The following is a 143151-nucleotide window of genomic DNA, read 5'->3' as shown; positions in this document are numbered from 1 at the left end:
GTTTCATTTATTCAGAAAACTTTTCTTTTAGGAAATTTACTTTGATCTCCTGACATGTTTCGACGGTCAAATGTCAGTCTTCTTCAGAGGCGTCTGCTGATCGCTTTGATGTGTCCATGACTTCTACATAATAGTTCCAGAAAATGTATTTTGTCTTCTTTTAGATCAATATGTTAGGGTTTAATTTATTCAGACAATACATTTATTTATTTGAAATCATTTCATTTATTCAGACAGCTGTTTTTCGGGAAGTTAATTTTCAGTCTTCTTCAGAGGCATCTGCTGATTGCTTTGATGTGTCCTTGACTTCTGTGTAATAGTTACAGCAAATTCATTTTGTCTTCTTTTAGAACAATATGTTACTTTTCCATTTATTCCAGACAACTGTTTTTAAGGAAATGTCCTTTGATCTCCTGACAGTTCTGACAAAATTCAAATATGACAGATGGGTAAAAAAGCATGCCTACTTATTAATGATCAACCCTTGATTAAATAAGGAAAACACTTTTTATTCTCTTGAATAAAAATATAAACATTATTTTCTCAATTTTACTGTTTTATTTGGAACAATTTGCAAATGCAATTGTACAAGAAGCAATATTACAATAAACAAAAGATTTGATGCAAATGGTATACCACCTATCCTAACCCCCCCCCCCCAAAAAAAACACTAATTACTTCATACACATTATTTTTGTGTTCAAAAGGCAGTGGGAGGAAGTATAAACTTATTAGTCCCTCCCACCCTTTTTTCTACATTACAGTAAACAAATAATCTAATTTTTTCAGCTTCCTGTTTTCAAAACATTGTTATTAAATCAAATAATTGTGTCTCAACATTATATGATTTTGATTAAAATACACACACACACACACACACACACACACACACACACACACACACACACACACACACACACACACACACACACACACACACACACACACACACACACACACACACACACATTATACGCTTTCAAAATTGTCATACAACATAGAGCTATTTTAATATTTGTACACTCTTTAATTTTCATTGGCAAACATGAAACCGCAGCTTGTCATTTTTTTAATAAAATAATCCATTGAATGCATAGTTGACATAAAAAGTAAAAATTATAAATAATGAACGTGTGCATTAAACATAAACAGTTAGTAATTATTCATGAAAAATCTCATTAAAAAATACCATTATTATCAATCACTATTTTTATTTTACCAAAACAACTTTTATTAATGCTTACATTAAAAAGTACATATTATTTGCACAGCATCGATTAAAACAGTGTAAAAGCATGAAAGTGTCCTATGTGGGGCTTCTTCCTGTTTTACTCTGAAAGGACTGATCGGTTCCTACCCTCCATACCGTTAACATGATAAAGATAACGTGGTTTGAAACGGATTAAAAAAAAAAACCCTGGATCTGCTTGTGTCTGCGTTGCTGGCAGATGTTAAATGCGCATGCGCGTTTCACAATGTCGTCACCAAAGGAGATCGACGGCAATCGTCGCCGTGCGGGAACGGACGTTTTTATTTCCTTTGAAATCAAACGAAAATGTGTATTATGCGAGTCGTTTCTGCGTTCACACACGGATTTACAACAAAACCGAGTGGAAAAGTACTTTAAATCAGAGGCACGCGAATCGGGTTTTTTGTCACGTGGCTTTGTCTGACCAATCGGAGTGAGGCACATACACGGGAAAGTATGTTCTTTGTTGGGATATTTGTTCAACTTTATCTCCGAATCTGACGCTCTTTTTGAAAATCGAAGGAAACCTTGGATTCTTCATCAACGTGTCGGGATATCGACGCAGATGCGGTTTTTTTTTAGTTTTTTTTTTTTAGGTGGTGGGGGTTTTGCGGAATGCCACGTGTTCACGTTTGATGAAGATTATTTCATCACATGACTCCCCTCCCCCACCGGACAAGAAGGCGGACATGTTTGAGAGAAATGTGTTGGTTTTAAAGTATCGAGGTGGAAGACATGAAGATTATTGGAAGAAAGGTGTCGCCGCATTTTTGGATTTACCACTTTATACTTGTTTGCATTGATTTTTTAAAAAATGTATATTGTGGCTGGTTTTAGATATATATTATATATATATATTTTTTTTTTAAAAAAACTTAAAAAAAAAAAAATTTCAAATTGACATTTAATGACATGTATACAGTGTGAGGTGAAAGCCTAAGTAACTTTATCCGCATTTAGTTGACTGTATATTTTATGGAGTGACATTGTAGGAAGTTTATAACCTTGGGGTGGGGGATGGGCAGCAGTTGTTAGGTAATCATTTGTTTTACTTGTTTGGCAGTAATCTTATCAATATGGGGGCTCTTATTTCATGTTTATTTCTTCATTACAATGTGTGTTGTACGTGTTTTGGACCTCAAGGTTTGCAAGGGCTTGCTTGTTGCTTCAAGGAAAAATGCTGTGTCATTCAGTTGGTTGTTTTTCCTCTCATTTCACTTAGCTTGATAACTCTGAAGCCATTTGCGTATCATACATGTATTCCCGTTGAGTGTGGCTTTTATACATTTAATTGAGTTTCGGTTTATTGACTTATTTCCGCACCTGGGCCAAAGAGGCCGCGTGGCTTTGTTTCCAACTGTTAACCTTTATACACTAATCAATCGTTAACTTCGATTGCTCTCACCACACATTTGTGTGTTAGAGTAATTTCCGTCGTCGTGTGTGCTTTTATTGTTCTTAAAGGTTGATTTTACCGGTTATATTTGATAAAAATCTGTGGTGAAATCGTGCTTCAAGATGGCGGATCTGCGTGTCTTCCACGAGACGTAAATACGGACATGTTGGAGCGCTCGCGCAGAGACTTGTTGCTCACAGAGGATGCGCGTGACAGGGCCAGGAACCAATGAGCTTCCTGGGATCTACCTTCGATGCTGGACCTGCTGGCCAATCAGCGTCGTCACTTTAAACTTCCCAACGTAATTCGAGCTCGCCAAGCTTCGTATCTGTCGGTAGGTAGTGGAGGATAATATGGCGGAGTGTGTACATTTGTGTCCTGAATAGACCGGATTTATTGTTTTGAAACGTTTATTTTGACCGACAGTAACAGCGGGTAAATGAAGCAGGGAGAAAACATGTCGGAGGAGCTTCGCTGTTGAGTAGGTGTGGCCACGCTAACTGATGACCGTGGCATCCAATAGAAATCGAAGGGGTTGGAACGTTGTCGTGTCACTCCTCCAATAGGTTGAAAGCACGGTCTATAAAGGAGCGGGTGTAGCCGCAGCGTCGCCATTTCAACGGAGCAGACGTGAAGGCGTTTGTTTGGCGGTGAACAGCGCGACCTGACGAGCGGTGTCGGATCTGGCTATCAAACAGAATCCGGATCCATCCTGATGGATATGGCTGTAAACCCGCACCTTGACAGGTATCTTACGGTAAAACAGACTGTGAACTTGATATCCGAGGGGGTATTTCAACGGTAATCCCGTATTTTAATATAAAAATATTAATGTCGTCAGTTGGTGTTATGGAGGGAGATGGGGGCGGGCACCTGGATTTCCTGCAGGGACATACAACTTATTTGGACTGAAATATTTCACTAACTAATGGATTTTATTTGAATTTTAACGGAACTGCCACTTTTGGTTTTATCGGCGCCATCTTCGGCCGTCAGGGCTACTATCTCCCGCTGCTGTCGGTGTTAGCATTGCTAACATTAGCATTACTCCACCGGGCGGACTCCGCTGTAATGTGAGGGCGTATTGAGGCTTCTGTGTGTGTGTGTGGTATAGCTTTACATCACCCGTAGGCTTTGTGGGAAGAATGGTAGTGTTGTTTACTGTTAACGCCCGGTTTGTGGTGACATTATTCCCGGTTCTTACCGGTATGTTTTTGTAGCCATGTGACGTTCAGGGGCAGCCAAAATAAGCTATTGTCCCTTCTTTAAATATGTTATGAAATATTGTTTTACTAAAATTTACACAATAATTTTAAGGTCTGTTAGGTCTACGTTGTAACTGGTTGCCTAGTAACGGCGCCCAATAAATACCCCCAGTTCAAAAATGATAACTCTGTACCATATTATGTATTGTTTGTGTTTAAATAAATAAATTGCATTGTTTCTTTAACTTCATTTTATTCATTTTTTTTTTTTATAATAAAGTTTATTAACTGTCAAAAGTGTTTCAATAAGTTGTATCATTTTAAACAATGTTTACTTTAACTGCTGCAGGAAGTAGTTCAAAGGTCACAGGAATGTAAACATATCCAACAACCGAACCACGTTGGTTCTTTTTTAATGTAATTGGCTTTATGGCTATTTATATTTATCTTAATTATTCGCACCCAGCTTTATATGTAGCGAATTCAGATTGTTAGTTTAGTTATCAACTTTAATACTTACAAGTTCCCAGACATTTATATTTATTGCATTAAAGTTTTAAAATGAACCTTGTTATTGAGGCATTTATGTGTCTTTGTATTTTGCTTTAAACAATTGTGTAATAAGAATGTGACCTATACCAGTGACTCCCAAACAATTTTGCCAGGTAGTGCAACATGTCTAAACCAAAGTTATTTATGAAATAGAAACAAATTTACTTTATGGAAGGTCGCTGCTGTTGCAGAATTGAGGAAACAATGGGTGAGGAGGTGCATTATTATAGTGGAGGAGGAAGTGAAATGGAACAAAAATAAATCATTTAAAGCCTAGATTCTACAGACAGTTAATGGTTAAACCTCACATCATCTGCTAAAAGGAAAGCAAACACTATTGGCTTGTTTCTCATTTCTGTAGGACAGCATGTGAACAGCCCCGGCATCAAAGTAAGCCACCCTTAGTTAAAGCCCCTCCCACAATCCCCTGGGAGAGTGAAATGTGGGTGGGCTTAAAGTTACATGTAGTGCAATGCTGTCAGCATTGGTTTCCCTGTTATTTACAAATAGACTGAATCTGAAGTTAAAGGAAAACCATAAGGAAGAGATGGTAATAGATGGTGTTTCAATAAAATATTCAAACAGCAGATTAGAGAACATCTGTGTGTTCCTGCCAGATGTTGATGTGGGCATCATTTTGGCATCTCCTTGCAGCTCTCTTATCGGGGTTGACGTCAGCATCCTGGGAGTCACGATGGATCAGGGCTCGGGCATGGCGGCGAAGCGCATCCGGAAACCCTCGCTGCTCTACGAGGGCTTCGAGAGCACGGGGATGCCCCTCTTCAGTCACATGGCCCCGTCGGGACCCCCGCAGCCTCCTGTGAAGGACCCCAACCGACAGGGGAGGATGACCAACCAGCTCCAGTTCCTACAGAAAGTCCTGCTGAAGTCTCTGTGGAGGCACCACTTTGCCTGGCCCTTCCATGAACCCGTTGATTCTGTGAAGCTCAACCTTCCTGTAAGTGGAATTTATGGTCAATTAAGACGAGACCAACGCTTGGTTTTTAATATTTCTCACAAAAAGACCAGTTACGTGCAGAGTGCCCATCTGCGTTCTGAACGTGTGTGGCTTTGTTGCAGGACTATCACAAGATCATCAAAACTCCTATGGACATGGGCTCCATTAAGAAGAGATTAGAAAACAATTACTACCACAGTGCCAGCGAGTGCATGCAGGACTTCAACACAATGTTTACCAACTGCTACATTTACAACAAGGTAAAGGCCTCGCTTAAACCAACACTTCTAATGTGTTTATTTAACTAGTGCAGTCTCTGTAGGAAGTATGTGTAGCTATAGAAAAGTGGAAGGTTAAGTAGCTTTTTCATGAATGGTTTACATGGGAGCTTTAATTCCTCTTCAATTCAGAATTAAAGTTAAATCCTCTTTAAACTGACCTTGTAAACACTCAATTCCTAATGCAAATTTAATTCTGAATTACACTCGTGCAATTTATTCTTATTCACCTTAGCTACAAACATTGCTCACTGAGGACACCTGCTGGTCAATAGTTAGTTTTTTTTAAGGATATTCTTTGCAGCTTCCAATTTATCCTCAGTTACCATGACAACTTGTCAACATTGAGCTGTTTTAACTTATCCTGAGTTAGTATGACTACCTGTCAACATTGAGTTGTTCTGCAAAGCTGCATTTAAGACAATGTTTAAGACGATGTTGGAAATATCAGGTCAGTCTGAGCCTGATTTGCAGAGATATTTAAGAAACAAAAACACACACACACACACACACACACACACACACAGAAATATAATTCCTTGCTTTTATTGATATAGGTGATGAAACTCCTGTTTCATGGTTTTTGTTTGGTTTTCTACTTTTGCCCCTCTAACAGCCAACAGACGACATCGTGCTGATGGCTCAGTCCCTGGAGAAAGCTTTTCTGCAGAAGGTGGCTCAGATGCCTCAGGAGGAGGTGGAGCTGCCCTCCCCTCCTGCACGGAGCAAGTCTGTCAAACCAGTGAAAAAAGGTAATAAACAAATAAGGGTGCACCGATTTAAATTTTCTGGCTTATTCCAATTTTTTTTATTTTCTCAAACTGACAGCATTCCCCTTAAATGTTCATATTTTACTGTAAAACATTAAACAATACCCATGAGACAACTTATTTTAACTGCACATGAGCATTAGCATGATTGCTATCTTAAAATGCTGCATACTCAGCAGTGTGTCGGTTTCTTAAATGGCGAGTGAGGTCGTGTTTTATTTGCACCTCCACCACCATTTATTTCCATGTTACACAAAATACAAATTGCATCATTGGTTTAAAAAAAAATTGATCCGAATGACTTTAATTTTCTATGACGATTGGCGTTCACCTGTAGTTTTCTGACATCTTCCTCTGTCGTTTATCTCACAGTGTCTGGAGGAGTGACCACAGCTCATCAAGTCCCTGCGGTCTCCCAGTCTGTGTATTCTCCCCCCACCCCCGAAACGCCCGACTCCATTTTCTCCACCCCTCCACAGACTCTCCTGAGCAAGAGTCTGCTCCCTGAGCACAACAGCATCCCTGCCGTCACAGGGATGGCCACTCAGCCCACAACCAAGGTAATATTTATATTCATTATTAGGGCTGGGCGATATGGATCAAAATACAATATACATTTTGATATTTTTAACTCAAAGTCTAACAGGAAAGACTGGGTTAAATTTGCTGGTGAAAAATGTCACACAAGCTCATTTATTAACAAACGGCTGCACAATATGAGCCACTTTTGACTTTTTCATGCTGTTCTGAGTATAAAATAAATAAGCTGTAAAATAAAAATATATTGATACAGGTGATATGGTAATTTTCTATATAGAAAACTCAATATATTGCCCAGCCCTAGTTGTTCTATAAACCAGGATAAAATCTTTATTTGGGATATTTTCTCTACGTAGAAAAAAGGCGTGAAGAGGAAAGCTGACACGACCACCCCGACCACCGTAGCGATGCCATTAATGGGCCCAATGGGCGTCAGTGGCATCGGCCTGGGAATGGGAGGCCACAACTCACCGCTTACCCTGGCCTCCCTGGGAATGGAACACAGCCACAGTGTTGGGATGGGGATGAGCCAGGGTCTCACCCTCAGCCAGGGGATGTCCATGGGGATGAGCATGAGCCCCACAGGGCTGATGCTAGGTCCTAAAGACACTGCGGGGAACAGGCGGGGCCTGAGCGGGCGACCAATCAAACCTCCTAAAAAGGACCTGCCGGACTCCATCCTGCCCCCGCCAGTGCGCCGCAGCAAGCTCACGCCGCAGCTGCGCTACTGCAGCGGCATCCTGAAGGAGCTGCTGTCCAAGAAGCATGCGGCGTACGCCTGGCCCTTCCACAAGCCCGTGGACGCCTCCTCGCTGGGTCTCCATGATTATCACGACATCATCAAGCAGCCTATGGACCTCAGCACCATTAAGGTATGCCAGCACGAGAAGAACATGTAAACTCCACACAGGGTGCTCGTATGTTTTCACTGATCGGTTGTGTGCTTGTGGTGTTCAGAGGAAGATGGACAGCAGAGAATATCGAGATGCTCAGCAGTTTTCTGCAGATGTTCGGCTAATGTTCTCCAACTGCTACAAGTATAACCCCCCCGACCACGACGTGGTGGCCATGGCCAGGAAACTACAGGTGATGTTAGCGTCGTACTGGGACCTGAATCCACTTTGTAGTCTAGTTTCTAACATGTTTCACTTGGTTTCCTCACAGGACGTGTTCGAGTTCTGCTTTGCTAAGATGCCAGACGAGGCCCCGGCGCCACCTAGCTCCTCGTCCTCCTCCTCATCCTCCTCGTCTTCCTCAGAGAGTGAGCTGAGCAGCGAGAGCGAGGAGAGCGAGAGCAGCCCCAGCTCCGACTCCGAGGAGGAGCGAGCAAACCGATTGGCTGAGCTGCAGGAGCAGGTTTGTGCACGTCGGAGCGGGAAAAGCATGAGATGAAAAGCAACCGCACCACGGCTGACCTGTTTGTGTTTTTACAGCTGAAAGCCGTGCACGAGCAGCTCACGGCGCTGTCCCAGGGTCCCATCGTCAAACCCAAGAAGAAGAAAGAGAAGAAGGAGAAGAAGAAAAAGAGAAAGGGGGAGAAGCATCGGCGGTTAGAAGACGATCTGTCGCCTGTTAAACCCAAACGAGCTAAAACTTCAAAAACCAAGAGCAACCGAGCGACGCCGTGTCCTGTGATTCCAGTGAAAAAGGCCACGAGCAAGAAAAATAAGAGCAAGTGAGTAGTGGTTGAACACAGACATGAACATTCTAGAACAGTCATGTGGAGACAGGACCATCTATAAGGGGGAATAAAGGAGAGATTTTTGGGGTCCTTCCATAAAGTCAGTAAAATGATGGTCCATTGTTCTATGAATCTGTGATAACCACATTTATTTATTCATCTGAATAATATCCACTGTTATCCAGGAACGTTTATTATTATTATTATAGTCATCTTAAAGATGGAAATCCACATTAATGGGTCAATATGTGACAATAGGTGTAAAAGTGGTGAAAATGTCGTAAAAGTGGAAAAAAATGTGTAGAAAATGCATTGAAATTTGTCAGGAACGGGAGGAAAGGAGCAAAAATGCATTAAAAGTAAAGTGATGAAAATAAGTTAAAATGTGGAAAGTTTGGTGTAGTTTCAGAAAAAAATGCTAAAATAAGCAAAAATGGCTCAAATTGTTAAAAAAAAAAAAAAGTTTCTTAAAGGCATCTGGCGACCCTCTGAGATGAAATGTTGAAAGGTCTTACATTAATTTGACTCTTCCATCAGATCCAAAAAGAGCAGCATCATGTTCAACATGCCCCAGCCGGTTCACGACCCCATCGTGGGTCACTTCGACTCTGACGAAGAGGAGGAGACGGCGCCCATGTCCTACGACGAGAAGCGTCAGCTGAGCCTGGACATCAACAAGCTCCCCGGGGAGAAGCTGGGCCGCGTCGTCTACATCATCCAATCACGCGAGCCGTCGCTCCGCGACACCAACCCCGAAGAGATCGAGATCGACTTTGAGACGCTGAAGCCGTCCACGCTGAGGGAACTGGAGAGATACGTCATGACGTGTCTGAGGAAGAAACCCAGAAAGCCATACGGTCAGTGGACATGAGACGCCACTCACTCACTCACTCGTTCACTCACTCACTCACTCACTCGCCTGTCTCTGTTTGGTGTTACAGCGGTGAGTAAGAACAGCGCGGGGAAGTCCCGTGAGGAGCTGGCTCTGGAGAAGCAGCTGGAGCTGGAGAGAAGGTTGATGGATGTCAGTGGACAGCTCAACTCTGGGAAGAAGCCTGTGAAGACCAAACGTAAGATCTCACCTTAACCACTGGATCATTGTCACACTATCAATACAACATCGTTATTTAGTTATGAAATAGTACACAATAGATTCTACATGTAAAAATAACAAAGTTTTAGAAGCAGGAGTGTCACATGTGACCTTTGATATTATTCCTTTGATGTTAATCATGATAGAAATGAACAAGTTCTTAAAAGACTCAAATATGGAGGTAGATTTGTGTCTTTGTTATTAATAATAAAAACCTTTTCAATAAAACAAAACACTTTAATCAAAAGAAATATTTTCAATCAGAAATGTTAAATTTCCAAAAAAATATTTGAGATTCAAAAAAATTGCATTTCAACACTTTTTTCTTTACAATTTTTTTTGATTGATGTGACTTTTTATTGAAAATATTTTTGATTGAAGTGTTTTTTAAATAATATTTTCAAAGAAAAAACTTGAAGAAAAAGTGTTCAAATGCAAATTTTTGGAACTCAAATATTTATTTTGCATTTTAACACTTACATTATAACAAGTGTTTTGTTTTATTAAAAATGTTTTTTTTTTTTATTTAAAATTAATAACGAAGACACAAATCTACTTCCAATTTTGAGTCTTTAAAGAACCTGTTAATTTTTATCACTGACTAACATCAAAGGAATAACATCAAAGGTCACGTCTGATCCTGGACAGGCTGGTTTGAAGCTGTTGCTTCTAAAACTTCAAATTAATGATTCTACCTTTATACTTAAATAAAAATCCAGTTTGACATCATGACAGGAAGTCATCCTGTTGCGTTTGTTCAGATCAGAACGTGATGTCGTGTTTTTTGTTTTGTTTTGCAGCAGAGAAACCTGCGGCCGAGGCTCACAACCAGCCGTCACGTCTCAGCGCCAGCAGCTCTTCGTCAGACTCCTCCTCTTCCTCCTCCTCGTCCTCATCCTCAGACACCAGCGACTCGGACTCGGGCTGATGCGGACACGTGCCGGTTGATGAACGCAACCGAGACGAAGGTGGAAGGGTCGACCCCCGTTTGTGGAGGGAGCGACGCATAGACGGGCGTGTGTGCGAGGGATGAAGGTGCTAGGGCCAGAATGTGTCCATTTTCTGGAGTTCATGTCCCTTTCCACAACGCGCCCCCTCTGTCTGCACCGTACGCCCCCCCCCCCTCCCCCTGTCTGGACGCTGTATAGACCAGGTGGTACAGTCCAATAAACATATTTTCTTTTATAAAGAAGCATTTTATGGAGCTAATTTATTCCCTGATTGTGGGAACTATGATGTGTGGTGGGCGGAGTTGGTTTGGTTCTTTCGTATTTCTATTGGGGAAGTGTTTTTGCGTGCAAGCGTGTCACGTATGAATTGTTGGCGATTCCGACACCACGAGCGCAGCCTCGTGGCGTTCTTCATGGTTTTGACGCAGGCGTTAAAAATCGTTCTGCACGCAGACGCACCTTTGGTTTCAGTCCAAATACAGAATGCATGCCACACGCACAGACACACACGCTCCTGCATCTCGTCCCTGAGGGTTCGTCTGTACAGAAATGAGACGTAGTTACAGCTTGTACGTTTTTTTTTTTTCCTGCTTTGTGTGTCGTCTTTTCCACACACTGTGAGTTTGTCTGTAACGGCGTTTTCTCTTCTTCTTTGTGACCAATCTGCTAATAAATTGTGAGGACGTGTGTGTGTGCTCACACGTGGCTCAAACATCTATTCTATGACTCTTTTGATTGAACCGATTAGAAGAATGTTAGATCAGTTTTTCCACCATGTAAAAAAAACACTGTAATCTAAAGTAAAGGTTGTGTGAGGGCTTATTTTAGTACGTTTTGCAGTTGAAAAACCTGTTCTGACGTCTTAATACAATGTTTTGTTGAAGTTACTAATGAAAGGTGTGGCTTTATTATTATTTTAAGCGACTAAGATTTAGTTTTTCATCCTTAGAGATTATTTATTCAGGAGGAACAGAGACGACTGGACTATAAACTTTTGGAGGGTTGGACACGTGTTCAAATGTCACAGGCTTTGTGCATGTTTTAGTTTTGCCTGCATTAAATTAAAAAAAAAACATGTTCAACTGGAGGTTTTTGTTCAATAATCTCCTGTGTTATTATTTATTCCAGCTTTGTCTTCCTTAATTTTAAATTGGCCTAAAAGGCGTCTGTGCTGGACTCAGTATTTCATTTGTTCATAAATAAAATTTAACGTGTATTTTTATTTCCCAGGCTGTAACAGTTGCTTTTATTATTTTTACAAACATGGATTTATTCAACCAAATTATTCCAATTATTCATGTCAGTTTTTCAAAATAAGTAACTACATCTTTACTACATTAAAGACAAAAATGAATAATAATTAAATGTAACACTATGTCTCCATATGTGTGAACATTTAAGATTTGTATTAATGAAAGTGTCTTATAAATATATTGCATTTTGTTTTTTGATGGTGTTTATTTTTAAAACTGCCTTTTCCATTTTCTAATACAAATATTTAAACACATTTATTCTCAAATCTTTAAAAATGTATATGATGGTGAACAGTATGAAAAAAAAAAAATGGGTAGAAGAAAACTATTATATGAAAGTTTAATCCAAAATATATTAAAAAAAAAAAGGCAAATTGATATGTGGCTGTTTTAAAGTCCAGTTTTTCTTTATTAAAATATTAGTTTTTGCTTTTAATTTAAGCCAATTATCAATAAAATGCAGAAGAAATTCTGTAGATCCAACATCTGTCAGCATCTATTAACGTTTTATTTAATGTCTTATGATAAACAACAATCTATGAAACAGCTCTTAGTAAAATAGTGGTTTTATTCTTAATAAACATGTATATATAAAAACACAAGTTATTTAATCATAACTAGTTTTAAATGTTAAATCTCCGGTGTGTTTCAGTCTGCCCTCTGGTGGACACTTAATGTGACTACATCAGCGTTTGATTTTTATGATTAAAATCACTATTTAAAACATCTACATACGGGTAAGTTGTGCCTAAAAAATAGTTTATTTAAAAAGCAAACATACATTTGTAAAAGTAGTTGGTATAACTACTTAATAAAAATATTAAGTGGTTATGAAAGCAGATTTTTAAAATCCGTGGTCTCTTTTTGTTTTCTATTACAAGAAACAAATTAATTTACGACAAATATATTTTAGTTTAACACCTGCTTTCCAAATAATGCATCAAATCCTTCTGACTTACATTTACATATAATGTCGTTTTAAAAAAAAATAAAAATATTATGACGTATTCATGTTCCGGGTAAAACTTCTGCACCGGAAGTGGAACAAACTCACACCTGCCGTAAAGTTGTTGTTCACACCTAGCGGTACGTTTGTGATCTGCGTGATTTACAGTTTTATTCTTCTATGAATTTATGAGAAAGGAAAATGGTCAACTTTTCACATCTTTTTTAGTGCTTTAATGCATTAAATTTACAGTTATAATTCATTTTTTCCATCTTCGTGATGAGTGTTTGTCTTCTGTTGTGGAATCTCTGCCCTCTGGTGGACAAAATGAGTTACTGCAACCTATTTATGTCAGTTTAAAAAAGCCAATTCATCTTTGAAATGAGACTATTTTAGTTATTTGTAGCGATATTTTTGCCCTTTAAAAGAAAAAAGACTATTCAACATATTCAAAAATAATGTGTCAAAATTGATTGATTCATCCTAATTATTGTAAAACATTTTTTTTTTTTTTAAATTTACCGACTTGTGTATGATTGAATAACATATTATTAGAGATTTTTTTCTTTGTAATATAATTCCATAATTTTTACCAGTGTTTTTCTGCTGTTTAGTGGACAAAGTAGCTAATTTATTGCTACAAATGTTCAGCAATTTTCTTTTTCATGCTTCTAAAAAAAAATAAATATGAAAAAAACACTTCTGTGTTCCTTATAATAATAATTTCCTCTAATAAAATGTCAAACTAATTTAAATTAATCGAGTTTAATATAACATTTTTCAAAGATTTTCTTGTGATGCTTAGAAATAACTACATGTTCGACAGTTTTGCTTTCATAATGACTTCATTAAAAATAATGTATACAGGTAAAATTAATGGTTGTTGAGCAATATTTTGTCGTTTTGAATTTTAATTTTTGAAGTTATTTCAAGTAAAAAAAAGAAAAAATAAAAGAAGACAAAAAAATAAATAAAAAAATGTATTTATTTGTTATCTGAATAAATTATTTTACATCATTAAAGTAGTGTGAGGATTGAAGACGTTTTCCATCTCTCTAATGTCTGGAAAACAATGGTTTTATCTGGATTTTAAATTCTAGATATATTTAAACTCCATGGACGTAATTATTTTCAACAAAAAGAAAAACATAAATATAAAGCTACAATGGTTTAAAAATTAACTCATTGTAGTTGCGTACTTTGTTTGCAATAAAGCAAAATATAATCACAAAGTAATTTAAAATTGACTAATTTAAAAAAAAAAAAAAGACTGTTTTTAAAAGTTTATTATATGATGTATTAAAATGTGAAAACCTTTACTTATTTTTATTTATTTATTTTTTATTGCAATATACAAACAATTATACATAACTCTCATTGGGAGACAATTGTGTCTAATATTACTAACACTATTATCTTATATACATGTACACATACATAGTAGAAATGAGAAGTAAATAAAATAAATTATACAGCAAGGCAAGTCACAGCAACAAATATTTGGAGACATTATCACATACATTCTCAATATATTTCATTTAAAAAAAATGATCGGGAAGTAAAATAGATTTTAAGTTAAATTTTAAATACTGTTAGTGATAATAATTACCCATAATTATGATTATATTGTAAAGTTTTGGCAATTTTTTGTTTCTAAAAAGCACTTGTTCCAACTGCAATTGTGCAATTTTATCCATTCTGATTTTTAACCAATTTATTAATTTATGCCAAAAGTGTTTAATTATGTCACAAGAGAATAAAAGATGTTTAATAGTTTAATAGTTTAATAGTTTCCTCCTCCTTTGAACAGAAGACACATGGCTCCGCCTCAAAAAACAAATCTTTTTTTTAAAGTATTGTTGCTGCTGGATTATAATTATTTATAATTTTAAATTGAATTTCTTTAACTTTAGGGTGTATTGGCCATTTCATGAATTTAATACACTTTTTGTTTTTTATGCTACCATCACTATTATAGATTTTTAACACTTTGATCATAATTTTGAAATAGTTTACATTTTAATAATTTGTTTATCCTTTGGTTATTACATTTATTACTCTATGATTAAACTCTGAATATTAAATATAGTCTGTAAACATTTTAAAGCCTTTACAGTGAGTAAAATAAAGGAAACACAAGAACTATGTGACTTCAGGAAGTTTGTCCTTTCCGCGCCACCGTCCTGTGCTATTACGCGCTCAGTCTCCCCCTGGTGGACAAACAGCAGAACGACAACAACACTAAAGTGTCATGGCGGCCACCACGAGGCTCGTGTCAAGGTTGGCGTTGGTCACTGGTTGGTTTATTTTTTAATTCTCTTTTAGTTTTAGTTTTAACACTTTTAAAACGACTCAGAAAATGTTTGTTTATTTGTTTTCCTGTCGGTGAACATAAAGTTTAGCTTCATTGTGACGGTTTCTCAAAATAAAGTTTGATTAATTACTTTATGAATCTGTGATAACAACACATTTATTTATTTATCAGAATAATAATCCACTGTTATCCAGGAAGTTTACTGTTATTTGCACCACAGTATCTAGTCATCTTAAAGATGTAAATCTATGTTTTAATCAGAAATAAAATGGGTTAAAAGTGACTAAAAATATGGTGGAAAAGGTGGTGAAATTGGTTAAAAGTTGCAAGTTAGAGTTTCCAAAAACTGACAAAAATGGGTTGAAAGTGTCAAAACTGGAAGAATTACTGGTAAATAATGGACATGACAAATGGTGAATGTGGTTAAATTGGCAAAAAATAAGCACAAAATATTGTGAAAAGAGGTTAAAAGTGACAATAATGGGTCAAAATATGTGACATTAGGTGGAAAAGTGGTAGAAAGGGTTCATAAGTGATGAACATGTCTGGAAAGTGGAAAAATGTGCAGAAAAGGCATTAAAATGTGATGGAGAAGTGTCAGAAATGGGAGAAATGTAGCAAAAATGCATTAAAAGGAGCAAAAATATGGCAAAAAATAAGTTAAAATATGGTGAATTTGCAGAAAATGGTAAAAATAAACAAAAATGAGCTCAAAATGTTCTGAAATTATTTCTAGTTTCTTGAAGGCATCACACAACTCCAAATCGGGTCGTGACCCCAAGGTTGAGAAGCTCTGTTTTAAATCACCAGAGGACAGAATATCTAACAGCCTTTTTATTATGACCACCTATTTAACGTTGTGATAAACAAATACATTTAAACATAAAAACACGATATTGTGCTAAATTTGCTCACTTTCTTTTATTAATGAATCTAATTCCAGTCTGTAATATGATACAGAGCAGGAAAACACTACAAATATTCAGAAATCACATTTTATTCCATCAGCAGGATTAGTTTGATTGATTTAATATTTGTTTTTACTGATTTTAAACGTTCTTTTCTTGTTATTAAGAGTCCTCGCTCATGTTTTTCTCCTTTCTCTCTGTCAGGGGGAGGCAGTGGGATCGGACGGGCCGTGTGTCAGCGTTTGGCGTCTGAAGGAGCCTCCGTGGTGGTCGCTGACATCAGAGAGGAGTCGGCCAATGAGACGGCGGAGAGTCTGCAGAGCGCGCTCAGAACGCAGGTTCACACGGCTGCAGCGGTGGACGTGGCGTGTAAAGAGAGCGTGAAGAGGCTGATGACACGGATTCAGGTGCGACCACATCCCATCATGTTAAAGAACCATGTGATCTCTCTCAGCCAATCAAACGACTCTTCCTCTGGGACAGACGGAGTACTTCCAGCCTCCCTCAGTGTGTGTGAACGCAGCAGGCATCACTCAGGACGACTTCCTGCTTCACATGGACGAGGAAAACTTTGACCTTGTCGTTCAGGTCAATCTAAAGGTTTGTTTGCTTGATTATTAATAATTATTAATTGATTAATTTGGACATTAATTGTCACAAGGTGTGATTTGCTTCTTTTAAACTTTGTCACACAAACAAAATGAGGGATTTTATCTTAAAATACTACATCATACTGTATATCTATCTAACACACACATATATATATATATATATATATATATGTCAATGACGATAAAAAACCTGAATACAAAATATATTCTGATTAAAACGTCACATAAAATCCTTATTGAAGGGAAGATTATTTTCACCTATTTTGGATTCAATGGAAATAAACTGTTCTGTTGTTAATCTTTATTATTTATTAAATTTCACATCCATTAATTATCTTTTATTTGTTACTGTTGCTCTCAATAATCTGTGTAATATTATGTTAATTGTAACTTTTGTTGCTGCTGAACTGGAACCGCTCACAGACTGTAAAGTCCTGTCAACCAATCCATAATCAATGAAAGCTGAAAATTGTTCCTGTAATAAATGTGAACTAATGGATTTATTTAAAAAAAAAAGAAAAAAAAAGCAAACACTTTATTTTCCGTAGTTGAATCAAAATTTACATCTAAAACTGGAGTTTCTCTGAGAAAGTTTTTTATGACAAGTTTCAAGTAAAACATTTTTTTTTACATTTAATATTTAAAAATGTAAACTTTTTTTAAGTTTAAAAGTTCTCAGAAGAGATTTTTAGTCCCAGTGAGACTTTGTTTTGGTAAATAAAAGTCAAAATATGTTTAAAATTACAAATTTGTATGAGTTTGATTATTTAAATTAATTGTTCAACTGATTTAATCTTCTATTTTAATGTTTGAAATAATGGATGAAATAAAGTTTCTTTTCTTCATTATAATGATATCTGTATTTAATAATTCAACAAAAAACAAATACGCCAAAAGCTTGATTAACAACCTAGAAAATGTAAAACAGTTTTTTTTGTTTCCAAACATTAAACGTAAACTGTTGGTCGATCGTTTGTTGGTGACGTTTGGTTTCAGGGTTCGTTCCTGGTCACTCAGGCTGTGGCTCAGGCGTTGGTGGCGTGTGGAGCGTCCAAAGGATCCATCGTCACTGTGGGAAGCATCGTGGGAAAGGTGAGACACACACACACATCAGCACACGCACACTCAAGCTTTAATTAAAGGTGCAGTAGGTAACTTAGAGGAGAGAGAGGACGTAGCACAGTACAACTTTCAGATCCCTCCCCCTCCCTCTCCTGCCTCGCCTCCATAGTGAATATTACTAAATGGCCAGTAAACCACACAACAAAACTGATAAAGGTGTGTTCACACCGAACGCGACTGAAGCGACTAGATTACATTCAAATCAATGTAAATGACGCGACCTCAAGTTATCTCCCCTCGAGCGACGTGACTGGCTTGATTTGAGTGATGAGGTCACACATGACCTCGTCACTCAAAGTTGAAAAATTTGTGAGACGGCAGCAGCAGAGGGTTGTACTACACTTCCTCAATTTAATGGGGCAAAATTAAAGCAGTTAACTTCTTCAATAATCCTAAATTCTGAGTGAACTCATCCTTTAGTAACTCTATCAGTTGATCATTTAAACCATAGCGGCGTTGCCTATGATACGTACTGTAAACACACACACACACACACACACACACACACACACTGTTTCCTGATAATGATGTCACTGGAGCAATGAAGTGACCAAAAAGCTCCGCTATGTTGAAGCGTCTGCAGTCGCTACAGTCACGTATGGTGTGAACGCACCTTGGCTGTGTGAGCTGTTAATGCTAACGCTAGCTGAGGAGGAAGGGGGCGTGAGCTGTGATCGACAGCTGTCAGTCCATCAAACACAATCCTGGCGCTGATTGGTTTTTTCTGCTCGGTCGCGGTGAATTCTGGCAATTTGCAGTAGGCGGGACTTAATGAACCTGTTTTTTGTACAGATGACTAGTTTTATGTAACGCTGTCTTTATATAGTTGCAGTTTTAGCAAATATGACAAAAAGTCACTTTTATAAGTTACCTACTGCACCTTTAAATACTCTTTAAATGATCTGACAGGGTTAGGGTCCATTGTAATTAAATAATAATTGACTTTGTAATTTTAAGTGCCATGAAAATTCTATAAAAATTGTCAAATATAATTCAATGCAAAACTGTGGAACCATGTTACAGTTCTATACATAAGTGTTTACCAGTTATTAAAATATGTTTCATATCAAGCTTTCTCACATTTTACATTGATTAACAAGAATAAACAAGGTAATCAATAGATAAGAAATGATTAGATGATAGATATTAGTTTATAGTGTATTTTACAGCTGATTTATGACCTGTTATCATTAGCGATGCTAACAAAAGACAGAGGTTAACTTTTATTAGGTTATTTATTTCAGGCTCAGTAATTGTAATTGAGAAAAATGCTGGTAATTGTAATTGTAAATGTAATTGACCTCAACCCTGATCTGTGGTGTGTTGACAGGTGGGAAACATAGGACAGGTGAATTACTCCGCCTCCAAAGCTGGAGTGGAGGCTCTGACCAGGACTGCTGCCAAAGAGCTGAGCAGGTGAGTCATGATTCATATTAATAATACATTCATAATTTAATATTAAGGAGCATTCTGATTGGCTGAGATTAGTGAGTAAATCACGGACTGTTGAAGACGCACAAACCCTGAGGATAGAAGTCCTTCAACAGTCCGTGATCTACTCTCTAACTTTAGCCACCAGAGCGTGTCAGCGCACTGTTTAAGGGAGAGTAAAAGGCCCTCAGGAGAGCTCTTCTTCTCTGCTTTATTATCTACTACCACACTGCAGAGTTTTGCATGTCTGAAGTAGACAATGAAGCAGAGAAGAAGAGCTCTCCTTAGGGACCTTTAGTCCCCCTTAAACAGATGATGAGGTTCCTTCATTCCGTCAGGTTTGGTATCCGGTGTAACTGTGTGCTGCCAGGCTTCATCTCCACCCCCATGACGGACAAAGTTCCAGAGAAGGTCATAGACAAGGTAGGAGGAGCCTAACTCTTAGACCACGGGCTACTATATACAGTATATATATATATATATGATCAAACCTGAGATATGAACTTCACAGAAACAAAAAAAATTAAGAAAAAAATTGTGATATTTGGCAGCGTTGAATGTGTTCAAAGGTTATTATCATAAATATCTCTTTAACATGTCATAAAAAAATTCAAACTTTTTTTTTATTGTATTTTTGGAACAAACAGAAGCTCAGCTTAATTATGTGTTTTATTTGTACACAGATGAAAATGGATTAGTGAACATATCGATTCTAAATAACTATCTCAACGTATGTAATGTTAACATTTGATTTTCATGTATGGCTTCTCATGATTCAATTCAACTTTATTGATCGTTTCAGATGAAGTCTTTGGTGCCGATGGGTCGAATGGGCGAGCCCGCAGGTCTGTTACACTAAAAGGTCAAAGGTCGAGGTTTTTAAAGCCACTGATTGGTCCGTGTGTCTGTCCTCCAGAGGTGGCTGATGTGTGTGCCTTCTTAGCTTCAGACGACTCTCGATACGTGACGGGGGCGAGCATCCACGTCACAGGTACTCACTCTGTCGTCATGGAAACGCGTTTAAAAAAAATGGACGTCGACGTTTTGTCTCTCTGTCAGGAGGACTTTTCATTGGCTGAAGCAGCTGTCCGTCACACAAGGCTGAAAGTTAAGACTTCCTGAACTCTGTAAACATTTAACGTCTGTGTTTAAAGGAATCATTTACTGCATTTAAATGTACTTTTTATACGATCTATGGCTAATTAAACATTATTATACACCATATTCATGTTCTTTATATGTGACTACCGTTTTAGAGCCTGTGTTCCTCCATCTTGAAATCATGTGATTGATGATGTCACACGGCCCCACTGCCTGTAAACATCCCATTGTTTTCTATTGGAGTGAAACATTCAGCCTGATTTTTAGATTATTTAACAGATTTTTCAGTTAAAATAACAACTTGTTCTGTTTTTAGTTGCTCTAAAATATCAGGAAAAGTTAAAGATGTCAATGTAAACCTCTTTGTTTACAGAAAGTGGATAAAAACAGTGAAGCAGAGAAGAAGAGCTCTCCTAAGGGACTTTTACTCCTCCTTAAAGAGTGCGCTGACACGCTCTGGTAGCTGAAGTTAATGAGTAAATCACGGACTGTCACCCAAAAGGACTTCTATCCTCACGGTTTGTGACAGTCTGTGATTACTCGCTAACTTCAGCCACCAGAGCGTGTCAGTGCGCTATTTAAGGGAGAGTAAAGGTCCCTTAGGAGAGCTCTTTCTCTCTGCTTCATTGTTTATTACCAAACAGCAAAGTTGGAACTGTTGCCCCCCTGCGGTGACAGATTTCTTTCGGGTCACAATTGTTTTTATTCTCTTTCTGTAAACAAGAGGTTTACATCTTTAACTTTTCCTGATTATTTAGAGCAACCAAAGTTGTTATTTTGACAGAAAATCTACTAAATGATCTAAAAATCAGGCTGAAAGTTTCACTCCAATAGAAAACAATGGGATGTTTACAGGCAGTGGGGCCTTGTGACATCATCAATCACGTGATTTCAAGATGGAGGAACACAAAACTAAACTAAAACTGTAAAGTAGTCCTATTTTCAAAAGTTAATAAAACAAATATGGAGCATAATAATGTACTTATTAGAATCTAATCAGTACATTTAGAAGCAGTGGAGAACCCCTTTAACTCAGTGACATCTCTCTTACCTCTCGTGCGTCACCGTGAGCTGAAGAAGACTTTCAGCGTGTTGTTGTAGATGGTGTTGGCGAGCTCCACTGGATCCTCGTCCCTCGCCGCAGACATCACCTCCAGAACTTGTCTGAGACGTGTTTGAATGAGTGATGAATTATTTTATAATGTATTAAATCTGTTAAATGTACTCACATGATGTGGCAGGGCTCGTTTCTGTCCTTCACACATTGCCCCGCCTCCCACTTCTTCTTTGTGGGAAAAAGTGTTTTCACGTGTTTGGAGCCTGCGTGAGTGTTTTTCACGCCACACCACGGAGCATCTGGAACCAAGTCATATTTTTTCTCAGAATGGTGAAATACCATATACTGTAAATCAATATTTTTAAAGCAGCGTTTTTCAACTGTGGGGTCGCCTGGAATTTCTAGTAATTGACTACGAACATTAAAATTTAATTAAATTGTGTGGCTGATCTTCACAGAGTGAAATTAAAAATGACAATTTCAGTTCTTGTTAAGTTATTGTAGTTTTTCCAAATGAAAACACCACACGATGTCAAACAACTGTATTCTATACTTTCACCTTCCCAAATATAAATCTAGATGAAATGTTTACAGTGTAAAAATATCATCAGGGTTCTCGCAGATCCTTAAAAAGTCTTAAGTCATTAAATTCCTGAATCTAAAAATAAGGCCTTAATTGTCATTAAAACGTCTTAAATCAATGTTTCAAAAGTCTTAAATTTCTCATATTTCAAAATAAATGGTAACATTCGTTTTTTTTTAAATGTATAAAAAACATGGGAAAATGTAAATTTAACAAAAATTAACAAAGATTTTTCTCAATGATATTGATTTTATTTCATTTTTCATTTTGTTATGTTGTACATTTTTGTTTTCTTTGTGCACCTTTTTTTTTTAAATCTATATTTCTATTTCTTTTTGGCTTTCCTGTCACAACACTATGGGGGAGGGGTTGGGCTGGGATGTGTTGCTGGAAGCCTGTTTTGCTGTGTGTGTACGCTCTGCACTCCACTCGGCGCGCTCTTCCCCGCCCCCTCCGTCCCAGGTCTGATAAACGCTCTGTTGCTAGGCGTGCCCGTACCGTGCCTCAACGCGTAACTCCCCGTTTCCTAATTTTGGATTTTCAAAATAAGGTGATCCTACGCACTGGTACAAATACGACCAGATGAAATTAAAACACACCAGGAAGACAATTCTAAGTTACATTTAAGCTGCACAACATGAGCCACTTTTGGCTTTTTCTCCTCTAAGGGACAGCACGTGTGAGTGAGTTCAGGGATAGGTCTGGGTTGGGACGCACTCAGTAATCCGTCTAAATGTTATTTACTGAATGTTCTCCTAAAATGAGTAGATTTTAATTCAAAGAAATAATCTACAAAATAAAAAGATATTGATATATTGTAATTTACTGTATCACCAAAACAGAACTCTCCAGGCGTACAGGAAGTAATGCGTTGCTCACCTGTTTCTATCATCAGCCTCTCAGATGGAATCATCTTCATGGTCTCGATGTTTGCCGCTGTTTTCAGGGAACTAGAAAAGTGGATAAAAAGGAAAAGGTGACGCGTTGATATTTGACTTTCATGAGTCAAACTCTCACCATCCGTTTATTCCGATGTACAGATCCAGGTCTATGAGCGCAGCAGCATCTGCAGACGTCCCATCAAACGAATGTACCTTAGAGACATTACGTTATTATTTAAAACAATCTGATGCTTTCAAACACAACCACAAAAAGATATTATTATTATTATTCTCACGTCTTATTATACACACGTCATATCTAACGTGTTTTTAAATATGTTTTTAAAGATTGGAAATGTTATTTAATCCCATTTATAAAATATAAATACAAAGATTCGACAGCGTCTACAAGCTAACGGTAGTTAGCATGGTCAAGGCTAACGGGGGAAAGCTGCTCAAAGGGATTATACTGTATCTAATGTGGTCAAATGACTTTCATTACATTAGAAATAGTTAGCTGTTAGCTTAGCTGTGCTATATGAGTAGCATAGCAACAGTGCTAAATTTAAATGTGGCGTTTTTTTTAACCCCCAATGATGTTTTCTGTGAAGTTGGTTTTAAAAAGTCTTGAATTTAATTTAACTAAAGCTGTAGAAATTTATGACTGATTTCTTAATATTTTTTGCTATTGTTTCCTTTCTCATAAATTAAGAAACTGAATTTTTTTTTTTTTTACTGATATTACGTTAGTGATTATATGTATTTTTCCTCAGTTTTATGTAATTAGTTATATATTTATTCTATATTTTTGAATAAAAACTAGTGACGTGCATCATATTTTGTACATTTCCTATCAAACAGTGTCTAAAGGTTCTCACCACTCCTCCCACACACCGGTCTCTGTTTCTCTTCATGATTTCTGTAAAAGATGAAGAAACGGTGAACGTTAATCTGACCTCTGTGATCATCTGGAGCTTCTCCGTTAAACACAAACTCACCGATGAACTCCTGGTGAGAGTTTCTGCAGTGGAGGAACATGGGCAGCTTGGTCTCCTCGGCCAAATCCAACTGTTTCTCAAAGAACCTTTGACGTAAAAAACACACACACAGTGAGAAACAGGAGGAAATAATGATTTATTAACACCAAAGATCTGAAAACAAGGGTTAAAATCTAATCTGACTGTATTTCACTGTAGAGCAGCAGACATTCTACACTTTGGTATAAAAGCATGAAATTTGGAACAAATACTCTCTAAGGAACGTTATTTTTGGAAAAAGAAAATTCATTATGACGGCAATCTTTCAAGATGGCCGCCATTGCTATTCAATGGTTATTTTATAACCAAAAAAGCTCAGATCTGGTCAAACGAGGTGTCAGTGGAAAGGTTTGGTTCTCCCAAGTCTGAATATGTGCTTTGTTTGTCTCTATAATAACCATTGAATAGCAATAGCAGCCCTTAGACAGTATCTGAGATCATAATGTCCTGCTTTTATACCAAAGTGAACGATTCTCTTGAAATATGCAAATAATCTGCTGCATTAATAAAACATAATTCATTTATTTTGAGTCTAATTATATGATCCCAAACCGTAATCTATGACTTACTTAAGCTGAGTTTCTTTTGGGCAAAACTCCAACCTATCGAAGTCTGGAAAAGAAATGTGTGATTAAAGTCATGTTTAAAAAGACAAAAAACAAAGGAAAACATACATTATTTAGAATAGATTTTGGGCTAAAATCTTATTTTGAAAAACTGCTGATTGGCCTTTTTTACTCCCTCAAAGCCATTCAACACAACTCACTCACACGTGCTGTCCCTCAGACAGAAACAGACTAAAGCAGAGGCAAACATCTGGTCCCCATCTAAACTTTATTATATTTGTTTTGCTCTGTGTCTGATTTGTTTTCATGTTGCAGTGGTAAATAGTTCATTTTGCTGTAAACAAACTTATAATAATATGTTAATGTTGTGCAGCTGCTTTTAATAAAAGCATTGCATAATAATAATAATAGAGAAATATATCATTATTTCTATTTTGAGGGGGAGAAAATAACATTCTGACAGAGATTTAGTAAATTGTATTTGTTAAATAAACAAAGTATTACTAAGGTTTTATAAAAGTGAAAATTGTACATTGCATATGGGCCACAGATTGTAAAGTTGCTCACACTAAAATAATTTAATAACAAACCACATTTAATAAAAGTATGTGAATTATATTTATATATAATTATATTTTTTTACGTTACTTTTGACCAAATTTACAGCAATATTTGTGAAATATGCGATATTTACTTTTTAAAATAACATTTCAATGTTTAATATAAATGTTAAATATTAAATCTAAATCTAAATCCAAATGCTAAATGTAAACATAAATGTTAAATGTAATTGTTAAATCTAAATGTCACAAGTGAAACTAATAATTTAGCTCATATGCAAATTCACTGGAAGTACCAAAATATATAATATTTTCATGAGAAAAAAAATCATAAATATTGAATTGTAAATCTGGTAAAAAATAACAAAAAAAATTCACATATGATTTTTAAACGTGGTTTGTTGCTAAAAGTTGCTGTTTGTTTTAGAATGCACAACTTTACAATCAACATCCCATAATTACATAAAAAATATTGCATTAAATTTAAAAACCAACAACAGAAAAGCAGAAGTAAATGAAATATTGAATAAATAGAAATGTTATTTTAAAAATGTAAAAGTGTAGCTTTGCCCTGACGCTGTGTCCACTGACCCAGTCCACACTCCCCAATGGCCGCCACTTTTCCCGCGTTAGCCGCCGCTAACTCCTGCAGCGCTGATAAGTAGCGAGACTCTCCGTGCTGCTGGAACTCCCCGCAGCGCGTGGGATGGCAGCCGACCGTGCAGTAAAACTCCTCTGAAAGACACACAGGACACAATATACACAAAAACTACACAAACACACATTTACAGACTCATTTATATCAATTTAAGGAGTGCAGATGTTCACCTCTGCTCTGCGCTAGTTTCAGGGCCTCTTTGCTGTCCTCCAGACTTCCTCCAGTGATCATAAACTGTGACAAAACAAAGAAACAAATAAAACATGTAGATTTACCTCCAACATCTCCATCTTTGTCACTAGCTCTAGTTTACCTTCTCCACTCCAGTTTTTAGAGCTCGTTCGATGACTGAATCAAAGTCGTCTGTGAGGAAAACGACAAGCGTCAGAAAGTCTCTAACGTCACCTGTAGTGAGGAAAGCCTGAGAGGAAGAGCTCACCCTGGTGTTTCTGCTTCCCTCTGTACAGCCCTCTGAACATGGGGTCAGTCAGGTTCACCCCGATATCTGCCAGGAGGGAGGAGACACTTATTTTTCTATTGAGACAAATATAAAACTAACAACTTTTACAGTTAACGAATGAGAAACTAGCTAAGTAGCTACTAGCTAGCTATGTTTAAAACATTTGTAATCAAGATCATCTGCAAAAAACTATTTAATTATTGTTGGCGTGCACACCTCGCGACGTCCCGTGCCCGTCAAGCATAAACCAGGCTAAATAACACGTGCTATAAAGGCTATTTTGGCCCAATAGGTGTTCCTTCAGATTTTTACTTGTTTGAAGTTTGGGAACCACTGTTTTAAAACACTCAACAAAGATCTACAAAAGGAACATGGAGTCAAAGAAACTTCTGTTAGAATTTTAAATACAGTATTTTAAAAGGAAATTAAACAGGATATCATAGTAAATGATTAAATATGGCCTTTATTCTCACTGCTCGGTAACAGATGACGTCACGTCCTGTTGGTCTCAGCAGTGGTTTCTATTGGCTGCCTAATCATTGTAACAGCTGCAGCGCATGCGCCCTCACGTCTCTAATCATTCAATCTGTGATCGATGTAGTGGGTCTAATGAAGACGAGCTCTGCTGTCAGCTGATTGGCTGAGCTGGAGAGAAACAAGCTGAGAAGAGTTTGACGAAATTTAGAAAAGGGGCGTGGTCACGGACGGCTTGGCTAAACTAGGTTTAAACCGTAGGCCTGGCTCTATTAAGAAGACTTTGATGAAATACCGCCCAGATTAACGATATAACAGCGAACACGCAGTCTATACGTTTATTAATTCATCCAAAAACACAAACTGTCTTACCAATAAACTTAAGTTGAGCCATAACAGACCGAGTGAGAGTCCTGCACCAAACCAAACACGAAACTCTCGGCGACAGTAGCATAGCATGCTGCATTACCGTAATGCATGAGGCAAGGGGGCAACGCCTTTTACTTGGTAAGTAACTTAATACGGTGTTTACTGCTGTTTATTTAGGTATTTACATTTTGAAAATATATTACAGCAAAGTGGATATTCATGATATTTTTCATATTTATTATGTCAGTCAACGTAACGACATCATTTTACCGATTATGGAAAAGAAAAAGAAAAAAAACTACCTGAGAAGTACTACTCATTTTTGTTAAAATATTAAGGATCATTCAAAAATATTTAATATATGCAGTCCACTGTCCACCTACTATTTGATAATACTTTGTTTTGACCTGTTTTCAAAACTAGTTGACCGTCATGAGAGTATTACGGCTGGGATATAATATGCTTTGAAACTGCCTATTTATACAGTTGGCGTACGGACAATTCCTGGTGCTATTGGTACGTTTACCGAAGTACAAGTACGTAGCATCTTAGGGTTAGGTTTAGGGTCAGCTTTAGTCACGTGACCTAAACTGACCAATGGCTGACCTATCACATGATCTAAACTGGCCAAATAGGGATGCTTTGTACGGATAGAATGTCGGTATATTGATACGGCAACCGTACGGATAGCTACTGCCATATGCTTTTGCCATGATTCAGGTTATTATGCAACTTAGGTGCCTATTTAACATATATTGTGATTGGATTTAATATTATACTGTCAATAATTGGGATATTAATTTTTTTTTTTTTTAAAAAAACACAAATTTTATACACAACACAAGTCAGTCTGAGTCTAAAATTCATTTTTACTGCACATAAAAGTGCACTACTACACCACATGTAATGTTAACCTTTATAACCAGACCACATATGCACACAATGTAAAATAAAAAAAAACATTCTAAGGAGCAATATCGTCACGAAAACCGTGATACATTGTAAACCGATATTTTCCCCACAGCAGTAAAATGATTGATCAGATAAAAGCAGATTATTAAACACCAAGTTTAGAAATGTACACGCGCGTTTTTTTTTGTTGTTTACGGGACTTGTCTCTGAACGCCACAAAATCCCAGAATGCACCGCGGCGCTGGAGAAGGTGACAGCGGACGGTGAAAAATGGCGTCCGCCTATCTCACGCACCAGCAGAAAGTGCTGCGGCTCTACAAGAAGTCACTGAGACACTTGGAATCCTGGTGTATATTCAGGTGAGAGCAGCTTTTTGTTACCGGTCACCGGGTGGGAGAATGAAACATTAGCAGTGTCTCTGTTCCGCCTGTTTGATGAGCGGCTAAAGCTAAGCTAACTGCTAGTTAGGTCACACATTCCTCCAGTTTGACAAATAAATGTTTTCCTACACTCATCAAGCGCTCATCAATTAGCAATAAGACTTTTTATAATCCTTAATTTTTCATTTGGTTTTAATAATAATCCTTAATAACACTATTGTTTACATCACGGGTCTCCAAACATCGGTTCTCAGTCCACATAGCGCCGTTGGTTAGCTGGTCCAGGGACGGCTGGAGTGCAAATGTTTATTTTATGTTTGTTATTGTGTGCACGTGACAAGTATTATAACTGCAATATATTAATTTGTGCTTCATTTTCCTTTATCTAAATATAAACCTAGTCTATAATAATAATGTTTATGATAAATTTGATATATATATATATTACTTGTTTAAAAAAAATAAATTAAAATATATTAATAAATCTCATATTTCACAGTATTATGGAAGCCCATTTCTGCCTGTAAAAAAACACAAACTAGGAAAAGTAAAATATTTATTAAAAAAATTCTTAAGTATGGTATGACATAATTAATTGATTGAAGATAAGTCATAATTATGAGACGTTATCTTAAAAAAAAAAAAATTATAATAAAATAAAATTATATATATATATTCAATACTTTTAAAAATATTGTTTTACTTTGACAATTTATTTTACTTGCAGAAATACAATACTTCCATACAATATTGAAGGGAAAAAAATGCTATTAGATTGTTTTTTTTTAATTGTTCAGCCCTAACATGTTTGTGTATATTTTCACTGTTGATCAGCCTGTGGCAGAGATAAATATTGATTTAACGGTTACTGTTTGACGTTTAATATTTTTGTGTTTATCTTCTCAGAGACAAATACCGTTTCTATGCCTGCTTGCTGCGGGCTCGGTTTGATGAAAACAAGGCTGAGAAGGACATGGTGAAGGCCACCATGATGCTGAAGGCAGGGGAGGAGGAGTTCTGGACCAAACAGCATCCTCAGCCCTACATCTTCCCCGACTCCCCTGGAGGGACGTCCTACGAGAGATATGATTGCGACAAGGTGAGCTCAGGAGTCATACATGTGAATAATTGTGTATCATTACATTTAAAGTGAATGTCCAACACTGTGTAGGCTCCTGAGTGGCTGCTGGACCACTGGCACCCCTCGGAGAAGGCCATGTATCCAGATTACTTTTCTAAGAGGGAGCAGTGGAAGAAGCTGAGAATGCTGAGCTGGGACAAAGAGGTGAGAGAGCCAGTAGTGATGGTGTGGAAGAACAACAGAATTTAACTTTGTTTTCTTCTTTTATTCTTTTTCACACCACATCAATTGTTCCTGTTCAAATATAACAAGCAGGGTTGTGGTCATTTACATTTTTCAGTTACAATTACATTTTCAACGAGGCAACACCTGTATTTACAAGGCAAATGCGTATTTAGAAATTGAAAACTGGCAAATAGAATAGTTCATGTGAAATACATGTTATTGTGTGTATTTTGTTGTCGAGTAATGTCCCTTTATGTTGTTCTTTTTAATTATGAAATTGAAAGTAATGATGCAGAAAAAACAGAAGACTGACCTTGAGCGAAGGTCATGGTCACACATTGAAAGGAAATGTTGTTCAATGGTACCAGTCTGAGCGCTGTGTATCAATTTGTGGCCAAGTTATAGGGAAAACCTTTTTTTTTGGTGACATCATGAACTTTGACCCCTAGCGATCTATTTACTGGTAGGTCGTACAACTTTGGTCCAATGAAGTAAAATACTCCACTTGAGATGAGCTTTTCATAAATGTAAACATCAAACTTGTCCGATAAATATTTGTAGAGACATTTTTGGTTTTTGACACTTGACACGACCTTGACTTTGACATTTTGGCTTCAAAAAAGGTCGACTGCACATCCTTGACATTGTCTATGAGATGACATACATATTATTAGTGCTGCATTAATACAACAAGGAGTTGAGGATGAAAAATAATGACAAATCAGCGTTCAATTACAAGTCAGTTACAATTACAGTGACTGGCATTTTTCCCAATTACAATTAAATTATGATTATCCCTTGAAAGTCCATTACAATTACATTCTCAATAACAAAAGTTTAATTACAATTAATCACAATTACTGAGTCTGAAATAAGTTTCCCCATAAAACTTAACCTTCCTCTTGTGTTAGCTTTGTGTTAGCGTCAATGTGTCTCAAATCAAAATCAAAATACACTAAAAATATCTAATTTGTTTTTCACCCAAGTTTTGCATAGAATAAAATTTTCATTATGATTACAAAGACACACTTGTAAACTAAATTACAATTCAATTATGATTACAACAGCAACAGATTTTAAAAATTACAATTATACTTACACCATTATTGTAATTAATTATCAATTATGCGATTACAATTATAATTGACCCCAACCCTGGTAACAAGTCATAAATTAAAAAGTATAATCTACAAAACTAAATACAAGAAAAGTTTGCAAACTTTCACAAAACAAAAACTTTGTTGATTTTAATCCTTCATATTGACTTCCTGACACTCTTAATGCGAGGAGGCTTTTATTTTGAAATTTAAACAAGGATCCTGTATAAACGTGAGCTTTGTGCTTCCAGGTTGCTCAGCTGGAGGCAGAGACTCCAGCCGGAGGTCCCCGGACTGAAGCCCTGCCCCCTGCTCGTAAGGAGGGCGACCTCCCCCCTCTATGGTGGCAGCTTGTCACCCGCCCCAGGGAGCGACCCTCGTAAAGACCCCTCCCCACCCGACCTCACGGGGTCGGTCGTTCCGGGATGTTCTGTCCTGACTAGAAAGGAACCTCTGAGTCTGAGTTAGAACGTTCACCTGTAATTACTGCAATAAATAAATAAAGTCTAAATACTTTAAAACACTTTGTGTTGAGTTCATCTTCACAATACATGTTCATAGCAGCTAACCATGATTATCTGTTATGCTTAGTTTAATCAAAAACTACTTTCTAGTACACGTACTGTTCCACATGTTAATCTTTTGTAAATTTCAATTAGTGCTGGAACTTTAACGCATTAGAATAGAAATGATTAATTACAGAAAAATAACCCACAAAAAAAAATGCAGACAGCGTGGAACCTTTCTCATTGCACGAGTTCCCAGTATACCCATCTTATCTATAAAGCAATAAATCTGTCTGTGTGTGTCTGTGGTTCAAATATATCTGCGGTTCAGGGACAGACTGAGCTGAGACTTTCAACATGGCTGCTGCTTGGTTCAAGGGTGTGCAACGTCGGGTTTATTTGGACCGAAATGATACTGTTAAAAAATTATTTCTTTAAATGCAGCTTTGCAGAACTGCTTAATGTTAAGAAATTTTGTCTATGTTACTGGTTCTCTCAAATAAAAGCAAGTTCCATTGCTGATGATGTCATAGGTTCTTTGAGTCCCAAGCTCGGATAAAGGAGCAGGGTTGGACGTTTTAGCTAGCAATTCCACCCCACATAACAATCTTTTTATTAAATTTGATATTCTAATATTTAACAAAAGAAATGATAAATGTAGCAGAGGTGACATCCCATAGTGAGACATCTCACTCATAGTACTCATAGAACCAGGGTTACAAAAGTAACCTATAGTTATGAATTGGTGCTATACAAATGAAGATTGATTGATTAATGGAGTTATTTTGAGACATAATGACCTTTTAATGGCAAAATAAAAAACATGAATCAACAGAAGAAAATTTCTTCATAGTTCTACTTCTCCCTCTCAGCAAGCTGCAGATGTATGCTAGCCTATATTACAGTGCTACATATATACTGTACATGCTACGGGCACTGCACTAGTAATACTGATGCACAGACCACAACACAAAAAACCGGAGAACGTAAAGAGAAGTCATTGCTTTGCTTTGTATGTGTTAATTTTAGTTTAAAAAACGAGGAAGTTAAATAATAATATGCCTTATTTTGCATTTCCACCTTTAAATGATGAGTAAAGTTAATTAAGGCACCGACAATATCCAGGCAATAAGTGACAGATAAGTCCCTGCAGGATCTACACTTAAATTTACTTGATTTTGTGATTCATTTTTATTTAATTTGGGGAAATTTTGTGGAATAATTTCAGAAAAGTTAAAGGGTTTTGGAAAAATTAATAGTTCTTTCAGCAATTTAGCTTCTAAAAATGACTGTCATCATGTGATATAATCATGGGAAAACTGAGCGCTGTGTAATTTACACATTGATTCATGTTTTTTTTTAATTACTTTCTCTTGCGGGCCAAATTGAGCGCTCTTAATGGGCCTGATTGGCCCCCGGGCCTTGAGTTTGACACGTGACATAAATTATAGAAAACCTGCAAACGTCTTCATTTTTTAACTGCTAAAGCGTCATCATCACTATGGCGACTGGTGTGACCTGAAGTTCTGTGGGCGTGTCATCATGGTGACCGCCTTCATAGAGTAGAAGTCCGAGTCCTTCCAGGAGAACCAGACGATGCCGTCCGGCCCCAACTGGTTTTGTGCTTTCAGAGAGTAATGTCCACCCTGATGAAGACACACGGACATTAAATAAACTTCATAACAATTGTTTTCAAAGATAAGCCACAGAGTCTTTAAAACACTCTATGGATTTATATCTAACACACTTAAGTCAAATAAACATTGCAAATAAATCACCAAATGAATAGTTATATATAAATAACAAATGAGTTTTTTAATCTGTGACAAATTTGAGCAGAAAAATATATAAGGTAATTGTGATCTTTATATGGTCAAATTATCATTAGGGGCACATAAATATTGTTTACAGGAAATATTTTACTCACTGAAATATCAAGTGTGTATTGCTAAATAAATCTTAAATCCTAGTTTTCTAGTTGTTTTTTGTAACGCGTGTTCGATTGACGATTTTCAGCACTTTTCCTTTTCACTCCGTTTTCATCAACCGTATCCATGGAAACCTTCGAACAACTTTTTAATGTCCACCTTTTAAAAAAGCCAATGAAGGACATTAGGTATGAGAACAGGAACCATTGAGTTGTAACTCAGTGTGTGATGGCTGTCTGTTCCTCTCTGTTACCACGAAAAGGTAACGGAGTGGAACGACCATCATTCAACTCCATGTTAAACTCTGTGTAAAGCAAATTCAGCCATTTTTACATTAAATAGGTTATAAATGTATTCCTTAAAACATGTAAAAAACCATTCAAACATTTATGATGTCATTGTGGAGCTGGGCATCACAAACTGTTTCAAATTCCTGTGTTCAGGATTTAGTGGGCGGGTCAGAAATCATTGCTGCGTTATGTAACGGAGCCATCATTAGCATAAACCTGACCCTGCTGCTGAAGCACACCAGACTTCCGCGGCCCCTAGCCGAAGTTTTTTGGTCTTTCACACTGTTCTCTCCCATAGGGTTAGGGTTAATACATGAAGGCGGTGCCCTTCCCGTGCGTGGGCGTGGTTCCAGCACCTCTTACTGATACGCCCCCAGTGTTTCAGAGGTTGTTTTTCCATGATTTTCAGTCTTAATTTTATATACTTAGCGATTTTGTCATCAATTTGGCTCAGTGGTCAATCACATGTTTCTGTGGCGTGACTAACTCATAACACACATTTATTTCTGCTTTACACAGACTTTTAGCTCTGCTGCTCATACAGCACAGCTAAGCTAACGGAAAATTTAAATTTACATGATTTTTCTACATCCCAAATGTTGAAAAGCCCCTAATGAAAATTTCCCCATGTGTACAGTCAGTGATATTGTTAAGGTTTTATTTGCAATGAAATATTGTAATATCATTCCAGGTATCAACAGGAAACTATGAAATATTAGACATTTTCACATATACGTAAACATCTGTACTTAAAGCTGAATATAAAATGTCATCAACTCACGGTTACTTTAACATACTCATTTTTAAATCCTGTCGATGCCACAAATTCCTCATTACTTTTACTGTTTGTGTCGATGCCACGCCCACCTTGTAATAGACGCCATTAAGGTTGGCGTAGAAGCACTGGTGGAACCACCATCCAGCGTGGCTGATCTCAGCACAGATGTGTCCCGTGTCCGGCGTGCTGAACACGTGCTGGTCATGGTACCAGCTGAAGGAGTCCTGCACTGACCCACTGAAACCAGACACGTGGAGGCGGTAATGATCGTCTTCATCAGAGATCCTGTGAGGGCCACAAAGATGAACACTTTTCATTGAGTTCATCTGATGTATAAACTTTACTCCTCAGGTAGAGTAGAGCTCTACTCCTCCTCACCCACCTAAAGGTGCTGTAAAGGGCGTGTTTGTGGGCGTGGCTCCAGTCCTGCAGGTGGATGCGGAGGCTGTATTGGCCCTGATTGGACAGTTGATGCAGGTGCTGGTTACCCAGCCAGTGCTCGCCGTGTGGCTCTCCAAAGCCGTCACGGTACTCTGACCAACGGCGGTTAAAGCTCACTGAACCGTCACGGCGTCGCTGGAACACGGTCCAGCCCCCGCCTCCAGACAAATGGATGACCCCGTTAGACACGCAAACAGGTGTATAAATAGAAATCATTTGTTGTAAAGAGTGACGTGTGTGTCTTTGTTTGAAAATATTGTATACAATGGAAAACTGTTGATTAAAATGTTGTTATATTGTTAATAAAATGAAAAAAAAGAAGAACCTGGTTTGAATCTTGCCCTACGCAATGCCTGTAGCATTGACTCTAACAAAAAATTATTTAGAGGCAATATTTAAAGACTTGGGGAAAAAAACAAAGAAAAACGCCAAAAGCAGTTTGTTTGTCAGAGGGTTGGAATCTGGACTAATGTATAACTTAGAGTACTAATTTGTGGCCACAAAATGCTTGTTTTGTGGCAACAACTTTTGGACGCGCTTGACCTTGTCACTCAAAACTGAAAAAATTTAACATTTCAAGCGACTTTAAGCGACAACTCCCCCATCTTTCACTGTCTGTAGAGCCGCAGCAGTAGCCCCTCCCTCCCGCTACAGTGCAGACGGCTGCAGCAGAGGGCTGTACTACACTTCCTCAATTTATCGAGGCAAATTAAAGTCACTTCTTGAATAATCCAACATTCTGAGAGAACTCATCCTTTAGTAACTCCTTAAGTTGATCATTAAAAGCGGAGCTGTCTTTGATTAGTGCTGTAAACATACGGACGGAGAAGAAGTGATCAACCTTCTCTCTTTCTCTCCCCCCTGTCGCCGGCTTTACACACACACACACACACACACACACACACACACACACACACACACACACACACACACACACACACACACACACACACACACACACACACACACACACTGTTCCCTGGTTGTCGCGTCACTGGAGCGATGAAGTGACCAAAAAGCACCACTATGTTTAAACGACTCATCATCATGAATTTACAACATTAAACGATTTTTGAGGTGAACATTATCACAAATTGTATTAATCATTTTTGCATGATTGTATATGTTACACACATTGTGGTTGGCGCCAATCTCGAGATGGTCTATATATTTAATTCAGTTTTTTCTTTTGCCCCCCGGCAACAATCTCAAACTCCACCTATGTCTACAGTGCAGATGAACTGAACGTCTCACCCTCAGTGCTCATGTCACAGTACACAGACAGGGCGACTCCTGTTGCCACGACGATGGTGTAAACTCCAGAACGTCTGACACCAGAGTGATACAGAGATGCACAGTCGTTGGGACAGGCGGGCAGGGGGCGCCCACCTGGGAAGAACATGGACGTGCATTTAAAGTCAGGATGCAGCTCACAACCCCCCCCTCAGTGCATGTGTCATATATGAGCACCTGGAGGTTGTGAGTTCTGCATGCTGAGTGAAGGTCGGTTCCTTCTGACCACAGTCACTGTGCCGCCCACGTTAAGGCTAACGCTCTTAGCAGTAGCTGTCAGCTTCCTCAGCTGCGTCTGCAGCTCCTGCAGCAGCGTAGCGTGGACGTGGAGCAGCGTGTCTGCTTCTGCATCACGCTGCTCCAACGACTTTAACCGAAGGTCAGAGGTCGAGTTCAATTGAATGATTTCACCTCGCTGAAATGACAAGAAGGTCAATTTAATCAATTAATGATTATTTATGTTTGAAAGTCACAGAAGAGAGAAATAGAATTACATTTGTAATCCAACCACTGATCTTTGTTGCTTTAATCACATCCCCACATTTATTGTCTATTTTGGGCCTCAATTTAATTGTTTTATTAACAGATCAAGAAGAGCCCCAGACTGACATGGTAAAACTTTGTGGCCACCAAATACTAAAGTGAGGATTACTTGCTCTTTCAGCCCAAAGTTGAGACTACGACGCTGCCTGAATCCTTTTTGTGGTCTTAGAAACTCTCAGGTGAGGGTGGTGTTGTGTAAAACATAGTGGGTAATAGTAGGACCTTGGCTAAAGGGAGCTGCAGCTAATCCTGTTAGCATTCAGGGTTAAAGACAGCTTAGTGAGTGTGGAGACATGAGAGATAAACACAGAGAGAAGAGGAAACATGTCAGGAGATAAAAGTACATTTCCTGGAAAAAGTTGTCTGAATAAATGAAACCTTTGTTTAGTTATGGATCAACATCTCCCAGTAGATGTGAAGTTCTTTACCTTCTAAAGGATCCAAGGTTGAGAATTTGGGGGCGCGAGACCCTGGGAGGGGGTTGCTGGATTTCTTCAAGGAACCCCATTTTTGCTTATTTTTACAATATTTCTGCAACTACATCGAACTTGCCATACTTGAAGTTATTTTCGTCACCTTTTCTTGCCATATTTTTGCTCTTTTTAATGCATTTTGCTCCATTACTGTTATTTCTGCCACTTCTTATTCCAATTTCAATGCCTTTTTTTGCAGATTTTCAGCACTGTTAAACCCTTTCCACCAAATATCACATATGTTGACCCCACAAGCAGAACTAATCCGGGGCGGGGCAAATGACCGGGTCCTTTGCACCCAAATAATAAAGCTCATGATATCATAATTTGATTTGCACGGAGCCTGTGCGCGCATGCACCTAATTCAGTATGCATACGTCACACGAAATGGGTATATACAACCCCTGTATAAATCTGCATGATGGGTGACAGACTGCCCATATTCTGGGTGCCTCAGGCTCTGGGCCCGCCTTCTCCAGCTCCCCTGAGCCATGGTAGAGGCCCTCATATCCGGGCCCCTGGGGCGTGCCGCCCTCCCAGCCCCCCGAAGCCGCTGGTTGTCATTTTAATCTCTTTTCACCATATTTCATCCTAATTTTTGCGAATTTAACCACATTCACCATTTGTCATGCCCATTATTTGCCAGTTTAAACTAGTTTTTACCCAATTTCTGTAGTTTTTAAAATCACATTTCACCTCCTTTTCCACCATTTTTGGTCATTTTGAACCATTTTATTAGTGATTAAAACCAGGATTTCCATCTTTAAGATGACTATAATAATAATAATAAACGTTCCTGGATAACAGTGGATATTATTCAGATAAATAAATAAATGTGGTTATCACAGATTCATAGAACAATGGACCATCATTTTACTGACTTTATGGATGGACCCCAAAAATCTCTCCTTTATTCCCCCTTATAGATGGTCCTGTCTCCACATGACTGTTCTTCAATGTTCATGTCTGTGTTCAACCACCTTCAGCTACAGTGGGGGTCCCCGCTCTCTGGGACCTTTATTTTGGGGTTCCCGGTCTGTTCTAAAGCTCTACCTGCTTCTCCAAGGCCTTGACCTGGTGCTGATGGCTCCTCAGCTCCTCCTGCAGCGCTGACATCATCTCCTTCAGCTGCTCCACCTGCTCCTTCCTGTTCCTGTTCTCACTGAGCCAATGGGAGACGTCTTCAGTGCAGTGGAGAATGTCTGGACAGAGTTTTTCAGCATTCCCCACGGTGGGCAGCGTAGCCATCAGGCGGCACTGCCCATTGGGCATCAGCTGGCTGCTGAACTCGCCACAATGACCCGACCCTGGGGTCCTGTTGGAGGTCGGGTCATTGCTGTCGTCTCTGCCGGTGTCGTCGCTGTACTTCATCAGTGGAGAGTTTGAAATGAGGTCAATGTGACTCTCCAACAGCGAGGACGGAGGATGCCAGTCAGCATCTTCATAATCGTCCTTGTTTACGTCCAGTTCGTCGTCTCTGAAGCGTTCCGTGTCTGCTACGTTCCTGCCTCTTCTCATGCTTGGATATCTTCTGTGTGCGTTAGCTCCAGAGAAACTGTCTGGCTGTAGATCCTGGACCTGGCCAATAGTGGTGAGGTCATCTGAGGTCAAAGGGTTACCAGTATAAGACTGGAAACACCAACCAGTCAGCAGGAAAACACCAGTCAGTAAGACCGACCTCATCCTGAACCTTTAGGAACTTTCACCTTCTTAACCCTCCTTAGCTCTCTGTTGTTGTTTCAGGACATTGGGGAGCTTTGGAAAATGTAAAAAAAAGCCAAAAATAGATGATTAAATTTTGTGGATAATGGTTCAATCTTAATTAGATGTTTCTAATGAGCTTTAAACTTTGCTAGCATCACGACAAGAGCCTTTTAAATGTGCTGGTGACAAATATGACGACTCATTTCCATGATTGTTTTTGTTTAGATATATTAAGTCTTTCTTCTGTTCCGTTGTCTGCTGCTTATCCGTGTCTCGTGATCATCAAATCATATTATTCATAAATTTGTTCATAAAAATCCCAGTCAACAAAATGTCAGGAGTTTTCACTGCTCTGGTCTGACGTCTCATGTTGGTCATGTTACCGCACTTTAGCAACCGCAGCGCGACTCACATTAATAACACACTCTTGTGCCTGATTTTAAACCTAAACCTAACCTAATTAAACTCTGAAATGGAAAAGTTTTAAATACAAATACAGGAGTGAAAATATATACTTAAAGTCTGAACCTTATGATTTTATCGTCTCTGAACGTTTCACTTGTAATCATGTTGGGTACAATGATTACAAGTGAAACCAAATGCACACAAATATATTTGCCTTTTGTTAATGTAGATAAGTGATAAAAGGATCCTCCATTATTTTTTTCAAGTTTGGCTCAAAACCTTTTAAATCTTTTTATTAGAAGATCTATGTCTAACAAAACACATTATTTTGCACCATATTCATTAAATCACTTTTTAATAATAGGACTAATTAACGGTTTTAGAGCCTGTGTTCCTCCATTTTGAAATCACATGATTGATGATGTCACACGGCCCCACTTCCTGTAAACATCCCATTGTTTTCTATTAGATTGAAACATTCAGCCTGGTTTTTAGATAATTTTGCAGCTTTTTCAGTCAAAATAACAACTTAATAATCGGGAAAAGTTAAAGATGCCCTATTTTGTTTATCTAACGAGGATTAAAAACAGTTCCAACTCTGTGGTTTCATAGTAGACAATGAAGCAGAGAGGAAGAGCTCTCCTCAGGGGCTTTTACTCTCCCTTAAACAGCGTGCTGACACGCTCTGGTAGCTGAAGTTAGAGAGTAATCACGTACTGTTGAAGGACTCCCACCTAAAGTGACTTCTATTCTCAGGGTTTGTGTCTTTACAGTTTTTTACGATTGAATAAACACTAAAATCTAAAGTGTTGCCCAATTATCAAAACCTTACACTCAAGGAGCAAAACTTGGCCCCAGATTTGCACCACTGTAAGCACAATGAGTCCGTTCACACTTTGTGCAAAACAATGCACACCGTGATTTGAAACACTAACACACACGTCTATGCATTAGACACAGAAGTATATCAAGATGTCACTTCCTTGCAATTCCAAAGCACTGACTGTCAAATGACCACACCTATGAGCCAGTTGATTGAACACTGCCATCAGGTGTGCAAACACAAGATTGCTTAATTGTAGACACACCAATCAGGTTTAAGCACTAGAACAAATGCAGCAGGTGAGTTCACCAAGCTTAACCAAAATGGAAGGAGGAGGAAGAGGAAGAGTGAGGATGAGAGGGGGAATCGGAGAAGGAGGAGAAGAAGGAGGCAGAGGCCGTGGCCGAGGAAGAGGAAGAGGAAGACCTCAAGCAGGAGTAGGTGAAGCTCAAAGGAGAAGAGGTCCAACTTTAAGCAATGAAATTCGCGCAACTCTTGTGGACCATGTTGTGAACCATGGATTGACGCTGAGGGAGGATGGACTGAGGGTCCAGCCAAATCTCAGCAGATTCACCGTGGCATCTGTCATAAGGGCATTCAGACTGGAAAACAGGCAAAAAAATTACCTGTTTACAGCTTCTTACTGTATGCACCCCATATCAGCACTTTTGATACCACTTCCTGTGACATTTTACAGTAGGTTACATGTATTTTGTTCTACATAGGATTGAGGGTCGAGTACAACGAGGAGGAAGGGCTCCCATTTTCACACCACTGCAGGAGAGGGAGATTGTGAATATGGTTTTGGCAAATAATGCCATCAGGCTTCGTGAAATCCAGGCCAATATTATTGAAGACCAAATCATCTTTTCTAATGTGAATCAGGTCTCTCTGTCCACCATAGCTCGTATCCTGAAGGCACATCAGGTACAAATGAAACAGTTGTACCGAGTGCCTTTTGAGAGGAACTCAGAGAGGGTCAAACAGCTGCGGCGTGAGTATGTGGAGGTATGTATTGTTCACTTTAGCACTCTGATGTTGCATACTGCACACATAACCTTTTTTTACATGTAAATGTACTGTACACTAAATCTATGCTGAACTACACAATCTTGTCTTTCACTGTATTTTAGAGAGTTTTACAAATGGATACTGAGGCCATTCAGCATGAGTTCATCTACATAGACGAGGCGGGTTCAACCTCTCAAAGGTCAGAAGGAGGGGAAGAAATGTAATTAGCCAGAGGGCAATTATTAGTGTCCCGGGGCAACGTGGGGGTAACATCACCCTTTGCGCGGCAATCACCCAGAATGGGGTCCTCCACCGCCATGCCAACATGGGTCCGTATAAAACACCTCACATCCTTACATTTTTGGACAGAGTATACAACCTCACAATCATAAATAACATGCAGATCCAATACATTGTCACCTGGGACAATGTTTCATTCCACCGCTCTGCTCTGGTTCAGAACTGGTTTACGCAGCACCCACATTTCACAGTCCTTTTCCTGCCACCATATTCTCCATTTCTTAACCCAATTGAAGAATTCTTCTCGGCATGGCGGTGGAAGGTTTACGATCTGCACCCCCTGGCTCGGGTAGCCCTCATTCAGGCCATGGAGGAGGCCTGTGACCAGATTGAGGCCACAGCCATACAGGGGTGGATACGGCACGCACGGCGATTCTTTCCCCGCTGTCTTGCAAATGAGGATATCGCCTGTGATGTGGATGAAATTCTCTGGCCAGATCCAGCTAGGAGAAGAGACCAACAGTAGCAATTTATGTGCTGTGTTTTCTTTTTTGGGGGGGTTCTTTTTTTGTACAGGATAAAATGTTATGTTCATGAAAACTGGGAAATGTTTTCTTTTTTCGCCATGTTGGCTTGAGTATATGGAAAAAAATAAATAACATTGTCAACAGCATTAGTCTTGTGTCCTGTGTGGTGTCTACAGTAATGCATACAAGTGTTCACTGTGTGTATTGTTTTGCAAAAAGTGTGAGCAGACATTGTGTTGACAGTTGTGCAAATCCGAGCGATTCTTTGCAAATTCACTGTGTGCTTCACCCATACTACTCTATGCACTTAGAAGCAGAATTAGCCCAAAGTGTTTAAGGTTTTCAACAGCAGAGTGTAACTGGTGCAAACAGAGTTAAGTCATATGCAACGTGTGTGTTTCATTTGGTAAAAAAATATGGTTTTGATAAGTTAGTGTATAGTTTTTACAAGAGTGGTTCATTTTGCAAAGGAGTTAAGGTGTTTTGCTAATTGGGTATGTGGTTGGGCTATTCGTGTGTTGGGTTTTGCTAAACAAAACAAAACAATCAAAATTGTGTTTATTCAATCGTAAAAAACTGTAACAGGTACAGACTGAAAGGTGAACACAGTCATTGAATGTGTGTGTGTGCAGCTCTGTCAGCAAATAGTCAGTTTTAAGTGTTTGCAATTCTCAAATAAAAATTTCAAATGTTTTTAAAACGAAAATCAAACTAAAAACGTAATGAATGAGAAGCAGATGAGGTGCCTACCTGCTGCCACGTTCTTACACAAGCGTGTGTGTGTGTGTGTGTGTGTGTGTGTGTGTGTGTGTGTGTGTGTGTGTGTGTGTGTGTGTGTGTGTGTGTGTGTGTGTGTGTGTGTGTGTGTGTGTGTGTGTGTGTGTGTGTGTGTGTGTGTGTGTGTGTGTGTGTGTGTGTGTGTGTGTGTAATAGATAATAGTTATGACATCATGATAATCCTCTAAAGGGAGTGACAGCCATTGGTCTGTTCCATGTATTATATTAGATTAAAGGATTAATGAACATGGTAACAGACAAGTAGCTAAAACTATACAATATTAACAATGTGAATAAATTCTCACGTTACAAGGCAAATTTTAGGCAGGAAAACGAGCAATTTCAACATGATTCTGCCTTGTAAATATTGTAAAGTAATGAAGTTACAGACAATATCCAATTTGGGAGGTGGTCACCACATGTCTTCAAAAAATGAATAATATACATTTTTTTTTTTAACAATTTGAGTCCACTTTTGCTTATTTTTCCCCTTTTTCTGCAACTACACCAAACTTGCCATGCTTTATTTTATTTTTCACTTTTTCACTTTTTCTTGCCATATTTTTCCTCCTTTTAATTCATTTTTGTTACGTTACTCCATTTATGACACTTCTCTCTTGAATTTCAATGCCTTTTCTGCAATTTTTTTCAATTTTCAAGACATTTTCAGCACTTATAAACCCTTTCCACCACTTTTCCCACCTAATGTTGCATATTTTGACACATTGTTTTCACTTTTAACCTTTTTTCGCCATATTTCATGCCTTTTTTCGCTATATTTCATGCCTTTTTTTGGCCAATTTAACCACATTTGTGATTTGTCATGCCCATTATTTAATCTAATTGTTCCTACTTTTTTTCTGCCACTTTCAAGCCAATATTGACACTTGAACCCCTGTCATTTGCAATTTTTAACCAACTTCTGTGTTTTTTAAAATCCCGTTTCATCACCTTTTCCACCTTCTTTGGTCATTTTTAACCCGTTCACCTTTATGTTCAGTTTTGAAGAGTAACGTGCATGTTTTTGGATCGTGGGAGGGACCTGGACAACCCAGAAAAAAACCCAACCCAAGCTCAGGAGACATTGTATCCAAAAATGTAGATGCGACATTTCAATGAGATGAAGATAAATAAAGTTCACAAACTACGGACCAGAGTTGACCTGCAGACGTTAGTGAACAAAGTGCTCTGAGCTCTGACACGATGTCAAGAGTCGAGCTCCTCAATGCCATTATTTCTCTTTCCTTTCCTCTACCTGAGCATTGTGTGTGTTTGTCTGTTTGTAATGGACTGAGTGGGATACAAGGCCATGGCAGCTCCCTAATGGCTTTATGTTTACCTTCTACCTTCTTCTGTCTGCTCCATTTGTTCCATTAGAGACACAAAAAGAAGGAAAAACCTCCGAGTAAAGACTTTTCAGTGACTCTTCTGTCTAAAAACATTTTAGATTGACTTTCAGCATCCTTTGCTAAAATGGAATGTTTGTAATTAGCCCTAACTTTTGTCCCCTTTAAATGTGGGAAAATGATTCATTACAAATTAAATCTACACCTTGAGGGAAACCTTTAATGAAGTTGTGATAATGTAGCAAATAATAAGCAACAGAAATATAAAACATTTATAGCTACATACATTTGTGATGAGCTCTAATATGTGGACAAATGTAAATATGGAAAAACTGCTTCAATTCATCATTGTAGAAACAAATAATGCAAAGATTCATTTAAAACAAACAGTGTTTGTTTTAAATGATGCTGTGGTAGAACGTACCACAGATGGGAATATTATGCAAAATCCATAATCATCAAAATAATAACATATAAAGGCATGAAATATCTCACTGTGGATGTAATAAGTCAATATAATATAATAGTTTCACCTTTTAGTTTGAATTACTGAAATAATGAAACTTTTGCACAATATTGTAATTTTTGGAGTGTCACCTGTATTCCAGACGTCACACCACGTCTCTTTAATTATCTGTAAAAACGTCACGGATTACAAAATAAAAGTGATAAGCCGTCAATTTGAGGTGTAAACCAATATTTGGGCTCCAGTTACCGGATCCTGTTAAGCTCCACCCTGAACTGTTCCACTGTGGAACCTTTTATTTCCTCCTTACGAATGTTTTCATTTAAAGAGATTCAAACCTACAACCTCACCCTCTGCCTTTTTTTAATTAGTTTATTGTTATATTGTTTAATAATGTTGATGTTAAATGATTTGTCTGAGGAGTGTTGAACAGCTTTATCTGTTCGTCACGCTGCTGCTTTGGGTGAACCTTTGATCCCCCTCTTTCCACCATGACACCCTATCGCTCAGGTGTTAATCTGACCAATACACCGGCTGACATTTACAACACCTGCTGCACCCGCAAGACCTTTGCTTTTTTCTCATTTTTAGCCGACACTGAAGCTTGTAGACGAATAGGAAAATAGAAACGTTTGTGTGCATTTAGTGTGAAAACTAAAGTTATTTTAATAAGTTACACAATGTGTTTAAACTCGTCCTTTGTGGTTTTTCAAAACAAAAGCCTGGAGAAGTGTGAAAAACAAAACAGGGGGTTAAAACAATTCAATACAAATTTTGCTGTCATTAAAATGTGGTTACACTGTTGTGTTCTTACACAAGCATGGGGAGAACATGCAAACTCCACACAGAGAGAAGACTCAAGTGTCCAATTCAGAAGTAAAACTGACAGTGAAAACATTAGTTATTGTTGTAGATACATTGGTCTCTTCATATATACAAATTCAATTAATCTCTACAATATATTCGCAAGAATTTACACTTTTCCCGTGCCTTATATCACATGACTGCAGTCATTATTAATCACAAAATACCAAAAATATCCTTTGACATGATAGACCATGGGATATTGCTGAAAAAAATGGAACGGTACGGTGTTAAAGTACATCAATGTGCTCAAGCATTACCTGTGGTGTTCCACAGGGGTCGATCTTGGTACCCAAACTATTTATCCTATACATAAATTATTTATGGAAAGTGTCAAATATTTATAAAATGGTGGTTTTTGCAGATGAGACAAATATTTTCTGCTAAGGAGGAGATTTACTGATGGGTCAAAAATGAATGGCAGAAACTAAAGTGTTGGTTTCATGAAAACAAATGATCATTAAATCTGAACAAAACCAAGTTCATAAACGGAAATTGACCAGTAATGGGAAGAGTGATGATTAACAATTGAAAAAGGGTTAATTGAAAGAGTGAATGATTCACTAATATCTGAAATAAAGGGTGGTGAACTAGTTGCCTCTCACCTGCTGCGAGGAATTCACTAAGATTGCAGCAATGATTGGTGCACGTGCAGAAGTGGTGCAGACCACCCTATTTAAATAAGCGTTTTGTACGTGTTATGTTGAACATGGAGCGTGAAGGAGAGCTGAGTGTGCGGAAGTGAAAAACTAAATTTGAAGCAGCAGAATTGGAGGAATTAGTAGAGGAAACTAATAAAAAGAAATGGATGAATTCCAGCAAATAGATAGATAGATAGATAGATAGATAGATAGATAGATAGATAGATAGATTATTTATTCATTCCTCAGTGGGGAAACGTGTGTGCACGTGCGTGGCTGATGAGCGTGCGTGTGTTTGAGAGTGAGCCACGAAGTAGAAAACTGTGAATTAATTCATCCCAAATATAATAACTTGAGGTCTGAAAATGTGTTCCCATGGTCGTCTTTCCTCTTCCCAGCCTCGTCTCCTCACAAATATCACTTCTGTCATCACTTTGACAGTTACCCCCTGGTTGTGGGCCGTGCTACATTTATATACTGTACGGAAAATTTACTTCCCCTGAATTAATTCCCCCCTCCCATTTTTTGCTCCCATTGTGAGCTCCGCCTACTATTCATCAGAGGGAAACGCACTAAATGGATTGAGGGCGCATTGTGGCGCACAGCAGCCGCGCACTCCTGATTCCCTGTGGTTTGTAGGGCTTATTAGACACGTTTTAATACCTCTAAACCTTTAGTGAAGGTGTTTTTATTGATCAGAAGCTCGGCTGGAAACCTACATCAAATATTTGCTCACCAGAGTTTCCAAAAGTGTTGGAATACTTGGCAAAACTAAACACGTTTCAGATCAGACGTCACTGAATTAAAACAATTTAAAAGCAACTCTAAACAAACTTTGTAGATCAGCTGCAGAAAACTGGAGATTTTATCGTTCTTTTTAGAAGGATTTTATTTCAATAGTTTGTATTTAAGGCTCATTTATATTCAAGTGAATTGTATTATCAATGATTGTATGGTTTTATAAATGAAGTATGTTTTTATAGATAATGTAAGACGGACTGAACTTGATAAGCTTTGCTTTTATCAGCTCCCTTCATCACATTGTACCTTTTTAAAATCTAATCAATAAATGAGGCGTAGCTGCATGTGTGAGTGGATACATCACAGTTTAAAAATCATGTAATTATTAGAAATGTTTAAACGAGGGATTGAAAATTACAGTTTTATTCATGCAGTGGAGTTACTTGTAAGTTTTCCTGGAAAGTTTGTCACTTTGACTCAGATGGAGATGATAACGATGATGATGATGATGATGAAGACGTAGATGACATTTAATTGATAATCCATTTCCACGGAGAGCAGAGCATGTTTACGAACATGAATGGGGAGGGACACAACGTCATTGCCGTGTGCTTCTGTGTGCGCGTGTCCTTGGCTGGTAGAGTATAAAGCCCAAGGGTCAAGTAGCTCATCATCATCATCACCATCATCATCATCATCTCAGTCTGACACTGAGGCCGATCAGCGGAGACACTGAGACGTACAGGACAGGACAGGACAGGTGGTGAGTTGATCATCATTTCAGCTTTTTATAATAATTACTGTTCATACCAACATGAAAACCTGAAGGAGAGACGGAAAAATCACAATTCAACAATTCTAAAAATATATATATTAATCTTACTTTATATGAAACTAAGTTGAAGATGAATATAGCAATATGCCATTTTGAAATCAAGCCTTTTAAATTCGACAATTATAAATATTTAGAGAAACAAGTTTTTTTTAAACAATTATTTTTTGTTTTTTTTTTGTTTTTTATTAAGGCCATGATTTAAAAAAAACTAATTTAAGTAATTATGTAAAATACAATTTTAGTAATTATTTATAAAGCAAGCTAATAATAGTTCATATCTTAATACTGTAAAATGATACTTTTTTTATGGTGTAAAAGGACAAAAAAAAGAAATAAAGCGAAGAAATATTTTTATTAAAATAATAAAATAATTAAAGTAACTAATCCAACAATGTTGTTATTGTTAGACATTTTATGTAATTAGGAAAGAAAACATGAAACACATTCTGCTACGTTTGAGTTTTTCTGTTGTCGATAAAAATTAATAAATATATGACGTTTAATGTTTAATCTCTTAATTATATTGTTAAATGTACGCGTGCCAATGACATTATTCTTAATTTAATCTGTTGTGAAATAAAAGGCTGTTTTTTAAAGCAACAGATTGAAAAAAAAATGATATATTTTTTCCCAGTTTATTATAAAAAACATTTCCTTAGAAATCATTGTTAAAATATATTAACGGATTAATTTGCTTTTTGTATATTGCTTGCTTGCTACAATGTGATTGTTTCAAATGTTGTTTTTAGATGTTCACATATAATTTTCCTCTGTAAATTGATATATATATATACATATAATGCATTTTATTCCTTTTGGTGCAGCAGCACATTTATTATTGATCTAATATTGACCATGTAAAGTGAATTCATGTTTGTTTTTTTCATTTTTAATGTTCACTCAGTTCTCTGAGTGATGATTATGTGATGCTGATTGTGGCTATGACTCTGTAGAAAACGAGGGGATGTGTCCTCTGTGGGTGTTGGTGGCGGCGACGCTGGTGGGCGTGGTCAGAGGCGCTGTCAGCCAGTGCTGGGAGCATCCGAGCTGTCAACAGGTTGACTCTGAGAGCAGCATGCTGGTAAAAAAACACACATTTTTTCACTTTTAGTGTTGATCACACTAGTGATAGTAGATGTTTCTCATATTAGAATAGTCTAAACATCAAAAATACACGTGTAAACGGCTTATAATCATAGTTAATGATCACTCACTTCAGTCTCTAGATATTCTGAAATTCTAACCAATTGTTCTGTGATTATTCATTTGGCACACTGTACATTTTTAGTTTGATCGGATTAACACAATTTAGTGTGTCCATTTTTGTGCGTCATTATTTTTCTTCATTTTTAAGTTTCCAATATTTCAAAAATAAATGTTTTTCTGATGCAATTGTTTTTTATATTTTTTATGTTACTAGTGAAAAACTAATAAACAACAAATGATTATAAGACACAGATTAAAGTTACAATGGACTCATGTAAAGGATTTTCAATATGTTTTATTTTTTTCAATAAATAACAAAGTTTAGGTCCAAAATAAAAAGTCACAAGAAGAAAAAATGTTTTATATCCCAATAAAGAGTATTATTTATACTATAAATTAAAACAGAGATCACATTTTTTCTTCCATTCCCACATGCAGTTATGGACCAATGAAAATAGTAAATAAAAGTATTTTGTTCATATTTCCAGAGAGTGTGAGTCTAGAACCAATGCATATCTGTGACTAATCATTAGTGATGTGAACAGTCTATGTTCATAGCTCTATGCTGATCACATTACAGGGAGCTGAGACATATGCTAAGTAGCAGTAAGACCCAAACACACACTGACTATTTAGAGGAGCTGACATGTCCACCAGATAGGATGTATAGCAGAGAGTAGGTGGAGCTTATTACTATACCATATTTACCTTTATATGTGATGGAGTTTCTGAGATATTGGAAGATGAACATGGACACATACCCCCCCCCCCACCATCACTAAATCTTCCATATCTAAAAAAGTATTCATCAAACTAAACATTTCTAGTGTGAATATTGAAAAATAACGGAACAATTGGCACAAATTTCAGAATTCTTTGAGACCGAAGTGCATGGACCATTTGTTGATAGGACATGGAATGATCCAGAAGAAACTCCATATTTCCAAAACACTGAGCGTCACCAGTGTCCCAATGAATGTGTTTTCTATCTCTGTCTTTAAGGAGTGTATCCAGCTCTGTCGTTCCCTCCCCAATGAGATGCCCCTCATTCCCGGCGAAGCCCACCTTCAACCTCCTCCACTCTCAGGCCTCCTCCCTGACCTAACCATAGCCTCCTACTCCTCCCCCTCGCCTCAGGCCAAACGCTCCTACTCCATGGAGCACTTCCGCTGGGGGAAGCCCGTCGGAAAGAAACGTCGCCCGATTAAAATCTACACCTCCAACGATGTGGAGGAGGAATCGGCCGAGGTTTTCCCCGGAGAGATGCGAAGACGGGAGCTCCTTGGCATCATCGGAGAGATGGAGGACAAGCCCAAAGAAGCAGAGGAAGAGTCGGCGCCAATTCCGACCGACTTCCAGGAGAAAAAAGACGCCACGTACAAGATGAAGCACTTCCGCTGGAGTGGCCCGCCGGCTAGCAAACGCTACGGGGGCTTCATGAAGAGCTGGGATGAGAGGAGCCAGAGGCCACTGCTCACGCTCTTCAAGAACGTCATCAATAAAGATGGACAGGAGGAGAAGAGGGAGCAGTGATCGTCAAGAAGTTCTCACCCGTTATTCAAAGCCTTCTGTTCTGAGTTTTCCTTTAAATCTGACCTTAAACACCCTGTTAGCACAAAATATACTGTTCTTATAATAAACTCTGACACCTTCAAACTAAATTATTCCTCATTTGAAGCTAGCGTCCTGAGAAACATCATGATGTGTTGCTGTCAGCATCTTAGAAAAGTCAAGATTAGGAGTCAAATCCCACTGTTGGAAACCAGTTCATTTTCTGTTAGTTCGTTAAATGACATGCGTTATTTTTCTCACGGCCACTAGAGGGAGCCTTGTCACTGAAACAGTTTACAGCTCACTCCTCATCCATAGTGTGGCTTTTATTTACTATTAGCAAATCTTTCATCTACAATCGTCCACTGACAAAAATAAAGTTAAGGAAGGAAAAGAAGAGGAAAAACGTGTTTTATATTTCTATTTATGTAAATGACTGAATTGTATAACTGTAAATGACCTGAAATCATAAAGATGTTTGCAAGCAAAACTTATGAGGGTCATTGTCTTTTTTTTTTAATCCCATACCCAAAATAGTTACAATCGCCAATATCTAGTAAAAACTTCTCATCCTTTGTGGTAAAATGTGAATAAAAACTCTCCACTCACAAAACTCTACGTAATAAACTCTGAAAAAAATGAATTATGTGAATAAACCAAAAAAAGTGGCGTCTTTAGGAGTCAATCAGTAATAATAAGAGAAAAATGAAGGGAAGTCAATAAAGCTGCTCTATATTTACATCCAGTTGCCGTTTCTAGCTGTAGATGGAGATGCACTAGAGTTTAGAGGTTTCATTCTAATCAGAGGTTGTAACGACAATCAGAAAATCAGAAATAAAATGGGTTGGAAATATGGTGGAAAAGGTGGTGAAATGGGATTTTAAAAACCAGAAAAATTGGTTAAAAGTTGCAAATTAGAGTGGATAAAAACAGACCGAAAAAGTGGTAAAATGGTTCAAAAGTGTCAACATTGGCTTAAAAGCGGCAGAAAAAAGTATAAACAATTAGTTTAAACTGACAAATAATAGGCATGACAAATCGTGACCTGGGTTAACTAGCAAAAATAAGTAAGAAATGATGGTGAAAAGAGGTTAAAAGTGACAATAATGGGTCAACATATGTGACATTAGGTGAAAAAGTGGTGGAAAGGGTTTATAAGTGCTGAACATGCTCACACAAATGCTATACTTTTACTTTGAAAGTGTTGACAGGATGTCAGCACGGCGTGGAGGCTGGGTCTGTTTATAACAGAGGTGGCTGAACACACCCACACCCACACACACACACACACACACACACACACACGCACACACGCACACACACACACACACACACACACACACACACACACACACCACACACGCACACGCACACGCAACACACACACCACACACACACACACACACACACACACACACACACACACACACACACACACACACACACCCACACCCACACCCACACACACACACACACACACACACACACAGCTGTAGTTAGACACAGTTGACTCTGAGTCTGTTTAATCTGTATCTGGACGAATGTCGACCACCGGTGGTTCTGCTCCCTGTGAGGGGATGTACTCCAAACTGATCGATGACGACATGGCTAACTATGACGAGATGAACCCCAGACCAGATGTTGGACACACAGGTAACAACATTTCATCTCATTACACTTTATCACCTATTCACTCACTTTACTTATCTTATTATTAAGTTCATTATTTCTGGGCTTGTGTATGAATTATTAAACAACTCTTCATTTTTTACTGTTACATAACACCATAGGTTCACACACTGTGTTTAGTGATTAGTTTGACTTTTACAAGTCTGAACAGAGCTCAGATTCCTCTGATGCTCCCCTGCAGGAGAATTAATCCCAGAAATGTTTGAGGATGTTTTAAATGTATTTCATGATAAAATGACTAATACAGAGGAAACACTGGCCTTCCTTGTGTTTTCCTTCAGGTCACAGGACATCCCCGGTCAGAGTGGACCCTAAAAGCAGCAGACTGGGGCTGTACCGCCTCATCAGCATCTGTTTAGCTGCACTGTGTGTCATCCTGCTGATCTCCATCATATCTGTGTCTGCTCACTGTGAGTACACAACTGAATATATTATAAAAGATCATTTATGGGTTTGTAATAATTAGGGGTGGAAGGATATGAAGCCGATGTCTGTTTAAGCCTGAACTCGTTTCAACCAGATACTACTCACGTCCATGCACACGAGGAGAGTCCCCCCCCCGTGCGTCTCATGCACCCACACTTTAAGAACAAGTTCTGATGAACTATGGCCGGGCCCGCAGAATGTCCCCGCGCTGAATAGCACGTACCACGTTCCTGATAATTCAGTCAAATGACTCGGTTCTACAAAGTTAAAAAAGATCTCTGAGAGGCTCTAGACATCCGCTCATAGAATATCAAATATGTCAAATTACAGCCCGATTCAACGAGCATTAAAAATGGGCCCCCCGGGGCTCCCTGGTGCCCCCATGGCACATATGGAGTAAGGGGCCCCATTCATATATTGGTATGTGTCAATAATTCAGTATCACCAACTGTCGCAATATTTGACTCACAAATAAATGAGAAAACGACTTTACTGGAAATTGCCGAAAAAAGGGGGGTCCCCAGGCCCCTAATGGAATTGTGAGAGGCATAATCGTAATCTTCAATGAATTACCTTTGAAATGATATATCACACAATAATGTTCCCATAAATTTAGAAATGACCGGAAATGGAGGATGAAATGATCAGAAATGATCTGTTTATTTCGAGTGTGCGGCTGAACCAGAGACCGTGACGTCAAAACAAGCGTCACTAAAACAGTCCCAGCACCCCCTATTGTTTAATCAGAGTATTGAAGCACATACTGTGCAGGATCCATTTAAATCCCCTTTTATTTGCATCAATTTTTAGACGATTTAGGAAATATCTTTGCATTCCTATTAAAGATAGCGAGTTAGCGGTTAGCTTAGCTTAGCAAGTATAAATTACTGCGTAAAATGACTGAAACACTGTATACATACTAAAAACTCTAACCAACATTGCTTTAGCTCATACAATGAAGGTTAACAACACATTTGTAGAAGGAATGAGGCTCCACGCAGGATATGTTCAGGGACGTCCGGTTTTGACAGGAAATGAGGAGAGGGTGGAAAAGGAGAGCGATATAATTTTAACAGTGAAACACCACAAACAAAGTAAGTTTGGTCACAAAGCACTCGAGGCAGAGCAGCACAAATCAGTTTTTAAAAATGAGTGGGAAACCCGATACCGACGTTCAATGTTACCTTTTATTGCAAATTGGTGGGCCGATAATATCGGTGGGCAGATATATCTGCAGTTCTGGATGTTCTAGATTGTAGTTCTCAATTATGGGACCCCAAAACATCCCTTTGTAGTTTATTATGAAATATAAAACAGGTAATGTTTGCTTGAAATCGCAATGAGATCAATTTATCTGGGTCTATTTGTGCCTTTTTATGTAATTTTTCATCTTGTAATTGTCTTTTTGTGTCATATTGAGCAATTTTTTTATGTTTCATTTTTGGATAATTTTTAAAAACATCTTTTTAAGTAATTTTGTGTCATTCTGTTAAGGTTATTTTGTGGTTCTTTTGTATTTTGTTGTTTATCTTTCTTGCAGCTGTTTTTATTGCACCGACTTCAAAAAGTTGAACCACCCAGGAGCATTTCAAAGGAAAAAAATGCCTAGAAAAGTACTTTTACAATGGTTAATATTAATGATAAAATATTAAAGTATATTATGTTAAAGTTGAGCTGGAGAAAAAATATTTTCTAGTTTTAATCGTACAAAAGCAAGAAATGAAAGCACAATATAAGATTTTGTATGACCCACTAAAAACTGCTTTAGACCAACTTTTGGGTCCTGACCCTCATTTTAAAAACCTCTGTTCCAGACATTCTCGTCATGTAAGTCTGTAGAAGATTCCCTGATTATGAGCTACTCCCTGCTGTTGGGTGTGTCTGAAAAGTGAACAACAGCAAATTCACTGAGACACACACACTGAAAGCTGGTTTACCTCCAAATCTCTGTTTCCCAAACCCGAGTCAGCATCTGACCAGCAACCCTAAAGTTTGACTCCAGCTCATTCACCTAAAGTGCCACAACACATGTCTTCCACAGATAAAAATAAAGCCCAAGCCAGTGTCGACGAAGCGAGTGCATCGAGTCAGAAGCTCGATGCGAACATGACCGCACTGATGGAGTCCATCAACAAACTGCAGCAGGAGAACAAACAGCTGCAGAAGAAGAGAGACGAGCTGCAGAAAGACAAAGACGAGCTGCAGAAGAAGAGAGACGAGCTGCAGAAAGACAAAGACGAGCTGCAGAAGAAGAGAGACGAGCTGCAGAAAGACAAAGAGGAGCTTCTGGCCAAACTCTCTTCCACCAAAGGTAAACGGCTCCACGCTGTCCAGATGATCACTTTGGACTGCTCGGCCTATATTAAATATTAAATACATGTAAAAGCTTTAAAATCTCTGCACAACTTGAGTAGATTTGATGCGTTTGTGCTTCAGCCCCTGTGGTGATCAAACCCACACAGAAGTCCACCTCGGCCCCCATCGTGTGTCCCGTCGACTGGCATCTCTTCAACAGCAGCTGCTACTTTGTATCCAGGAACACCAGGGACTGGCCCGAGAGCAAGTCTTACTGCGAGAGCAAGGGAGCGTACCTGGCCATGATCCACACGGCTGAGGAACAGGTACAGAACCAATATGAACCAGTAGAGTTGTACTTGTTAGAGACGTACAGAACCAATATGAACCAGTAGAGTTGTTCTCGTTAGAGACGTACAGAACCAATATGAACCAACAGAGTTGTTCTCGTTAGAGACGTACAGAACCAATATGAACCAGTAGAGTTGAACTTGTTAGAGACGTACAGAACCAATATGAACCAGTAGAGTTGAACTTGTTAGAGACGTACAGAACCAATATGAACCAGTAGAGTTGTACTTGTTAGAGACGTACAGAACGAATATGAACCAGTAGAGTTGTACTTGTTAGATCACACAAACCGTGTTAAATAAACAACTTTTGATGGATATCAAACACACTCTCTCACATCTCAGAAGTTTGTGTGGGATCTCCTTCCTAGAGGACACTGGAACGCCTTCTGGTTTGGGATCACTGACGAGCACACAGAGGACCAGTGGAAGTGGGTGGATGGCTCACCTCTGGTTGGAGGGTAGGTGTACCATGTATCTCTGCACTGTGTGAACCATGTGGCTCACATTGGTCTGATTATCAATAAAACACAAAACTAACAACTGGACTTTAATGCTTTGTTATCATCTATTCAAAATATATCCATTTGTCAATTTTTTGTTTCACTTCCCCTTTAATAAGTTCTTCATGTTTCTGTGACTTCCTGTTTTTTTCCATATGCGCGAACCTTTCCGGGCTTTTTGCAACTCATCATATTTTCTAAGAAGTATTTCATTTCTCTTCCTGTTGTTTGTTCAGATAAATCTCAGCTCTTTCCTCTTTTCTTCTCTCTTTTCGTCCTTTTTTCCCTCGTTCTTTTTTAAAACTTTGCTCACGAGGTCATGACTCAACTCTTCTCCGTCCTTTTTATGTGATTCTAATGGACACTCACCATTTTATATACAGTTATAGTATGATTAAAATCTGGTGATGCATCATTAGTTTATAGCAGAGGACACCATTTGGGATCCCATGAACTTACAAACCTGTTCTTATCATGCTATGTGATACAAATCTTATGGAAATCCACAGATTTTTGATTTATGTTTTTCTGACAGGTTCTGGGAAGAAGGCGAGCCCAACAACCACATTGACGAGGACTGCGGCTACATCGTGAAAACTCGCGTTCTGGAGCGCGTGGCCATTCGCAGCTGGTACGACGCTCCCTGCTCCATGTACTGGAGATTTATCTGTGAGAAGGAAATGGGCCTCGGAGTCAGTACGGCCATCCCTCACTGAGACACCGTCCTAAAAAAAAAACAAAAAAACAAAAAAAAAAACCTCACAAAAAGGCTTTCGTAAAATTTGCATGAATTAATTTTGATCCAAATCTCTCACAGCTCTTATTATTATCATTATTATTATTATTATGTTTGCACTATAACATGCACTGAAAGCTTACATCTTCATCTAGAAAATGTGCCTGTGCCTTTAAAATCTACATGATTTTTAATGATTAAGGGTTAGAAATCAGGGATGATCTGTTTCACTGTTTTAATCTTTACTGTGTTGGACCTTCAACGCTGATCTTTTCTTCTTCGGGCTCATAAAATACAAGCTGGGACTGAATGTGAAAGTTACATGTGTAAATAAAATGTTTTATACTTGAATGTTTGCTTCGTATTCTCTCTGCTGCTGTTAACTACAGAGCCCAGACATTACATATAGACACAAAATACGAATTTGTGGCAACAAATGAGACAGATAGATATTATAGATTAGATATTACATTACAGGAGAAATGTATGCTTATCTGTAAATTAGAAACTATATTCTTTCAATGGTGAGTTATGGTGCAGTACTGATTTTGTACGTCAGGTGGCAGCAAACTACATCAGCTGCATTGCTAATTATTTACTGAGTGGAAAAACTAAAACTCAAGAAACTTCGGGAAATAAATCAGTAATGATCAGTGATAAATAAATCAGTAATGATCAGTGATAAATAAATCAGTAATGATCAGTGATAAATAAATCAGTAATGATCAGTGATAAATAAATCAGTAATGATCAGTGATAAATAAATCAGTAATGATCAGTGATAAATAAATCAGTAATGATCAGTGATAAATAAATCAGTAATGATCAGTGATAAATAAATCAGTAATGATCAGTGATTAATAAATCAGTAATGATCAGTGATAAATAAATCAGTATTGATCAGTGATAAATAAATCAGTAATGATCAGTGATAAATAAATCAGTAATGATCAGTGATAAATAAATCAGTAATGATCAGTGATAAATAAATCAGTAGTATTCAGTGATAAATAAATCAGTAATGATCAGTGATAAATAAATCAGTAATGATCAGTGATAAATAAATCAGTATTGATCAGTGATAAATAAATCAGTAATGATCAGTGATAAATAAATAGATAAATGCATTTAATAATTAATCATCCACTAACAACCCTGATCAGGGTCAGAGGTCACTTTGCCAACTTTGCCAAGCTCAGGTTACCCAGGATGCAATGCAACAGGCAGCTAGTGTTTTTGGACAGTGAAAGAATCAGAATAAAATGAGTGTATATAGTGTATGTATCTCATTTCTGTGACATGATGTATTTTCCTATTAAAGAAAGATAATAAAATCTGATTTATTTGAGATGCATAACGTCATTTATTCAATCAGAAAAACTGTATTTATTATGAAGCACCTTTTAGCGGAAGAAAGTTTTCAAAGTGCCTTTTACGTTTTTGACAATCAGTGGGAAAATGTGTGGCAAAAATAATCATGAAATCTGGTGAAAAGAGGTTAAAAGTGACAGTAATGGGTCAACATATGTGACATGTGGTGGAAAGAGTTTATAAGTGCTGACAATGTCTGGAAAGTGGAAAAATGTGCATAAAATGCACTAAAAGGTGCAAAAATATAATATGGAAAGTTTGGTGTATATTTGCAGAAAAAAGGATTTAAAAAAAACAAACAAAAATGGGCTGAAATTGTATTTTTAGTTTCTTGAAGGCATCTGGCGACCCCTTCTCAGTGTTTCACGACCCCAAGGTTGAGAACCCCTGTTTAAGATGATGCTATGTGTTCTTCCTGTGGTCAGTGCAGAGGCCAAAGGTGGAGAGCTGAGCGTCAGTGGCGTGCACGCTTTGTTTTAGCTCGTTAGCATAGAGCTGGTTATAACTGAGCTAGCCCTCGTCTGTCACAGCTCATTAGTCCAGATTACAGACTGGGACGGTAGCCATAGCAACCGCTCTGCACTGACACAACAGACAGACAGACAGACAGAGAAAACACAAGAGAAAATAACAATCACGATTCACTAAACGCTGAATAAAACAGACTCAACGTCTCCTCAATGTGAAAACATGACAGTTTCCTTAGACGCGCTAAACGTTAGAGTCTCTCTTTACAAACCACCTCACTGTTTTTGGTAAAGTTCAGTTGGGAGTCAATAGCTGCGTTTCCATTACAGATTTTTGCAAAATAAAAGTAATATTTCTAAATGTCGACATACTGTAGTGTAATGGTAGTGGCTATACATATGGTTGCCTTATCAATATACCGACCCTCTATTCATACGTAGCGCCCTCTTTGGCCAGTTTAGGTCACATGACTAAGACTAAACCTTACCCTAAACCTGACCTAAGACACTACGTACTCGTGCTTTGGTGACAGTACAAATAGACATTTTCTAGTGTAATTGAGCTTTAAACGTGTTTCTGTTGAAGGTTGTTTTGGAGTCTCATCCCATGTGACTACGCTGCAGAAAGACGTGGTCATGTGGCAGAAAAAGTGTTTCCACGGCGCTTTTGTGACACATTTCAATATCAGAAATGTCTGAAAAACCTCCTCATGAATGCGTGAGAACTTTTCAGTGATATTTAAGGGTTTTTTTTCGAAATTCCAACACTTCCCAGGGTGATGGTCAACCCAGCTAATGACTGGTATTTATAACATCACACACCCTTCACCAGTCAGTCAGTCAATCCTGCACGTTTCATTCTTTAGACACTTCTGACAACAGGAATGTCAAACTGATCCTTGAGGAATGAAGTGCTGCATGTTCTCAGAGACTTCTCAGCTCTAACATAATCAGCCTTTCAGATTCAGATGATCAAAAGCATGCAGGACTGCAGCCCTCCAGGAAAGGAGAAGCAGACGATCAGCGTGAGTTTTGCTCCACCTCCAGATTCCAGGAAGTAAGAAAAGGAAGGAAATCTCCTGAGGTGATGAGGGCTCAGATTACAGGGTGTGGATTGGACCAATCAGAGAGCCTTACACAGACCTGACCTGGACCCTGTTCTCTCTCTCTCTCAGATCACCTCGACCTCCTGCAGATCCCGTAGATCCTCCCAGCATCTCCATCTCCTCTCTCTTTGATCACATGCAGTGATTTTTTTGAAAAAGCAGGAAGTGATTTTTAATTATTGATTCTTACTTTTTTTCACAATTTTTTTGTTTCCGTGGCCTCTGCACTCAGTGCATCAGGTGTGACGCACGTTCAGCCTGTCCTGCTCTAATTCCATAACGAGATTTCACATTCCCGGATATCCCATTAGACCCTGATTAAGCAGCTCAGCTCATTAGCTACAACCAACCAATGCACCTCCATCAACTTCTGGTTCTCCATCATCCATCCATCATCCATCATTCATCATCCATCCATCATCCATCATCCATCCATCATCCATCATCCATCCATCATCCATCATCCATCAACCATCATCCATCATCCATCCATCATCCATCATCCATCCATCATTGATCCATCATCCATCCATCATCCATCCATCATCCATCATCCATCATCCATCATCCATCCATCATCCATCATCCATCATCCATCAACCATCATCCATCCATCATCCATCATCCATCATCCATCATCCATCCATCATCCATCCATCATCCATCATCCATCATCCATCCATCATCGATCCATCATCCATCCATCATCCATCAACCATCATCCATCATCCATCATCCATCCATCATCCATCATCCATCATCCATCATCCATCCATCATTGATCCATCATCCATCCATCATCCATCCATCATCCATCATCCATCATCCATCATCCATCATCATCATCCATCATCCATCCATCATCCATCATCCATCAACCATCATCCATCCATCATCCATCATCCATCATCCATCATCCATCATCCATCATCCATCCATCATCCATCCATCATCCATCATCCATCATCATCATCCATCATCCATCCATCATCCATCATCCATCAACCATCATCCATCCATCATCCATCATCCATCATCCATCCATCATCAATCCATCATCCATCATCCATCAACCATCATCCATCATCCATCAACCATCATCCATCATCCATCATCCATCATCCATTCATCATCCATCCATCATCCATCCATCATCCATCCATCATCCATCATCCATCATCCATCATCCATCATCCATCCATCATCCATCAACCATCATCCATCCATCATCCATCATCCATCATCCATCATCCATCATCCATCATCCATCATCCATCAACCATCATCCATCATCCATCATCCATCCATCGTCCATCAACCATCATCCATCATCCATCCATCATCTATCCATCATCCATCCATCATCCATCCGTCATCCATCATCCATCCATCATCCATCATCCATCCATCATCCATCTCCACAGAAGTTATCAATCACTAACGTGTGTGTGTGTGTGTGTGTGTGTGTGTTTGTGTGTGTGTGTGTGTGTGTGTGTGTGTGTGTGTGTGTGTGTGTGTGTGTGTGTGTGTGTTTAAAGATCAAAGAAACAATAAAGTGATGCTGAACGTGTATAAAATCATCAGATCAGTTTATTTTGTGTAAAAAAAGACCCCAAACCTCCATCTTTGGTGTTTTTTCAGTACAAACCTTTGCATATGTCCTCACTTTACTCTCATATTCTCACATTTCACCTCCACCTGTTCCCTTTCTCCTTCATTTCTACACCTCCTCTTGTCTTTTGACCTGATAACCTGATTCTCTCCTCCAAGCGGTTTACCTGCAGCTTCCTCTCTCTCTCTCTCTCTCTCCTGCCCTCTCTATTTCCATCTTTGAGCTTTATCCCTTCATCCCTTATCTCCTTCATCCCCTCCAATCCTCATCTGTTCTTCAGCGCGTAGGAAGGCACAGAGAAAGAGAGAGTTTTGCAGCAGCAGAGCTCCCGAGGTGCGACTGTGGGGTTTGAGGAGCTGCTTGTTGGACCAGGAGCTGCAGGTGTGACAGGTGAGTTCCTCCTTTACGTATCTTTGAGTGGTGCTGAGGAACCTGTGGAGCCCCATGCAGATGAATCATCTCCTTTGAGACGTGAAAACTGGATTTTTGGTTCTTTTTGCAACACAGAAGCATACATGTGTTTTTTTTTAGAACTGATGGACTCTTTGATGATGGAAATGAATTTCCAGGACATTTTTCTGCCTCTTATTCAGCTTTTTTAGTGATTTCAGAGAAGCTGTCTCTGCTTAGAGCTTATTGGGATGTTTATAACTTTTAAAGCAACTCAAACAACTACAACAGCTAACGTTGAGTCCACTGCAGTGCTTCCTTAAACCCTTTTGAAGGTGATCTTTAGAGGCTGTAGAGAGGATGGATGGTGAGGTGGCAGGAAGCTGTCACACCACTGACACTGACACTTCTCAGATGCAGAATCTAGTTTTTGTCCCTTCGTACGATGAAGGAAAACTATGGGCTGTGGTTTTGAGGAGCTGCTCTCTGACTTTTAACCAACCTTCCACATCAACCCTTCCCTCCTCCCTCGCTGATCCTGAGGTAAAGAGCAGTCAGTAATCGGATGAACAGGAGATTTGAGCGGTAAAGCTTCTCCTTTAGATCTCCTGTCGGGATTTAAAAACCTGCAGCAAAACCAGCCCATGCAGGAGACCACTTTCAGTACCACAGACAGGCCCACCATCAGTGTGTGTGTGTGTGTGTGCTTTTATTAGCTTATTATCACACACAGACAGAGGATTAAGCAAACACACACTGATCTGTCCTGGAACTGTATGGAGGTTGATTTGTGTCTGTATTATTCATTAATAAAAAAAATATAAAAAAACACTTCAATAAGAATCAAAGAAAAAAAAATATTTGAGACACAAATAATTGCATTTGAACACTTTTTTTTTCTTTCCTTTCAATGAAATATTATTGTTATTTTTTAATTAATAATAAAGACACTAATGCACTACCTATAATATGGCCTAAATACTAAAAGTGCTCAAATGCAATTATTTGGGTCTAAAATTTCAAATTTTCTTGCTTTTGAACTTTTTTCTTTGGTTGAAAAATATTTATTTGTGATTAAATAATAAAGACTCAAATCAAACCTCCATAAAACTGCTGCTCTTTGCATTCCAAATATCACTCGAGCTCGAAACATGACAAAAGTTTAACTTTATTCCAAGCTTTTCAAAATAAAATACCAAAGTAAGCATGCATACTCATCGTCATGGTCCCATTGATATTAAATATTCACACATAAGGAGACTGGGTTTGGAAAAAAATCAAATTTACAACAAACCACAAACAAACAGCTCCCTTTCACGTTATAAAATTATAAAATCACACATCGGACATTGTTTGTGATGATGTTTGATTTTAATATGAATATAAAAAGCCTCCTTTACTCACTGTATGTGCTTAATTATGATAAATGGATCAGACGTCAGCAAACAGAGCTTAAAACATTTAACATTTCCTCCTGTGGAAGGTGACTAATGTGTTACAGTAAGTAATCTGTTCTCATGGTGTCTGTAAAAATATCAAACTGGAACCAGCTCTGGTGAATCCTGAGGTCGATTTCACAGAAAAATGTTTCTAAAATAATCTTTCAGCCAAACTTCCCCAAATCCCTCTGGAGGAGTTTATTTGACCCACTTCAGGGTATTTTCAGGCCTCTTTAACGTCAGTATATTATATTATTACATTAATTATAAACTGGATGTCACAATTTGTTGACTTTCTAAAGTCTGAATAGCTTTTCTTGGGATTGAATTTTCAAAATAAAGGTAAAGAAGTGAGATAATAACTGGAAACTCATTTCAATCGTCCTTTACATGTGTATTAGTTTCTGTTAGAATACGTTTTATTTTGGTGCTGTATGGAGGTAGATTTGAAAATATATATATATATGAATTTAAAGTAATTTAAACATAAATACATAAAGTTTATATTCTCGAAGCACAAATGTTAAAGAGATAAACATATACTTGTGTATGTGTGGACAGATTAATGTATAATTATATAGATATATATCAATAATTATGTGTATATATTTGTATATTATAGTGTAAATAGGTGTATATTATAAGAATATTATTAGATATATAGTATATACTTCTTCATACTCCTTTTTGATTATGTACAGGCTTCACGAGCAGGATTTTTGTACCATTTGTTCTCTTTTTGCTTTGTTTGATTTATTTTCTTTTTTTTAAATAACTATTATTATTATAATTATTTATTTTGTCATTGTGAGTTACACTGCTGTTGTGCTCCTGTTCAAAATAAAATTAAATCAAATCATTAGTGTCTTTATTATTCAATAAAAAAATAGTTTACATCAATCAAAAAAAACTGTTCAAATGCAAAACAAATCTTTTTTGATTGAAAAATACATGTTTTTATTAAAGTAATTAAAATATTATTATTGAATGATAGAAACTCAAGTGTAGTAGCCTGATTATGGCCCAAATACTTAAAAATGATGACCAATAAATTAAAAAAAATCACATTTTCAATAAAAAGTGGGTTTTTTTTTTGTGCATTTAAACATTTGTTTTTGATTGAATAATAAAGACACAACTCTAGATTTATAAGTGAGACCATATAATGAGGATACTGTAATAAGTTGATAGAGTAAATGTGAGGGTGAAGGTGAGGTGATTTAGGAGGATTACACTCTGTAATCTGATCTCTAGACTTTGGTGATGCAACAGTGCTCAGGTATGGATGAGATGAGGTATCAGGGTCAGACACTGTTTCTGTTTCACACATTATTAAATAACGTCACTAACATTAGTGTTGTTTTTCTCCTCTACGCAGCCACAGTGTGACACTCTTTCCTGAATAACCCCCCCGAGAAACCGTCGCCATGGCAGCTGAGAAAGCTGAAATGGACGCCCTGAAAAAGGAGTGCGATGGCCTCCGTGCACAGATTGAGGTGAGCCCCAAATGTCCACACGGCATCATCATCATCATTCTCATCTTCATCATCATCCTCATCCTCACATTGATCAATCCTGCAGAGTTTCTGTGTCTTAGACATTATCAGCTCGTTTTCATTAAATTACAGGAGAAATCAAACTAGATAAAAATAATAAAAATATGCATATATAAGGTAAAGGCACACACAAATTGGGAGTGGATCTAAAACATGCAGAACAGCAGCTCTCCAGGACTCACATCGGCCTCAGAAACCAAAGAGCTTCTGCTAATCTTGGACCTTTAAAGTATAAATTCTAAATATTTATTAAACTTGATGATTCATGTGTTGGAACAGCAGTTTAAACCAAAAATCACCCCAACATTTGATCAAACATTTACTCTCAGTGTCGCCTAAACTTTACAGTGTAAGGTTTGGAAAACTTTTACAATGGAGATATATTTATGTTTTTTTTTTTTTTAATTACGAGACATAATAATTATTGTTATCTTACTTTTTTAAATGGGTGAAAACATGTATTTAAAATATTTATTTATGATTATTAAAACAATGTATTGGTTTAATGTTTTTTTTAATCACAGATTACTTTGGCGCTCATAACACCTCCACTGGATTAATTCATTTATATACTAGGCAATACCTGTATTTGCAAGGGAAATATGTATTTGGCAATTGAAAATTGAAAAAAATGCCAAAAATAAAGACCTGTATCTGTTTGTTCTTTTTACTAAAAACAGAAGACTGACCTTGACTTTAATTGTGACCTTGAGTGAAGGTCAAGGTCACACATTGAAAGGAAATGTTGTTCAATGGTACCAGTCTGAGCACTGGATCTCAATTTGTGGCCAAGTTATAGGAAAAAAGTTTTTTTTTGTGACATCATGAACTTTGACCCCTAGCGATCTTTTTACTGTACGTTGTACAGCTTTGGTCCAATGAAATATAATGCTACACTTGAGATGAGCTTTTCATAAATGTAAACATCAAACTTGTTCAATAAATATTCATAGAGATATAGAAAATGTAGGTTTTTGACACTTGAAGCAACCTTGGCTGCTAAAAAAGTGCTGCATTAATAGCATAGGGTTAGGGTTAGCATTTTCAATGGATGGATGGATGGATGGATGGATGGATGGATGGATGGATGGATGGATGGATGGATGGATGGTTATTGACTCCTGTCCTTCTCTGGGTCACCCTCAGGCAGCTCGTAAGGCCGTAAACGACGGCAGCATGTCGGCCTCTGCGGGGGGAGTGGAGGCGGTGGGTCGGGTTCAGCTCAAACTGAGGAAGAATCTGAAAGGTCACCTGGCCAAAATCTACGCCATGCATTGGTCAGCTGACTCCAGGTGAGGAGGAAGTGGGCGGAGCGTGAATCATGTGACTTCAGATGCTGCACTGCAGAAATCCCATTAATGTGGATTTTAATTCTTTGCTTGATTTAGTTTCCAACAATGTGGAATCTTTGATCCTTTTTTAGATATAATGTCTTTAAAGACAGGAGAAAAACCTTTTGGAATAAAAAAAAAGTTGACATCAGTCAAAAATGAATATTCCTATTTCCAATCAAAGAAAACAATGTTTGCATTGTTTTTATGGACCCTGAGTCTGATAATAAAGGTCTTTATTTTACACTGGCAAATAATGGACATGACAAATGGTGAATGTGGTTAAATAGTCAAAAAAAATCAGGAAATCTGGTGAAAAGAGGTTAAAAGTGACAATAATGGGTCAACATATGTGATGGAAAGGGTTTATAAGTGATGAACATGTCTGGAAAGTGGAAATAATGTGTAGAAAAGACATTGAAATGTGATGAAAAAGTGTCAGAAATAGGAATAATGTAGCAAAAATACATTAAAAAAGCAAAAATATTGCAAGAAAAAGTGATGAAAATAGGTTAAAATATGGTGAGTTTGGTTTAGTTGCAGAAAAACAGTATTTATCTTAGTTTCTTGAAGGCATCTGGAGACCCTTTCCCAGTGTCTCGTGACCCTAAATGGGGTCTTGACCCCAAGGTTGAGAATCCCTGGTTTAGAGTGGATGTGGTCTACTGCATGTACAGCTTATTTGTGTTCATGGTGTTTTCCTCTCAGGCAAATGGTCAGTGCGTCACAGGATGGAAAGCTGCTGATCTGGGACACCTTCACAGGAAACAAGGTACAACAGATATACATTTCATATTTATACTGTACATGAGTTACGTTTTTTCCTAAGTTCTCACACAAAACCAGGAGATTCCTCTTATTTTTGATATTTTAATTATACTAAACAATATTAAAGAAAGATGCTGTGAGGTGTGAAGTCAAATAATTCAGCAGCTAACTGATGCTAAATGGAAGATCAATAATCAGCTTTAAACTGTACGCAGTGTAAATATTTACATACATTTATAATCAATGAATGCATGAAAATCCTTTACATAAATGTGCATTTCTCAGCTATTTTAGAGATGCTTTTAGGATCTTCATATGTAGATATTTATAGATAGAACATGTATTTACTCTTCTCTCTCTCTTTTTCCACTTTTTTTATGAAATAAAAAGCAAAAAAAGAGAAAAAAATATGAAAAAGCGAAGAAGAAGAAAAAAAAAACACAAAAAAAGAAAGAAGAACTGAGGAAGTTAAATGCATACACTTGTCCAGGATCTTCAAATATACAGTAGATCTTTATACATAGAACAGGTGTTTGCTTTTTTTCACTTTTTTTTCCACTTTTTTTTTAAATTAAAAAAAGCAAAAAAAACCATGACAAAAAGAAAGAAAAAATAGAAAAGAAAAGAAAAAAAGAAAAAGAATAAAAAGAGAGAAGAGTAAAGTAAAAAAAAAGAAAAAGGTATTTTCTTTCTGACGTAAACGTCTAAATAATATAATAATAACATAAACGTCCTCTCTGCAGCTGACCGCCGTCCCTCTGAAATCTGCGTGGGTGATGAGCGTGGCCTTCGCTCCGTCCGGTAACCTGGTGGCCAGCGGTGGTCTGGACAACATCTGCACGGTCTACAACATCAAGGCAGCCAGTCCTAAGACCCTGAGGGAGCTGGACGCACACACAGGTGAGTTAGGCTCCTCCCCCTTCCTGCTGGATGAAGGAAACACCATCTAACCATAGGCGGAGTGTGTGTAACATATGCAATAATGCAAAATAAATTTGTGACATTTTTGATAATGTTCAGTACAAAAATTTGCTTCGACGTGTCGTTTAATGTTGTAAATTCATGGTAAATTTTTCTGCTACATGTTTGCTGCAGTACCATACATGACCTGCTGGGTGCAGTGTCGTTTCACCATTTACATTGTGGAGAAAAATTGCGCAACAGAAGAAGAACCAACCTAAACTCTCAAAAGTTGGAACCATTTCATTGAAAACTTATACTACACACCAGAGGTAGAACTTATGCTGCATTCGATTGCACTCGGAACTCGGATAAATCCGACAGATCGAATCGGAAAAGTGCAATAAAATGACCCTTGGGCTCGGGACCCCAACTCGGGTCCTCAAGCAGGATCCAAGCAGCCCGGGTCAGTCGGAATGACGTTTTATCAAAATGGCGGCGCCCACCGTTAGACGAAAACAGTCACTTTCTCCTCAACTTTTACTTTTATGTGCCGTCTAATATGGCATGTGTGTTTCTATCCCCACTGTTCATTTGAATGTTGCTCTGCGTAACTAATGAAACCAGTATAGTTCAATGTACTCTACAGTCTATGGTTCTATGAAGCATGTGGGATAGACCCCTGCTGGAGCGGTCAAGTCTGACTTAAAGCTTATGACGTTTCTCTCTCTCTCTCTCTCTCTTACTGTCAAGGAGCTCATATACAGTATATTTCCCCAACAGGCATTTTTCTTCCTCAAAAATATAAAAACAAACGTCAGCTTGCTGTGTCATGTTTTCCGAGCTTCCTGAATGAAACGCATTTACGTCAGAGGTCAAAATTGACGACTCGGATCCAGGTTTCGAATGCAATTGAATGCAACATAACATCTGTGACATGAAACTAACAGTAACATGTTAGAATCAAAGCACCAGAAAACTACGTTATATACAGTATATATATATAATCTAAATTACATTTGAACACGTTTCACAGCAGGAAAACTGTTTGACATTCCTCCCAGGCTTTATTATTTACCGTAATAAGGAACTGTAGCCTTGACAGGAAGACGTTGGTCACATGACTCGAGTGCCAAAAAACACTTGTATTTTTAAAAGAACAACAAATTAATTTGTTTAAATTTTGTACGATCACTGTGTTTTATGGCACTTAAAATATTTATATATTATGTATAATATACAAACTCCGCGTATAGAGGGTTTTCACCTACGTCACGTTCTGAGCAGTAACCTGGATGCGCGGCCATATTGGAGGCACTCGGGGGTAAACACTGCGATGGTTCAATGTCCGACACAACAGAAAAGCTCCTTAAAATGTGTTCTAGATGCAAAGACATACAGGGAAGGACTTGGAAAAGTGATGGTTTATTGGTGGTGCAGATCCATACGAGTTGGATCAATGACGACCCGGAGAGTCTTCCGTCTATTGCGTATCCTGATATGGTCAACTACCTGGTTTTAACCCAATCTGGTTCATCCTTTAGATAATGTTCAGACCTTTGACCTGGAATACAATGAGAAATACAGCTCTACATTTTAGCTCTACATTTTAACAACTGTGTTGCTACTGTAGCAGGATATTAAATGTGATTATATTAAGTCTATAATGCCACATGCAGTAGCTTGATATTAATTATATTATTATCAACAAGGCGCTGCTATCAACAATTCACTTACCTGACAAGAAATGGGCCCAACAAAATCAGATGTTGTCCAGATGTTTGACTGGTTTAGCTTCGCTAACCACTAGCGCCTCCTTTCCTCTGATAGCCTTTGACACTGTTCTCCTTGTATTATTATAACTTTTAACAGTCTATAAAACTCTAAATGTTTTTCATGGTCTGACTGATTGATACAGCCAAAAACAGGGCAATAATTCACCGTTTCCTTTAGTTCGACTTTCGGGATCTGCTTTGTTTACCTGCTGAGTACCTCCAATATGGCCACTTCCAGTTTGATGACACTGCGATTAAAAAACCATCTATGCTCTAACGTGTGTGTGGTCCTCAGGGTATCTGTCCTGCTCCCGCTTCCTCAGTGACTCTGAGATCATCACGGCCTCTGGTGACACCACCTGGTGGGTTTTTAACAACATTAAATATGAAATTACACAAACTGATTCCATGATCTTAACCCAGTAAACATGTGTGACCTACAGCTGTCTGTGGGACCTGGAGACCGGGAAGCAGAAGGTGGTGTTCACCAACCACATCGGGGACTGTATGTCTCTGGCTCTGTCTCCTGATGAAAACAGCTTCATCTCTGGAGCCTGTGACTCTCTGGCCAAACTGTGGGACATCAGGTCAGGAACCTGTAAGCAGACGTTCAGTGGACACACCAGTGACATCAACGCTATCGCTGTGAGGAAACTACACACCTTGTGGCATTACGTCATTATTAAGTCATGGAAATGTCAGAAAAATGTTGATAAGATAAAAGCAGTGTATTACTGTTATGAAATAACTTAAACAAGCTAAAGTAAGGAGTCTTATTCCCTGCTCTGCTCAGTTCTTCCCCAGTGGAAACGCCATCATCACAGGCTCTGACGACTGTAGCTGTAAGATGTACGACCTGCGCGCAGACCAGGAAGTGATCGGATACCAGGACACCAGCCTGAACGCCGGCGTCACGTCTGTGGCTCTCTCCAACTCAGGACGTCTAATCTTCGCCGGTTACGATGACTTCAACTGTCACATCTGGGACTCACTGAAGGGAGAGAAAGTCGGTGAGTGGGAGATTGCGATGTATCGTAAAGTTTTAATAGATTATTTCATCTCGACTCTGAGGTCAAACGCAGACATGTTGGAGTCACATCTTCTCTAATTCACACAACAGTGACTGAATAACATGAGACGCTTTGACTGAGGCGTGTTTTTTACTCAGGCAAAGCACGTTCTGCTCTGTTCTTCATACAAACACAAAGCTGACACCTTGTTTTCACCCTTTTAAAATCATTTTCAATATTCGGAAATAGCAGAGAAGAAAAGCTCTCCTAAGGGACCTTTACTTTCCGTTTAACAGTGTACTGACACGCTCTGGTGGCTGAAGTTAGCGAGTATTCATGAACTGTTGTAAACATACAAACCATGAGGATGGAAGTCCTTTTAGGTGGGAGTCCTTCAACTGTCTGTGATTTACTCTCTAACTTCAGCCACCAGAGCGGGTCAGCGCACTCTTTAAGGGAGAGTAAAGGTCCCTTAGGAGAGCTCTTCTTCTCTGTTTCATTGCCTACTACCAAACTTCAGAGTCGCCCCCTGTGGTCACAGATTTGTTTTGGGTCACAATTGTTTTTATCTTCTTTCTGTAAACAAAACAGGTTTACATCAACATCTTTAACTTTTAAAATTTTGTAAATTAATCCCATTTTTAAAAAGTGATTTAATGAATATGGTGCAAAACAATGTGTTTCGTTAAAGATCTACTACAAATAATAACAATAATAATGCATCATTTTTATATAGTGCTTTATCATAGACACTCAAAGTCCCTTTACAGAATTAAGGGATTATTCTTTCACTCCACACTTAGTGGTGGTAAGCTACTATTGTAGCCACAGCTGCCCTGGGGCAGACTGATGGAAGCGAGGCTGCTATAGTGAATCATCTGACCCTCCAATCACCACCAACACTCACTCACACACTACATTCATACTAATATGGACATTTCAAAGGTTTTAACACACTTGTAAAAACAATAAAGGATCCCTTTAAGATTATTATTATTTACATACTGTATTTTAACAGCCTTTGCTCATTTTGTGACTGTAAACAGCAGCTATAAGTTACCGTGTTCTTTATTTCTCTCAGGCTATTTTAAAATGTGATTTTCCTATTTCTAGGTGTGTAATTATCTAAATAAGAAGCACTGTTTCCACCTCCTTATGTTGTCTATAAGGGATTCTCAACCTTGGTAACACTAGGAGGGGGTCATCAGATGTCTTTAAGAAACTAAGTTTCTTAATTTGAGCCCATTTTTACCCTTTTCCTGCAATTTTAACCTATTTTCATCACTTTTTCTTGTCATATTTTTTGCTCCTTTTAATGCATTTTTGCTATATTACTCCAATTTCTGCCACTTCTACATCACATTTCAATTCCTTTTCTGAAATTTGTTTCCACTTTAAAGACATGTTCAGCACTTATAAACCCTTTCCACCACTTTTACCACTTAATGTAACATACGTTGACCCATTATTGTCACTATTAACCTCTTTTCACCACATTTAATGCTTATTTTTGCCAATGTAACCACATTCACCAGTTGTCATGCTCATTATTTACCAGTTAAAAACTATTTGTTCCAACTTTTTTCTGCCACTTTTAGGCCAATATTGAAACTGAACCCTTTTTTACCACTGTTTTGGTCGTTTTTGCCACCTTCTTGTTTTTAAAATGCTATTTAACCATCTTTTGTTTTTTTTTGTTTTTTTTTTACCATTTTTGGTCATTTTTGGCCCATTTTATTAGTGATTAAAAGCAGGATTTCCATCTTTAAGATGACTATAATAATAATAATAAACATTCCTGGATAACAGTGGATATTATTCAGATGAATAAATAAATGTGGTTATCACAGATTCATAGAACAATAGACCATCATTTTACTGACTTTATGGATGGACCCCAAATTTCTCCCCTTTATTCCCCCTTATAGATGGTCCTGTCTCCACATGACTGTGTTCAACCACTATCAGCTACAGTGGGGGTCCCCGCTCTCTGGGACCTTTATTTTGGGGGTGGTGGTCTAAAAAAGGTTGAGAACCAGTGGTTTAAACCATGTGTTTCCCATACAATGCTTCAAGGACACATTTATCTATTTATTTAATAAGTATTTCTAAAACACTGTGTGTGTTCAGGGGACGATTTCTCACTCATTTAAACAATTAAAGGTGTGTAATGTGTCTCTGAACACGTGATAAAATGACCATAATATTGTATGTGGAGGAGATTTGGTTCTGAAATACATCCCACTGCCCAGTTATTGCCTAAATATTTCATGAACTCTTCCCTCGCTATCGTTCCTCACACAGGCGTACTGTCCGGCCATGACAACAGGGTGAGCTGCACCGGCGTTCCCGCCGATGGCATGGGCGTCTGCACAGGATCCTGGGACAGTTTCCTCAAGCTGTGGAACTGAGGAAAACACCGGGAGAGGAAGGAGAGGAAAGAGATGAAGGAAAGGAGGAAAGATGAAGATATATAGGAAAAAAGAAGTGTGAGCTCCTCTCTGTCTCTCTCCCTGCATCATCAATTCTTCCTCATTCATGTGTGCAAATATCTGTGAGGCTGTGAGAGTGAGTCACGCTGTGTTAATGGCATCAGGTAATCAGTGCACCATGCATCCACCTGGACGTATGAGTGACGTGTTGCTGTCAGGGTGACTAAAATACTGAGAAATGTAAAATAAAAATAGCACATTAATCTAAAGGATTGTTGAGCGGACAATCAGCAACATCGAAGATGTCACTAAACTCAATTAGATTTTGGACTAAAACAATAAAAAAGGAGGAATACGTACATGTTGAAGATAAAAAGCATAGACTAAGATATATTTTTATCCTTTCTGAGATCTTTGACCTGTAAACGAGCCCTGAAGCTACGTAGAGCAAACACCCATGTGTACATTTGTTTGTATTTTATAGTTTGACACAGTAGAAGAAGAGTCGATGTACAGTGTTCGTATCCAGAGCAGCACGCAGCATGGTAGAGCCGCCATTTTGGCTCTTCAAGACTTTGAGCCAAAATGGCCGCCACCGCCGCTGTTTGTTTCTCCTCCGTCTCGGAGTGAAAATAACTATAACAAAATGTACCAAACAAGCTTTAAAACGACATCACACCTACATTTTGTAGAACTTTTACACTTGTGCAGTTACTCTGTAAAAAGGCAAACATGTTTGTTGAAAATATTTCTAATAAACATAGAATTCTGCATCTGAGTTTATGTGTGTGTGCTTTTTATAACCAGTGATTTCACAGCAATCAGCAGTAAATAAACAAACCATAATTCCAGCAAGTTCATTTTGTCTTCTTTTAGGACACATCAAAGCAATCAGCAGACACCTCTGAGGAAGACTTGCAGTTGACAGTCAAAACATGTCAAGCAAATTTCCTGAAGAAAGTTGTCTGACTAAAAGAGAACCTAAACATTTTTAAACAAATACAAAAACTATGTTTAAAAAGCACTTCTAAAATGTGTTTAATTTAATACCAATAAACAAAATATATTTTTTAGATAATTTAGTATTTATTCTTTTTTTTTGTCTTTTTAAGATTTTTTGGGGGGTTTTGTGAGTTTTTATAATTGTTTTGTCTTTTTGTGTTATTTTGTGCACATTTATGAAGGAAAAACACATTTAAAGTAGACATAAAACACAATCCCGCGCAGTGTTTATATTTGGTTCCATCTGATTTGTATTTTTATTTATGCTTTTGTTGTGCTTTTCTCTACATTTTCCCTAATGTACTTTTATTTATTACTACAAGGATGTGTGTTGGTGTCTTGGCGACGTGTATGAAACTGTTTTTTTGAGCTCTTTTTGTGCATCGGAGCAGCCACAGCCGGCAGTCGGCTGCACAGTTTACACACGAGATGCTCTGCATGACACCAGAAAGAAAACAAACCTGTAGTGTAATATATGATCTTTTAATAGAGCTTATATTTAATTCTCAATAGACAAAAGAAAAAGCATTAATCTCCTGAATTTTAAAAACATTTTGATACCGTTTTTTTTAAATCAGACTTAGACTTTGGAAGAATTTATGTGCAGAAAAACCCATTAAATAATAATGAAAATATATAAAACTATATATACATTTTTTAAATAAAACACCAAATTATTTTTAAAAAAATGGATTGCAATAGTGAGAAAGCGCTTACAGCAGTCTGACATTTATTATCCTGGTCTAGACAAATTTTCAGGAGTGAGGACCACATCTCTATCAGTGAAAATAATATATAATTAAATACATAATTATTATATTTTATAGACATCCTTGGGTGAATTTTGATGGGTGTTTTAGTCTCCAAATGTCCTCCTTTTCAGATGATAATCCTATAATTACAGTAGCTTATGTGTTAGCTTCTCTAACACACATAAATAACAGTATTAATAAAAACTGTCACGTTGTCAGTTGAAAAAATAATTCTTTTTTTTTTTCTTTAATTACATACATCAGAGTGTGCAATGACTAAACATGAATAAAATATAAAATATGGAATAAGCTTGCAAACAAAAACAAAAACAACATGGCACAGTTTATACAATAATTGTTTTATTTTATTCTATAATTGATTCTATCTGATCTCCTACTAACTGTGTGGATTAAAGCTAAATTAGCAACAACATGACACATAATAAATGATTGTATGTTTGTTTGTATTCGTCATCAGAACTGAATGAAACCACTTCCGCGAGATTTCATTGGGCACTGTTTGAATAAATGCCACGTTTCAATGAACGCTTTGGTGTTACAAATGTACTGGTTACCGAGTTAACTCGTGACTCTTTCTTTCTGCGGATTGTCTCTATCAGGGTTTAAACTACGCGGTTTGCAGCAACATTTGTAAACAGTCTATAATTTATGAAGTGCGTTTTATGTTTAAACACGTTGATAATCACTTTGATACTGTAACAAGTTATAAAATAGTTTTTTTAACAAAATATTTACAGAATTTTTGACAATTAATTATTTAATAATAATAATAATGATAATAATTTATTTATTTATTTATAATAATAATAAATAAAAATTGAAAATTAACAAAGCTATAAACAGGATTTACAGATTTGCAGGTTAAACTAGTTTTTCTATAACACATTTTGAATTTATTTTTATCTTTATTTATTTTTAATTATACATTTTTTAAAATGTATTTACTTGGTTGTATCATGTCCCTGAAATAAAAACGAATGACAACGATAAATACGCAAAAATGTCGTTTTACAAGCAACTGAAAAGTTTGCCGAAGACACGTCACATCCTGTTACTAATAGCAACCAACAACGCAGCCGGAAGTGATCACCAGCTAACACGGGAAACCAGCAGATCTTCCACGTCAGTAGCAGCTCAGACAGACGCATTAGCACTTTTAGCACTTTTAGCCGGCAGGACAGAGTTCTCCAGGGACACAAAGGGAACAAACTTCTGTCACTGAGTGGTAAGAACGTCGTGTTTTATAAGCTTCATAACATCTAGCAGCCGGTTATGTTTCTTTAGCCTACAAGTTGTGCAGCTAACGAGTTGATTGTTCACCAGATTAGCCGGTGAGAAAAGAGAGAAACTGATGATGTTTGACTGTTTACTGTCAGATTAAAGTGTGTAAACACAAACAAACAGGCACACAGTGGGCTTTAATCACGTTTTCTCTGTTAATCCTACGGCAAACACACATTATTAGCCATTCACAGCAGTACGTGTGTGTGTTGGTGACGTGTGTGTGATACAGGTAAAGGATGATCCTACAGCTGTGTCAAATCTAAGGCCCGGGGGCCAAATCCGGCTCGTCAGAGCATCCATTGTGGCCCGAAAGAGAAAGTTAAAATGACAGAATAAACATGGTGTAAATTACCATCTACAAATACATACATTTTAATGAAACTACACAACATTTGCAGGAGCTTGCAACTGTCGATCTTAATTTGTGGAAGAACGCCTCATTGTTTTCCAAATCCTGCAATTTTTCATAAACAATGTCACGAGATTTCTCTAAAAATTACACACATTGGTCACAAAATCAAGGAATTTAGAAATAAAAATCCCATTTTGGATCGCTAGATGCCTTCAATAAATTAAGAATATTTATTATGAACAATTTGAGCCCATTTTTGCTCCTTTTCTGCACATTTTTTTCCACTTTCCAGACATGTTGAGCATTTATAAACCCTTTCCACCACTTTTCCACCTAATGTCACATATGTTGACCCATTATTGTCACTTTTAACCTCTTTTCACTATATTTCATGCTTTTTTTTTTTTTGCCAATTTAACCACATTCACGATTTTTCATGCCCATTATTTACCAGTTTCAAAATAATTGTTCCAATATTGACACTTTGAACCTTTTTGCCACCTTTTCTGTCTGTTTTTGTCCACTCTAATTTGTGACTTTTAACCAATTTCTGTGGTTTTTAAAATCCCATTTCACCACCTTTTTCACCATTTTTGGTCACTTTGAACCATTTTATTAGTGATTAAAACAAGGATTTCCATCTTTAAGATGACTATAATAATAATAATAATAATAATAAACGTTCCTGGATAGCAGTGGATATCATTCAGATGAATAAATAAATAAATGTGGTTATCACAGATTCATAGAACAATCATTTTGCTGACTTTATGGATGGACTCCAATCACTGGATGTTTTCTGAATTTTTGGACCAACAACAAGACAAATGTGATATTAGAGAAGCCAGGTTGTGATAATAAATGTACTTTATTCTTGTATTTCACAAGGAGAACATGGGCGCCGCACGTCTCTTAGCGCTGACACTGGCTACATCTGCCGCGCTGCTGTTAGCCTTTCATCCAGGCTCCGCCCATAGCCATTCCCATGGCGACCATCACCACGGTCACCACCACGGGGGAGGCGACCATCACCACGGTCACCACCACGGGGGAGGCGACCATCACCATGGTCACCACCACGGGGGTGGCGATGACCACTCGCACGGCTCACAGGTGAAGATGTTCCACGGAGCTAGCAAGTGGAGCGCAGAAGCTAACCTCGCAGAACAGGAGGAGGAGGAGCATCACGCACACGGTCATGGGCACGCACACGACCACGGACACGCACACGACCACGGACACGCACACGATCATGAGCATGGACACGACCACGGACATGCACATCACGAGGACATCATTTACGTGCACAAGGAGGGGAGCGAACACGGAGCAGAGCGAGTGAAGAGGGAGGCGGAGTCACAGAAGAGAGACACGTTGGAGCTCTGGACTCAGGTTAATATCATTTCAACTTTGTTCATAAGCTGTTGTTTCTATGGAAACATCTACAAAACACTGCGATTACATTGGTGTGGTAATGATAATAATACTTTTTATTTTTAAGCACTTTTCAAAAACTCAGACATTTAGCAGTAGGAACACACAACAATAAAGGTAACTACAGAAAATTGATGATATTACGGTTTAGAAAGGTTTTTGATGATGTGCAGAACAGAACAGATTATTATTGCAATAGTCAAGTTTGGGTGTGATGAACACATGGATACGGCTTTCAGTGGCAGAAAATAATGATTACTCTCTAACTTCAGCCACCAGAGCGTTTAAGGGAGAGTAAAGGTCACTTAGGAGAGCTCTTCTTCTCTGCTTCATTGTCTACAACGAAACCGTAGAGTTGGAACTGTCGCCCCCCTGAGGTCACTGTTTTTTTTTTCAGGTCAGAACTGTTTTTATCCTCTTTCATTAAACCAAATAGGTTTACATCGATCTTTAATTTTTCCTGATTATTTAGAGCAACAAAAATCAGCACAAATTGTCATTTTGACAAAAAAAAAGCAACTAAAACAATGGTATGTTTACAGGCAGTGGTGCCGTGTAATAAAAGTTAATAAAATGAATATGGTGCATAATGGGTTTTGTTAACCCTTTCAGACTTTTCCATATATAAATGTATGGTTAAAGCTCAATAGAAACACTCTTTACACAATTCCATGTGACAGGACGAGTTGTACCTGGTCACATGACCACTTCTCTCTGAGAAAACATGGCGCGGTACGTGTAAGAGGAGACTCAGATATTAGACTTAATCATGATCATTAGTGCCACAGTAGATGTGAAACAACAAGGATGAGATTTCACCAGAGTTATCAGGCTCCTCCCCCAAAACAACCATCAATGGAAACACCTTCAAAACGCAATTATTCTTTGTTGAAATTTTAGAAATATTACTTTTATTTTGCTAAAAACTGTAATGGAAACAGTTTAGGATTCAGTTTCTACTCTTCATTTTATTCTGCTGTAACACACGTGGCCACTAGAGGGCCAGAGAGACCAGTGAGCTGCAGCGTGGTGAGAAATGTAGCCAGGATATAACGTCCTGCTTAGCTTTGTTAACCTAAGCTGGGTGTGTGTGTATGTGTGTGTGTGTGTGTGTGTGTGTGTGTGTGTGCGTGTGTGCTGACTCATTTAAAAGGCTTTTATTGGTTCACTTTCAATGATCGCTAAGTATGACAGGATTGCTGTAATTGCTGCCCTGAAGTGGTGATACAATTATTGCGTGCTGTGTTCAAAGTGACTCATAATGTATTTTCCTGTGCGTTCCTCTGCGATGATTGGTCAGCCTGACACATGTTGATACCTTTCACAGGCCATCGGCGCCACGTTGCTCATCAGCGCGGCTCCTTTCCTCATCCTCTTCCTCATCCCCGTCCAGTCCAACAGCGACCAGCACCAGAACCTGCTGAAGGTGCTGCTGAGCTTCGCCTCAGGTGGCCTACTGGGAGACGCCTTCCTGCACCTCATCCCTCATGCACTGGGTGGGCTTCACTTTCACACACCAACAGCTATACTTTCATTCTCACCATTATCTCCATTTTTAAAGCCTGTTGTTTGAATGCATCCTGACAGTTTTCAATACGTCAGTTATAACGGTTGATATGCAGCTCTTTATTTACACGTGAAAAAGGTGATGTTTAAGCTCTGAAATGGACAAAACATCACAAAGTGGCTTAATTTTTTAGATTGTTGGATCCAGGGACTCTTTAAAGGGGACCCCCACATCATAATCCTCACGTCAATTAAAACCTATTATCAGGAAAATGACATTTCTGCACACATTACATTTTTATGCACCAGTCCTGTGTCTATAGGTGAGAGTTAGAACCATGTGGTCTTCACCCAACCAATCAGCAGAGATTACTTTACACCAGTAGTTCTTAATCTTTTCAACCCCAAAATAAAGGTCCCAGAGAGCGGGGACCCCCACTGTAGCTGAAGGTGGCCTTATAGACAGGACCATCTATAAGGGGGAATAAAGGAGAGATTTTTGGGGTCCATCCATAAAGTCAGTAAAATGATGGTCCATTGTTCTATGAATCTGTGATAACCACATTTATTTATTCATCTGAATAATATCCACTGTTATCCAGGAACGTTTATTATTATTATTATAGTCATCTTAAAGATGGAAATCCTGGTTTTAATCACTAATAAAATGGTTCAAAATGACCAAAAATAGTGGAAAAGGTGGTGAAATGGGATTTTAAAAACCACAGAAATTGGTTAACCGTTAAAAATTAGAGTGGATAAAAACAGACAGAAAAAGTGGTGAAAATGGTTCAAAGTGTCAATATTGGAACAATTAGTTTAAACTGGTAAATAATGGGAATGACGAATCATGAATGTGGTTAAATTGCAAAAAAAAGCATAAAATATGGTGAAAAGAGGTTAAAAGTGACAATAATGGGTCAACGTGTGTGACATTAGGTGAAAAGTGGTAGAAAGGGTTTATAAGTGCTGAACATGTCTGGAAAGTGGAGAAAATGTGCAGAAAAGTAGCAAAAATATGGCAAGAAAAAGTGATGGAAATACATTAAAATATGGAAAGTTTGCTGTCGTTGCAGAAAAACTCTAAAAATAAGCAACAATGGGCTAAAAATTTTCAGAAAATATTCTTAGTTCACAGAACACATTGTGACGTTTGACCTTCTGTCCGTCACAGAGCCCCACCCTCATCACTCAGACGGAGATCACGGACACTCTCACGCCTCTGAGGAGTCACATGATCACGGCCACTCTCATGGTACGCACACATTCTTTTTTTCCCTAATAACTCCCATGATGCTTGGAGTGACTGGCGTTCTCTCCTAGGAGCGGCCCACGGTCACATGATGTCGGTGGGTCTCTGGGTTCTCGGGGGCATCATCGCATTCCTGGTTGTGGAGAAATTTGTCCGTCTTCTGAAGGGAGGACACGGACACGGACATTCCCACGGTACCGTTCACCTGTTTGTTCCCCCGCTGTTTGACACAATGACCATGTGTCCATGAGAGGTTTTCAACTGGTGGGTCGGGGACCTGTTTTCAGTTCCGGATTTGATTGTGAGGAATAACTACTACTTAGCTTAGCATATTCTGGTTTCTTTTATTCAGGAAGTTTACTTTGATCTGAGGAGATCAAAGTAAACCTCCGGAAGAAAAGTTGTCTGAATAAATGAAACCTAACATATTATTCACAAAGATGACAAAATGAACTTGCTGGAATTACTTAAGTTAGCATCAAACTTCTAATAATAGATCATGGATTCTTTTACTTTGAGTTTTTTTGATGAAAAATATTGAAAGAATGAATTTTCTCAGGAAATCAAATACAAACATTACTTTAAACATCCACAGTGGGAAATTACGTTGGTAACAAACAATCGCTCTTAAAGCTCCTGAATTCTTTATTGTTAGAGATTAAATCAAAAGAAATAAAAACAATTGGTTAATCTGTGTTTGATGATTTCAGCTGCTCCCAAAGTGAAGGACAGCGACGGAGAGGAGGAAACGGAAAAGAAGAAAAAGGAAAAAGTACCAAAGAAGGAGACAAAGAGCTCAGGTACGACTTTGCAAACCCTTCATTTCTGTGAGCTCGATTAATCAGGTCTGAATCATAAAACATCTGTCACATAGACAGATTCATAGAAGTAATCCCAGCTAGTGCTGTAATCTGTTATCCTTTCATTTATTCAGACAACTGTTCTTCAGGAAATTTACTTTGATCTCCTGACATGTTTCGATTGTCAATTGCTGATTGCTCTGATGTTTCCTCGACTTCCGCGTAATATTTTTTTACAATATGTGTACATACTGTATTATTCAAAAAAAATAAAAAATAAACTTGCTGGAATAATTATGAGGAAGTCAAGGAAACATCAAAGCGATCAGCAGATGCCTTTGAAGAAGACTGGCAGTCGACAGTCAAAATACGTCAGGAGATCAAAGTACATTTCCTGAAGCACAGTCATCTGAATAAAATAAACCTTGAAATAGGATTCATAGAAGAGTTTTTTCCTTCATTCTCACTGGGATTTCTTTAGTTTTTTTACACTTTTTGTTCTATTTTGTTCACGTTATTCCTCGTCTACACAACTCCTACATCCCACAATACAATGCGTAAAATGTCACCAAACTCAGCTTTAACGGTGGAGATGAAAGCAAACTTTCAAACTTTTTTTTGGGTCGATTTTTGATTTATTGCAGTGCCTGCGGCGCTCGCTTAAGCCGTCTGTAAGTGAAGCACGCTGACATTGTGCTGAGTCATGCTTAAGGCACGCTGGCACTTTTAACTGTACATAGCTTTAATGTATCTCTTATCTTTTTGATTATTGTACGTTGTGACCTACTTAAACAATGATCAGCTTCTTGACGCTCTGCTGCCACTGCCAGTCTTCTTCAGGGGCGTCTGCTGATTGCTTTGATGTTTCCTTGACTTCTGCATAATACCTCTAGCATGTTCTTTTTGAACAATATGTACACATATTGTTCAAAAATAATTATACGGAAGTCAAGGAAACATCAAAGCGATCAGCAGACGCCTCTGAAGAAGACTGACAGTCGAAACACGTCAGGAGATCAAAGTAAATTTCCTGAAGCACAGTCGTCTGAAGAAAACAAAGCTTAACATAGGATTCATAGAAGAGTTTGTCCTTTATTCTGACTGGGATTTTTTTAGTTTTTTGACTCTATTTTTGTTCTAGTTTTTTCCCGTTTTTCCTCGTCTATAATTCCAACATCCCACAATGCAATGCGCAAAATGTCACCAAACAGAGCTTTTATGGTGGAGATGAAAGCAAACTTTCAACCTTTTTATTAATTAATTTTTTTATTTTTGATTTATCGACCAATGAGGCCCTGCCTTTATTATCGATTTATCTGAAATGTATATAAACGCTTGTTTCCAACCGCTTCAAAACATTAATAAATGGAAACACCAGAATATAGGCAACTTAAACAAACCTATAAATGCAGTTAAAAAATGACTCTAAATATGACGATGAATTTAGGTCATTGTTAAATGTAGATTAGTTTCAGCTAATGCGGCGCCTGCGGCGTCACTAAAGCTGTCTGTAAGTGAAGCCTTCTGGCAGCACGCCAAGCCATGCTTCAGTCACGCTCCCACTTTGACCTGATGTGTGAAAGCTGTACATAGCTGTAATTCATTTCTTTGTCTTATTGTTTTTGAACATTGTGACCTACTTTAACAATTCTCAGCTTCTTGGCGTTCTGCTGTTGGTATTTCTGTGGATTCCGCTGTCTAACAGTTTCTCTCTCTGTCTCTGACTCACGCAGACATCAAGGTGTCGGGTTACCTGAACCTGGCTGCAGACTTCACTCACAACTTCACCGACGGCCTGGCCATCGGCGCCTCCTTCCTGGTGGGCCCGGCCGTCGGCGCCGTCACCACGCTCACCATCTTGCTCCACGAGGTGCCGCACGAGATCGGAGACTTCGCCATCCTCGTTCAGTCCGGCTGCACCAAGAGGAAGGTGAGCACCAACTTTATCCCAACTTTCTCACGTACAGGACGGGCTCACGAGATTCATACAATATTTTATAGGAAAAAAGAAACATTATTTTAAAACATAATACATTTTTAAATTAAAATATTTGATGTAGAACTGTTAAACTGACAGAATAAGACTTTTCCTTTTTAATGCAGTGGTTCACAAACGTTTTTGGACGGTGACCCTGTTCTGATATCAAGAATTACTGGCGACCCCAAAGACATTTTAATTTTTAGAATTAGTTTTTGATCATGCATGCGCAAAAAAACAAAAAAAGGAGTTAGAAATAAACTCGAGTTAAAGGTCCAGTATTCTGCTATTTTTTTCACCCATCTTCATTTGTTATAAGAACCCAAACAACAGTAGTTGAGGTTTATTTTCCCAAACTCGCCTGTTTTCCAGAGTTTTAGCCTCCGAAAGGTCACTTTAATGATGCTCCTAAAAACAGGCTGTTTTTGGGGCCTTCATGCATATGCGAGAGTGGGCGTGTCGATAGACATTTTGTTTTGCTATCCACACACTCTTGTTCTTGTTTTCATCCAAAAAACTGCACATTACAGTAAAACACATGGCTATTTAAGCGGCTATTGTGATTGTGAGTCAGACAAACGCTGCTTCAGGTGTGTGTTTATCACAGCAGCAGCGGAGTCAGGATTGAATGAAAATCCTCATTGGGTAGCTGACTGTGTCTGCGTTCTGTGATAGGCCCCGCCCCTACACACATTCAGATGTGTTGCTGCTGTGTTCCCCTCTGCTCACACACAGAACACCTCTCTTCACTCAGGTTTGCGGGTCTTTTCCGTTAACGTTTAGGGTTTCTACAGCTTCAGGTTTGTTTTTACTTTGGTTTATACTTCTTATTAACCAGTAGAGTTCTGGTAAACGTGGGTTTGCTCAGACGTGGTTCTTGGCAGAGCGCGTTGTCTGCCTGTCGGTGATTTCTTTTCTTTTTCACTGAGTGTCTGACACTTTCTTGCTGTATTTCATAAAATAAATAAAGGTAGTAATGGTATGAATAATATTAACCTTCACACACACTTTCCCTCTCTCTGACTCTGCTGGTCGTCTGAGTTTTTCTTATTTCTTTATGTAAACCATCAGCTAGCTCTAACCTGTTTTTTTGACTTCACACACTGTCTGACACTGTCTTGTTGTGTTTCATAGAAAAATAAAGGTAGCAGTGGTGTAATTAGTATTACAAATTAAACCACACACACACACACACACCTGGTGTGGAAATAATAAAAAAAAAACCTAAAAAAATGACACGGATCATTAAAAAAAAATCAAGGAAAATAAATAAAGTTATGTTGAGTATGAAAACTGTTGTTCATCACATTTTACTTCATAATTGCAACCGCATGTGTTGTATTCATTGTTGCAAATTAAAACTTGTTCTGTAAATAGTTTGATTCTTATTATGATCAAAACCATTGATCTGAAGCTCAATGCTTAGTTTTATATCTGATAGTTTTCTAATCAGAAATAAAACAATTTCTGATCAACACATATCAATTGCATGCTTAGAATTACATACCGTTAAAGCCCCGCCCCCATTTCAAGACAACCCAACCCACACCTGGGTTAAATTCCGCCCACTTTCAGGTTAGGCCCCGCCCACTCTGAGTACAGCTACAGATACAGATAATGCTGTACTCGCTCATTCTTAGTTAATGTTTACATACATGTTGAGTTTCCAGTTACATTTATATAGACACAGGTTCATATAACATAAGTTAAGAGAGATATTTATGATACTAGGGAACCCAAATGACAATTATTGGCCGAAACTGAAAATGAGAAAACTAAAACTGCAACATTATGCCATTTATTAGTACCGTTACATTTATGGCTCTGGATGTTACTAACACTGTAACGTGCACGCTCTGCCGTGGAGCCACACCTCCCCGACGTGAGGAGTTTATACTGTGAAGGTGTGGCTTTTACAAAACCTAGACTTTATTTATCGGTGATGTCACTACTGTGATCAGCAAAATCAACAGTCGTTCACAAATAGCTCCTCCTCCTCCTGAAATTCCTTTTTCTTCGTCTTTCTGACACGATGGATCGTGGAATCCCATTGGTCAGCAGCTGGTTTAGTAGAAAAACATTCATGGTAAAAATGTGGGCGTGTCGAGGGAGCGGGACAGGAAGTGAGTTCAGCTGTGCGACTTTCTCTGTGGGCAAAAGAATAATCAATAAATTAAATTAAATAATTAAAAAAGAAGAAAACAACCTTCTCTGTGGGCAAAAAAATTATAAAAAAACGAAAATGAATTTATTAAAAAGTTAAAGAAAAAATGTGCTTCTCTGTGGGCAAAAAATAAATAGACAAAATTAAAACAAATAAATAGATAAATATATACCCTTTAAAAAAGAAAAAAAATACCTGTGGGCAAAAATAATGATTAAAAAGAAGCAAAAAATAATTACAAAATAATATAAAAAAAAGAACATTTGTAAAACAATAAATTCTCTGTGGGCTGTGATTTATGAACAGCTCTGCACGGTTTGATTAATCTGAATATTTTTTGGTGTTGCACACTTTTAGTTTGACTTCTACACAATGTTTCATAAATGTTGATAAAACATTTTAAGGTTTTTAAGTATTGGCTACTTTTCTCATTTGTTCCCTCAGTGTCTGAGCTGCACAACCTGTGTGTGTTTGTGTCCATGAGGAGACAAACATTGTGATGAAATGTTTTACAGTGTTTTTACAGTTGTTGATCATCTCTCCTCTAAGGCCATGTGTCTGCAGCTGCTGACGGCTCTGGGGGCCCTGGCCGGCACCGCCTGCTCCCTGTTCGCTGAGGGCGTGGGTGCCGCAGCCACCGCCTGGATCCTCCCCTTCACGGCCGGGGGCTTCGTCTACATCGCCACGGTGACGGTGCTCCCAGAGTTGTTGGCGGGGCGCTCCAGCCTGGGCCAATCACTGATGGAGATCCTGGCGCTGCTGTTTGGCGTGGGCATGATGGTTCTGATCGCTGAGTACGAGTGAGGATCCTCACCCCCAGAGGACGGACGGACGGACGGACGCGGGTGACCAAAGGTGAAAAGGTCAGAGGGGCGGAGCTTTTCACCCTGAGATTGAGATGACTAAATGTGTTTTATTATGGGAGCAACACCACGGATCATTTGTTACGCTGTCGTCCACGTTTGAAAGACTGAGCGTCTGCGATTCAGGAAGTGATGAAGATGTGGTGGAAACGTTGGTCGTGTTCTTCCACCTGACTGCCTGCTTCCTGTGTGTGTGTGTGTGTGTGTGTGTGTGTGTGTGTGTGTGTGTGTGTGTGTGTGTGTGTGTGTGTGTGTGTGTGTGTGTGTGTGTGTGTGTGTGTGTGTGTGTGTGTGTGTGTGTGTGTGTGTGTGTGTGTGTGTGTGTGTACGTGTGTGTACGTGTGCGTGTGCGTGTGTGTGTTCCTCCAGGTGTTTTCAGTGATGAACCTGTTTGTCAAACTGAAGATGCTCAGTGCCAGTTTTCGTACATAGAACACAATAAATGGAAATGTTTAAAACACAATGTGAGGCATTTAAGCTTTTTTTTACGCCACGGGGTGTTAAACATATTTTAGTTGAAGGGACAAATACGGACCAGTTTGATCTCAGGTGGGCAGGAAAACGGGAAGTGTCGCTATAAATACATACAGTATATGCAAAGCAATGAGAAGTTACAGACAACTTTACATTTCCCTGAGTTTGTGATTAATTTTTTATTCAATTTGGGAAACATTTTGTGGAATAATTTTAATAAAATTGCAGGATTTTGGAAAAAATAATTAATTTTCAACAATTTGTGATTTAAAATGACTGCCGTCATGTGATGAAAGCGTGTGAATATTGTGGATATTCATTGAATGTGTGTATTTTTATAACTGAATTACTAATGTTTCATGTTTTCTGGCATTTTAGATCCTGCGGGCCAAATTTGATGCTCTAAAGGGTCAGGATTTGGTCCCCGGGCCTTGAGTTTGACACTTGTATGTGTTTCTTTTCTTGCCAGTGTTTGTTTGACCTCAGTGGGCGGGGCCTCTAAACCAGGAATATAATAACAATAACTATTAAACCCCAAAACCGCCTTTTTCTGCTGAAAACAAAGATATTTGTGATGAAGTCGTGTTGATTAAATCTGGTCCAACTCACAACATTTTAGTCAAACTATTTTAATTTGTCGTATTTAGTTATAAAATGTCTAAATGAAACCTGGCTATTGCTGTTGAACTTTGCTATTGGCTGAGAACGAAATCCTGTGATGTCAGCGGACCATCATGTGTCACTGTTGGCTCCGCCCCCTCCTATAAGAACCTGTGGACTCTACAATCAGTGGTGAGTATGTTGGACTGAGAGAATAGTGGATAGAAGTCGCTAGTTAGCGTAGCATAGCTTGTTCTTTGCAGATTTTATAGTATAGAGTGGGCGTGTCTTAGCTACTGGTCTCCTATAATGTCTAGTAATTAATTAAAAAAAATTACGTCTTTGTAATTTTTTAGATTATTATTTTTCAAATTAAAACACAATTACATAATGTCAAACTGTATTCAATACTTTCACTTCTTCAAATAAAAATCTAGTTAAAAAAATTACTGTAGAAAAATGTAATAATTAAATATAATAAATAGAATTAAAATTATTTTTTCTTTTGTAGTTTTTTGAAATTTTTCTTTTTCAAATTAAAACATCATCACACAATGTCAAACAACTGTATTCTATATTTTCACTTCCTCAGATAAAAACGTAATTAAAAAAATACATTAGAAAAATGCAATAGCTAATTAAATATTAATAAAATGTCCTTTCTTTCTTTCATACATAAAATGACAAGTTAATCATTTTCTATTTCGTTACACAACTCTGGGATCAATATGCACTCAGTGAAAGCCAACTTACTGTATATTATTAGAATATATCATCAGTGTACTGTACATGGTGATGGATTAACGATCACAACAAATTAGCATTATGTTACATTCACCAACATGTCAGACTTGAAGTGATGTCACTAAATAAAAGTAAGAGCTTTTCATGACATGATTGTTAGTGATATTATGTAATTTTGAAACAACAAAGGCGTCAATGCAGAGAAATTAATCGTGTAGCTTTTACTGTAACTACTAGTTCCAGGTCCGGTGTATTACTGTAATTTTTTAGGTTTTGTTAAGCATTGATTTTATTGGTGATGATGGGAAAGTTTGACAAGTGTTGGTGATTTTCAGTTTGTCTTTTCTCACATCACAACTTTTTTTTTCATATCAGGATTAAAATGATGGTGAATTATAACCCGAGATTCCTGCATTTCAGTCTAAATCTGTGTCTGATTTGCATTTAAGCCTCAACATAAACTAGATCAAAGACACATTAATGACGTTGGACTGTTGTTTTTGTCTTCTTTGTAGATAACATGTTATGGTTTCATTTTTTCAGAAAAATTACTTTGATCTTACTTTCTTCAAAGGCATCTGCTGATCGCTTTGATAGTTCCTTTTTTTTTTTTTTTTTTTTTTAACAATAGGTTTTATTTATTCAGGCACATTTTTTTCAGGAGATTTACTGAAATAAGACAAAACATGTGAGGAGATCAAAGTACATTTCCTGAAAAAAAAAAAAAGTTGAATAAATGAAACCATAACATGTTATTCAAAAAAAACTTTTTTTAACAGCTTCCTCATAGTTTGAGTGTGTGCATACATTATTTTGGACTTATTTGATGATGCAAAACATTTATTTTAAATTTTATTTTGAACGCAGGTTAGACCGGACATGAGGGGGAGGGGCATCTCTGTGCTGTGAACACATGCCTTCAAAGTCTGTGTACTACAGAGTACAGTATGTACACCTCTATGTACATCCAACCTTCAAACACATACTCATTTGGCCATAACTGACAACTCTACTTAAGCTCCTCCCACCATATGAATACATACTTCCTATGGGCACTGTACTCGTAATAATTAAGATGATGATATGGATATAATAGTGACAGTAATAATAGTAATGGTTATAATCATAATAGCAATAACAAAATTATTTAATAAGAATCCAGTAACTATAATACAATAATAAAAACAATATTAAATAATAATTAATATTATAAGGTAATATAATAATGTAATGTATTAATAATAATATAGCAACTATGATATAAAATATTAATAATAAAAGATAATATGAGAATATAATGATAATTATAAGAATAACGTTGATACAGTAGTAGTACAAATATATAATAATTGTCAAATGCAATGCATAGCCTTAAGCAACATTGTCAATAAAAATCAGAGCACACAGGGGCGGGTCTAGGAAATCTTGGTTGGGGGGCCACGGCAGGGGCACAGACTCAGATTAACGTGGCACACGAAATTTAAAATAATAAAAAAACACTTATTAATATCACAGTTAATAACACTGTTTACCCTACATTATATAATTATTAGCAACATGGGCATTTCACTTATATGTTGAAGCAACAAAACATGTTAAAGATTTAAAGAGAAAAAATGCATGTGATATGTAGTTAATGCAATAAAATAGTTTATCATGTGTGTGTGGATCAAATGTCACCGACTTATATAGTAAATAAGTGTTTTATAAAACAAGAAAACACAAAGCTTTATACATGTTCAAAGTTCAAACTATTGCCATGACAACAGTTTGAAAAGTGAAGAAATAGGAAAGTGTCCTAACCTGATGTGTGAGTTACACCACTGAAAAAATACAGAGTCACAAAGGAGCAAAATATATATTTAACCTGTTGTGTACATTCCCCAATTTTTGTTTTCGGACTGACTTTAAATGTTAAATAAATAAAATAATGAATATGAAATGGTTTATAACCCTTTTTGTTTGCATTTAGTATGAAAATGATACGTACTGTATATCCTCAACAGGTTTAACCCTCTGGAGTCCAGGATTTATGATTACTTTTTTATCTCACCATAAAAACAGTTTAACTTGCCTTGTTTGGTATCATTTCTTTTTTCAGTGCAACTTCAGCTTTATGGATTTATAGTAATTGATCATTTTGACATACTGTATAAAGATAATGGACTTAAAATTACATCAAAATACCAAATTCAACTAGAAAAAAAAAGGTCTTTTTACTGTGAAAATCACAAATATGTTTAACGAACTGATTTGATGAATGGAAATGCAAATACAAAGTGTAGTTATCAATAACATATGTACAAGTTTACCAAAAAAAAAATCAAGTTATATGCAACGAATTACATAAAAAAGCATGAAATGCCTCGGGCGTTTTTCACAAATCATCTAAAACGACTGCTTACAAAACATCACAATCAGATGCTACAGATTATTTGTGCCACTAAAACAAACACATCCTGTCCACAGGGGGACACGTCACAGGGTGTGGCCTATCACACCCTGTGGTGTGGTCCACCTGGAGGCGGAGCTTGTACTTCAGTCAGCCTTTAGAGGCTTTTTAACCATCATCTGTGTCTCTGAACCAGTGGATGATGATGCACATTGTTCTGACCATAGACATTATATACATATATAATGTCTATGGACCATAGACATTAGACACAGGTCCTTTGGACTATGGGAGTGTCTTTATTTGAACCTTTCTCAGGGGGCGGAGCCTCTGAGATACAGTCTTTCACATGTTCCCTGTCCTCAAAAATGATGAGAATGCAGTGCACCGTGCGTGTGCGTTAAATGGCTCTCAGTGATCCTCCGCTCTGAGTGAAGAAGTCGGCTCCATTAGTGACTCTTTACACTCGTGCTTTCCTCTCAATTCTCTATTTCTTATACATGCTTCACTCTTTGAAAATAACCTTTTTTATTAGACTTGTACAGTATAATTAACACCTGTGATAATCCTTCCTGATTAATCATGGAGGAATGTGTTTCTCCACACCTGTGAAAGTGTGCTGTGGTATCTGCTGCAGATATTTACTTACAATCTGCTTTAAACGTTGCTTTATTGAACAACAGTGTGTAAAATGTTGACAGAAAATGGTTAAACGGAGTCAATAACGATGAGAAGTGGAATGAGGGACATTTCTGAAACTAGAAAACGTCTCCTTATTTTTTAAGTTTTTTTTTCAGTCTGTGCAGCGTCTGTTTCATATTTCTCCTGAACGCAGGCGTTTCTATGGTGTTATGGAGATTGCCCCGCCCAGGGAGTAATTTGTGCCACTGCACTCAGCGTTTGTCATTAAAGAAGCGCTTCCTCAGCAACCAAACGTCATCAGTTGCCATCGAATTTTGATTGGTTGATGTTGTGTAATTTTCCACCAATAGGAAACAGAATTTTGCTTTGCGAAGGAAAAAGTCTTTACTGTTTGTTTTTATACTGAACGCAACAAAAATGAAGTGCAGCATTTTTTTAATCTATCATAACTATTGTTTTACTTGGTCTATCAAGATCATTTAAAAACTGGTATATAGTTTTGAGTCTTCACTTTTAACACAAGTTTAAATGGTCACTGTGAGGCTGCATCTGGCCGCTGTGCTGTCTTAAATTGGTCATGTGATCAGGACACATCGGCACGTCCGTCGACTGCAAAGGCTTAATGGGTGAAATTTTTATTTTGATTTCATTTGGGTTCCTTTTGATCTATCTATCTATCTATCTATCTACTGTATCTATCTATCTATCTATCTATCTATCTATCTATCTATCTATCTATCTATCTATCTATCTATCTATCTATCTATCTATCTATCTATCTATCTATCTATCTATCTATCTATCTATCTATCTATCTATCTATCTATCTATCTATCTATCTATCTATCTATCTGATGTCAGCACATCATTCCTCTATAGATGGAATGGCACTGCTCCAAGATGGCCGCCCTGTAGACACCCATCTACGTATATAATGTCTATGTGTGTGTCCATAGATGTGTGCGAGGTAGATAATGAAGGTAGATATGTTGCATAATGAGATCTTGCATATTAAAAATCTAAAAAATGTGAAATTAATTTCATGTCATGAATGATGGGAAAAAAATATGAACCTGTAGATTTAAAATTTAAACTGAAAGAAAATATTCACACATGGTTGATCTGAATGTGAAGTCACAGAAAATGCAATCTGACGCTACAGATGGGTTAGACGTCTGTGGCAGAACACATTTGTACCTGATGAAATGATTGCTTCTGATTAATTTAATTTAGGTAAACAGCATCTACACCCAAAAACTCAGCGACCAGTTTGACTCGCTTTGACTAGTCCTGATAATTAAGACATATCTGACTTACTTCTTCTCCACCCATAAGTCTCATCATCATCATCATCATCATCATCATCATTATCGTCATCGTTGTCGTCATCATCATCGTCATCATCATCATAATCACGTGGAAACTAGTCTCTGAAAAAAATAAATGAAACAAAAACATACAAAATTTAGAAAAAATGCACAAAAGACAACTAAAATAATGTAAATACTCCAAAAACACACCAGATAACTAGAAAACACACAAAACAATAACAAATATACACAAAACGAGAACCGAAATAATATAGAAAACAACAGCAAACACATGGTATTCAAAAGACAAACCACTTCTCACTCAAGCGGCAAGAAGGGTTGTCTGGTGGGACATCTCACTCATATTCATATAACCGGGGTTATATACATAACCTAATGTTCTATTTCATAACATTCGTTTCAACGTCTCACTATGGAATTATTGTAGCTCCCGTATTGCAGACAAGCTTATCACACGCTACACCAGCCGGCAGGTGCAACATACCAATCAGGGAAGGAGAACCACCCATGCCAAACATCCAGCCGGTAAAACCGGACGAAAGTGAGGGGCTCGGACCAACTCGCAGCCACACAAATATCCGAACAGACACTCCCCAGAGCGGTTCAAAAGGAGGGTGTTTTAGATTCTCCAGAACCACAGCCAAGTTTTGGGCTCTTGAACTGTGCGCCCTGAGGAGCCGGGAACACAGGTCGTCCCCCTTCTCCGCCTCGGAAAGGCTTGCCAGGTCGAGCCGGTGGGCCCACTCCTGGAGGACCATCGCTCTCCCCGTGGCCTGGACCGCACAGCGCTGGACCCGGAGCCACAGGTTGGTGACAGTTCTATTTTCAATCTTACACTCATTTACAGCAATTGGAATAAAATAAAGCAAATAAATAACTCTTTCTCGTTTTTTACGTTACTTTTGACCAGATGTAAATATTTTTTTTATCTTGTAAAAATATAATGTCATTGTTAAATGTAAATGTTAAATAAAAATTAAAATCTAAATGAAAGTTTAAAAATCTAAACTAAAATTTTAATTTAAACGTTACATCTAAATTTTAAATCTAAAATTAAAAATGTTAAATTTTGAATTAAAAAAATGAAATTAAAAATTAAAATGTTGAATCTAAGTCTAAATGTTAAATCTAAATGTTAAATTAAAATTTAGAATGTAAATAAGATTTCAAATTAAAATAAAATGTTTCATTAAAATACAATTGAAATGTTGAATCTAAATGTTAAATCTAAAATGTAAAAATGTAATAAAAAGTAAATAAAAATAATGTAAAATTTTAATAAAAATGTAAAATAAAAATGTAAATGTTTAATTATTTTACAATTATTTATTTATTTATTATTATAATTATTATTATTGAAATGTTACTCTTTACCACACACAATCTCAAACAAAACATATTCTATATTTTTACTTTCTCAAATATAACTAATCATGTGCACTAATTCTGGTTACTCTGTATTTGTTTACAATTATAACAAACAATCAAAAAGTAATTCTGGGGTCACCAGAAATTTAAAATATAAAAATGAGGGTCACGACCCATAAAAAGGGTTAAAACCACAGATTCAATGGAATCCTCCCTCTGTGCTGAATGTGATGAGTTATAAATAAACTAAATTCTCTGACACGTGCTAACCATCATTAAAGTTGAACCATTCTTTAGATTAGATTTAGACATAATTGTGTATCACTGATGATTCAAATCCATTATGTCCTGAGAGGGAAACGCTCACGTCTGGGTGTGTTGTTAGAGTTTAGGTGTGTCTCCTTCACTGTTACATCTCCAAATGAACCAGGCCAGTTATTTCCACCTCACACCATGGAGGACGAGGACCGACAGACGAACAGGTGAGTGCAAATATTTATTTATCATCATTAAGAAACAAACTCAGTCTATTGATTCACTTTCTTTTTAAATCAGTGCATCTTTCATATTTAGTTAGATTTTTTCTCTCACTGAAATGTAAAACTCTACTGGACATTTACCTTCTGTTGTTTTCTCATAGTGAAATGTTTATCATCTATAGGACATGTTTTCACCACTGATTGTTTATTTATTTACTGAAACATTTTTAACCAAAGTTCGATCTTAGGCCACGTGTGTCATTTTAGTTCAGGAGCCAAACAAATACACACCAGTTTGATCAAAACTGAGCAGGTTTTAGCAGGAAGAAGAGTGATTTAATGTTAACGTGTCCGACAGCAGACGTGTACCACTGCCGGCCCTCGGCCTAATTTAATTTAATTTAAATTACTCAGAAATATATACAAAATTACAGAAAATGACAACAAAAAGACAAAAAAACATGAAAAAATGACTCTGCACACCCACATTGCTAACAAACGAGCAAAACAACAACAGAAATACACAAAAACTACTCAGAAAAACGTAAATTGACACACAAATACAACATGACTCCAAAAAATATAATTTACTGGAAAAATACACAAAAGGACTACAGAAATGCACAAAATGCCTCACGACGAGGAAAGACTATAAAAAACATTCACAGATTGACAGAAAAACACACAATATTCCTATAAAAACTTTGTTCTTTCCTGTATTAATGCTCAGTTCACTCATTGTTCTAATGCTGATATGAATGTTGAACACATTTTTGTGACCTCGCTATGATAAAATACCTATAAAGTATAAATAAAGTATTTGACACCCACAATATCCAACATTTCCTTGATATAATGAACAATTGTTGTTTAATTTTGTAGAATAATTTGTGATATAAGCATTTGTAAAATGTTTGGAGGTGCTGAGATACAGTATCTACAGCTAAATTATTGTGTCATTTACACAATGAGACATGTTTTTTCTCTCATCTTTAGTTTCTTCTGGGGGCCAAATTAGATGCTCTAAAGGGCCAAATCTGGTCCAATTCCAACACCAAGTTTTATTTGGATCAGATGCATTTTATTGTGATTTTTCTTTAAATAAAAAAACTATTGTGGTTATTTTATACATTGTAACTTACTTATGGTTATTAATGACGGAGGTTTGTGCTCTTGTATGTTTTTTTTTTTTAAATTATTAATAAAAGAATATTTAGGTTTTTGGAGCATTTAGAATCAGAATCAGATGTAATTTAATGATTAGGGGGAAATGAGTCACTTACAGAGGCTTGAGAATTATTACAGATGAAAAGAAACACTAAACAAAGAAAAGAAAACGTCAATAATTAAGTAAAAGACTGTCAACGATTAAATACAAGTGCACACATTCCAGTAAAAAATGAAAAGCTATTGATTAAAAAATGATTGATTGTTTCAGGTCCTACCTTGTGAAGTAAAGGCTGCGTGTGAAATTTATGATTTAGAGTCAGAGTGACTTTCATAAAAACCATTTAATCATCAACAAAGAGAAAACAAGGAAACAAAAACACTCAGCTAAACAGTGAGGGAGACAACACACACACACACACACACACACACACACACACACACACACACACACACACACACACACACACACACACACACACACACACACACACACACACACACACACACACACACACACACACACACACACACACACACACACATTGACAAGACTGCCCGAAAGTTTTTTAAAGTAAGAACCTGTTAGAATTTCACCTGCTGTCACTCACTGCGTCTGCCATGAATTTAAAGCCTAATTTCTTCTCAGAGTTTACAGTTTACAGTTTACAGTTTACAGTTTACAGTGCTGGTTGTTAGATCTATATTCAATACTTGATTCTGCTTGTTTGTTCTGCTTTCAGGATCAGACTCAGAATCAGACTCAGAATCAGAACTTTAATCATCCCCATTGTGTAGTTTGGTTGTGTTTAAGTGAGTTCCAAAGGTTCTACATGATGGACATTCTTCTGTCAGAGCAGGTGATGCTTCAGTGGTTTTTATAGAACCACATCAGACGAGAACTTCCTTTGATGTAACCACTCCATCTTTATGTAACACTATCTACTATATATTTATATTTAAGGTGGAGTCACCACACCTAAAGTGTCACCTGAAGAAGCGGTTCTCTGATCTACATTCCTCACTGATTATCATCTCCTCCTAACTCACACGTCACATACCTCTGCTCTCAGGGTTAGGACAGGCTGGGTGCTGGCTAATGGGCACCTCTGGGTGTTCTGGGACTAGTGGGCAGGAGCTGGTATAGGAGGGCGTAGGGCAACAAATTCTTTGATTCTGTGTGTGACATCATTGGAAAGCTTAGAAATGACAATTTTGGAATCTGTAAACAACGTAGGGCAACAGGCCTAGCTCGCTCAAAGACAAACTGCTAGTGCGGATAAGGCAGCTAAACTGGTAGTTTAAAGATTAATCTGAAAATGAGATCAAACAAAGACAAAAACATTGACTTCACTGGTCCCAAAGGTGGGAGGACATGAACCAGGAAGTATTCTGTGTCTCATCACCAATCACTCACAGTACATTAACTGTCCTGAAAGTGTAGTAATAAGAACTTCATCCTATAGTGAGGGTTACATACATAATACATTGCATACGGTATTTTTTGGTTGGATGCTACACATGATGCTAAATCAACCTCGTCGCTGGAATTACGCAAGTCTGGTCGCTTGAAGAGAGTTTGCTTGAAGTTGCATCATTTACATTGATATTGAATGTAATCTAGTCACTTCAGTCGCGTTCGGTGTGAACGCATCCTGGTCATTTCTCTGTGTGAGATATACACGGTGTGGCGTGTGAATAGATTGAAATGCATGTATCTCATTCCCAACCTACTAAGTGTTTGTTCTCTTCGCACGCTTTTAAGATCATTAATTCTGGAGAATTAACGGATCAACCTAATTGGTTGATCACAAAAAAGTTGTCAATCAAAATAAGAACAATGCGCTGAACCAGAATGGTGTATGAGACACGCCTTTGTTTTCAGGGAAAATGAATAATTATGTTTTTGCTAAACATGCTAGTTGAAGTCGTTAAGACAACACTCGGATGTTTGAAAACGGCCTGTTTTAGATCAGCTGCTATGTTTGTGGGTGCGTTGTAAATTCCACAGCTGATTGACAACCCGGCTTTTTTTGGCTGTACAAATGTTTCTGTTATTGATTAGGACCAATAAAACTAAAACATATGGATATGTAGGCATCTATTCTGAACAAACGCTGATTTAGGAAGTGTGTTTTTTTATCGTAGCAGTAATTCCTAAGACCAAACGAGACGAGTTTGGCTCCTAAATATGAAACTGTGTTTCTGAATGAACGTTATAGTGAAGGTAAAGGTAATATTTATGGATGTAAATCACATTAAAACAGTTAAAACTGCTGTTGATAAGCATCGTTGGGGGGTCGGGTTAAAGCAAAGTAATGGAGATGTACAGCCATTGTTAGCGCCCCCTGCTGACTGCTCAGGGAGGTGAGAAACCTTCCGAAACTTTGAGGAAGAATTTCTCGGTTATGTACTTTAGAAAACGTTTTCAATCATTCTTTGATTTCTGTGTGTGAAATCATTGGAAAGCTTAGAAATGACAATTTTGGAATCTGTAAACAACGTAGGGCAACAGGCCTAGCTCGCTCAAAGACAAACTGCTAGTGCGGATAAGGCAGCTAAACTGGTAGTTTAAAGATTAATCTGAAAATGAGATCAAACAAAGACAAAAACATTGACTTCACTGGTCCCAAAGGTGGGAGGACATGAACCAGGAAGTATTCTGTGTCTCATCACCAATCACTCACAGTACATTAACTGTCCTGAAAGTGTAGTAATAAGAAGTTCATCCTATAGTGAGGGTTACATACATAATACATTGCATACGGTATTTTTTGGTTGGATGCTACACATGATGCTAAATCAACCTCGTCGCTGGAATTACGCAAGTCTGGTCGCTTGAAGAGAGTTTGCTTGAAGTTGCATCATTTACATTGATATTGAATGTAATCTAGTCACTTCAGTCGCGTTTGGTGTGAACGCATCCTGGTCATTTCTCTGTGTGAGATATACACGGTGTGGCGTGTGAATAGGTTGAAATGCATGTATCTCATTCCCAACCTACTAAGTGTTTGTTCACTTTGCACGCTTTTAAGATCATTAATTCTGGAGAATCAACGGATCAACCTAATTGGTTGATCACAAAAAAGTTGTCAATCAAAATAAGAACAATGCGCTGAACCAGAATGGTGTATGAGACACGCCTTTGTTTTCAGGGAAAATTAATAATTATGTTTTTGCTAAACATGCTAGTTGAAGTCGTTAAGACAACACTCGGATGTTTGAAAACGGCCTGTTTTAGATCAGCTGCTATGTTTGTGGGTGCGTTGTAAATTCCACAGCTGATTGACAAACCAGCTTTTTTTGGCTGTACAAATGTTTCTGTTATTGATTAGGACCAATAAAACTAAAACATATGGATATGTAGGCATCTATTCTGAACAAACGCTGATTTAGGAAGTGTGTTTTTTTATCGTAGCAGTAATTCCTAAGACCAAACGAGACGAGTTTGGCTCCTAAATATGAAACTGTTTCTCAATGAACGTTATAGTGAAGGTAAAGGTAATATTTATGGATGTGAATCACATTAAAACAGTTAAAACTGCTGTTGATAAGCATCGTTGGGGGGTCGGATTAAAGCAAAGTAATGGAGATGTACAGCCATTGTTAGCGCCCCCTGCTGACTGCTCAGGGAGGTGAGAAACCTTCCGAAACTTTGAGGAGGAATTTCTCGGTTATGTACTTTAGAAAACGTTTTCAATCATTCTTTGATTTCTGTGTGTGACATCATTGGAAAGCTTAGAAATGACAATTTTGGAATCTGTAAACAACTCTAAACTTTTTCCTGGTTTGCTCATAGTGCGTCACATATTAGTCTTTTAAATCAAAGGTTTTCAACCTTGGGGTCAGGACCCCTTTTGGGGTCGCGGGACACGGGGAGGGGGTTGCCAGATGCCTTGAAAAAAACTAAGGATACTTTTTTAAAAATTTGACCCTTTTTCTGCAACTACACCACATTTGCCATATTTTAACCTTTTTAACCACTTTTTCTTGCCATATTTTTGCTTCTTTTAATGCATTTTTGCTACATTACTCCAATTTTTGCCATTTCTCTATCAAATTTCAATGCATTTTCTGGAATTTTTTTCCACTTTCAAGACATGTTCAGCACTTATAAACCATTTCCACCACTTTTCCACTTAATGTCACATATGTTGACCCATTATTGTCACTTTTAACCTCTTTTCACCATATTTCATGATTATTTTTGCCAATTTAACCACATTCATGATTTGTCATGCTCATTATTTGCCACTTTAAACAATGTTTTATCATTTTGAACCTATTTTATTTCGGATTAAAACCAGGATTTCCATCTTTAAGATGACTATAATAATAATAATAAACGTTCCTGGATAACAGTGGATATTATTCAGATGAATAAATAAATGTGGTTATCACAGATTCATAGAACAATGGACCATCATTTTACTGACTTTATGGATGGACCCCAAAAATCTCTCCCCTTTATTCCCCCTTATAGATGGTCCTGTCTCCATGACTACACCTTTATTTAGGGGGTCACAGGCTGAAAAGGTTGAGAACCACAGTTTTAAATTATAGCTTTTATCCAAAGTTATGAGGCTTTGCGTTGACAACGTGAGAAAACACAAGAAAAAGGCCAGTCTCATGACCTCTGATCTTAACATGGTTTAATTAACATGAACTTGAATAGAAGGCTGTGCTGACATGTTCTATTCATCACCACGTCTGTTTCACTGTGACGTTTGCTCTCTTTCTCCAGGCCATGGGACATCGCTCGAGAATTCCCGAACATTGAGGACGAGCACACGCCATGGAAACTTCTCAAGCTGCTCAAGTTCATTTCTCTGTCAATCGTAGCCATCTTTGTGTTTGGCTTGGCGCTCTGCAGCAAGGTGTGCTCCTTTTTCTGCTCTGAACATTGGCAACGCTCTGATACTGCACAAAAAGTCCCCTCCAGCGCAAAAGGAAACAATAAAACAGCAGTAAATTATACAAGACGTGTTTTCTTCTCAAGCACAATAGAAACTCGTCAGCACAAAAATGTAGTGATTTATGTGCGTCAGAATAACTATTAACTTTGATCCTTGGTGATCAAAGCTGACGTCTTATTTTAATCACAGCTTAAACACACGTTTTCTGCTTTCAATGCAAATCTCTTTTTACACCAGGAAAGACACAGGATTGGCTCTTAATCCAACAAATATGTCGAGGGGGCGCAGGGGGCGAGGGAGGCATTGGTTGTTGGATTGGAGTACAATGGGAAAGAATGGAAAGATTGTTATTAGCAATGATAAACTGTTGTTGAAGCAGCTGTGTGGTTTCCCTCTGTGCAGACATCCTTCCTCCTCTTAATAACCTTGGCTAACGAAGGCACACTCATCCTCTCTGAGGAGCAGAAACCTGTGGCCCTGCTTTGTATCGGCTGCGCTCTCATCACCTCCAGTGTTCTACTATTCCTGAAGAGCATATGGAAGGCCTGTTACAAGACATCGAAGCTGCCACGGAAAGACACCATGGCTGTGGTATGAGAACGGAACCCTTTGTTTCTCTCTGACTCCTAGCCTCATCTGAGTGACATGTGTTTGACTTTGAATGTTTTTGCTTCCTTTTTAGATTTTGTTCTTTGAGATTATCGTATCTGCAGGGTCAGCCATTCTCGTTATTGTAGCAATGCCACACTTTGATATTGTCACCAATGTGACCATTTTCAACGGTGTTGGAATTTTATCGGCCCTCCTCCAAGTAATTGCTCAGTGCTCCGCCAAAGAGAGAAATCAATTCCTGCTGCCCTCCCTCTGCGCCTTTATCTTCCTTTTACTCGGTTTCATCCTCTTTGGTGTCCTCTACATCATGAAAGATCCCACCAATACCCAAATGATCATATGGGTGGGCCTGGCAATAGGAAGCTCCTTATTAGTGTCCTTTAACTGGTGGGAGAACTACTTCAGGCTGATCGCTAAGACAAGCCGCAACCAGCTTCTCAAGAATATTTGCGAGGACATGAAAAATTGCCAGAACATTCTCCACATCATCTCCAGCCTTCTGAGGATCGCAGTGACTGCCAGTGTGCTCGGCGCCTACGTCCCGCTCTCACAGATGGACTGGGACATCGTCAGATCCATCCCGGGCCGTGAAACCAGGATCATAGCCATCATCATCGGGGTCCAGCTCGTCTCCTCCGCACTCTGCCACTGGTTTTCTTTAGCTGCGTGTAAGATGCACGCTCTGCGGCGGTGCTTTATTGTGCCGCTGTACCTCGCCTCTCTGGCTGTCATGGTTCTGCTCATTGTTCCTGTCATCGTTTATTATGAAGACTACAAACTAGGCCTGAACGGCACAGCGAGCGCTAACTTCACAGGGTACTGCGCAACAGTGGTGGACGGGAGAAACCGAACTCTGACTGGAAACATGTTTCCAGAACTGGTTCTAGACGTCACACACACTCTGTGTTACCTGGACATGTCAGCCATGATAGACATCGGCCTGCTAACGGGTGAGAAACGCGTGGTTAATCACAGCGCTTTAGTTTACTATTGTAAACGTGTGTTTCTGAGCTGCTTAACGCACCTAAGATTAGATTTGAAGTGATTTAAAATAGCTAGCTAAAGCGTACACAACATGCCAGGATAAAGTTTACATTTTAAAGTGTACGATTGAGGATGTCTTTGGGATGAACAAGTTTCACCCCTGATCTTCTTTCCTCAGGGACGGCCGTGTCCTGGTGGCTGGGCTTTGTGCTCGTCACCATCCACATCTTTTACCTCAGCGTGTACCGAATTCAGAGGACACAAGACCTGTTCATCAGACGACTTTACGAGGGCGCGTTTGTCGAGCAGTCGCTGCTCCTCAACACCCGCTTTGATATCCAGAACAAAGAACAAACTAAAAAGTAAGCGATTGTGCAGAGCTGATGTTCCCTGGTCTTTTGATCATTCTTTGGTGTCTCTTTTAGGTTTGAATGGAAACTTTTGTTGAAATTAGAGATTTTATTTCTGTTAATTACACCATGTGCTTTCTTTCTCTTGTCACCTGCAGATGGAGGCCAGTGGAAATGTTGAACATATATCTTTGTGCAACAATGTGGCATGAGACCTACGATGAGATGATGAACATCGTAATATCAGTTTTCAGGTCAGTTACTGCATCTCATCTTATGGAGTTCCACAGCAGTATTTCTCAGAGCTTTTCCTCACCTGATGGACCATCTCTTTGTGTCTTCACAGGCTCGACCGGTATCGACCCAAGAACAATCCCAAAGTCAATGACTTCACCTTTGAAGTGCATATTTACTTTGATGATGCATTCCAAGATGTAGATGGGGGGCGGGAGCGTCATCTTAACGAATACGGAAAAATGCTCGTGCAAAGTATTACAGAAGTCTACAAGTAAGGAGTGACCCTTTCAGTTTTCAGGGCGTTGTTCAGCCTGTAATGTGCTTGAAGAATCACTGAACACTCCCTCTCTACCATCTTGTCAGCATTTTCCTGAGCACTGAAGATAAGCTTTTCCGGGAGCGTCACCACATCCCCGATCAGAAAGTCATCAGAACGCCGTACGGAGGTCGTCTGATTGTCACCATGCCTGAAGGAAACAACATCGTGATTCACTTCAAGGATAAAATGCTCATTCGGCACAAGAAGAGATGGTCACAGGTAAAAGCGGTGGAAATGTCATGATCACATTGGCTAGTGACACTTTGACCAATAAGATGTGTTGAATCTCCTGCAGATCATGTATCTTTACTACCTGCTGGGCTGGAAACTGATGTCCAAATATTACAATCGCTGGAAGGATGGCGACATAGAGAAGGAGCTGAAAGCAGAAGTAGAGGTGACCAAAGGACAGTGTTTATGTTGATTGGGAGTTGCTGTATGTGTGTGTATCACTGCTAAAACACAGCTCTGTGCAACTGTTTCTGCAGAAAGAGATAAACAACACCTACATCCTGGCTTTGGATGGGGACACGGACTTCCAGCCTTCTTCTGTAATGATGCTCATTGATCGTCTGAGGATGTATCCTAAAGTAGGGGCTGCATGTGCACGAATTCACCCTACTGGAGCAGGTGTGCACTACAACCGTTTGCACTGTTAGAACAGCCAACCCAGAGTGGGCGTGGTCGTTTTAATAAGAGCTGTGATTCCTCTACGTTCAGGTCCAGCTGTGTGGTTTCAGAAGTTTGAGTATGCAGTCAGTCACTGGCTGCAGAAGACGGCGGAGCACGTGTTTGGTAGCGTGCTGTGCAGCCCCGGATGCTTCAGTCTGTTCCGAGCCAAGGCGTTAATGGATAATAACGTTATGAAGACGTATGCCAGTAGGTCCATCCAGGCGAGCCACTACATCCAACATGACCAAGGTAACACCTACTGTTTTCTATCTTACTCAGAGCAGAACGTTCACCACACTGTTGTACTTTTGGTGCATGCAGGTGAAGACCGTTGGCTGTGCACGCTGCTGCTACAGCAGGGCTGGAGGGTGGAGTACAACGCAGCGTCGGACGCTTACACCAACGCACCAGAGGACTTTAAAGAACTTTACAACCAAGTGAGTTGGTCTAAGGACTTTAAAAAGTAGCTGTATGTGAATGTGTTGGCCTCCAGAAAAACACTCTTACCTTGTCTTATCGGACAAATTCTTTAACAGTCCAGTATTCTGCTATTTTCACCCAACAACATTTGTTCTAATAACCCCAACAACATAGTATTTGAGGTTTATTTTCCCAAACTGCCTGTTTTCTGGAGTTTTAGCCTCTGAAAAGTCACTTTAATGACGCTTCTACAGGCTGTTTATAGAAGCCTGAGTGGGCGTGTCTATAAACGCTGACTTCATGCCTCGCTCTCGCAGAGGGTGATCAGTGATCATCAAAGCGGTTTTCTTTTGCTATCCACACACTGTTGCTATTGTTTTTAGCCAAAAGGCTGCCCATTAAAGTAAAACACATGGTTATTTAAGAGGCTATTGTGATTGTGAGTCCGTCTCAGCGCTGCTTTAGGGTCTGTGTTTATCACAGCAGCAGCAGCGGAGTCAGTCAGCTGTTTCAAACACTCACCGAAGTGTTAAGCTGCTGAGTCACTTTCTTCTCCTCCACATCTCTTCTAACTACAGGAATAGTCCATTTAAGATGATAATCAATTGTTTTGTCCAACCGCTGCATCGCATTGTGTCACAAACACGTCAGATCAAGTCAAAGGCGATACAACGTGATATAACGGCTACTAAAAATGGAACTGCTCCCTGGGCGCTGTACCGTGGCTGCCCACTGCTCCTCAGGGAGGGGTTAAATGCAGAGAACACATTTCATGTATGTAGCTTTAGATATATGACAATAAAATGTCAAGTATATTCTATATTAAACCGCAGTGTTTGTTTTACCTGTAAGGTAGATTGAGAGGGAGGAGCTCACATTCTTATAGTGTAGGAGGTGCCAGGATTGTCAGGAGGAGTTTCCGCCGTGTGACGTCACAATGTGAGAAAAATCCAACTGTCCCGTTTGGAGCTGATTTTTTTACAAAATGTGGAATAACGAGGGAGGGAGGAAACAGAACTTTTTCAACTGTGTCCCTCTGAATGAGGATAAAGGAATGTACAGTATATCACTGTAGAAAAACTATTGTAAAGTTATTTTTTCATAATACTTTAAGGCAGTGGTTCTCAAACTGTGGCTCAAGTAGCCCCAGTATTTTGCTCAGAATACTATAAAAAAAAAACAACAATAGAACATAATGATGGAATTAATGAGTGTTAGCAAAAATTTTAAAGAATTCAACTTTGTAAAAAAGTTGGAAGGAAACACTTTATTTTCTCCTAAATAGATTGATTTTTAACCAAAAATACACATTTTAAAATCCCTATATTGTTTTTATGCTTTTATTTGTTCATCTTCCACCTGGTCTCAAGTACCCCCTGTAGTGTGATCGCGTACCCCCATTTGAGAAACACTGCTTTAAGGTAAACAAAGTAATAGAGTTCCTCTGCATCCGCTCTACTTTTAAACCCATTCATGCTGTTATGACACTATTGATCTAATGTCATATTTTCACGCCTTTCTTTTGCTTTGTTTTTGATATTTCCAGCGCCGCCGCTGGGGTCCGTCAACTCTTGCCAATATTTCGGATCTGCTTGGATCGACCACAACCACGTCCAAGAAGAACACCTCCGTATCCAAGCTGTACCTGTTCTACCAGATGTTCATCATGTGCACCATCGTCCTCTCTCCGGCCACCATCTGCCTCATGATTGCAAGTCGGTGGCTTTTGTATTGTGGACGTGTACACATCACTGATCACATGATGCTTTAGAGTTAGGAGTGGTCTGCATGTGTGACCATTCTGATTGATCTGTTTCAAAGGATGCTGGCAGATATCGATCAGTTTCTACTTGATTGGAGCATCGTTAATGATAATACTTAGTATATACTTCATGAAAAAGGAAACAGACACTCAACATATGAAGTTCTCCATCTGTTGTATCATCTTGGTCACACAAGTCAATTCAATTCAACTTTATTTACAGTCGTAATTCAGAGGTAGTTCTTGGTCTAAATTGTGCAGCTACCAAAATATACTCAAAAGGACAAGAAAAATACACAAAGCAACATCAAAATTACAGAAATGAAAGAAATATACAAAATGAACAAATTAAATGAAAAAAAAACACAAAATGACAACAAAAAAACATAAAATTACAGCGAAATCCACAAATGACAACAAAAAGACAAAAAAGTACCCAAAAACTTAGCTCCGATTGGTCATTATTCTAAATGTTGACATAAATGTTGATCATGTGACCCTCAGATCAGACATCCTGCTGTAATAAAAGTTGTTCTTCTGTCTTCCAGGCGGTTTGGCCTTCGTCCTGAGGATCCATTCTGCTGCTGCTCTGGTCATCGCCATAATCCCTCCGGCCATATATTTAGGCCTTTGTTACAAGATCAAAGAAAAGATTCAGCTGACCATCGCAGCACTGCTGAGTGTCATGTACGCTTTCCTGATGCTGGTCGTGATCATTTCCATCATTGGTCAGTTCACTCCACCTTCTTCATGGTACTGCTTTAAAGCTGCGTTGACCCTAAATCTCCTTCGTCTTCCCTCAGGGTCAATGATCATAGAAGAAACGATCCTGACCCCCAGCAGCATGTTCATCATCGTCATGGCCTGCATTTACATCATCACTGCCATCATGCACCCACAGGAGTTTACGCTGATCTTCTACAGCTTTGTCTACATCCTCTGCGTCCCCAGTGCTTATCTGGTGCTCATCATCTACTCCATGGTCAACCTGGACAACATCTCATGGGGCACCAGGGAAACCAGTGTTATCAAACAGGAAACAAAAGTCAAGCTAACCGGAGCGGAGAAAGGTACGTTTTCTTTGACCGATGCTCGTACAAAAACCACTCTACGACTGTCTCGGTGGTGGGCGTGTCCAACATTCATTGTCTCTGTAATAACATAGCACACAAACAGGACAGGGCGGGGTCAATAATGCCAACCTGTAATAGTTGAGGGAGGTAATCAGGATGTTTGGGCACACCTGGTTGGAGACAGGAGGGAGAAGTTAAAACACTTCTGCGTTTCATATCATGGACACAGTCAAATATTGCAAAAATGTTTTTACCTCCCATTTTGGGGTCGCAAGACACTGGGAGGGCGTCACCAGATGCCTTCAAGGAACTAAGAATATTCTTTGAACAATTTGAGCCCATTTTTGCGTATTTACCTTTTTCTGCAACTACATCAAACTTGCCATATTTCAACCTATTTTCATCACTTTTTCTTGCCATATTTTTGCCGTGATTTCTTTCGCAGCTCGAAGATCTTTTCAGCGCTTTGCCTCGTGGTTCAAATGTTGTGGGAAGTCTGGCCAACAAACTCAAAGTCGTCCACTGAGAAGTGGCCAACACAGCGTTCCAGAGCCTGAGGATCCTGAACTTCAACCCCAAAACACCATCGTGGAGGACAACGTATCCGACCCCGACGCACAACAGTCGTAAGTGCTTCAATAAAACCCCGAAGCTTAGATGGTCACTAGCATCATGCTAATCTGTTTGTCGTATTTTTCAGACCTGTTTTTGACCATCCTGTTCAATGTAAGTGAGATTCAGTGTTAATAAAATCAAACACATTCCACCTCTGTGACGTTATTTGACCATTAGCTACTTTTTTACAGGTTGGGTCACCAAAATCCAAGAGTCTTCCACTGAAATGAGATTGCTGGAGGATTCAGTCGACCAGGTGTGTGTGTTTGTGTTTGGATCCAAGCTTTTATCTGAACAAAAGTCACATTGAAACGTTCAATTACACATCACGACTTCCTCACTATCAGACAATAATGACATTGTGTTGCATCTGTCCTTTGGCATCATCTGAGGGTTCTTCTTATTTAGCTCTTGGCATGGTTTAGTGACACAAATGTCAGCAAAAAGCAAGACTGTGAGAATGATGGCTGTAGAACACCGTAAGACCGCCGTAGAACACCGTAGGACCTCTGTAGAACACTGTAGGACCTCTGTAGAACACTGTAGGATCTCTGTAGAACACTGTAGGACCACTGTAGAACACTGTAGGACCTCTGTAGAACACTGTAGGACTTCTGTAGACATATAATTTACCACAATTCTTATGGCACCTCTGTAGAACACCTTAGGACCTCTGTAGAACACCTTAGGACCTCTGTAGAACACTGTAGGACCACTGTAGAACACTGTAGGACCTCTGTAGAACACTGTAGGACCTCTGTAGAACACCTTAGGACCTCTGTAGAACACTGCAGGACCTCTGTAGAACACTGCAGGACCTCTGTAGAACACTGCAGGACCTCTGTAGAACACTGTAGGACCTCTGTAGAACACTGTAGGACCTCTGTAGAACACTGTAGGACCTCTGTAGAACACTGTAGGACCTCTGTAGAACACTGCAGGACCTCTGTAGAACACTGTAGGACCTCTGTAGAACACTGTAGGACCTCTGTAGAACACTGCAGGACCTCTGTAGAACACTGTAGGACCTCTGTAGACGTATAATTTACCACAATTCTTATGGCACTCGGCAGGAGGAGGAGCAGTTTTGGAGAGACTTTATGGAGAAATACCTCAAACCTCTGCCCAATGACAAGGAGTATCAGGCAAAGATCAAACAAGAACTCAGAGAACTGAAAAACAAGGTTAGTGTGGTGTGTGTGTGTGTGCTCTGTGAAAAAAGAAGAAATGTGAGACGTGGCTTTAAATTCACTTCGTTTCCTTCTAAAAACACAGGTCACGTTTGTCTTCTTCATCCTCAATGCCATGTGGTTGGTCGCGGCCTTCACCCTCCAATTGTTTGAAGAGGTTCTGTCCATCTCTATCCCCATCTACACCGTCTTTCTGGAGCCCACGGGAAAGTTCTTCACCATGGACCCCATCGCCTTCATGTTCATCGTAGGGTTTGCCATCACGGTTATTATCCAGTTCTTGGCCATGTTATACCACAGGTACTGATCACGTTGTGTCTGAGTCACATCTGCACAGGGTTCAGACTTTCCTTACTTTGTATCTTTGTGTTTGTTCAGAATAGGGACTCTCATCCATTACGTGGCCTATTTGGATACGGAACCCAAAGAGCAGCAGCTGCAGGAAAAACAAAACTCATACCAAGCAGGTCGACAGGTAAACATCTCTGCACCTGTTTAACATAACATAAAAATATAGAAAATGACAACAAAAATACACCAAAGTATTCCAAAAAATATAATAATAGGGAAACATTTACTAAATAACAAAAGTACACACAATCATCCAAAAAACACATAAAATAACAGAAACATTTACAAAATGGCAACAAAAATACATTACATAAAAATTCACAAGATAACAAAAGTAAACAAAAACATCCAAAAACCATACAGAATTAGAGGAAAATATACAAAATTACAACAAAAAATGCAAAATTGTCCACAAAACCCCATATAAATATACAGAAAAAATTACAAAATGGCAACAAAAATACACAAAATTACTCTAAAAATATAGCGAATTACGGAACATTTTTCAAAATTAGAAGAAAAATACACAAAATCATCCAAAATAACAGAACATAGTACAAAATGGCAACAACAATACCCTTAATGATTAAAAAAAAGAAGCAAAATTACAAAAAATAAAAAATACGCCGATTTCCTCCAAAAACTCAAAAATGTCTTTATAAATAACAAACTCACACAGAAATATAGAAAACAAATGCTCATTCTTTTAAATGCTGACATGAATGTTGATCATGTGACCCTCAGATCAATATGTCTGTGGTTCCCAAAGTGTGAACTTTAATTCTCAGCACTTTTTTTCCTCCAACAAGTCTTTAATTAATTTTCTACAGACCTGTTAATATAAACAAATGTCCATCCGTATTTATTCACATTGTAACAAAGATCTGAGGCTTGACTGCACAGATCTTTTAGATGTTCTTTCATTGGTGGTCAGATATTTCCTATTTAATAGTATCTAACAGTCTGAAGGCCAGTGCCCCCCCACCCTGTACACACCCCAGGCTGTAGCACACACTGACTGTACCTCTGATCACATCTCACTCCCAGGTGAGCTCAGAAACAAGCGTCAGCTCGACCGACTCTTGGTCTGAATTTGAGGAAAGCGACGAGGAGCTGAACGTGACCGACGTCACCGGAGACGTATCATCATCTATTTAAGAACTCAACATATCTCCAACAAACTGCCAATAATACTATGCATCTTTCATTTTCTATGATTGTTGTGTCTGTGAGGTTCCCCTAGAGCAGTGGTTCTCAACGTATTCAGCCTGAGACCCCCAAAATAAAGGTTCCAGAGACCATAGAGTCAGCAAATAATGGTCCATTGTTCTATGAATCTGTGATAACCACATTTATTTATTCATCTGAATAATATCCAGAATGTTTACTATTATTATAGTCATCTTAAAGATGGAAATCCTGGTTTTAATCACAAATAAAATGGGTTCAATGTGACCAAAAATGTTGATGGTGAAATGGGATTTAAAAAAAACACAGAAATTGGTTAAAAGTTGCAGATTAGAGTGGATAAAAACAGACAGAAAAAGTGGTGAAAAAAAGGGTTAAAGTGTCAATTATGGGCACGACAAATGGTGAATGTGGTTAAATTGGCAAAAACAATTATGAAATCTGGTAAAAAGAGGTTAAAAGTCACAATAATGGGTCAAACTGCGACATTAAGTGGAAAAAGTGGTTTATAAGTGGTTTACATTGAAATATGATGGATAAGTGTCAGAAATGGGAGTAATGTTGCAAAAATACATTAAAAAGAACAAAAATATGAAGATAAGAAAAAGTGATAAAAAATAGGTTAAAATATGACAAGTTTTGGTTAGTTGTAAAAAAAAAAAAAGGTTCAAAATAGGCAAAAAATGGGCTTAAATTGTTCAAAAAATAGCTTGTTGAAGGCATCTGGTGACCCCAAATGAGATCCTGACCCCAAGGTTGAGAACCCCTGCCCTAGATGACATTGGGCCTGTTTTCATCTGCCATTACCTTTGGGTTTCTTCTCATAATGTCTCTATTTTCTCCTGGTTTCTTGTTAAAATGGCTCAGATTTGTTCAGCTCAGGCTAGTGTTTGGTATCTGTCTGTGGGCGTGTCTCTATGGTCTTCTTCTCTGGTTCTCTACGTGCAGAAGAAGAAGCCACACATTCCTCTATCGCTGTAAATCACTACGACGTAGAGAAGCTGAGGCGAGGCGTTGGCGACTCTGTCCTGTTTGAAAAGCCTGACACGCTCGTCAATAATGGAACTTTGTGCAAAATGTAAATAAATAAATAAAGAGATGAAAAGATAAATAAAGCCGAAGCGATGGAGACGCTGGTTTGTTCAGAAGGAGAAGCTGGTGACGCTGTATTTATAAAATGCTGTAAAATGTAAAGCTGTTTTGTACACGATGTGAAGAATGTGCTAATGATGATTTATGTTTGTGTAAAAGGCTTTGTTTATTTAAATGTGTAATTAAAGCCTCTCTGAAACCTTTTCATCTTGTTTTACTGTCTTCATGTAATATTAAACTGCACGTTTCTCACTAATCTTTGTAATTCCAACAAACAATAGACATATGCAGTCAGACGCGTCTATAAGAAGCTGATCGCACATATAATTAGGAACACAGGGAGCAGGTGAGACCAGAGCTCCGCCCCTCCAGTCTCTGATTGGCTGTCGTCTAGCTGAGTGTGTCAGGTGTGCACAGTGAGCAGCAGAAGGACGACTCCCACGGTAATCTACAGAAAGTTCACCTTTCTGCTTTTTCTTTGTCTGTTTATGGATAAAAAAACATCCATCAGTGAGTTTTCACCGTTTTAAACTGTTGGTTAGATCAGGGGTTCTCAACCTTGGGAGGGGTCACCAGATGCCTTCAAGAAACTAAAGAATATTTTTCTGAACAATTTCAGCCTATTTTAGCTCGTTTTTTCTGCAACTACACCAAATTTGTCATATTTTCATCACTTTTTCTTGCCATATTTTTGCTCCATTTAATACATTTTTGCTACATTATTTCTATTTCTGACACTTCTACGTCACATTTCAATGTCTTTTCTACACATTGTTTCCACTTATGAGACATGTTCAGCACTTATAAACCCTTTCCACCACTTTTCCACCTAATGTCACATATGTTGACGCATTATTGTCACTTTCTATCTCTTTTCACCATAATTTCTGCACATTTTTGACAATTTAACCACATTTGTCATGATTTGTCATGCCTTTTATTAGCCAGTTTAAACTATTTCTGTCTGTTTTTATCCACTTTTAACTAATTTCTGTGGTTTTTAAAATCACATTTCACCTCCTTTTCCACCATTTTTGGTCACTTTGAACCATTTTATTAGTGATTAAAACCATGATTTCCATCTTTAAGATGACTATAATAATAATAATAAACGTTCCTGGATAACAGTGGATATTATTCAGATGAATAAATAAATGTGGTTATCACAGATTCATAGAACAATGGACCATCATTTTACTGACTTTATGGATGGACCCCAAAAATCTCTCCTTTATTCCCCTTATAGATGGTCCTGTCTCCACATGACTGTTCTTCAATGTTCATGTCTGTGTTCAACCACCTTCAGCTACAGTGGGGGTCCCCGCTCTCTGAGACCTTTATTTTGAAGGGCTGAAAATGTCGAGAACCAAAATAGTTGAATGTGGTTTTTAGGTGATTAAAGTAGGGATTTTTAATTGTGTGTATAATATATACATTTTTCATCTTTAATGGGACTAAAAAACACTGTACACAAAAATTATATAATCGACTTAAAAATAAGAATTTATAGACTTTGTTTACTTTAATCAAAATGTCCTTTAACTTCACATTTATGATCAAGTGTCTGTTTTCTCACAAATGTCTAAATCTGAAAAGTCTGACTAATGCTGATCATTATTTCTAATGATACACTGCATTAATGTGATGATGATGTGGTGAAATCAATATAATCATCATATTTCTCATTCCCAGGTGGTCAAAAATATTCCCGTACATTCATATCATTGAACAGGCATTTGTATGTTTTTAGTCATGTTTGCTCTGTAACAGAAATAACCAACCTGTTATTATAACCTGACCCTTATTATTAGTCTTTGTTAATGATTATAATACTACAATCAGGAAGATGTTGACACATGACACAGAATCAATTACTGAACGCTAAATAAGGAAATTATGGTTTTAGATACAGTAAATCATTGTCACTGAACCAAGTTTAATCTTGATGTTTCCTTGTAAACACAAAATAGAAATATACTGTAAAAAAGATAGAAACTAAAAAAAAAAATGACTAAAAAACCCCTAAATATCAAGGACACGACACACATTTACAACAATAGTACACAAAATAACTACACACTCACAAAAACAAAACAAAACAAGTAAAATGACAATAAAAAGAACATCTTTAACCTTCCTATTCTTCTCAAACATTACAAACACGTTCTACCATGGGTTCAATCTGACTCCAGAGATATTTGCCTCCAGGAAAAATGATTCAGTAAATTGTTGTGTCACACACTTTATTTCTACATCTAATGTATTTATAAAGCTTAAACACAAACAGGTTTTGACCAAATTGCTGGATTGTGAAAATATAAAATATATATAAGAAATACAACATTGAACATTAAATTACTAAACCAATAGTTCTTTCACGTTTTTGTTGTTTTTTTCCAGTCTTTTTGAGTTTTTTTTTGTTGCATTTTCCACAAAAGCCACTAAATGATGTAAAAATCAGGCTGAATGTTTCACTCCAATAAAAAACAATAGAATGTTTACAGGCAGTGGGGTCATGTGACATCATCAATCACATGATTTCAAGATGAAAAACACAGACTCTAAACTGTAAAGAAGTCCCAATTTTAGAAGGAAATTAAACAAATATGATGCATAATAATAATGCTTATACTAATAAGGACATTTCAAAGGTTTTAAATCACATTTGTAAAAACAGTAGAAGATCCTTTTAAAATGTTGAAACCACAAAAAACCTCCTAAACCTAATTCTCGTGTCCATTCTTTCTACTTTCTACTCACTGACACATGATGATGATTGTTTTATAATCACTAAGATTAGAATCACATTTAATGAAGTCAAAGTAAACAAAGCACAGCGTGTAATAATCAGACTATTTACTGTATTTGACTCACTGTAACTCTTCTGAACCAAACCCTGCTTCACTTTCAGCTCAAACAACGTTTCCTACTAATGAGCCTGTTATTGAATCATAACTACGTTAATCTTTCCACTGTGGTTAAACATTCCTGACACGTGCACGTCTAAAGGGCATTTAAAGGAAAAAATAAAAGCGCCATAGTTAAAATAATTATTATTCTTACAGTAAAGTACAGACAGGTTTTATTGTGTAAACAGAAGAAAATGGAACTTGTCATATTTTCCTGCAAAAACAATAAAATGTGTGTCACTCGTTTTAATCTTTATTTCCTTATTGAGGCACAAACTTTATAGAATTCCATGCATAATGTATCACATCCTTCCAAATAAATATCATCTTTCCCTTCAGATAAACTGATATCTACACTAAAGAACTCTGTTAAATGACATTACAAAGATGGTTTTTGGTCATATTAGGCAGTTTGTAGATAATTTTAACAATAAATAATGACCAGACTTTAAAAACAAAGAGAATGTTCTGACACATAGTGACCAGGTGTTTGTGTGCTATGCAGATGTTAGCACAATTAAATGTTGTTTTTTTTAAAAATCATGATTAAATAAAACCCGATCTGGACATATATTTGGATCGATAATAATAATCGCGTGGTGAAATATTGCGATATATTGCCAAATCAATTTTTTTTCTTATGCCCTTAATGCACATAATTCTTACACATGCTCACTATTCTGCTTCTGTCATTTCCTGTTCTTTGTTTGTGTGTGTGTTTTTTTGCTAGGACCGCTGTAGAACACAGTAGAACCTCTGTAGAACACAGTAGAACTGCTGTAGAACACAGTAGAACCTCTGTAGTACACAGTAGAACCTCTGTAGTACACAGTAGGACTGCTGTAGAACATTGTAGAATTGCTGTAGAACACCATAGAACCTCTGTAGAACACAGTAGAACCTCTGTAGAACACAGTAGAACCTCTGTAGTACACAGTAGGACTGCTGTAGAACATTGTAGAATCGCTGTAGAACACCATAGAACCTCTGTAGAACACATTATATAATCGCTGTAGAACACAGTAGAACCTCTGTAGAACACAGTAGAACCGCTATAGAACAGCGTTTCCGGAAACAAGACCCTGACGTGTCGTGTCGGCCCGTATAGTGTGAGAACATGATTCGTGAGTTGCGCACATTCAGACTCTTACAGTCGCACAATTTGAGCTAGAGCTGAGAACAACGATTGAAAAAATCGCACAGTGTATTTCTACCTTAAAGTAGCTGAAAAGACCAAGAACCTAATGTCTGTTTCCAGGGTCTGCGTGTCCTGGTGGCTCAGACTGGTGCTGTCCACGGTCTGTATCAGGACCTGTTCATCAGGAGCTTCTACGAGGGGGAGGGGCTTCTGGAGCAGTCCATGATGTTGAACACACAAAAGCAGTACGTGTTAAAAGCATTAGTCGTGTGTCGTCCTCTTGTTTTTCTAAAGCTAAGGTTTTGAACCCGTTGAAAACAAGTCCAGACTCTTATTTTTATCTTCACAGACTGAGAGAAAAATCTAATCTGTTGTTGAGTTTTGGAGAAAAAAAAGGAACCAGGACGCGTTTCTTGCAGCTAACGCAGTCTTTGCTTAATGAACGACTTCATAAAGACCAAACTATCAGTGCACGTTCTGTAACCACAGTGTTTGTCACCTAGAACAGAACAAAACTGATAAAGCACAAGTGGGTAGATTATATAACACAACGCTTAAGTGAAGCGTAATATTGTAAATGTTGATTGAGAGCGAGTTTTGCAGCGTGTCTGTTCCTGACAGCATGTCATTATAAAGCAGATATGATATTAATACTGATATACATTAGATATACATTAATACTGTGTTCTGCTGTGTAAGCTTTGCCTCTACATTATTTCCTGATCTTTTAAATGAACAGCTCTGAGGAGAAACGACAAGACTAGCGTAATATCACTGAGGTTTATTCATTAGCAAAGTTTAATAGATTAAGGCCTCGCACAGGTGGCTAGAAGAAGATGTCTATGTTTCTCCATGTCTTTGTGTTCTGTATCTATGTTTATCTGAGTCTATCTATGTCTATCTGTGTGTGTCTATGTCTATATCTGTGTCTATCTGAGTCTATCTGTGTCTATCTGTGTGTGTCTATGTCTATATCTGTGTCTATCTGAGTCTATCTGTCTATCTATGTGTGTCTATGTCTATATCTGTGTCTATCTGAGTCTATCTGTGTCTATCTGTGTGTGTCTGTCTATATCTGTGTCTATCTGAGTCTATCTGTGTCTATCTGTGTGTGTCTATGTCTATATCTGTGTCTATCTGAGTCTATGTCTATCTGTGTGTGTCTATGTCTATATCTGTGTCTATCTGAGTCTATCTGTGTCTATCTGTGTGTGTCTATGTCTATATTTGTGTCTATCTGAGTCTATGTCTATCTGTGTGTGTCTATGTCTATATCTGTGTCTATCTGAGTCTATGTCTATCTGTGTGTGTCTATGTCTATATCTGTGTCTGAGTCTATCTGTGTGTGTCTATGTCTATATCTGTGTCTATCTGAGTCTATCTGTGTCTATCTGTGTGTGTCTATGTCTATAATATATCTTTATTTTGGCTGTTGCCGGCTGAAAAGGTTGCGAACCACTGCATTAAGCCATGAATCATAAATTTAGCAATTTTAATATTTCCTAATTTTTTTCCATAACCAAGAGATTTATTTGCCACAAAACATTTTTGAGCTCCTTGAGTTGCACAAAACAAATAAACATTGAAGAATCCAACAAAATCATTGAATGAGATTTTAATCATCTTAATTAAAAGCCTGATGAGCATTAATGTAAATACAATCCCAGTGATTCACTAATAATCAGTGCATTTACGTTTGGTTGATCCAACAAATGTTCACTGAATATATATTATTAATTAAAATACCTTTTTTTGTTTTTAATGTATTTAATTTTTTAAAAGGAAAAGAACCAAATGATTAACTTCATATGTGATCAATAATAAATTATTAAATACATTTAAAGGAAAAGTTCAGTTCATGGTTAGTTTGGTTTCCTCTGACTTTAAGAACCTTTTATTTTCAGCAGCATTTACAGTGACAAACAACAGTCATAAATAGGAGAAACTAATCAGCAGAACAAACACCCAACAGCTGTGAACAGTGCGGGAAAAAACTCAACCGTCCGACTCACTGAGACAGGACGGTTACTAAGCATCAAATATCATAAAACACACACAGACACACACACACACACACACACACACACACACACACACACACACACACACACACACACACACACGGTGCGCCAATTCTAAAGTTGTGCATGCTAAAAGCAGCAGTGAATTTTTTGTAACATTTAGCAACAAATATAACAACAAATATTTAGAAATAAATATAATGTCAATGTTAAATTTATATTTTAAATATTAAATCTAAATGCTAAATCTACATCTTAATGCATAAATGCTAAATTGATTTGGTGAATTTGCACATTAGCTAAATATTTAGTTTCACGTATGACATTTAAATTTAACGTTAAACATTTGAATTAAAATTTATATTTAACATTTAGATTTTGACGGGGGGAGATAAATCTAACCAGGAGGCACTAGATACTGTTTCATTATTTACAAAATGAGATTCTTTAAAATTCATTCATTCCATCATTATGATGATTATGATTATTTTTTCACAGAATTTTGGGCAAAATGTTCTAGTGGGACATAAGAGGGAACTTTAGATTTTTTTTAAAAAAAATCAAAAGAACCACTGTTATAAACAATGTGCAGTGAAACTAAAGCTTTCAAACCAAAACACACAGAAATGGAGATAAATCTTTATGAATGACCTTCAGTGATCAAACTTTAGCCACGCCCTCTGTCCTCTGACTCCGCCCAGTTTCCACAGAGCCGCTGTCGTCCACAGAGCGCTCATTAGACTGCGTGGGCCCGTCACCGTCGCCGGCCAGCGCTCGCCGGTACACGGCGGTCAGACTCTGGCGGCCCCGCCCCCTGACCTGCAGCCCCATGCAGAAGTAGAGCAGCGGGTTCACGCAGCTGTTAAAATAGGCCACGCCCTTCGCCACCGGGTGCCAGATCTTCACCACAACGTTCTTGCTGTGCACCATCTTCACCAGCAGGAGGCAGTGGTACGGCGCCCAGCACAAAAAGAACGCCACTACCAGCGACGCCAGGATGCGGAGTGGGCGGGACTTCCTGGAAAGGCGCGTTCGCCGGATGCCGAGTCCGGCGAGGACGTAACAGGTGAGGATGACGATGAAGGGCAGGAGGAAGCCACACAGGAAGCGAACGGTGTAGAGCGCCACTTTGGTGCTGTTGATGCCCTCGGCCGCTTCCTTCTTATCCACCGAACACTTACTCATGTTGTTCTTTCCCACGTAAACCTGTCGGTGGAGGAAGTAGGGGACGCTGAAGACCACGGACACGGCCCAAACGCATGCAGCGACCACCCGCGCCGCCCGCAGCGTGCGCCTACGCTTGGTGAAGACGGGCCGCCACACGCACAGCGCTCGGTCCAGGCTGATCACCGACAGCAGGAAGACGGAGCAGAACATGTTGGCGTACTTGAAGAAGCCGTTGAACTTGCAGAGGAAGAGGCCGAACGGCCAATGGTCGAAGAACAGCTTCTTAGTCAGCGAGAAAACACGAGTGAAGCAGAAGATCAGGTCGGCCACGGCCAGGTTCACCAACCACACGTTGGTGACCTTTGGCTGAGGACGGAAAGAAAGAAAGAACAACATTCATTTCACATCGAACAGCAGAGGTGAAAGTAATAGATTACAAATACTCACGTTACGGTCATTTATATGGTTTATGGATACTTGTACTTTTTTAAGTATAATTCAAAATCAGTCATTTTACTTGTACTTAAGTATGTTTTAAAAGAAGTAATTAGTTAAATTTCTTCACCCAACCATTACTGAGTAAATTATTATTCTTTTGTTTTAAAATGATCAACGGACATTGTGAAACTACAAAAAAATTAAATGACCAGACATCCTTCAAATACATCACATCATAATCAGCCAATCAGATTAAACATAATGCATCACATCATAATCAACCAATCAGATTAAAGATAATGCATCACATCATAATCGACCAATCAGATTAAACATAATGCATCACATCATAATCGACCAATCAGATTAAACGTAATGTACGACACCAAAACACTATTGAATGGAGGTTATTTTCTCAGTTTTAAATGTATCTATACCTAAAGCCTGGGAATTTGTTTTAAATTTGATTTTAATTCATTGGTGTTATTTTGTTTTGTTAAAAAAAAACTGTACAATATGACAATATTTATTGTCAAATGTTATTTTATACAGATGCCTTTGTGGAAAATTAATTAAGTTCCAAATGTGCAAGATTTCATCTTTTCTTTTTTAAGTTTATATATGAAATGTTTACATGAGGGTGAAAGTAACTAGTAACTTTTACTTTGACTACTATTTAATTAAGTTACTTTTTAATTGTACTTCAGTATTTTATGCATGACTCACTTAAACTCGAGTACAATTTCAATCAAGTAACAGTATTTGTACATGAGTAGATATCAGTACTCTTTGATGAACACATCTATACATGGACACATACGGTATTTAAAGTATTCTAACTCTTATTTTAGTTTGAGTGTGAAACACCTTTAGTTTAAATCCGGCCACGTAGATCACCAGGGAGTTCCCGGTGATGCCGAAGACGACGGTGAGCGTGTAGAGGATGATGCTGACGTTGTCCATGATGGCGTCGATGTCCACCTCATCTCTGGAGGGTTCCAGTATCTGAGAGAATGAGACGTTTGGAGGCATCTTGTGGCTGAAAAACAGAGAAACGGTTAAAAAAAAAACAACTCCTCAGAAACAAAGAAATGTGAACATAAGAAACACCACACGGATGGCTGTCTGTGAGAAAGACCAGAAGAAGAAGAATGTTTTCCTATGTCTCCACCTACAGCCATCTGTGAGTAAAGCTGTGACAAGTAACACCTGCCTGTCAAACAGCTCCTCCATCAGATCCAGCTTTGACCAATCACATTCATCTGTGTGTAGCTCCTCCTCCCGATATTTTACACGTTATAATAGCTCTGCTACAGATTCATTAGGGGCCTGTACTACAACGCTGGATAACGTCTTATCAGGCTAAATCACCATGGTAACTTAGGCTATACTGTATAATTTCAATAATTGAAGCATTAACACTCATCAATTCCTGCATTCCTTCCTTTCTGCTTTTTCTGCATCAACAGTGTTGTTTTTGGTTTGAATTATGGATTTTAATTCTTCATATTTTTAAGACGTGAGACGTGAGTTTGCACAGTTTCTCTGTTTGTGATTGGTCTGACGCTGCAATCTCCGCCCCCTTGTGTTTATATCCTGCTTCATAGTACAGCAGACGCATCGTTGAGTCTTACATAAAACGACTTAAAAGTCCTTTTGACGGATGTTCAAGAAAGAGATTAAATACAGAAATGCTGAGAGGAAGTTCAACATCAACAAGTCACACTTTACCTCAACACTTTTTAGTTCCACATTTGATCAAAAGAGTCGCGTTAGTCAGAAAAACACTGGGACTGAGTTCAGGATAAGTTTATCTTCTGCTATTGTTGTTGTCGTTATTGTCGTCCTGTGTTGCTCTCATTCTGCCGCTGATTCTTGGACAGAAACGGGAACAGAACCACCCACTGCTTGACCTTTTCACGCACACACACACACACACACACACACACACACACACACACACACACACACACACACACACACACACGCTAAAGAACAGAAAACACCAGCGTGGTTTAGCTTCTCTGCTCCTTTCATGTTATTAGACTTAATGAACTCATTCACAGATCAATAAAGGACAAGAAAGGAAATGTAAAGACATTAACACAGCTGTTATCTGCTGTGTCCTCTGTAATGGAGGAAGTGTGTAATCACCCATCTGGTTATCTTCAGGAAATCACAGGCTAGCATCATGCTAGCACGATGCTAAAGCTGTCACTTTGTATCTGTTATCACTCCCTGGGTTTAATGGTTAGGTTTATCTGGGATGAATGCTGTAAAGCAAGTGTTCTCAACCTTGGGGTCAGGACCCCATTTGGGGTCACAAGACACTGGGAAAGGGTCGCCAGATCCCTTCAAGAAACTACGGATATTTTTTGATCCATTCTAGAGCATCTTTGCTTATTTTTATTTGATTTATTTTGAATTCAAACACACTAAACTTCACTAAGTATACTAAGTATGCACTATGTAGTCTACCTCCCTCAGACGTCCAAACAGAAGAAGTAGCCCAACCTAAAAACGACCAGTTAACAGACTGCCAAATAAAAAAAACAACAATCATAAAATAAAAGCTCTATCTAAAAAAAATCTACAGTTATTTAACCAACATTGACCAAACATAAAACACACTCACCATTTATTAGGGGATCTAAACCAACAAAGAAGAGGAACAGACGCCACAGGGAAAGACAAGGACATCACTTCTGAGTTCAGAAACAACAACAAACAAACAAATAATCTGTCAAATATTAACTTACCAACCATATAAAAATCACATAAGGTGTATTTACAAAACAAAAATACACCAATTTTGACCATTGAAAATACACATTTGTCTCACCAAATTAAAATTGAAAACAGCAAAGCATGATGGGAGCTTATTAAAAAATAAATAAACAATTCAAATTCTACCTTTGAACATAAAAACAACCTCTAAACAGATTATATTTAATACATCAACTACTCAAAGTTCTTTGGAGCCCAGGGAACAAAAAAAAGAAAGAAAAGATGTTCCCACACCATGAGGGAACAAGACTGCACCAGAATTGACTACCACCAAACACAAAACCACCTAGAGGACAATGGACGCACTACAAGTGAAGATTGAGGTCCTCCCACAAGCCAGAACTAACCATCACCAGGAAGAACCAACCATTATGAAGAAGAATCAACCACCACCAGGAAGAACCAACCAGCAGCCGCCAAGACTACCATGATCATCCAGGTCTAGGCGACAAAAAGTATTTTTTTTAAAAAAAAAACAAGCAAACTTTATAGGAACCACTCTGAGCTGGTAGAGACCCAGACCACCCCAACCTGAGAGGATCAACCAACTCTTCAGTCTGATTGACTTGACTGAGGCTGGATACCTAGCGGTGATAACTAAGGCCTTAGTCAATCAGATGGTGAGTATACGGCCCCCCTGGGTTCCGACTCTAGGAACAGCACGCAGGGTGTGGTGGTCTGGAGCTGCAGGACCTTAATCAGAAGCTCAGTTTTCTATGAGGAATAGCCTCAGTCACACAAGAACACATTCTGTTCTACACACGAACCAATCTGAAAACTACCCCTAAAAAACAACCAATTGATCTCCTTCAAAGTGTCACCGTCCCCTAAACTCCGCCCTCTAACCTACAGTAGAGGTTAGACCGGGGGTGCAACGGGACCTAAACTTTCTTCTCTGATTCCCTGGATCAACCAGTGACCAGGCCGAGAGTCCGACTGGACGTAGGAAAAGGTAAGCCCCTCCCCCTGATAACATTTGATAGGAAATCAGGCCGTGGATGTTCTTTATGACTTTTGAGACCATTTTTGATTTTTTTATCCTTTGTTCATATTTTGGCCTAATACTACTCTGCCAGTCCCTAACCTATTTACACCAAATGTCAAAATGTTCCACTGTTTAGTGAAAATGCTGATATCTAATTTGTGAGATGCAAACACCTATACTTTTAATGTATTATTAGGTTTTAAATTTTTACTGTAAACTGCTATACACAATTTTATCACCTAAATGTTACCCACTGTCTAATGCACTCTGACAAAAGTTATTTATATAATTTTTTATTTTTTATTTACTGTTTTTCATACTTAATGCAACTCTTAACTGATTTACATCATTCAAAGATAAAACTGTTCTGCTTTTTAGTGACAATGATAATATCTCATTTGTAAAATGCCAACTCTCTTACTTTTAATGTAATTTAAGGTTTTCACACAAATTTGGCTGCGTATGTAATTCTTAGTGTTTGATTAGTCCTGCTAGTGTGTAACAGCTGCTGCTCATGAACTTTGAGGAAAACTCTTGTTAAAGCTTTAATCCTGCAGCTACAGCCATAATGTATATGTTGCTACAATCTTCATCTTTCCTATGATTATATACGTTTAGTGGGAATGCTTAGCATTAGGACTGTTACCCTCAGACTTCTGTGTGTGGCTTCACTCAGTGTGATGAGATCCTGCTCTGAGCAGACATCATGAGGAACCTGGATCAAATCTTCCTCTGCACACTGTAACTCTGACTTTAAATAACTGATTATGACTTAACATAATGCACTTATTCTCTCTGAGTACTGCCTGCATATGTCTAAGCTTGTGGTAATTTGTACAAACGTGAGTTCATTGGTAATAAACACATAATAAACACATAATAAACACATAAAGCTGAATGAGTTGGTAATTATTTTTTGCATTATTGCAGCAATGCAAATTTGTCTAGTGAAAACTATAACAGACATAGGTGGACTTTCCACTCAATACCCCAGCCTCAGGGACCCCAACTTTCCTTTAAATTTTACTACTATTGTGCAATTCTCCACCAATAACTGTAATATAATATAAATATATATATTAGAGAAATACCAGGGGCTCAGAGAAGAGTTGGAGAAAACCTGGAGGGTGAAGGCATCAGTGGTGCCCGTGGTCATTGGGGCACTCGGGGCAGTGACCCCCAAACTGGAGGAGTGGCTCCAGCAGATCCCAGGAAATACATCAGACATCTCGGTCCAGAAAAGTGCAGTTCTAGGAACAGCAAAGATACTGAAGAACCCTCAAGATCCCAGAACTCTGGTAGAGGACCCGAGCTTGGAGGAAAAAAGAGAGACCGCCCGCAGAGGGTGAGGAAGAGTTTTTTTTATATATATATATATATATCTTACATTCAAAATAATTAGTGAAAATTAACACTAGGTATAGATTCTGTCCACAATAATTGTAGTTTCAGGTCCAATTGGACATCCAGGCAGACCTGATTTGGCCCGCGGACCTTGGGTTTGACACTGGCTCAAGGATAATTCCAGCAATATTTTTGTCTTTTTATTTATTCAGACAAATGTTTTACAGGAAATTTACCTGCTCTCGTGACATGTTTCGACTGTCAACTGTCAGTCTTCTTCAGAGGCGTCTGCTGAACGCTTTGATGTTTCTTTGACTTCCGCATAATAATTCCAGCAGGTTCTTTTCATCTTATTTTTGAATAATATATAAATATAATTTACTTTTATCTTTTGACATGTTTCGACTGTCAACTGGCAGTCTTCTTCAGAGGCATCTGCTGAACGCTTTGATGTGATGCAGTTGACATATGGGTCAAAAATAAGTCAAAAGTGATGAATTTACCACCGTGAGGCTTTTGGATGTGTTCTCTGACTTTCTACAAATGAATATTGATTGTCCTCAGAAATAAAACATAGAAATATCCAGAATGAAATCCTCTTAATAACACTTCTGTGCTCTTTAATTGTATATCTATAATGTTTGTATGGATTTTGTCCAGAAAACAAAGATTTGCTGAACACTTACTGTGATTTTTACTCCTATGAGCCTCGGCTTTGACCCATAAATCACTTTTTTAAAACAGATCAATATCTGAGTCTGATTGATTATTTCTTAATGAATCAGGAGTTCCTAAAGTGATGTGGTTTCAAACATGAAGGAACGAGGAAGTGGAAATACTTCCTTGTTTTTTTTCCCATGGTGTCACAGACTGTCCACTGCTCATTTACTCACTTCTCCTCCGTCTAACACCAAAATAAAGTGATTTATCTTCATTAAGTTTCACACAAAGGTCAAGTTTAACATTTTTCCTGCTGAATGTAAAAACTCAGTGTTTCATAGCTGACATATTCTGAATATTTAGCTAATTTATCTCACATTTGAGACAAATTAATGTAAAAAAGCATGCTCTATATCAGTGTTTCTCAAATGGGGGTACGTGTACCCCTCGGGGTACGCAATGGCACTACAGGGGGTAGTTGAGAGAGAGAAAGGAAAATTAACAATGAAAACATTAAAAATATAGAGATTTATGTTTATTTTAATTAAAAATGTTAATGAATATTACCAGCAATTCACAAAATGACAACAAAAACCCACAAAATACAAGAAGAATATACTGAATGTGAAAAACAACAAAATGATGCCAACACACTCACATTAAGAGATCAATTTAACATTTAGATTTAACATCTATATTTAGAATGAACATTTACATTTAGATTCAAACATTTATAAATAATATTTAGATTAAACATTTACATTTACATTAACATTGAGATTTAGATTTAATATTTACATTTATAAATAACATTTAGAAATAAACATTTAGATTTAACATTTACATTTAGAATTAACGTTTTTTAATGTGTACATATTTTTAACAATGATATAGAACATGCTGTTTTACATGAATTTCTGTCTCATATAAAAGAAAAATGAGTTAAATGTTACTATACCACACGTTCAGAAACAGATAAAGAGCAGGAGACGACTTTATGTGTGATGGAAAAAAGGTGAAATCATAAAGTAAAATTAGTGAATAAATCAGAGTTTGTACCTTTTCTCTGAGCTCGTCTGCTTCAGTGTTTGGAGGAGTGAAGATGATGCATGTTCTCCTCTTTTCTCTGAGAAGATGTGAAGCAGCTTCATTACTAATAATGGTGTGTGTGTGTGTGTGTGTTCACTTCCTCTCTGTGTGTCTACCCTTGTCTTTCAGTGATCGCTTCTTCTTTTCTCCCACGTTGCCACACACACACACACACACACACACACACTGGTCCTCCTCAGCCAATCAGACGTGACCTGAGGAGGACACTGACCTCCTGTTACCAGAGGAGATATAACCTCATCATCCTCCTCCCAGTGGGACCAAACTGATAATGGAACTAAAAATACTTTTTCCCGGTCAAACGTGTCTTTCTTTCTGTTCCCACGGGTAGAACAAGTGTGTGGTATTCCTGGTGAACAGGTTCATTAGATGCTGATGGTGATGAAGGTTCTCCTGTAGGATAGGCAGGTATGGAGGATAGATGTTATTGTCAGCGCAATAAAAAATAATTCTAACTAATTACATCAGAGTTAATAATCGTTAATAAATGAGACGATAAATGTAAAAACACACTAAAGTAATTATGGTAAAAGTAATAGATAACAATTACTCACATTACTGTAATTAAGTTAATTTTATGGGTACTTGTACTTTTTTAAGTAAGTATTATTTTTTGTGAATATTTTTTTTAATTCCGTTCCTAAACGTTCCATTTCTGATCAAAGCCACTTCCTATAGTTACGGTTTCTACCTTTTATGATGTTACACACATGGAACATCTGGCATGTTTTAGAGTTCATAAATGTACAGTAACTGTACTTAGAGCCTCAGAACTTTAATTATTTTAGTTTTTATTGTACATTTTGACAAACCTTTTATTTTTACAGATGCCTTTGTGAATAATAAACTAAGTTCCCTTTGTGATAGAATTGTTCTCTTTCTTTTTAAGTTTCTACATGAGATGTTTACTGTATGTAAGGGAACCGTACCAAGATTTATTACCAATAAATAAACATGAAGGGTGAAGTCACTTTTCCTTTGAGTATTATTTAATTGAGCAACTTTTTACTTGTGCTTGATTATTTTATGTATTGTATTAGGGTGCATCAAACCCCACAATGTTAAAATCAATCTGTTCTTAGTCTAATAATGTTCCAATGACCAAAATATGAAGACTTGCAAAATATTTGGTAAATCAATTTATATTTATTGATCCACCTCAAGGTTGAAATTTTCACTTATGCCCCATTATGAGTGATTTTTACCTTTAATATAGCATTTGGGTTTTTTTTTTACTGGAATAAATTATATAGAAATTGGAAAATATATATATTTTGCTTTGAATAATGAAGCCTAATAATGCACTATTGACACATTTACACAGTTAATGTGATGAATTGATGATCCAGCAGTAATTTGTCAATTCTGTTTTCTTATGTTTTTCAGGAAAACAACAAAATAATGCATATTTTCTGTTATTATTGGTGTTTTTAAATTATTTTCATTGGCTTGCACCCCATAAACAATAATAGAAATGGGTCCAACAAACTCCAAAAATGTCATTTTTAATATCTTTCTGTCCCCAATCTAAATTTGTTCCAGTACCAAAAAAAAAAAGATAAGCAGGCTAATAATTATCAGGGTCCACAATGTTTGTCTTCTTTCAGTCTCCAAGACAACGTCTTCTCATTCTTCTTTATTTCCTGTGGTGTGAAGCCTCTCCAAGCCGTCAAGAACGTGCATCAGCGTCATTTGACGTCAAGAAGAACCGAACGAGGAAATTTGTGTCCGTAACAGCAGAACAAAATATATCACAATCTGTTTATGGCAATAAGTAGAATTCTGTGTGTGGACTCATTCTGTTTGGTATAGAGCGTTTCATCATCTATAAACATGTTGATAGTGCTTTGAAATCACTTTTGTTGTATTAGCGCTGTATAAATAAAGCTGAATTCAATTAAAAGACTTAAAATTTATGTTTATTTTTTTCACAAATCCTGTCCATCAAAAACTGTAAAACTACATTAAACATAATTTCATCCCACAATTGTTGTTCAATTAACACCAAACTATCTACAGACTGTCCTCAACAAGATAAACTATAAATATTTGTAGATATTATCAAAATGTTTGACTTTAAATGCTTTTCTACACATTAAATTTAACATTTTTTTTTGTTTTTAACAATTCAAAATCATTGTAGATCAGTTTTTCACTTATTGAGCCAATAAAAAATTGTTAAAATCAAATGATTTTGATCCAGTTTAACGTTTTGTTCAGGTGTCATTACTCTAAAGCAAGGCTTGCTCAAATTAACTACCATAGACATTTGTGATATACAGTAGATGTGGTGAATCACTCTGTAATCTGCAACAGGTTCCAACCTCTGTTGACAACATTACATTTTGTGAACAATTTGACAGAAAGAGAAAAGAGGGACAAACTCTGGAAACTCAGACCATGGTTTGAAACATTCACAGAGAAATGTCTCCTGAAGATCACAATTCTGTGGAGGACATGATGATTCCTTTCAAGGGGAAGTTCAGCAGCATCAAGCAGTATATGTGAGGAAAGCCACACCCATGGGGGTTCAAAGTATGGGTGAGAGCTGGAATCTCTGGAATGATGCTTGACATCGATGTTTACCAAAGGAGCAACACTGGAACACGTGAATTGTCAAGTGATGCTGTGATGAAGCTTGTCTCCACACTTCCAAAGGGTCAGAACTACAAGATCTACGCGGACAAGGACCTCACCTCTGTTCCATTAGTAGTGAAGCTCCTTGAGCATGGAATCCATTATGTGGGAACAGCCAAGAAGGTACGCCTACCCAACTGGAAGAGCTTGAAGATGAGAAGAGCTTGAAGAAGAAGGGTGGAGGAAGTTTTGACCACAGAGTGGAGGTTAAACACAACATCTGTGTTTTTACATGGTATGACAACATGGCAGTCACACTCATGTCATCCTTTGCTGGACCAGAACCTGTGCTGGAGATTCAACGCTGGGACCAAAACCTTCATTGACGTTGAAAAGCCTTACAACAACAAATCCATGGGAGGCGTGGACTTGTTGGACTCCTTTACAGTGAAATACAAGTTCTCCATCCTGGCGTTGTTACATGTACATCTTCTTTCACACCATCACCCTTACTGTGGTCAACGCCTGGTTCCTCTACAAGAGCTCTCAAGATGCCAAAGAAGGAGATACTGAAGATGAGAAGGTTCCAGGCACAGCTAGCTTCTGCTCTTTGCCATATTTGTGATGTATCTTTGACTTGTATCATCATGCAGTTTTAGCATGTTGTACATGAATTGATTAATAATATTAATATTGATTAATCTCTTTCCAGGTGGACACAACACTGAAAGCTCTGAAGAGAAGACAATTATCTTCAGGCAACAAAAGCCCAGATGCAGCAGGAAGTCCTTTGAATGATGGGAAGAGACCATCCCCAGGTGATGTTCAAACGTCTTCCAAGAAAACATGTTCACGCCCCCCACAGGATGTGCACAAGAACCTTCTGGACATTTCCTGATGAAGGTGAAGAGAAGACGCTGCAGACATTGTAGTAAATGGTTTATTAATACACAATGCAGCAGGTGTGATGTTCACCTCTGTTTATCAGAGGACAAGAACTGTTTCTGGGATTATTATTGTAAATAAATGTCAAAGTTCTCGTTGTTGCAATAAATAATAACATGACTGAGATAATGTTTTATGTTTTAGGACAAAAGCAAAACCCTACAAATAAATCCTTAGTTCTGTGTTGTTCAGACAATGAGTTCAAATACAGGAGATTCTGCTCCTGACTCAGCAAAACTTACAAAAACATTAGTTTATCTATATTTGAGTTACATAATCTCCTCCCACAATTTTAGTTTAATTAACACCAAACAGTCAGACTGTCCTAAACATAATATCTACACACATTTATGATTTATCTAAATGTTTGACTTTAAATGGTTTTCTAAATATAATAATGCAAATTGTTGCTAAAAAGTATTATATATATATATATTTTTTTTAACAATTTGGAAAGTTTGGAAAATATTATAAATGTATCTCACGATCTAAATTTTAAGTTTCTCTTTCATTCTAACAATTGGAGTCGATGCAAAAATAACATTTTTAAACATCAGTTTTTCACTGATGGAGCCAATAAAACATTGTTAAAATCAAATGGGTATTTTTAGCACTGATGTAATAGTACATACTGCAGCTTTATATCAGACTGTGATCATTCTCTACTGTGGTTGTGCTGCCCTCTAGTGGCTCACCATGAAATACATAAATACATTTCTATATCAGAAGTTATCACCTGATTTATTATTAAACAGATACATTTTAATATTTTATATTTATATTTGTAGTATTTTTCCAACTCTTAAACATGAACAACTGCACAGTTTTAATCACAAGTATTTATTTGATCAAACTTTAATTAAATATTATATTAAATACTTATTCAGCATTTAAAATGTTTCAAATGTCTTTATTTTCCATTTGAGAAAAAAGAAAAAATGAAAAGAGGAAAATGGGAAAAAAGAAGAAAAAACACCTCAAACGCGCTTTTACTTTGAAAAAAAAAAAACTTTGTTGATCCATTCTCAACCCTGATAAAGAAAAGTCTTGAATTTTAATCTTTATTTCTGAATTTTCAAATAAAAATCCAAAAATCATCCATAGTTAATTTTTTAAATCTCCTTTTGTAAAGAGCCAAACATCCAGTGACTGATGTGATGCTTCAGTGATGGTTGTTCTGTTTTCTAACCAAAGCTGTAGCTGCTGTAACAGCAGAGCGTCACACGCCGTGTGTCACATGACTTTGTGTGTCTGAGTTCACGAGAGTTTTTAGGTGTTAGAGTAGAACCTGCAACCTGTTCAGGGGCTTTCTTAAAGAGACAGAGTCCCTGGAGGAGAAAACATCACCAAATGAAACTTTGGATCTAGTTTCAAACTATTTTTGCTGAGTTGAATCAAACTGAAGTTTGGATGAAGTGAAGAAGCTGGAGATGATAAAAGGTCACGAATAGAAAGATGTATAGAAAAGCCTCCAGTCAACGTCTATTCTAAATAGTTGACATTTGTAAATGAGAATGTTGGATGTTAAAAACTACTTTAGTTTGTAATTATTCCTGTGATGAAAATGTGTGAAGTTTGCATTAAATAATCCTGGTTTCTATAGATTTATGAACAGGGATAAATAAAGTGATCATAGAGCACATTTAGAACACTGCTTTATTATTCCAACCTAAAGGAAGCCTCTTATAAAACATGTTGTAACTGTATTTGATCTGGAAATCCATCCAAAAAATGAGTGAATCCATGAAATACACACTCCCAAAAAATGGATGATCCAGTGTTTAGTCAGACCCAACATGTTTCTGTTTCAACTCTAGTTCACATCAAATACAAGTGTGTGTTGAGAATAGTTGGAGGATCAAAGTGAAAGTGATGCTGACATAGCTGAATGTGTCCATCCTTAAAGCAGAGACGCCCAAACTTTAGAGGAAAACCAGTTTCACTGACAAATACAACAAACCAGGAAGTATTAATAGCCTCAGTTATACTGGGATTAAATGCTGAATAAATATAGAGAAATAGTCTAATAAACCCCCCCATGTGAAAGAATGAATATTGTGTGAAACAAAGAAAAACTCTAAGAGTCTTGACTTAGTTTCAGAATTCCTTTATTTCACTTTTATAATATCTGTGATCCCCAAAACTACTCACACTCTCTATTATTAAACCAACATGTGATTAACATTTATATGTTTATTGTTGTTCAAATAGATTTAATGATTTTACATATTTGAACAAAAGACAAAAATGATCAAATAAACACAAAAAGAAGAACATCAATAAAATCATTTCTTCAGTTTTTACTCATTTAATAGAAACAGATCAATAAAAGTTATTCCTCAAAATCAGATTTATTGACAAAATCATATCTTTTCTAATGTTTCCCTTTAATTATGTGGTTATTTTCTCTAAAGGTAAAGTTATTAACATTTGTTTTATCCATTATTTAATATTTAAACTGTTATTATTTTGTCCTGTAGGAAACACATGTTTATCATTATTGTTTATTTTAACCATAAAATACTAAATTCAGGAGCCATTGGAATATGTTTGTGTCTAATTATCCAACTATTAATTCTAGACCAAACCAACATGTGATAAACATATTGATCACCCAAAGTTGATCAAATGTTGTCAGAACCAACGTGTAACCCTTTAAATGAAAAAGCAGTGAATGTGATGAAAGTCCAAGAAAGAAGTGATCCATGGGACAGGACAGAGCTTTGGAAACACCAACATCCTGAAGTGATGAACAGAACATCTGGAGGATCAATGTCTGCACTTCTGACAGCTTGGACTTGAAGTCCAGTCCAAAGTGATGTTTGTTGTGGTGCGTTCAGGAGCTGGGTGCTGTTATCATCCCTCTCTGCTCCTCACTGGTCCCCTGAAGGAGCAAACACAGAGAAACATTATTACACAGCTTTATCATCACATCTATCAGCTTTATTAGCATTAAACATCAATGTCATGTTTAGAAGCTCAGCTCCATCTAACACATCATGTGATTGCTCTGGTTTGACCTCAAGCTTTTTCATCATGTTTTTATCATTTCATCACTTTGTCCATTTGATGATGTACTCACAGTTTTCATCTCTGACTCTCCAGCTGAGGAAGACGACGTGTCAGAGGCTGAAAAACACATCAAATCTAAGGTTAAAGTCATTTGGACATTTACACATATCAGCCATAACATTATGAACAGCTTCAAAATGTTAAACTCAAGCTGCTTTGGCTTTAATTCAGCATTTGCACTTTTTATTACTATTTATAATGAGAGCTAAATTCTCCAGGTGTTCAAAGGAAACAGATTTAACTTGTTTCCATGTGTTTCTACAAGATTCTACAAAATAAAGGAGATGAAATTTACTGGTTTAAAAACCAGGTCTCATTACTGATATTTGTTTTATTTTATTACTTAAGTACATTTAGTAGCATTTACTTTTTTACTTTTACTAAAGTAATGGAGCAACTTCAATACTTTTACTTTTATCAGTCATTTTTTATTCAAATATCTATACTTTTACTTGAGAACTGACGACAAGTGCTTTTCCACCTCATTCCCAACAGGATCCTCACTTTAAATTATCTAGATTTTTGCCCAATTTCTATTTCATTAAGGAAAGTGTTTTGCAATAATTTCAGGAAAATTAGTAGATTTTGTTGGAATTTGGAGTTTTTTCCAACAGTTTAACATTAAAAATGACTGAAATCATGTGATATAAACACCAGGAAAATGACGAGTCTCTGCAAATATAGTACGTTGGACCCAGAAATGAAACAAAAAAGAGAAAAAGGAATTAATTATTTAGATTGAGAGGGAAAGTTCAAAGAAATTCAACAAAAGACCAAAGGATTCATAGAAAACTCATTGATATTATCATTAAAAGTCACTCATAAACACAGTAAAAATGTAAATATCAGAAGGACTCACTGTTGGCACGTTTGAACCCTGAATGAAAGAAAACAGAGAAAAAGGAAAATAATGGATTCAAAGAAATTCAACAAAAGTGAAATAAAAGTGTTTTAAGATCCATAAAAACAGCTTTAATTTATTACCTCCAGAGCGTTTCCTCCACAGGAAGAATCCAGAGACGGCCCCCAGCAGAAGAAGAAGAAGAAGAAGACCTCCAACAACAGCACCAGCAACAACACCTACACACACACACACACACACACCACACACACACACACACACCACACACACACACACACACACACACACACACACAGTGTGATGCTGTGTGTGTCACTGAGCTCTGAGGGTGAACTCAGTGAGTCTCTCACCTCCATCAGACTTTCTCCAGTTGCTTAAAATCACACTTTTGTCCAGAGTGACTGTGAGATCTTCCTCCACACCTTTAATCTGGAACACACAGTCGTACCTGCTCCAGTCTTCAGCTCTGATCAGAGAAATGTTCAGGTCAACGCTCATCTGGAAGCTCCCATCATGGTTGGGGAGCATCTCTCCGTGGTCCACGCCCTCCAACACTCCTCCTCCTGGTCTTTCCTCCAGAACATCACAGCATAGCGGGGGTAGAAACCTGTAGCGTGGCAGGTGACTGGAGAGGAGGGAGTCCTCTGGAGGAGCTGGATGGAGGGAAGATCTGCAGAGGAACCACAAGGAGCAACAGTGAACTTTTAATGATAAGAGGAGGAGGAGGATTTATTGATTCTACTAATAATGTGATCAGTGATTATTAAAGTGGGTGTTTAGCTTGCAGCTCTACTGGAGAGTAAAGAGAGGTCAGTTTAGAGGTCATTTCATCATGTTCACTGTGAACATTTATCACAACTTTTAAAAACACTTTCAGGGACAACAAGAGAAAAGAGTTGAAGTAAAAAAAATCAGTCAAATGTTTCTATCAGCCTCAGTCTGCACGCTTTAAGTCATAAATATCACATTTTAAATAAATGAAGCATTAAAAAAGCCTTAAACATGACTCATCATTTATGATGTTTTCAGCCAGGGTTTATTTCAAATCATTTTATTTAGTTGAACTGCTTTTAATAATGTGTTTTGATCTGTTCTGAATGTGTTTGTGCTTATGTTTAAATGACTTAAAGCTGAGGATTGTTTAATACTTTATTTTCAGTCTCAATCAGATTATGGTACATGAGCTCAGACCTGATGTGAGATCGATCGTAGCGTATACGGCTCAGATCTGAACGTACCAACGGTTGATAAATGAGGACCACTGTGATCTGACGGTTCATTCACACTGATAAAGACACACTGTTGTCCTTCATGTGTCCTCAGAGGAGTTACCTGTTCTCATCAGGGAGCTCCGCCCAGCGTTCACGTACTTCTTCAAACCACTCAGGACATTCCTTAGTACGGTAGTGTATTTAGTTGTGACATAAACGCTTTGTCATTTTCCCCTTGAGTTAGTGATGAAAGCCTGTTGGTTTAGGCAGCACATAGATCTGTTCCTTCAGATTCAGACTGATGAAGTCTGCTCCATCAAAAACCATGTTGATCATAAACCATCACATCTCCAGTCTCATCGTCCCATTCACAGCCGAGCATATTCTGGACAATGTGAACACCTGAGAGACACAGAGATCTATTAACACACACGCACACACACACGCACACACACACATTTGAGGTCACTAGACCTGTGAGGAGGTCCGTCAGATTCTTTCAAGAAACTAGATTTTTAAAAACAATGCAAGACAATTTTTGCTCATTTTATCTTTTTCTTACAACTTCACCAAACTCACCATATTTTAACCTATTTTCATCATGTTTTCTTGCCATATTTTTGCTTCTTTTAATATATTTTTACTACATTTCCCACATTTCTGACACTTCTACATCACATTCTTCAGACATGTTCATCACTTATAAACCATTTCTAACCACTTTTACAACCTAATCTCACATATATTGATCCAGTATTGTCACTTTAACCTTTTTTTTCATGATTATTTTTAACAAATTTAACCACATTCACCATTTGTCATGTCCATTATTTACCAGTTTAAACTAAATGTTCCAATATTTACACTTTGAAACCCTTTTTAACTCTTTTTTCTGTCTGTTTTTATCCACTCTAATTTTTAAATTTTAACTAATTTCTGTGGTTTTTAAAATCCCATTTCACCAACTTTTCCACCATTTTTGGTCATTTTGAACCATTTTATTAGTGATTAAAACCAGGATTTCCATCTTTAAGATGACTATAATAATAATAATAAACGTTCCTGGATAACAGTGGATATTATTCAGATGAATAAATAAATGTGGTTATCACAGATTCATAGAACAATGGACCATCATTTTACTGACTTTATGGATGGACCCCAAAAATCTCTCCTTTATTCCCCCTTATAGATGGTCCTGTCTCCACATGACTGTTCTTCAATGTTCATGTCTGTGTTCAACCACCTTCAGCTACAGTGGGGGTCCCCGCTCTCTGGGACCTTTATTTTGGGGGTGGTGGTCTAAAAAAGGTTGAGAACCAGTGGTTTAAACCATTGATTCCAGCCTGCTCTTTATTCCACTCTAACAAACCAGTGATCTTACTGGGATGCTGCCTGTGCTTTGTCTCACTTCAATCAGTGTGTTCATACAAACAGAAAGAAAAGAAATGCTCCAAAACAAACGTCACCAAATGTGTGATCTCAGTCAAACATGACAAAGAGCTCCAAACTGGTGCAGACAAAGATCTGTGGTGTTGAAGTGGTTCCCAGTTAGTGTTGGGGCTCTGTTTATCTGGGTTTACTGTTTCCACTGCTTTTCTTTGCTCCACTCTCACAAACTCTGGTGTTTCTAAACTCTAAAGTCAGACTTTTAAAGGCTGAATGTGAACAAAGATGTGAAAGTAGGATCCAGTTTTAGGAGCAACACAAAGCACAGCTGCATGACTTTATGTGACCAACAGGAGGCGCTACTACATGTGACTGGAAACAGAAGAGCTTCAAGTCTCTCACTGACACCTTTAACATCATCACATCCAACGTCCACAACAATGGAGCTTCTTTCAGCGTCCAATGACAATCTAGTGACTCCGAGGGACGACGGAGGAAGTGCTGACGTCAGCATTTTTCCAGCTTTGGGAATGGTTCCTGCAGCATTCACTTAGTGATGCTGTGCTTTCTATTCAGGGTTTGAAGGACACGCTTTCAGTGTGTGTCCACACGTGTGTTTACAGCTACACAACAAGCATTAACACACACTGTCACACATCAGCATTAGAAAGAACAAGAGAACTTTAACTAACCTCCAGTTTGGTTGAAACGCTGCTTTAAGATTTCAATGTCGACTTTGAACACCTGCTGAGTACCCATTAAGTTACCAGTCTGTCTCTCCCAGTACTCTTCATCTGTTATGTCTTTCATCCAGTCTTGTTTAGGAACGTCTCTCCTGGTGTTACTGTCATAGTGATCAATCTGAACATCATCAACATAACCAACAGCCACAAACTCTGGGAAGTTTGGTACGTCAGATGAAGCTGTGTAGAAATATCTCAGAGTGTGCAGCACTGTAAGAAAAGGTCAGAGTCATGAATTCAGACACTGAACAACAACATGAACGTATCCACACAATCACACACATCACAGTGATCTCTGCTGTTACAAACACATTCATATCAAACTAAACTCATTGACTTTATAAACTATGTGTCTGACACTTTTCTCACGACTATTAGGAGTAATTAGACATTTTATTGTAGCAAAGCAGGAAGCTGATTGGCTTCATTGGTGTCAATATCACATAGGACAGCGCCACCTAGTGAAATGTCCACCAAAAGAAAGACGTCCTACTTTTTTATTTCATGTGGTGAGAAATTATTAATTATTCTTCATTGTTTTTTCCTCCTACAATGTTTATTTATATTTTGTTGGTACTGTCTTGTTTTTATTGTCTTTGTTTAAGTATTTGAAATAAGAAACTAAATTCAACAAACATAATAAACCCAGGTTTTTACAAACTAAATATTTTTCCACTTTTCTAATAATTTATTTACTGTAAAGATTCTTTAAAGACATAAAAACTGATGTAAGTCAAATGTTTATCATTAAAAAAGAATCCAATAGAAGAGAGAGCAGAAAGTGAACTTTAAACACAGTTAATGTGGTTAAATGATCTTATTTCATTTATTTAAACAAAGTTAAAATAGGACAATTTGAAATAAGCCAATTTTCTAATGATTTATTTACTGTAGATATTCATGTATAAATATTAAAACACTAAAATCAGATGTGTGTCAAACTTGTAACTTTATATTTTAATAGAATAAATTTCAGAGAAACTACAGTTTAGTCACAGTTAATGTGGTTGAATGATGTTCAGTTTTAAAATGAAAATGAAAGTTTTTATTGAAGAGACTCAACTAGTTAAACAACAATGTTAAAAAGATACAAACACATTCAACTAAATGAACAGAAAAAACATTTACACTTTTAAAAGTCTGAATAAATAAGTTTAAATATTTAAAATACATTTTTAATTAAAATCAACCCAAACACCAATAAAGTGTTTATCATTTTATGAACATTTTATTTGTTGTATAAATTCCTTCAAAGGTCCTAAATCTAAATGTTAAATCTTGAGCTTTCATTTTGGTACTTTCCTTGAATTTGCATATTAGCTAAATATTTTGTTTCACTCGTAACATTTAGATTTGACATTTTCACATTTAAATTTAACATTTAGATTAAGATTTAACATTTAAGATTTACATTTGACATTTAGTTTTAACATTCAGATTTAGATTTAATTTTAACATTTAGATTTAACATTTAGATTTAACATTTAGATTTAATATTTAACATTTAAATTTAACATTTAAATTCAATATTGACGAGAAATTTACAAGAAAACAAATTGTCACAAATTTCACAAATATTGCTGCTGTAAATCTGGTCAAAACAGAAATAATTTACATACGTTATTTAAACGTGGTTTGTTGCTAAATATTTTTAGTATGAGAAACTTTACAATCATAATTGTATATTAATTTGTAATGTTTTTAAACATTTATTTCAAACTCTCAGATTGACTCTGAGTAGAAAACAGTCAAAGCTAAAATGTAAATGTGACGTCACACTACCGTAAATAACCTGTTGGGAATTAATGACGCAGAGGCTTTTGTGTCATTGTGACTCATTTGAATTTAAACACAAAGTCAATGTTTGTGTGTGGACTTGTAGACCAACACTGTTTCTTTATCAACTCTAAAATCCTTTTTTTGTGCTGATTTGTGGTTAAAACAAATGTCCTGAGTTTACACACGGGTTGTAAAGTAGAAATCATTGTAGAAACGATGTCAGATTGAATCAAACTTACCTGAAGTTCCAGGAACAGACTGTAGACTCAGGCAGAGAAGTGAACAAAACCAACAGGAAATCTGCATTTTGGAGCTTTTTTTTCCTTCAAATTTCTCTAAAGATTCAACGTTTGTTCAGAAGAACAGGAGCGATTGTTTCCTTGTTCCTGAAGAACTCTGAGAGAGAATAAAAAAACAGAGAAAAAACAGGAGCTTATGGTTTCTCTCCACCAATAGGATTTCACAGAGGGCGGTGCGTCATCTGTTGCCAACTGAGAGGAAGGATCTCAGGTTGTAAAACGAAAGTAAAACTAAACTAGAACTAAAATGTAGTGAAAACAACAAGAATGTCCTAAAATAAGTGTTTAAATAACCAACTCTGATAGATAAGACATTATGATAGATATAAATAAAATATAAATACAATATGTAAAACGTTTTACATGGACAGGATTAGGATATTACAGTCAGATAGTTTTTGTTTTTATTTCTAACAAAACAAAAGTCAAATCTTATTTTAATTGTCAAAAATTAACAATTAAATTATCCCAGCTCCTAAAACTGTGTCCACGTCATGTTTACATGGTAACTAAGTCATGTACATATGCAGTAGATGCAACGTATAAAAAGTACTTGTATCCAGTATGTGTGTGAGTTATGTTCATATTTTTTTCCCATTGTTAAAATAATTCTGCGTTGTTTTTTTTTCTCCATGAATTAGTTAAACTCCTCCTAAACCTGCTGTAAAGTGGACAATTAATTAATCAGAGAATAAAACAAGTTTATTCCTATTTTATCATAAACATATAAATACTCCTGAGTCTTTAAAAGTTGTAATTATTATAAATTTGTGAAAGTGATTCTGTTGTTTTAAAACACTTTCAGACAAATTACAAATAAAACACATTGAAATAAAGCTTTGTAAAAGTTTTAAAATCATGTTTTAAAACAAGTGTTTGTGTTAAAGAAGAAGAAGTGAACTAACAGGATTCAGGTGTTGTTGTACTGACGTCAACCTGACACATTATAATGTTCCACACCTAAATATTATAACATGCCTCCATTTTGTGCTTTGTTTTGAAATGGCTGACACACACGTTTACCTGTTTGTATCTTTGTGGCTCATATTACGCAGACCTCAGCTGTTTTTCCTGTGAGGAATGAACACATATCACTATCATTTTTATTTTACATCAGAGAAAAAGAAAAACCTCTATTAAAAATAAATAAATAAATACTTAAATAAAAGAAAATAAGGCTAATCATGACTTTTTTACCTTTATTTTGTCAGATTCTGTTCATTGATTCTATGAGTTCAGTTTAAAGGAGCATAGGGCAGGATTTGTGACAAAATAAACATTTTTTTAAGTTTTTTAACGCTACGAGTGATTAAATATTCAGAACTAAACAGAATGAGCACACACACATTTAAGACCAAATGTCCTGTAGTTTTACAGACGTGACTTTAAATGACGTAGATACAGATTCTTGGAGAAGAAGAAGAAGAGAAGAAGAAGAAGAGAAGAAGAAGAAGAGAAGAAGAAGAAGAAGAAGAAGAAGAAGAAGAGAAGAAGAAGAAGAAGAAGAAGAAGAAGAGAAGAGAAGAAGAAGAAGAAGAAGAAGAAGAAAGAAGAAGAAGAAGAAGAAGAAGAAGAAGAGAAGAGAAAAGAAGAAGAGAAGAAGAAGAAGAAGAAGAAGAAGACAGACTGGTGTTCTTTAGTATCTGAATGTTATCCATTTATTATTGAAAATAACATTGTTTCTCTACTAAAGATGAAGGATTAGGATATAAAACATGCACTGACGTGAGTCCATCTGAAAACCATCAACACCATTAAGTAAACACTGAGGAGAAACTTATTGCATTACTTTCACCACAACTGGAAAAAATGTCACAAAAAAAAAAAAAAACTTTGATTAGAAACGTTTGAATCACAGAATAAACACGAGTAATGAATTAAAAACAAGTGAGTGCAGCGTTCTGTGCATTTGGACACGTTGGTACTCGACTGAACTGATAACGTTCTTTTTAAAGGCTTTTAATCAGCAAACATCAAACCTGGTGATGTTAGTTTGCAGTGTTAGCACATGTTAGCTTTATTAGCTCTACAATGTTAAATGTTTCTAAAACAGAAAGCACTTTTATCAACAGTTGAGTTTGTTGTACTTTGTTGGTTTTAAATGTGAAGAAATGCACAGAAGTCATCTGCAGAACAAATTCTTCCTTAAAATACTGAATGTGTGGCTTGTTTCAGAGATAATAGTGGTTCAGCAAACGAAAAATCAGTGACGGTAAAATTAAAATAAAACATAAATATTTCGATCCTTTCAGGAATGAAAACGAACACGTTTCTGATTTTTAACGAGGAATTAAAAAAGAAAAGAATGAGTCGTTCATCAACAAATCTGTATTTTGGAGCTTTTTTTTCCTTCAAATTTCTCTAAAGATTCAACGTTTGTTCAGAAGAACAGGAGCGATTGTTTCCTTGTTCCTGAAGAACTCTGAGAGAGAATAAAAAAACAGAGAAAAAACAGGAGCTTATGGTTTCTCTCCACCAATAGGATTTCACAGAGGGCGGTGCGTCATCTGTTGCCAACTGAGAGGAAGGATCTCAGGTTGTAAAACGAAAGTAAAACTAAACTAGATCTAAAATGTAGTGAAAACAACAAGAATGTCCTAAAATAAGTGTTTAAATAACCAACTCTGATCTGGGATCATATTAATGTTCAATGTGATTAAACTAGGTTTATTTTTTAATTAGTTGAAGAAAATATCAAGTTGAGTTGTTCACATGTATTTTTTCTCAGATTATTAGTCATTTTCTTATTAACAAAATTGTGTTGACGAAACTGTACTTTTATAGGATATTAAATGTTTCAGATACTTTTTATTATTAATTATATTAATTAAAACTACAGGTGATTGAAGGACTCATAGTTAAACTAATGGTAAAACTAAAAGGTACAGAGTTTAGTGCAAATGACAAATATATATATATATAATATATATAATATATATAATATATATATATATATAGGAACATATTCATATAAAAAGCTTGTAATGAAGTAGAAAATGTATATTTGGTATTTAAAAAAATATTTGATACCATTATAAAACCTCTGATTTCTATGTTTCTGAGTAATGTATCAACATTGAGGAAAAAGTTAATCAATAATCAATTTTATGGATTAAAGTTGGTAGATTTGTGTTTTATTTTGAAGTCATAAAACACAAACACGACAAAACTTTGACATTTGTTCAAATCTCTTTCACTTTGGAATTTGCTGCTGGAAAATCATCGATCATGTATTCAACAAACTGAGTTGATTTATTGATTAGTTTGGTTCCTCCAGGTGTTTTAAAGTATGGCTCTGTTTGATGTCAGTGGGTACAAACCCTATTCACCTGGACGGGCCACACATTATTGCTCCGGGACAGACGGATCTCATGGACAGACCCAACCACTACAGCTTTGGTACCATGACTCAGCAGTTCTCTGTTCCTTTGGGTGTAGACGTGAGTATAAACACAGACTTTTTCATTATTTCAAATCAAAGCTGTAGCTGCTGTAACAGCAGAGCGTCAGACGCGGTGTATCACCTGACTTTGTGCGTCTCCATGCGTCCGCGGCGCGTAAAGACGCACAAAGTCTAAGAACTATCAGATAAACCCAGATGTGTGTAATAAACCCTCGTGGAGTGTCATTCAACCCTTCTTTGGTGTCACGTCCTCAGCCCTCGGGGTTTGTACAGTCCTGTAACCGTGACGGAGGAGTTTGTATCGAACTGAACCACGGCACCACCACCCTGGCCTTCAAGTTCAGACACGGAGTCATCGTGGCTGTGGACTCCAGGGCCTCTGCAGGGAAATATCTGGGTATGAGCCACTCTTTGACTTTGGTTCATTTCTAACACCTGTAAATATCCATCAGTGAATAAAGTTACAACCTGTGTGTTTATCTGAAGTCATGGAAAGAGATGATGGACGTACATTTGTGTCTTTATTATTCAAGAAAAATCACTTCAATCTAATAAAAGTATTCAAATGTACATTTTTTTAGGTGCAAAATATGATTTTATTCATTTTAACATTTATTTTCTTTGATTGAATAATAAAGACACAAATCTACCTCCATAAACAATAAGTTAAATACAATAAACCAAACACACCTAATAAAAAGTCGTGTCCCCCTGGATTTGACACGTCAGTGAAAAATAATCATAAACTAAGTAATAATGAGTTGTGTTGACTTCATTTCAGTGTTTAAGTCACTGATTAAATACATATATATATATATATATATATATATATATATATATATCACTAATTTTATCACCTCTAGGTCAGACATGGACAACAGGAGGCTCGGGGGCCACATGCGGTCCATGGTCTAATTTTGTGTGGCCCCCCCAAAGTAAACAAACAAAGTGATAAAAAGAAACACAAAAATAAAAACACAAAAAATAAGAGAAATTTATAAAATGACAAGAAAATAAAGTAAATGAATAAAAACATAAAATTACATTAAAATAGACAAAAGGACAACAAACATAAAAATAATGTATGAATTAATGACAAAAATACACAAAATGATTTAAATAAACATATAAAATAGTAGTTTAGGTGAAACACTGTCTATATTCTATGTATCAGAGCTTTAAATGAACTTTTTAGATCAGCAGCCAACATGACTAGTAGATTCTTAAAGTTACCAACCAAACATATTTTACACCAGACACATTTTATTCATGTTTCTTTAAATTGTTTTTATTTAGTTGATTATAGAAATACATTAAAATGGTAAAAATATAAACATTTCATTTAAAAACAACGTTGTAACAATGTATAAATGTGCTACATATTGTTGCCTTGCTTTGTTGGACAAGTACAAAAAATGACTATTCTGAAAAAATACAGTTTTAAATACATAAACAGTGTTGTCTTTATTGTTAATATGATTTATTTCAGCCATGTTTGTGAGATATTTTGGACGTGCTGCGTCAGCAACACTGAAGTCGGAGTTTTAAAGCTGAATTGCAGAGTTCCGAGGGTCCTTGAACGCAGCATGAGAGTGAGTAGATTGCACGTGCTCCAGGGCCCAGTTGTTCATAAGGTTTAATCTGGATAAAAACTATCGGATTCTGAAATCCCTCTTTTGTTAT

At 37.5% G+C, this 143151-nt stretch overlaps 11 protein-coding genes and 2 pseudogenes across 14 annotated transcripts; 9 read left to right on the top strand and 4 right to left on the bottom strand.

Annotated features, from left to right (window-relative positions):
- Positions 1–1441: 1441 nt before the first annotated feature.
- LOC114471779 (bromodomain-containing protein 2-like) lies at positions 1442–11392 on the top strand. 2 transcript variants are annotated; one of them, XM_028460692.1, is made up of 12 exons: positions 1442–3392; positions 5057–5360; positions 5483–5620; positions 6255–6390; positions 6781–6968; positions 7305–7820; positions 7906–8034; positions 8113–8304; positions 8382–8623; positions 9167–9486; positions 9571–9699; positions 10523–11392. In XM_028460692.1, exons 1-12 carry the CDS (start codon positions 3361–3363, stop codon positions 10648–10650), a joined length of 2454 nt encoding a protein of 817 aa, XP_028316493.1. In that variant the 5' UTR covers positions 1442–3360; the 3' UTR covers positions 10651–11392. The 2 variants fall into 2 exon arrangements, with proteins under 2 accessions (XP_028316493.1, XP_028316494.1); XM_028460693.1 differs by having other exon boundaries at positions 1442–3402.
- Positions 11393–15044: 3652 nt separating this feature from the next.
- LOC114471816 (estradiol 17-beta-dehydrogenase 8-like) lies at positions 15045–20627 on the top strand. 3 transcript variants are annotated; one of them, XR_003675030.1, is made up of 9 exons: positions 15045–15168; positions 16298–16500; positions 16577–16693; positions 17701–17796; positions 19157–19242; positions 19596–19680; positions 19941–19987; positions 20060–20102; positions 20174–20243. XR_003675030.1 is itself a non-coding variant. In XM_028460749.1 (9 exons), exons 1-9 carry the CDS (start codon positions 15123–15125, stop codon positions 20334–20336), a joined length of 771 nt encoding a protein of 256 aa, XP_028316550.1. In that variant the 5' UTR covers positions 15045–15122; the 3' UTR covers positions 20337–20627. The 3 variants fall into 3 exon arrangements, 2 of the variants coding, with proteins under 2 accessions (XP_028316550.1, XP_028316549.1); XM_028460749.1 differs by lacking the exon at positions 19941–19987 and adding an exon at positions 20317–20627 and having other exon boundaries at positions 20174–20248; XM_028460748.1 differs by lacking the exon at positions 19941–19987 and having other exon boundaries at positions 20174–20627.
- Positions 20628–21248: 621 nt separating this feature from the next.
- On the bottom strand, positions 21249–27091 carry LOC114471814 (putative deoxyribonuclease TATDN1). Its single transcript, XM_028460746.1, has 12 exons — positions 27007–27091; positions 26140–26205; positions 26014–26063; positions 25871–25934; positions 25634–25777; positions 24486–24528; positions 23878–23963; positions 23758–23798; positions 23016–23092; positions 22878–22948; positions 21588–21714; positions 21249–21522 (listed from the first exon to the last, which is right to left on the bottom strand). Exons 1-12 carry the CDS (start codon positions 27086–27088, stop codon positions 21420–21422), a joined length of 954 nt encoding a protein of 317 aa, XP_028316547.1. The 5' UTR covers positions 27089–27091; the 3' UTR covers positions 21249–21419.
- Positions 27092–28142: 1051 nt separating this feature from the next.
- Positions 28143–31221, top strand: LOC114471826 (NADH dehydrogenase [ubiquinone] 1 beta subcomplex subunit 9-like). Its single transcript, XM_028460761.1, has 4 exons — positions 28143–28274; positions 29202–29394; positions 29467–29580; positions 30950–31221. Exons 1-4 carry the CDS (start codon positions 28186–28188, stop codon positions 31079–31081), a joined length of 528 nt encoding a protein of 175 aa, XP_028316562.1. The 5' UTR covers positions 28143–28185; the 3' UTR covers positions 31082–31221.
- A 1482-nt stretch (positions 31222–32703) lies between these two features.
- On the bottom strand, positions 32704–38633 carry LOC114472557 (angiopoietin-2-like). The gene is made up of 6 exons (XM_028461879.1): positions 38004–38633; positions 36112–36349; positions 35896–36030; positions 34583–34799; positions 34290–34485; positions 32704–32850 (listed from the first exon to the last, which is right to left on the bottom strand). The coding sequence occupies exons 1-6, from the start codon at positions 38631–38633 to the stop codon at positions 32704–32706; spliced, it is 1563 nt and encodes a 520-aa protein (XP_028317680.1).
- Positions 38634–47177: 8544 nt separating this feature from the next.
- Positions 47178–50197, top strand: LOC114471824 (pro-opiomelanocortin-like). Its single transcript, XM_028460760.1, has 3 exons — positions 47178–47258; positions 48284–48411; positions 49539–50197. Exons 2-3 carry the CDS (start codon positions 48295–48297, stop codon positions 50067–50069), a joined length of 648 nt encoding a protein of 215 aa, XP_028316561.1. The 5' UTR covers positions 47178–47258; positions 48284–48294; the 3' UTR covers positions 50070–50197.
- A 1309-nt stretch (positions 50198–51506) lies between these two features.
- LOC114471813 (C-type lectin domain family 4 member M-like) lies at positions 51507–56162 on the top strand. The gene is made up of 6 exons (XM_028460745.1): positions 51507–51740; positions 52058–52186; positions 54244–54513; positions 54639–54823; positions 55193–55308; positions 55886–56162. Exons 1-6 carry the CDS (start codon positions 51629–51631, stop codon positions 56064–56066), a joined length of 993 nt encoding a protein of 330 aa, XP_028316546.1. The 5' UTR covers positions 51507–51628; the 3' UTR covers positions 56067–56162.
- Positions 56163–63859: 7697 nt separating this feature from the next.
- On the top strand, positions 63860–72238 carry LOC114471812 (guanine nucleotide-binding protein G(I)/G(S)/G(T) subunit beta-3-like). The gene is made up of 8 exons (XM_028460744.1): positions 63860–63967; positions 65174–65319; positions 66067–66130; positions 66870–67026; positions 69097–69163; positions 69245–69446; positions 69595–69811; positions 72116–72238. The coding sequence occupies exons 1-8, from the start codon at positions 63899–63901 to the stop codon at positions 72220–72222; spliced, it is 1029 nt and encodes a 342-aa protein (XP_028316545.1). The 5' UTR covers positions 63860–63898; the 3' UTR covers positions 72223–72238.
- Positions 72239–75108: 2870 nt separating this feature from the next.
- LOC114471788 (zinc transporter Slc39a7-like) lies at positions 75109–85700 on the top strand. Its single transcript, XM_028460705.1, has 8 exons — positions 75109–75243; positions 76543–77046; positions 78416–78584; positions 79769–79849; positions 79918–80040; positions 80557–80646; positions 82380–82576; positions 85338–85700. Exons 2-8 carry the CDS (start codon positions 76549–76551, stop codon positions 85590–85592), a joined length of 1413 nt encoding a protein of 470 aa, XP_028316506.1. The 5' UTR covers positions 75109–75243; positions 76543–76548; the 3' UTR covers positions 85593–85700.
- A 6908-nt stretch (positions 85701–92608) lies between these two features.
- On the top strand, positions 92609–114982 carry LOC114472553 (chitin synthase chs-2-like). The gene is made up of 24 exons (XM_028461876.1): positions 92609–92640; positions 93588–93684; positions 99593–99725; positions 100167–100355; positions 100447–101326; positions 101539–101722; positions 101869–101964; positions 102057–102218; positions 102311–102485; positions 102562–102663; positions 102755–102896; positions 102987–103187; positions 103260–103375; positions 104905–105073; positions 105669–105848; positions 105924–106190; positions 106639–106819; positions 106894–106919; positions 107000–107064; positions 107882–107992; positions 108084–108298; positions 108377–108473; positions 109397–109489; positions 114797–114982. The coding sequence occupies exons 2-24, from the start codon at positions 93656–93658 to the stop codon at positions 114980–114982; spliced, it is 3999 nt and encodes a 1332-aa protein (XP_028317677.1). The 5' UTR covers positions 92609–92640; positions 93588–93655.
- Positions 114983–117087: 2105 nt separating this feature from the next.
- On the bottom strand, positions 117088–125259 carry LOC114471798 (C3a anaphylatoxin chemotactic receptor-like). The gene is made up of 3 exons (XM_028460721.1): positions 125138–125259; positions 119170–119341; positions 117088–118230 (listed from the first exon to the last, which is right to left on the bottom strand). The coding sequence occupies exons 1-3, from the start codon at positions 125227–125229 to the stop codon at positions 117358–117360; spliced, it is 1137 nt and encodes a 378-aa protein (XP_028316522.1). The 5' UTR covers positions 125230–125259; the 3' UTR covers positions 117088–117357.
- A 6179-nt stretch (positions 125260–131438) lies between these two features.
- On the bottom strand, positions 131439–138186 carry LOC114471800 (major histocompatibility complex class I-related gene protein-like; annotated as a pseudogene).
- A 3168-nt stretch (positions 138187–141354) lies between these two features.
- LOC114472529 (proteasome subunit beta type-8-like) lies at positions 141355–143096 on the top strand (annotated as a pseudogene).
- The last annotated feature ends 55 nt before the right edge of the window (positions 143097–143151 follow it).

The sequence above is a fragment of the Gouania willdenowi genome, chromosome 11 (genome assembly GCF_900634775.1).
Source record: "Gouania willdenowi chromosome 11, fGouWil2.1, whole genome shotgun sequence".
Lineage (NCBI taxonomy): Eukaryota > Metazoa > Chordata > Actinopteri > Blenniiformes > Gobiesocidae > Gouania > Gouania willdenowi.
This window is presented reverse-complemented; position numbering and strand designations above follow the sequence as displayed.

Bases quoted from the DNA above. Each gene is read 5' to 3' on its own strand.
- LOC114471824 (XM_028460760.1), top strand. From the start codon at position 48,295: ATGTGTCCTCTGTGGGTGTTGGTGGCGGCGACGCTGGTGGGCGTGGTC. The intron at 48,412-49,538 runs GTAAAAAAACAC...TCTGTCTTTAAG, and splicing joins ACTCTGAGAGCAGCATGCTG to GAGTGTATCCAGCTCTGTCG.
- LOC114472557 (XM_028461879.1), bottom strand. From the start codon at position 38,633: ATGAGGTCGGTCTTACTGACTGGTGTTTTCCTGCTGACTGGTTGGTGT. The intron at 36,031-36,111 runs GTGCTCATATAT...TGTTCTTCCCAG, and splicing joins GCAGAACTCACAACCTCCAG to GTGGGCGCCCCCTGCCCGCC. The intron at 32,851-34,289 runs GTGGGCGTGGCA...TGTCTTCATCAG, and splicing joins TTAATGGCGTCTATTACAAG to GGTGGACATTACTCTCTGAA.
- LOC114471812 (XM_028460744.1), top strand. From the start codon at position 63,899: ATGGCAGCTGAGAAAGCTGAAATGGACGCCCTGAAAAAGGAGTGCGAT. The intron at 63,968-65,173 runs GTGAGCCCCAAA...GGTCACCCTCAG, and splicing joins GCCTCCGTGCACAGATTGAG to GCAGCTCGTAAGGCCGTAAA. The intron at 69,164-69,244 runs GTGGGTTTTTAA...TGTGACCTACAG, and splicing joins GCCTCTGGTGACACCACCTG to CTGTCTGTGGGACCTGGAGA.
- LOC114471814 (XM_028460746.1), bottom strand. From the start codon at position 27,088: ATGCTACTGTCGCCGAGAGTTTCGTGTTTGGTTTGGTGCAGGACTCTC. The intron at 26,064-26,139 runs GTGAGCTCTTCC...TTTTCCTCACAG, and splicing joins AGGGAAGCAGAAACACCAGG to ACGACTTTGATTCAGTCATC. The intron at 24,529-25,633 runs GTCAGTGGACAC...TTTCTTTTCCAG, and splicing joins CATTGGGGAGTGTGGACTGG to ACTTCGATAGGTTGGAGTTT.
- LOC114471779 (XM_028460692.1), top strand. From the start codon at position 3,361: ATGGATATGGCTGTAAACCCGCACCTTGACAG. The intron at 8,035-8,112 runs GTGATGTTAGCG...GTTTCCTCACAG, and splicing joins CCATGGCCAGGAAACTACAG to GACGTGTTCGAGTTCTGCTT. The intron at 9,487-9,570 runs GTCAGTGGACAT...TTGGTGTTACAG, and splicing joins GAAACCCAGAAAGCCATACG to CGGTGAGTAAGAACAGCGCG.
- LOC114471816 (XM_028460748.1), top strand. From the start codon at position 15,123: ATGGCGGCCACCACGAGGCTCGTGTCAAGGTTGGCGTTGGTCACTG. The intron at 16,501-16,576 runs GTGCGACCACAT...CCTCTGGGACAG, and splicing joins GGCTGATGACACGGATTCAG to ACGGAGTACTTCCAGCCTCC. The intron at 19,681-20,059 runs GTAGGAGGAGCC...TGATCGTTTCAG, and splicing joins CAGAGAAGGTCATAGACAAG to ATGAAGTCTTTGGTGCCGAT.
- LOC114471798 (XM_028460721.1), bottom strand. From the start codon at position 125,229: ATGAAGCTGCTTCACATCTTCTCAGAGAAAAGAGGAGAACATGCATCA. The intron at 119,342-125,137 runs GTACAAACTCTG...TCTGTTTTTCAG, and splicing joins CAGACGAGCTCAGAGAAAAG to CCACAAGATGCCTCCAAACG. The intron at 118,231-119,169 runs GTGTTTCACACT...TTCCGTCCTCAG, and splicing joins TGGCCGGATTTAAACTAAAG to CCAAAGGTCACCAACGTGTG.
- LOC114471788 (XM_028460705.1), top strand. From the start codon at position 76,549: ATGGGCGCCGCACGTCTCTTAGCGCTGACACTGGCTACATCTGCCGCG. The intron at 80,647-82,379 runs GTACGACTTTGC...TGACTCACGCAG, and splicing joins GAAGGAGACAAAGAGCTCAG to ACATCAAGGTGTCGGGTTAC. The intron at 82,577-85,337 runs GTGAGCACCAAC...CTCTCCTCTAAG, and splicing joins CCGGCTGCACCAAGAGGAAG to GCCATGTGTCTGCAGCTGCT.
- LOC114471826 (XM_028460761.1), top strand. From the start codon at position 28,186: ATGGCGTCCGCCTATCTCACGCACCAGCAGAAAGTGCTGCGGCTCTAC. The intron at 28,275-29,201 runs GTGAGAGCAGCT...TTATCTTCTCAG, and splicing joins GAATCCTGGTGTATATTCAG to AGACAAATACCGTTTCTATG. The intron at 29,395-29,466 runs GTGAGCTCAGGA...AACACTGTGTAG, and splicing joins AGAGATATGATTGCGACAAG to GCTCCTGAGTGGCTGCTGGA.
- LOC114471813 (XM_028460745.1), top strand. From the start codon at position 51,629: ATGTCGACCACCGGTGGTTCTGCTCCCTGTGAGGGGATGTACTCCAAA. The intron at 51,741-52,057 runs GTAACAACATTT...GTTTTCCTTCAG, and splicing joins ACCAGATGTTGGACACACAG to GTCACAGGACATCCCCGGTC. The intron at 54,824-55,192 runs GTACAGAACCAA...CTCACATCTCAG, and splicing joins TCCACACGGCTGAGGAACAG to AAGTTTGTGTGGGATCTCCT.
- LOC114472553 (XM_028461876.1), top strand. From the start codon at position 93,656: ATGGAGGACGAGGACCGACAGACGAACAG. The intron at 99,726-100,166 runs GTGTGCTCCTTT...CCCTCTGTGCAG, and splicing joins GCTTGGCGCTCTGCAGCAAG to ACATCCTTCCTCCTCTTAAT. The intron at 101,327-101,538 runs GTGAGAAACGCG...TTCTTTCCTCAG, and splicing joins AGACATCGGCCTGCTAACGG to GGACGGCCGTGTCCTGGTGG.